Below are 121,896 nucleotides of genomic sequence, written 5' to 3' on the forward strand. Positions count from 1 at the left end.
ACAAAAAGCCATGGAGAATGAAGAAAAGTTGAAGAAGGACCAGGAGAAGGAGATGAAGGAGGTCGAGAATTACGTAGAACATATACGACATTTATCGGATGAAAGAGAGGCTCTCATTCTAGAATTAGAAACGGAAAATGAAACATTAAAGACAACGTCAGAAAATAAAACAGACAGTTCAAAAGGTGAATAAATTTGATAGTTTAAAGGGCCAATCCCGATAATATTTTGGAGAATGAAACTGGTTAATTTTGTGTTAAAACCACTTAAAATCCTCTACCTTTGGACCGAGCAACTAACTCAATATTTGTGATTCGCTTTCAAACAACTTAAACCCGTCAGTCTTAAACTGGAAGTGGGGACCGGTGCCCAAAGTTGTATTATGCGGTGTCTGGATAAAACCAGCATTTTATTTATAAAAATAATGTGTAGGTAAAATTTACCTTTGGTTATCAAATACAGCACATGGGTTATTCACTGTATAAACCTCTAAAGAAACGGGAATCAATTATCAGGTCACCCAACGAAAGAATTGACCTAAAATCTTAAAAGGGTTATGTGTCCAGATAAGCAGTTTTGACGTTCACGCCCAAATGACTCAGTATTTTGAGCTGAAATTTTGAGACAGGGTAAATACACCATTTCTTTATATTTTGGTGCTCAACTTTCACACGTACTCAGATTTTTAATTTTGAGACTCTGTTGAATTCGGGATAGTCCCTTTAAAGTCTCTTGAGTGTCATTTGTGGGATTTCTAATCCCCTAACAAACAACAATATTGTGAAAGTTGAATCTCTGAAAGTATTGTCAGTAATTTAAATCAGTATTTATAAAGATAATTGGCATCCTTATAAACACGCAAGCACCATCTGTAAGTGGGGGTTTGGGGGGTGGTTAGTTTAATGTGTGTGAAATCATAAAATCTGTCATTGACTTCCGTCATTATAATTATGCCATCACCACCTGTAAGGGGGGGGGGAGTAGTCTTGTGGTTTAACTCGTGCTTGTGAAATTATAAGTCCTGTCAGTGAGTTGAGCAGGTTGGTTTCGATTCCCCTCTTGTACATGACAAGGACACCTGTTTTCATTGGGTTCTTCACTTTCCTCCCACTGCTAGAGACCCCTATGCGTATGTGAATTATTGAAATAAAATTGAACTCTGTGACCTAGTTTGTGTCCTTGGTGTTCAACTCTTAAGTCAAGAGGCGTAGTGTTGGTCCCACACCTGTTCCAGACAATCCATAATATTGTTTGTCTAACTTTGTGGGTTTTCTATGGGTCTCCTTGGTTTCCTTCCTCTGCTAGAGGTCTGTACATGCGGACAAATTATTAGATCAATGTTGATTTTCTTATTCAATTCTGTTTCAGGTCCCGAGTTATCTACTGACACCAAGGAAATGTTAGTGCAACAAGGATTGGAGGAAATAGCCAAATCAACAACCAATGAACAGATAGCTTTCTTATTGTTAGAACGGGCTCGTCTATTGGATGAAATGGAAGCAGAACAACAACAGCCGACGTTGTCAGATGCAGATACTTCGAAAGAGTTGAAACAGATATTAGAACGAGAACGGACTAGTTTTGATGAGGAGTTACGTCATCAGAGAGCATCTTCTACCTTGTTAGAGGAGAAATTAAAGAATGAACACGAGGAAGAAATAAATAATCTGATCGAAGAGAATACGATATTAGAAGAAGATTTAGCTGATGAACAGTCAAAGGTAGGTAGCCATTTTGTTTTACAAGATGGCGGGGTTGGATGGGTGAATGATTTACACGTTGTATCATACGGTCTGTCATTGAGTCAACTGGTGTGGTTTCGATTCCCTGGTTGTACATGACAAGGTCCTCTGTTTTCCTCCCACTGCTAAAGACCCATACGAGCAAGTGAATTATTGAAATAAAATTGAACCATATGTGTCGAGTGGATGTTAAACCCCATTTTTCTCTCTCTCTTTTCTCTGTGCTGAAATTTTATCTAGGTTTATTTATTTCATGGGAGCCACGGTGGCTAAGTGGGTAAGGCGCTGACCCTCCCTCTCTCTCTCTCTTTCTTGCAAGATGTTATTATATTTAGACAGCACAATGGACGCTTACAGCTAGCCCACAGAACCATTCACTTGATCTGATATGTACGTTTATTGTTTGTGGTGTCTGTATATTGTGTTTTGTCAGTAGCTTTTTCTTGTGTAATTGTTTGTGTGTGGTGCAGTCCTCCTGTATTTACTATTAAAGAACGAGGTGATTATTATATTCCCCTATCAAGAAAACTATTGTTGGAATTGTTTTTATAGGGTAGAAAGACAAATGTTCAGCTCTTAAGCAAAATGAAAAAAACAAATATGAACTGTTAAATTTGAGATTTGAAAATATATTATTGTTCGTTGTTTGATCCCCCTGCTATTATATTAAGCTAGCGATTGACCCGGCATAGCACAGGTATAGTCATGAACCGAAAGAAGCATAACTCTGAAACCGGAACAGGTAGTCCATCGCCACCAGGCTTATGTTACTCCCTGGTCCGAGCTACTCCAATACACCAAATTTCAGACTCGGGACAGCTCTAGTGTAGCCACCAACCCTGAACAGACAGACAGGCAGACAAACGACAGTCACAAATACATTTATTAGTATAGATTTTCAATTATAATGGTTAGATGGAAAAATTAACTACTGTTTTGATATGATTTCTGATTCGTTGTTTCTGTATTATTGAACGTAGGTACAACATTTAACGACAGAGTTACAGAGATTAAAAGATGAATTAGAAACAGAAAGATCACAGAGAAAGAAAGACGACAAGGATAAAGATGATAGTAGTAGTTCTAGAGATAGTAAGTACGATCTTTATTTCATTATCTACCACAGGGGAGGGGGTGGATGACCAAATGTTTTGACACGTGTACGTGTCATTGAGTCAAGTGGCATGGTTTTGTTTCCCCGGTCATACGTGACAAGGAGTAGGGTCGCCTGTCCAACCTTGTGGGTTTTCTCCAGGTCCTCTGGCTTCCTCCCACTGTTAAAAGACCCCTACGCATAAGCAAACTATTAAACCATGTCAGTCTCAAAATGACTTAATTTGTGTCATGTGGACATTAAACCTCATTTCTCTCTCTCTTTCTCTTTCTCTCCCATAGAGGGGGTGGATGGCTGAATGGCTTTATGCGTACGTGTCATTGAGTCGACTTGTTTCCCAACTTGTACATGACAAGGAGTAAGGTCGTCTGTCCAACATTGTAAAGAACTGTTTTTTTTCTCTTTCTGTTTGATCTTCGAGACGCAAAAAAATAACGACCAAGCTAATACATTATCATAAGATACCTATTATTATCAAAAGTCTGTTAATCGTTGGGGGGTTTGATGGCCGAATGGTTAGCGTGTGCGCGCTGCATCATAAGGTCTTTCATTGAGTCAACTGGTGAGAGTTTCGATTCCACAGTTGTACGTGACAAGGAGTAGGGTCGCCTGTCCAACCTCATTGATTTTCTCTGGGTCCTCCGGTTTCCTCCCACTGCTAAAGACCCCTATGTGCAAGTGAATTATTGAAATAAAATTGAACCATACGTTTCTTGTAGGTCCGAGAGCTCATGTGAATCGTCCACCAAGTCCGGCCAGATCGTCCAGTGATTTACAGATACGTAAAATAATTGAAGATAAAACCAAGTTAGAAGGGGAGTTAATATCTTTACGTTCTAAAATACGGGTATTAGAAGATGAAAGCAGAAGTAAAGAAAGTGAAGTAAGTCTGTAGAATATCTCGATATGATGACATCCTTTGATGTTGGCATATCATTATTCGGTCCACGTCCCGATGGTACATTATTTTTACTAAATAAATTATTAGACGATTTCACTGAAATGTCGGTGCAGGATAGCATATCTGTATTTTAAGTTGTCCAATGGGCTAAAGCAGTTGTTCTCAAACGGCACACCTTGGAACACATGAAAAAATAGCGAAACACCCGGCTAAATATATATGACAAATATTTGAATTTTGGAAAATAAAAACATGGTAAGTCAGACGGCATACAACCGTATACGACTTAGTCATAGATAGACACATGGAATAACTCAAACTAAATAAAAGAAAACACAGCCATGAACATACTTTATTGCAGTGTTTCGAATTTCATCAATCAGACTTTATTGCAGTGTTTCGATTTCATTTAAAATAGCCGACTCCTTTAGTGAGAAATTTTCTTAGTGTGCTGTTCAAAATTTCGCTGCACACTGGCTGAGAATCACTGGGCTATCACAAGACATTGCGTAATATATTGATACAACACACGGACTAACGTTTTCATGCAGTATTAATATATTACTTAATGTCTTGCTTTCGACCATTAAACCACTGCAACAAACTACATGTATTGTAAATGTTGAATATATTGCGTAATATATTGATACAACACACGGACTAACGTCCTCGTGCAGTATTAGTATATTACATAATGTCTTGCTCTCAACCATTAAACCACTGCAACAAACTATTGTAAATGTTAAATCTCTAAAAGGATTATCTATCCAAAAACAGTTCAATTCCATTCACAATTTACAAAGATATGATAAATTGAAAATATGTCAACATTTGGCAGACGATATATAGGATATAGTCAAACAATCGCAATTGCTGAAAACTTTTCATGGGCCTCTTTTCAATGCATTTGAATTCAAGCTTTGATTTTGTTGATATTTTTTAATTAAATTAAATCAATTTGAGTACGTTTTTAGTGTGGATTAAATAAGCCATGGATAAAGACTTAAAACCTTTTGTGGGAACATTGAGAGATAAGCAATATGATGCACGCTGATTTTGTTTTGTTTGTCCAGGCTTCCAGTATGAAATCAACGGTAGATAAAGTCAATATGGAGAATGAAAGACTTCAAGTTAAAAACCAAAAATTAAAATCTGATTTAGCTGAAACAGAAACCCAACTAGACGAAGCAGAAGTAAGTATGGATACCATCGATATATTTGTAGGTTTAATATTTTCCAACCATCCTCGGTATCCCCAGAAAGTTTCCTGGATATTTTCCAGTGTGGTTTCCCCCTTATGTTTTTGTTAATAATAATTTTTAGTGGATTACCCGGCGCTGCATGGGTTGTGCCTGGAACCAAAAGTAATTTAACTCTGAAACCGGACACGGTAGTCTAGCGCCACCAGGCCTATGTAACTTCCCAATCCGAGCTACCCGTATACACCAAATTTCAGCCTCGTGAAGCCCTAGTGTAGCTGCCAACCCTAAACAGACATATCAAGTACACCTATCTTCTTCAGTGAACAAAATTCCATCTAGCAGGCGTATTCTACCTCCCCGTCCTGAGCCACTCCTGTACACCAAATTTCAGCCTCGGGACAGCCCTAGTGTAACCGCTAACCCTGAACATACAGACAGACAGACAAACGACAATCACAAATATTATTATAGATGATTTATTATTTTCAATCTGTTTTCAGACGTCAGTGGAAAGATTAACTAAGAGTAGAGATAGTCTGACATTAAAAGTAGGGGCAATGGAAGTAGAACTCAAGAGTTTACAGGAAGACGCCAAGAAGGGATCGACCTTACAAGATGTCGTAGATATTTTAAATAGCGACAAAAAACAGCTTGAAGAGGAAATAGAGGGCTTGAATAAAAGATTAGAAAATTCTTTGTCTTCCGAGGATGAGTTAGCCAATGAAAAGAGGGAGTTAATATCGCAGCAAGAAGAAATGAGCGCGAAAATTGATGCCTTGTCGTGCGAGTTAGATTCATTGAAGGAAGAACGTGAAACATTAACGGAAGAAAATGTGATGTTGACTCATTCCGTGGCTAATCAAAATAGTTTATTGATCTCTCTGAAAGAAGAATTGGATAAAATGACGTCTAAACGAGAACAAATCAGCGAGGAAAAAAATAAAATGGTGGAAGAACATAAAAATGCTATAAACTTACTTCAGCAGACACAAGAACAGGATTCAACGAAACAACAGGTATAAATTATTTTTATTTGACATGTTTCCTTGTGGGTAGGTGTTCATGTGGTCCTATAGCAAGTACATGAACATACAGACAGGACCAAAAAATGAACTTGTGCTTTCCTTGTAATCAGAATCCACCTCCTTTTGGCAACACAATATCGATATTGATGCTTTCTCTGTGCTGATGGAGGGTTGGATGGCCGAATGGTTAGTGTGTGCTCTCTGCATTCTAAGGTCTGTCATTGAGTCAACTGGCGTGGTTTTGATTCCCCGGTTGTACGTGATAAGGAGTAGGGTCGCCTGTACAGCCTTGTGGGTTTTCTCAGGTTTCCTCCCACTGCTAAAGACCCCTATGTGCAAGTAAATTATTGAAATGAAATTAAACCACATATGTTAGTCCCGAAATGACACAGTCTGTGTTGAGTGGACGTTAAATCTAATTTCTCTCTCTTTTCACAGTGATGAAATTTTATTTGGTTTTATTTATTTCACTACCATTCAATACTTTTTTAATCAATGAATCTGTGTATCTTACATTTAGCTAATAATTCAACATATGAGAGATCAGAACCAGAAATTAACCAATCAAATATCAGAATTACAAACAGACATTCAAAAGGTCAAAGATGAACATGCTGAATTGCTGAAAACAAACGTGAGTATAATCTTTGTTATTGAGACGTTTTCTTCAAAATTGTTAAAACAAACAATTACCTAAGATATCAATGGTGCCGGACCAAATAAGACATTGTGCTAACATATTATTTTGTGTTTGTTTCAAATTGACATTTTCTAGTGATGATTCTGTCATCTGGAGATGTATTATTTTGAATTAAAAACACTTATATGGATTATCAAGCAAATGGGTATGGTTATTTCCTTGATAACGATATCTGTATGTGTATCGAAACGTAGTATGTTAATAAATTCAGAAGTAGAAGTGGTTTTAATTCAGTTTTATTTTCAAGAACCATACTCAGTAATTAAGTTAGAAATGATCGGAAGCAGACAATACAAACCCAACAAAAAAAAAAGATTTTCGGACCCACCCTATTTTTTTTTACAGCCAAGTAACCAGTATTTTCTTGGCCTTATACGTAGTCATTTATAGATAGAATTTCATTATTTTTGGAATAGATCTGTGGACGATTATTTTTATTTTTTTTTATTTTACACCTAGATATAAGTGGTTTTAATTTGTGAAATCTACTTCTCTATGTCTTGTAAGGATTATGTATTATTTTTAATAATTATAACTTAAGCTGAAAACATACATCATCTATCTCAATTATTTTTGTCTTCAGAAGTCTCTTGAAATGTCTTCCAAGGAAACAGAACAGAGGTAATTATTAATTAAATATTTTATTCATTGAAATAAATCTGGCATTTCTCCTTTAATCTGACGAGTTTTATCACCTGTACATCTGAAGTGTGTTGGTGGAGAAAGTTAATCAGGATTTTATAGCATGGATTCCAGTTTCGAAGGGACAGAGAACCCGGATGGTATGAAAAACTGCTATCTGATTAAAATACAGATCCTATTTTGTTTTGTTTTTTTAAAGTTCAAAATTTTGTTTTACTTGTCTTTACTACACTAGGATCTGGAAGAGTTGTTATATTACTGGTGTTCTGGATGATGTGAGGGATTAGCCAATCAAACGTTTTGTTACGGCAAGTTTTTTGCGTGAGGTGCACGGAACTGTTGGTAACCCACTAGAAACATCAATGCTGATTGGTTAATCAAATGTCTGACGTCATATGGTCAAAAGCCGCTCGTATGACCTATAACATGACTTTCCACTACAATCGGTCAGATCTTCATGTTGTCGTAAGCCATCGAAAGTATAAAAAAACGAAACAAAATATCCATCTGTATTTTAATCAGATTGGAAAAACTGAGGACCAATGTACACATTGGTGTGCGCATAAAAGTATCCTTTAAACTTTGATGAATACGATATTGGTGGATACGAACGCTGTCCGGGCGAAATATCCCTTATTGTCTACCCCATTTGATTTTATTTCATTTCAAAACATAATTTTTTTTACGTATTTCAGACATGAAGAGGAAATGGAGGATTTAAAGTGTAAATTACAATTAACGTTAGAGGAACTCAGTAAATCAAAATCTGTTATCGATCAGACGCTGGGTGAAAACAAGGATCTTGTCAATAAACTGACGTTATCGGGTCAGCTGGACCACGATTACACTCTTCTTAAACAAGATTTAAAAAATACACTTGACGATAAATCAAAATTAGAAAAGACGGTAAAAAATTTAGAACAAAAACTCTTTGAGCAAATGCAACAAGCAGACGACGAATTCGAGGAGGAGCGAGCACAGCGAATAGATCTAGAGAAGAAACTTTGTGAGTACAGCGACTTAGAAACGGAAATTTTCACGGTGCGAGAAGAATTAGAGAACGAGAAAAGAGAAAAGTTGGAGTTGAAACAAAGTTTACAGGAATACGAAGATTTACTCGAAGATCAGAAGACGGAACATGAAAACGTACAGCTAGATTTAGAGGCCAAAGTAAGTCGGGAGGGAAATTTTCTGCGTGTAAATTATTATTATCATTCATCTTCAATAGTGCTTCATTATATCCGATGATATTTCTAAGTGCTTTCAAATGTTACATCACAGTTTTTAATAATATTTAAACAAGTGTGTTTTTAACTCTAATTAAAACTTAACAAAGTCAAGCTTTCTCTAATTGTTCTTGATAACTTATTCCACATGTAGCACCATTAACAGGGAAGGATAATTTTCCTTTGAGTCTCTTATAAGCAGACACAGATAATAATGTGGCATATGTAGACAAATGTTTGTAGAATGTGAATAATTGTTTATGTAGGAGGGAGCAGTATCTTTTTGAATAATTGGAGCTGCTGTGACTAAGTGAGTAATGCACTGACTCATGAATCAGGGGTTGCTCTGTTTTTGATCCCAGGAAGGGTGGTTGCGTGGTTTAACGCATGCGCTTTAGACCATAAGTATATTATTGAGTCAAGTGGCATTGTTTCGAGCCCACACTTGTACGTGACAAGTAATAGAGTCGCCTGGGTTTCCTCCCACAGCTAAAGACCCCTACACACTAGCACATTATTACAATAAAACTGAACCATATGTTAGTCCCGAAATGATTAGTTCTGTTTTTATCAGGTGAAATGTTTAGAGAAGAGAAGTCAAGAATTACAAGATGATTTATTCAGTGTTCAAGATGAATTACAAATCGCCATTGATAATACTGAAAAGGTAGGAATAATGTATCCATTGTATCGTCTGTTGATGGTCGAGTTGTGGAATACAGGATCTTTAGATCAAGCAGTGTATCATTGAGTCAGGATGATGATTGTCTGCCTATTCTCATGGGTTTTCTCCAGGTCCTCTGGTTGCCTCCACCTGCTTAAGACCTGTATGAGCAAGTGAATTATTAAAAAAAAATTGAACCATGTGTTAGTCCCAAAATGATGTAGTTTATGTTGAGTGGATGTTAAACTCCATTTATATCTCTCTCTCTCTCTTTTGGGTCATGGGAACCATAGTGGTTCAGTGAGTAAAGTATTGCCTTAATAGCCAGGAAATCCACTGTTCGATCCTGGTATTGGCTAAGAAAGTTCCCCGGCATTTTCCAGCATGATCTCCCCTTGTAAAAAGTGAAGGACAGAGTGGTGTCCCCTTGTCAATAGTGCAGGATGGAGTGGTTTCCCCTTGTCAGTGGTGCAGGACAAATGGCTTGGCAAGGAAAAGTGTCGGGTAGTTTGGATGGGACAAAAAAAACTAAGGTCCAGTGTACATGTTGATTTGCACGATAAAGAACCCTTGATGGTCGGAATTCAAAATAAGAGTAGCTGTAGTGCCACTGCCTGGGCAAAATTTCTCTTGTAGCACACTGTATAGGTTATGTAGGCCTGCGTCTGCATTAGCCCAGTAGGTCGTTAAACCCCACTTCATTTCTTCTGGGAAGTTGATAATGTATAAATAGCTATACTTGACTTGAATCATTTTATTTGCAGGCCAATAAAGAATTAGAAGTTACAAAAGTAGAATTAAGTGAAAGATTATCTATACAACCTCAGTCAATAAAATCCGTCCATAGTGCAATACCTGTTAGATGTAATGGTAATATAATAGAGAATAACAAATCAAACAAGGTTGGTATTATATAGCAGTGGCTCAGTGATTAAGGTGCTGGCTCACTAACCAGGGGGTCTGAGGTTCGATACTGGTGTGGTTTTCCCTTGTCTCTGGTGCTGGACGAAGGGCCTAGCAAGGAACAACATCTAGTTAATTGGACGATTAAACCGAGGTCCTGTGTACACCTTCGTGTGCACGTAAAAGAAACCTGTAATTCTACGAGGGAATCGAATTGCTGCCCGGGCAAAATTTCCCATGGGGCACACTGCAAAATATTTTCAAATTATTCATTTTACATTATCTCTTTTCGAACTATTATAGCAAGAATTGCTAGCTCTTTATCTAAATCTTACATAGTGCATCTTCAACTATTGCTCTCATATCTTTACTTGACTTACAGGATGTAGAGAGTTCTTCACCTACTAAATTGAGTCCGTCCCTAGAAAACCAAAAGATGCCGTCCCACATGTTCAGTGATAAAATAGAAGCAGTGACATTAGAATTAACGACATCGAAAAAACATCTCGAAGAAACATTAGAAGATGTAGAATTGTATAAAACGAAACTTGAACAATTAGAATTGGAGTTGGATTCCTCGCACGAAAAGTTAGTTCAGTCCCAGACGGCCGTGGAACAATTACAAAATCAGAACGAACAATTACTGATTCAAAAAGAACAATTGCAGAGTCAGAAAGGACAGTTGCAGGAATTGATAAACATGGGTAAGGATGAAACGGACATGGTGTCGCCAGAAAAGCCAGTCGAGAACGATTTACCCGTGCAAAATTTACAAATGGCTCAGAGTTTACTCTTGGCTGAAAAACAAGTCATGGAAATGCAGACGACGTTAGAGGTGACCAAAAGTGAGTTATGTGAAACCAAAGATAAACTAAAAGCTGTTGAATTAGAATATTGTGCGTTAAAAACGTCAATAGATCATAAACAGACGACGTCGCTGTACGACGTGGAAGAAAAACAGCAACATTTAGATCGTATAAAATTGCTGGAAGAAATATCCCGTCAACTTGAATTAGATAACAGAGAAATGGCCAAGAAGGTATGGGATTTATAAATTTATTTTATAATTTGATTTGAAATTTCATACATTTGATTGGATGGCTTATGGTTGTTGTTTAGTTTGAGCTGTCTCGATCGCCAGAAAATCAAGACCTAATCTTTGTGTATCACAGAGCTCCTCATACAAAGCCGTCTTTCACAAAGATCTCTTTCATTGACATAGATCTTTTCCCTTCCGACACCTTTACTCTGGAATGAACTGTCCTCTGAAATTTGTATAAGTTGCTTCTCAGTTTTTAAACTATAACTAAAAGCACTTCTTTTCAGGGACACTGTTGAACAGTTTGCCATTTCTGTGACTGAAAAAATTCTTGATGTCCTGTAAAAGTTTTACACTTTTATTATTTTTTTTACGATGTATTTTTCATTTTATTTAACATTTTGTATATGCATTAGTATATTTATCATTATAAATGAAATGAATGAAATGAAATGAAATGGAGTTTAACGTCCTACTGTTCTGCTCCTATACTGGGCTAATGAAGACGGGCATACGCCATACAGTGTGCTATGAGGGAAATTTTGTCTGGGCAGCGGCACTATCGCCTACTCTTATATCGAATTCCAACTGCCAAGGGATCTTTTACGTGCATTCCAATGTATACACGGGACCTCGGTTTTTCGTCTCATCCGAAGGACTAGACAGCTGTCCTTGTCAGGCCCTCAGTTCTGCACCACTGACAAGGGGAAACCACGTCGGAAAATCCAGATGAACTTTCTCGGCCAATGCAGGGATCGAACACCCGACCTCCAGGCTAGCGAGCCAGCGTCTTAACCACCTAGCCACCGTGGCTCCCTTATCATTATAAATTTGTTTGTTCATATAGTTGTAAAATGCTAAAGGACAACAACTTTTATGGAATTTAATGATATTTACAAAATATCATTGTGTATTAATGACTAAAATATATATTGAATGATTTCATTAATCCAAGGTTCAGTAATGAATATCCGGTATGTTAGAAAGATTAACAGACTCGCTTCCTATAATCCAATATTTGTTGTTTATTTTCTAGTTATCTGAGACATTATCTCAAACAGAAGATATTGAAACAAAACTTGAAAGAGAAAGACAACGAAATTCAGGTGAGAAAGTCACAGCACTTGAATTTCACATAATTATTAAAATAGCAACATTGTTATTAAAATAGCAACATTGTTATTAATATAGTGACTTTTTTTTTATTAAAATATCAACATTGTTATTAAAATAGTGACTTTGTTATTAAAATAGTAACATTGTTATTAAAATAAACACATTGTTATTAAAATAAACACATTGTTATTAAAATAGTAACATTGTTATTAAAATAGCAACATTGTTATTAAAATAGTAACCTTGTCATTAATGTCCCCGAGTGTGATTCAAGCAATCTAGGAATCCCAATATTTACAAAGATATGATGAACTGAAGTTACATCGATCTATCCTGCTCGCTATGTAAATGGTAAACTTTATTTGTCTTGACAGAATCTCTCAATTTTCTGTTATTTTGCCATTTATGTTAATCACCAGTAGTCACAAGTTGTGATAATATATAAAAAGACCACAACAATCTTTATTTTTCTGGAAATCTTATTATTTCTGGATAATCATGTCACAAATGATTTCCAATCTGATTAAAATACAGTGGCCTGTTTCACAAAATTTTAACTAAAGATAAAATCCAAATTTTAGTAGATACTTCAATTTTGATTGGCTAAGCACTAAAATCAATCTAATATTATCCAATCAAATTACTAAAATTTGGATTTTATCTTAGTTAAAATTTTGTGAAACAGGCCCCAGATTTATATTTCGTTTAGTTTTTTTTATACTTTCGATTGCCTCTATTACATGAAGATCTGACAAGCTGTAGTGGAAGGTCACATCACGTGTCATATGAGCGACTTTTGACCCTATGACGTCAGGCATTGATTAATCAATCAGCGTTAACGTTTCTAGTGGTTTACTCACAGTTTCATGCACAGCACGCCAAGAACTCACCATGACCGATTGTTTCATTAGCTAATCCCTCACATCAAACAGAAGGCGGGTTATATAACAACTCTTCCAGATCCTGGTGTAGTAAAGACAAATTTTGAACTATTAAAAAAACGAAACGAAATAGGATCTGTGTTTTAATCATGTCACAAATGAGTTCCTATTTTACAGATAATAACAATTTGGGTACGAGACATAGTCGTCAATTGGAGGAGGAGTTAGATACAGCAACGAAACAGATTCGTACATTGAGGGAAGATTTACATGAGGAACAAGCGAAAGTATTTCGTCTGGAAGCGGAGAACGTGGGACAAAAGGTTTATACTGATGTATATATGTTACTGTAGCATAGATGTGTCGTGTGCACATTGTGATGATCAAAACAACGTTTTGTGTGGCTTGGAGTTCTGCAGGGTTTGGTCTAACATTATTTTCCTGGAAACAATATTATGCCGTCACTACTTTAGTCCAGCGTCAAATGAATATTATGAGAAGGGTATTGAAATGGGCTTGTTCGTCCCTCTGTCACAGGGAGCCACAGTGGCTAAGTGGGTAAGACGCTGGCTCGCTAGCCTGGAGGTCGCGTGTTCGATCCCTGCATTGACCAAGAAAGTTCATCAGGATTTTCCGACGTGGTATTCCCTTGTCAGTGGTGCAGGATGGGAGGCCTGACAAGGACAGCTGGCTAGTTGTTTGGACGGGACGAATAATCGAGGTCTGTGTATATATTGGCATGCACATAAAAGATCTCTTGGCCATTCAAATTCGATATAAGAGTAATCCACAGTGCCGCTGCCCGAGCAAAATTTCTCTCATAGCACACTGTATGGCGTATGTCCGTCTTCATTAGCCCAGTCAGGAGCAGAACAGTAGGACATTAAACCCCATTTCAATTCCCTCTGTCACGACAGTTTAACCTGTGCGCTTGGTTTTGATTTCCCGATTGAAACCTCATGGGTTTTCTTGGGTCCACTGGTTTTCCGAAAGGACCCTATGCAGAAGGGAATTATTTTAAGAAATTGTAACCATATGTTAGTCCTGAAATGACCTAGTTTGTTTTTTTCGAGTGGACGTTAAACCCATTTTTCCTCTCTCCTTCCCTGGTAGCATATCTCGTAAACCGTTTAAGATATCCTTTACGCTAATCAGCAATTTTTGGATTTGATAATTTTTGTGTTGCCATGGAAACAACATTGTCTGAATTTTGGTATACAATTACGTGGAATGTTTTTATTGCTAGAATACTTATCAGCTAGTGATATTATCTCTTGCCTTGCAGCTTGCATTTATATAAACTGTTTAAGATATCCTTATAAAACTTTGTACACACATCAAAACATTATAGTAGTTCAGCTTTGTGTTTCCATGGACATGAAATTGATATAGATTTGGTACCATGCCACAGGATATTTTTATTGTTGATATTGTCCGTTGCCTAGCAGTTTGCATTTATATCAGCAAATTATTTGTGAAACCCTTATGCAAACCAAAAATTCCCATTTCTTTGTCCTTTTCTTTTATAAATCAGAATTTTTATTGGTTGATTGCATTCTAAGAAACACATGGGATTTCCTTAACACCTTGTTGACTGTCTTGTACCATTACAAACACATGAATGAGAAACAACCATAATATATAACTAATAACAATATTGGTAGCAATTTTACACAGATTTTAATGAATTTATAAAAGAAACAATATTAAAACTCACCAGAAAAGATTCATAAATTTTTTAAATAATGCAAGTAATTATGTCAACATATCCTTTCCATAAATATTCCATTTGGTCCTTCTGCCCATATTCTATAAGCAGAAGGTATAAAATAACGTCACAGATTGTTTATTGACGGAAAGTTACGACTACCCACGGAGAACGGTGGAAATTAATAACGTTGAAATTTACCTGTTGCAGGTAATATTGACATTCAAGTTTGTGTTATACTTATGGAAAGGATATGCTGACATAATTACTTGCATCATTTAAAAAAAATTTGAAGCTTTTCTGGTGACCTTTAATATATTTTACACAGATTTTAATCAATTTTACAAAGTACTGCCTGTTAATATAGAACTAATTTTAATTGGATTTATTGTAATTAACCTTTCATTATATTACTGTGACTAATTTCTACTAATTCTGGTTTCCATAAATATTAATATACCTGTCAGATATATAATTTTGAGGGGGTTGGATGACAGAATGATTAGCGAGTGCGCTGTATCATAAAGTCTGTCATTGAGTCAACTGGTGTGGTTTTGATTCCCCAGTTGTATGTGACAAGCAGTAGGGTCACCTCGTTGGTTTTCTCCGGGTCCTCCGATTTTCCCCCACTGCAAACAACCCCACGAGCAAGTGAATTATTGACATAAACTTGAACCATATGTTTGTCCCGAAATGACCTAGTTTGTGTCGAGTGGACGTTAAACCCCATTTCTCTCTATATATAATTTTGCAAATGATTTATCCACACTTTGAATTCAGAGATCTATAGACAGGTCAAGATAGAAAATCGAAATGAAATGAAATGAAATGGGGTTTAACGTCCTACTGTTCTGCTCCTAACCTGGGCTAATGAAGACGGGCATACGCCATACAGTGTGCTATGAGGGAAATTTTGCCCGGACAGCGGCACTACGGCCTACTCTTATATCGAATTCCAACTGCCAAGGGATCTTTTACGTGCACGCCAGTGTGTACACAGGACCTCGGTTTTTCATCCCATCCGAACGACTAGACAGCTTTCCTTGTCAGCCCCTCTGTCCTGCATCACTGACAAGGGAGAACCAGAAAATCGAAATAACCATGTGTGTAAATTTTCATTCTTATATTAAAGATGCATTATGTAAGAGCTAAATCTGCATATTGCAGGTCTTTTTTACTGGCCTCAAATATTATATAAACATTTAGACATTTATTCACATTTAAAGCTCATATTGAACTTTCTGGGCCATCAAATGGCTCTGATTTTAAGTCGATTTTAACACTGCGGTTATTTAATAGTTCAACAATTAAAAAAATAATCAAAACTTAATCTACGATAATAAAAAAATCAACGGCATCGGATGTCTGTGCGATTTTAAGTAGATTAGAACACCACGGCCATTTAAAAGTTTAGCGTTTAGATAAATAATCAAACTTAGTCTACAACAATAAAAAATCTATGCTACAAGTTGTCAAAACTTCAAACACTCGTAACTTTAAAAGAATAAAGTAATTTGACTTAACTTTTCAATATATTCATTTTTCATTATCTATATTTGTACTATTACAGCAAGAATGGCCAGCTCTTTCTCTAAATCCTACATAATGTATCTTTAAGGATGTTGTTGTGTCAGAAATAAAATGAATATATTATCAGAAACAACCTGGATACATTATACTAAGGATGTTGGTCTGTCAGAATACATTCTATTATGTTTATTTGTTGTTGTAGGCTAAATATGACAGTATAGTCACCAGATTGGAGACAGAGGTAGCGGATATGAAAGAATTCCATCGAAAAGAAATGGATAGTTTAACCAATAAATTGGAAGCTTCCAACACAGAAGCACAGGAACTACGAAGTCAAATACGAGATAAAGAACAGGTATGTTTATAGTAAAGACAGGTAGTTAAATACAAGATAAAGAACAGGTATGTTTATAGTAAAGACAGGTATTTAAATACAAGAGAAAGGTATATTTATAGTAAAGACAGGTAGTCAAATATGAGATAAAGAACAGGTAGTTATAGTAAAGACAGGTATTTAAATACAAGAGAAAGGTATATTTATAGTAAAGACAGGTAGTCAAATATGAGATAAAGAACAGGTAGTTATAGTAAAGACAGGTAGTTAAATACAAGAGAAAGGTATATTTATAGTAAAGACAGGTAGTCAAATATGAGATAAAGAACAGGTAGTTATAGTAAAGACAGGTAGTTAAATACAAGAGAAAGGTATATTTATAGTAAAGACAGGTAGTCAAATATGAGATAAAGAACAGGTAGTTATAGTAAAGACAGGTAGTTAAATACAAGAGAAAGGTATATTTATAGTAAAGACAGGTAGTCAAATATGAGATAAAGAACAGGTAGTTATAGTAAAGACAGGTAGTTAAATACAAGAGAAAGGTATATTTATAGTAAAGACAGGTAGTCAAATATGAGATAAAGAACAGGTAGTTATAGTAAAGACAGGTAGTTAAATACAAGAGAAAGGTATATTTATAGTAAAGACAGGTAGTCAAATACGAGGGAAAGGACAGGTATATTAATATTAAAGACAGGTAGTTAAATACGAGAGAAAGAACAGGTATATTCAATCTGATTAAAACACAGGTCCTATTTCATTTCGTTTTACTTGTCTTTACTACACTAGGATCTGTTGTAGTGTAGGCAATTGAAAGTATAAAAAGCCAAAACAAAATATAGATCTGTATTTTAATCAGATTGAAGAATATTTATAGTAAACACGGATAGTTAAATATGAGTGAAAGAGAAGTTTTTTTCTCCGGGACCAATGCTTGTCTCTCACTGCTAAAGACCATTACACTCAAGCAAGTAATTGAAATAAAATTTAACCATATGTTAGTCCCGAAATGACATCTCTCTCTCTCTCTCTCAAATATATTTTCCTGTTGATTTGTAAATGATGGAAACAATGATTGTTGTATATTGCAGGAATTATTGAATCAAGAGACTGAAACGGCCAGAATGAAATCATCTTTAGATAGAGTTGAAGCTCAAGTTGAAACAGAAATTAAATTACGGACCAACATGGAGAATAGAAATAAACAGCAAGAACAAGAAATGACCAAGGTTTGTAATTTCAGGGGGGGGTGTTCAGGAATTTAAATAGAGGACGGTGCAGGGGTTGATTACCCGAGAATTTTATTTGTCATGAGGTCTGGGGAATTAGCTAAGAATTTTATAATTCAGAAGCTCTGAGACAATATTTGGTGTGAGGTCTGGGGGATTATTCGAGAATTTGATAAATTTAGAAGATACGAGACAAGATTTCATCTCATTTGAATGCATACATGAATTGGATTAGAGAGAGTCCCAAAAAATGGTCACAATGCTTTGCACGTTTGTTCGTTTGTCGTTTCGATGAATGTAGGAGAAAAACAATATGCCCTGTTTGGGCTGAGGCAGATCCTCCTCTCCCCCCCCCCCCCTTGACACGCCCCTCAATTTCTCTTTATCATACACTGTAGGAGACCTACCCAACAGAAAACAGACAAGACAAAAACAGATACTATAAAATGAAAAGAAATGGGGGTTTAACGCCCTTATTGTCTGCACCAATAAGACGAGCATCCATCATGTTCTATGCTATGAGATAAATTTGCCCTGACAGTGGTGCGGCAGCATATTCTTATTTTGGGGGGTTGTGTGGTCTAGTGGTTTAACGTGTATGCGTTGTATCATAAGATATGTCATTGAATCAAGTGGATTTTCGATTCCCCACTTGTACGTGACAAGGAGTAGAGTCGCCTATATAACCTCATGGGTTTTCTCTGGGTCCTCTGGTTCCCTACCACAGCTAAAGATGCCCTGTTTTTGTTGTATTTAAAATTGTCCATCCTGATGTTGAGAGATGTCAAGATATAATTCTGCCGTGTCAAATTAATCTGATGATTTGTGTTGTAAAGGTTTGGGCTCAAGTCAGGACTATGATGGAAAAATGTTCAAAACTAGAAAACACCAAACATTGTTTAGAAGAGGAATTAAGTCGGGTAAGTTTGATGATTTGATCATCTTAATGTTTATCAAATTGGAAAATGTGCCTTTTCCTATAGCAGACCTTTTCTTTGGAATAAACTACCACAGCCGTAGTGAAACTGGCCTTTTTTCATTCTTCTTTCAAAACCTGGATTCGAAATAATCAGTGAATATAATAACCAGCAGCACATCAGAAATTGTTCTTTTTTAGTGCTCATTATAAGTGAGGAATGAAATGAAATCGGGTTTAACGTCCTACTGTTCTGCTCCGACAGGGGTAATGAAGATGGGCATATGCCATACAGTGTGCAATGACATTTGACAAAGTGGAACCATGCCAGAAAATCCTGATCAATTTTCTTGGCCAACACCTGGATCAAAGATGGCACTTCCAGTTTGGCAAACCAACGTCTTACTCACAGAGCCACCACTGCTCCAAATGCTCATTCTATATGAGGATATTATTGTTATTATTTTGAAACATAAACTGTGCTTAAGGCTCAAATTTGTAATTCTAATTTGAATGTTTGTAATCTGTCCAGATAGCATATACAGTGAATACATTAGATTGTCATGTATTATATAATTGTATAATGTTATTAAGAAAAATGTAGTTTTTTTTATAATTTCTAGCTGATGTCGTCTACGAGACAAGCAGAAACGATATTTATACAGAAGTCAGCTAGTCAAGAATCAAATATTACATCGTTAGAGATGAGAACGGAACAAGCCGAGAGAAAGGTAAAAAAATATTATATTAAATCTCACTTTTATACCGTATTTTACTGGTTACAATTACATGTCAAATAAACTTTATAATCTGCCTATAGAATTGTTGAAGTGTTGTGTTAGCCTTTATTGTAATCATAATCATAATATTTACTGTTACCTACCTTATATAAATATGTATTTATACATGCACGGTGTTCAGGGCGGGAAGAGATTTTCATTGAGATTTTCTGGTGTGGTTTCCCCTTGTCATTGTTGCAGGACAGAGGGCTTGACAAGAGCTGTCTAGTCATTTGGATGGGACAAAAAAAACGAGGTCCTGTGTACACATTGGAGTGCATGTAGAGGATCCCTTGGCAGTTAGAATTCGATATAAGAGAAGGTCATAGCGCCTTTGTCTGGGCAAAATTTCCGTCATAGGAGAAGATCAGTAGGACGTTAAACCCCATTTCATTTCATTGATAATCATCTTTGACAATTGGATAATAGTAACTTCCTAGTATAGAACCTTTTGGATTCTGATGTTTGTCAGATATCATTTAGTTAATCTACTGATCCTTTCACAAAATAAACACAAAAATATAACCCCCCCCCCCTCCTGCATCAGAATGTTATAACAAGCGTTATATAAAATAGCCTGACTAGTTAATGACCCAGTGATAAGTAATATAATAACAGTATTAATATATTATAAGTTAGTTATTGTAATCAGATAACAATTATACAGGTAAATACCTACCTGTATATAGGAGGTATACATAAATAATTACATAATAATTAACATTAATTATTAAAGGTTATCTTTGAGCCAAATGTAAGTAATTTATTAAACACTTGGGCATGAAACAGTACAAAGTTGTTTTCTCTACTACTGTAAAACTGTGAATCTATTTTATTTTTGTTTTTTTTTGTGAATGTATTAATGATACAGATGTTTGAAGTAAGTTGCACAGGTTTTTAGTTTGTATTTTCAAGAACGTATTTATTTAGATGGTATTAATAATAGTGATGTTTGGATTGTTAAACAAGTCACACAGTGTTTTAGAATTAGGTGTAAATTATATGTGATTGGTTAATTAATAGGAAGTAGTTAGTTTTGTGTTTGTGTAGTTATGTTATTATGTTTATATATACACTACAACTCAGGTATCATGTAGTTGTGTTGTTTTAGCAGGAGTTTTTGTATTCAATGTTTAGTTTCAAGCCATTGTTGGAAAACTGATCAAATCCGTTAAGAACCATAGAAAACCATTGGGTTTCTACTGCTGTGTAGTTTAAAGGATATGTGTGTGAGTCAGTTGTATTTTACCTCAGCTTCCACTGAGGTGATATCCCAGAAACAGATTAGACAATGAGTGTTGGGTTTATAACTGTTTAGTTTCTCAAAAGGTGTTGAGTAATTAACACACTAATTAATTACTCAACACCTTTTGAGAAACTAAACAGTTATAAACCCAACACTTATTATCTAATTTAAACACCAGACATTTTAAACTACACAACAGTAGAAACCCAATAGTTTTCTATGGTACTCAACAGATTTGAACATCCAACAATTGCAGAAACTTCTGCTAAAACAACACAACTAAAAGATAAATGTGTTGTAGTGAATATTTATGTCACCATTCTCTCCGTCCTGTCCGTAAAAAAACAAATATTGAATTTCAACAATTTCTGATAACTACGGACTCACTTGCCAGGTTCGATCCCAGTGATGGCTGAGAAAGTTCCCTTAGGATTTTCCTGGCATTGGTTTCACCTTGTCAGGGATGGAGGATGGATGGGCTGACAAGGAACAGTGTCTAGTCGTTTGAATGGTACGCAAAAAAAACCCAAGGACCTGTGTACACATTGGCATGCACGTAAAAGATCCCTTGGCAATTGGAATTTGAATAGGCAAAATTCCCTCATAGCACACTGTATGGCTTATACTCATCTTCATTAGCCCAGTTGGAGCAGAACAGTAGGACGTTTAACCCCATTTCATTTCATTAGATATTCTGTAATTTGTAGAATGAAAAGTTACAGAGAGATTTAGATGATGCTTGTAAAAATTTAAAAACAATGGAAGAAAAAGTACAGAATACAGAATCAAGTCATTTACAACTTGAAGATCAACAAGATTTTATCGTAAAACTTAGAAATCAGTTGGAAAGTGAAAGATTACAAAGGTAAGAAAATCATGATACCTGGTCTTTCATATCAATGTATATATTTTTATGAAGAACTCAACCGCCCAAATTTTTAAGGCCCACTCGTTAATTTACATGTGATAATTGGGGGTGGGATAGCCGTTTGGTTTAAAATGTCCGCTTTAGATCAAAAGATCTGTCATTAAGTCAAGTCTATGTGACAATATTAATCCAGTCCTCTCAAGATTGGATCCTTGGTGGGAACGCGTGCCAGACTTTCAAGATTAGGCACTACACCACCCTTGGACACTGTAACTCTAAAGGCACGATTGCACATTTAATTAAGGCAATAGAACCAGCAAAAATTTCTTAATCGCTCATCCCTCTCCAACGAGTCTCCCACTAACGACTGGCTCCTTTTGCAAGATTACTAGGACACACTGGTCAGTGGACCTTTAACTAAGGAAATGGAAGAAGTAAAATTTCTTAATTGCTCATCCCTCTCCAACCTCCCTAACGGGCATCCCTCTAATAACTTGTTCCTCACACTTCTCTGCGATATCACCTTGAGTGGAAGTGACGTCCTGTCAATTAAAGTTTCATGTTAAATTATTTTGTAGAACTTTGTCAGACCAGAATGTAGCAGAATTAAGACATCAAGTGACATTATTAAAACAGCGCGAGAGTAAATTGTCAGCTGAAAATAGAGAATTACAACATACTATATTAGATCTAGAATCACGAATAACGTATTTACAAGATGAAAAAGAAAATGATTATGATATGGTGAGTTGAAAAAAAAAAAATTTACATGTATATGGAAAAAAAACCCTGGTTTATACACATATAGAACAAAGGGGGGTTGGGTGGCATGGTTGTGATTCCCACAATTGTACTTGATATGGAGTAGGGTCGCCTGTCCAACCTTGTGGGTTTTATCCTTGTCCTCCGGTTTGCTCCTGTTAAAGACCCCTATATGTCAGTGAATTATTGAAATAAATGGACTCTCTCTAACTTAGTGTCTGTTCTCAAACACAGCTAATTGTAGACGGCGTAAGTTTAGTATGAATTAGATATTGTCCAAAGAAAGCTAGTTGGAGAAATAGATGAAAATTTTCACTTAAACATACATTATGCAAGAACTAAATCTGGGTCTTTCTTGAGGCCTGAAATGTTAATTAAAAAATCTGTAAATAGATGAACAGCCAGAGTCGATTATTCCGAAAATTGTGCAAAGATTTTCAGCTAAGAAAATTGCTGTCGTAAATATGCATATTTGAAATATATAAACTATTAATTAGACATTAATTAACATGACAAGACCATAATCAACTCTCGTTGGGTAATTTAACGTAAAAATGAATAATCAAGACCATGTGTTTTATCGTACCGACTTCAGAAATGATGATCGAGGCTAGGCCGAAAATTCAATCGCTAAAATCTTGGTTCAGAGTGGATCAATTTGACTGAAATTTTCAGTAAATTCCCTTTACATAATATAGTTTTTAACTATTATAGTGAGAACTACCAGCTCTTTATCTAATCTTCCATAATGTATCTTTAATAAAACAATATCGTCATCCTTTTATAATATTTTAGAAACATCAAATGTCAGAAAGTGGTAAACAAAATCTGATGAGTCAAATTGTAAATCTGCGAGAGGAGGTAAAAATTCTTCAGTACGAATTACTCTCCGCTAACGAAAAGCAAGAAATGCACGAAAAACGATACGAAAACCGCAAGTTACGAACCAAAGAGAAATTGCTGAAAGCCAGAGAGTATTATAGTACTGAAAGATCAAGACTACGTGATCAAATGGAAGTAATGGATGAAGAGTTACGATTGTCGCGTGCCACGTTACGTAAAGAAGCCGAATGGAGGGACAAGATGGATGCCAATTACAAACATATTTTACAAGAGAAACGAGAATTGATAACAAAGTAAGTTTGAGAAAATTTAATTTGATAATTACTGTATGATCAGATTCGTAAATTTTCCTTCCGTTTCGTTCTCAGCATGGCAAGTTAAATAAAACACATTCTGCATTTTTGAGATCACAGAATTTATATATCATAAAAGTTGTCTCTCACATTTCACATTTTAAGAATTTAAAAGATTTAAGCATTTGATAAAATTTCTGATTGCCATTCACAAATGAAATGTGTATAATTATTGTAATCCAGGTACTTATCTTTCACAACTGGAATGTATATTATTATGGGTAATCCAGATACTTTTTACAAATGGAATGTATATTTATATGGGTACTTTCCTTTCACAAATGTATTATTATGGGTACTCTGAGTACTTATCTTTCACAAATGGAATGTATATTAATATGGGTAATCCAGGTACTTTTCACAAATAGAATGTATATTATTATGGGTACTTTCCTTTCACAAATGTATTATTATGAGTACTCTGAGTACTTTTTTTCCACAAATGGAATGTTTCTATTATGGGTAATTTTCTTCCATAAATGGGGTGTAAATTATTATGGGTACTCCGGTACTTTTGCTTGTTGCTTTTAAGTTGCTAACATGATTATTATGTCGTTTTCAAATGCCCTGAATATCTTCTTTATTTACAAGGTATGTACCCTCGATATATTTTCAGTTTGTTTTGATTTTTATTGTTTTTTTTTGCTTCCGCATGCATTTTTTCAGTTTCTGCTTCACAGTCTCACATATCGAACTCTGTAATAAATATTGTTTTTTTTACATGCACCCACTCTAAACGAGGAGGTTTATTGTTGTCACATTTGTCTGTCTGTCTAGTTAGTGCATGCGCGTTGTATCATAAGGTCTCTCATTGAGTCAACTGGCGCGGTTTTGATTCCCCGGTTGTACGTGACAAGGAGTAGGGTCGTCTGTCCAACCTTGTGGGTTTTCTCCGGGTCCTCCATTTTCCTTCCACTGCTAAAGACCCTTACGCGCAAGCAAATTATTGAAATAAAATTAAACCATATGTTAGTCCCGAAATGACCTAGTTTGTGTCGAGTGGATGTTAAACCCCATTTCTCTCTTTCTCTCTCTCTAGACCCAAAATGACCTAGTTTGTGTCCAGTGGACATTAAACCCCATATCTCTCTCTCTCTCTCACGCTCTGTCTCTCTGTCTCTCTCTTTCTCTCCACAATAGTGTCTATTGCAGCGATCTTATTTCACTTGTATTTCTCAGTCTTAACTGACTGGCTATGAGATTGACTGGTTGGTGAATTAATCCGTTAGTTAATTACAGTTTAAAACACAATATATACATAATTTATAGTTATAAGGTATCAAAAAGCACATAAAAAAATTGAGCGACTGACAAAAATTTTGTACAGGAATTACTCTTGATATATATGGTCAAGCAGTCATGATTTTTGATCTGAATCATTTATATAGAAATAAAAATATTGAATTTATTCCATTCAACTGACACTCCTTTCAAAAGTTTGCTTTTGTGTCTGCTTCTATTGTTTGGGGTGTTGCCTGTTTCAGAATTATTGGGGAAACATTTTGAAATAAAATCTTAAATAAATTGGTTGAAATTGAAAAGGAAATGGCCCCTGTTCTTCATCCCATCCAAAAGCCTAGACGTTGCGTCTTAATAAGGCCTCCACTCTGCCAGGGAATATGATAAGTGGTATCGCATTGCAGTTTGCTAAACAAAAAAAAAATAAATGCTAATCAAATATTTATATGATTAGCAGGCAGTTATCATAATTTAAGGAAATTTGTGAATCAAGTTTCTTATTCAAAATCAAGCAGGAAAAAATGTTTAACAAACTTGATTTACCGTTCTACCATAGAACTGTACAATCTATCGTTGCACAGCGTCAGGTTGAACATTTATGAAAGGGACGCAACTCTTCTATCACAATTGACCATATCAACTATTTTTTGTACAACATTATTTATTACTGAATGATCATCATTGTTGGTTCAAAAAAGCGACGTCTGCTAAATTTTGATAGTAAAAGAATGGAAACATAAATATGATGGCGATGATCGTTGGCTTGATTATGACCTTGAAGGGCCCGGCATCGTAAGCAGAATACTATGCCGAGTCTTTAATTATGAAAGTAGAGTAAATCACATAAGAAACTTGAGTAGGGCCTATTGTATCAGAATTAACAGGTCTGCTCTATAGTCTAATGATATTCGTCAGCACACATTTTCAGATCCACATTTGTGAAGCATAAAAATAAATAACAACTCTTTAGTTTATACTGGTAAATATTATGGCCTTTTTATAGATCATTCAATACAACACAGTGAAAAGTTACTTTTTTTGTATTCAATCAAGAGGAATTGCTAATCAATTATTTTTCGCGCCCGAAATGACACCCCCACCCCCTAAATAACATTATTAAAAAGATCTATTTATTATATGTTTCTATGAAACGCGGAAATTTAATCCTTTAGTTCATTGGGGTGATGTAGCTGATGAAATTAAATGCTATAATCGGATCCAAATATACCCACAAATTAATATTGACACCGTGATTTATCAGAGTATTATCAGGAATTTTCTGTGCCTTGTTAACAAGGTCCAACACTCGTTGATGTGTTTCTATATATGACATTTTATATGGTATATGCATGATTATAACTATATATGAATATTATATAATGTGTGAACAACCTATTATCTTTAATGTTGTACAATCATTGTTAATTATCTTCCCCTGTCCATGTTTACGATGAAGGAAATAAAGTGAAATAATCGGTTTGATGGCCTACTCTTCTGCAGTTTGTGTTGAGTGGACTTTAAACCCTATTTCTCTCACTCTCAGGGTTCCCGCGGTCCTTGAAAATCCTTGAATATCCTAAAATTTAAAATGTCATTTTCAAGGTCTTGAATATCCTTGAATTTTGCGGAAATAGGAAAATATCCTTGAATTTCAGTTGAGATCCTTAATTTTGTTTCAAATGTCTTCAATTCCTTTTAAATATGAGATTATAACGATAGTTGGTAATGTTTTGGTTATTTTTAAGATGAAAAATTGTAACTTTAGGCTAAAAAATGTCATTGAAAATCCTTGAATTTGAAAAAATGTTTGACGAAGCCGCAGGAACCCTGATTCTGTCTCTCCCTCTCTCAAACAAACACACTGCAAAGTACTGCCACCATAACCTCACACCACCGTAATCCTGTACATGTATGAACTTAAATGATCAGAAATATTTTCTCAAAGCTTCTGAATTTATAAGATTCCCATAACATCACGTCTAACATGAGGTTGTCTCCACCTTGAACACCCTGCTGCTTGAAATTCTGAACACGCCCTGGATTATAAATACACGTACATTGTTCTTCTGACTTTTCACTTCCTTTTCAAAGTTCAGTTTGTGATGTGCACAGAACACTTGTTTTAAACTGACCTCAGCACCAATATGATGTAAGAACACACATGATTGGTTAATCATTACTGACCTCAGCACCAATATGATATAAGAACACACATGATTGGTTAATTATTACTGACCTCAGCACCAATAAGAACACATATGATTGGTTAATCATTACTGCAACTATAGATTAGTTAGGCTTTTAGATCTTAACAGAGAAAATATTAATGATGAATTTTTCAGCTTTTCAAGCTTAAGTTAGTTTTAAAGATAACTTTTAGATTAATTTTTGATTTTGATTTTTGCTTTTTGGGATCTTGGTGTTGGTTGAATTGAAAAGTTAATAATAAAATATTATATTTAAGTTTCCTGAAAATCAAAAGAATTCATTTCGATTAATCGTAAAATGTTTATATATAATTCTTAAATTTTTGTGCAGTACATTGTCGACGTCTACGAAAGTAATTTCTGAATTGAATTGAATTTTTTTTTTTTTTTTTTCATTTTTTAAATCAAATACATTAGTTCGTTTGCAGCCATCAAATTTATTGACATCTACCGAAGTAATTCCTGTGGTTTTTTTTCCGAGTTTTTGTTTAATCCAATACATTTGATTGCTCACAGAAGTCAAATTTAAATGATTATTATTTCCAGCCTGCTAGCAGATGTCGATACTTATTGATATTTTTAGTGCTATGGATTATTTACAGGTTGACGGATCTGGAGGAGACGTTACGAGACCGAACCCGGACTCTATCCATGTCACAAGTCCGCATGCAACATATCGAAGAAGAGAATTCCCGTTTACAAGTACATCTCGAATCTCAGAATAATCAACGAAGTAGTGTCAAGAGAAATAATTCAACAAAGAAGGTTTGTGATTTTTTTGGCATTATTTTTAAAATGTTGTTGCCCCTGTTTGTGCAACAGTTGTCGACAATAGGTCAAAGTTATCATTCATTTGACGTCAAATTTATATTACACAGTGTTTCTGTTTCTAAGATACAAAAAGGTTATTGATTTTCAAAGATTTCTGATAACTAGAAAATCTAAAGGTATCATCTGATTACCGATCCAAAATAAAAAAACCCAGCATTTGACAAAAGGTTTATACTTAGATCTTTAGCCAAGCATTGAATATCTGCTCGTGTGTTTCATTTTCTTTCCATTCAATGTCTCAGGATTAACTTTATGAATGATTTTAACTTGATTTACTTTATGAGTGACTTTTAACTTGGTTTACTTATGAATGACTTTTAACTTGATTAACTTTTAATTATGAATGACTTCTAACTTGATTTACTTTATGAATGACCTTTAACTTGATTTAATTTTAATTATGAATGACTTCTAACTTGATTAACTTTTTGAATGACTTTTACTTTATGAATGACTTGTAACTTTATTTATGACTTTTAACTGGATTTACTTTATGAATGACTTTTAATTTGGTTTACTTATGAATGACTTTTAACTTGATTTACTTTATGAATGACTTTTAACTTTGATTTACTTTATGAATGACTTTTAACTGGATTTAATTTTAATTATGAATGACTTCTAACTTGATTAACTTTATGAATGACTTTTACTTTATGAATGACTTTTAACTTGATTTACTTTTAATTTGATTTACTTTATGAATGACTTTTAACTTGATTTACTTATGAATGACTTTTAACTTGATTTACTTTATGAATGACTTTTAACTTTGAACACTTTATGAATGACTTTTAACTTCATTTACTTTATGAATGACTTTTAACTTGATGTATGACTTTTAACTTGATTAAATTTATGAATGACTTTTAACTTCATTTACTTTATGAATGACTTGTAATTGTGTAATGTTTTTCTATCTTCAGTATTTCTTTTATGAGGTAGTAATTAAACATTAGTTTTAATCTGTTTAGTTTTAATTTGAAACATATTGATTACAATTATACATTTTGAACACAATTTGATTATTCTAAAATAAAACAAAACAATCTCTTTCATGAGAATTTTGTGATTTTATACCCATGAATACATAAAAATAATAGTTACACATTTTAAGCACTCTTGTATTTCAATTATAAAAAACTACAGTAAACTTCGCGTAAGTTGGATCTAAGTTGGACTGACCAATTTTATCAGAGTTAAGTAAAGATCCAAGTTAGCCGAAGAGCGAAATTCAGTCTTAGCTTGATTAGAAATAAACTGCAAGAGCCATATAATAATTGATTCAAAGGCACATTTCAAGCTTTTGTTCATATGTGCGAGTAGATAACTTTCGTTTTGATGCTAGTAGATAACTTCCGGTTTGTCACCATCTTTGAAAAATGTCCTAAATTTTCTCGGAAAGTTTCTCATACAGCAGACAGCGAGTTTCGAATTTTCCGTGACAATTCTATTATTGCTTCGCGTCAAATAGGCTGATTTGAGTCAAAATGATAGGGGAAGGTATTTTGGGGCTCTGTGCATGGAATACCTAACCGCATTTTAGACCATCGGGACAAAACTGACAGTCAAATTCTGAACATACTACCGGAACATTTTGATCCGAGCTTAGCAAAGATCCGACTTAGGAAATTTGACTTACGCACAGAATTTTAATAAGAAAAATGTGCAGGATCAAAGGGTCCAAACGATTTTATCCGAGTTGAGCAATGATCCAACTTATAGAAATCCGACTTATGCGAGGTTTACTGTATGTTCTGTATAGCATAAGCTTCTGATCCTCATTGCATTTTCTACCAATATTCTGATTTTATTTTCTTAATAAATAATAAAAATTCAAACTGAATACATATTAGTGTAGATTAAGGCATGAGAATTTAATGTTTTAGTGAAAAATGCAAATGGGGCATCGTTAATTCTAATGTATGGTCGTAATCAAATTGTGTGTTCTGTTTTAATTTTGTTTTAGTTTTGTTTTTGTCTAACACATTTCTTTGTTTTGTTTTTTGTTTGTTTTATTGATGATAGGAAAGGAAAATTTTGTTCCTAACGAATGTTTAACACTTTTTTAGAAATGTAAGAACCATAACTTTTTAACAATGTATAATCGCATAATATGCATATTCACAATTAATTGCATATAAAATATAAACTTGTATTCATCATTATGTGTGGTTTTGATTCCACTGTTGGGCGTGACAAGGAATAGGGTCGCCTGTCCAACCTCATGGGTTTTCTCTCGGTCCTCTGATTTCCTGCTAAAGACCCCCTACGCGCAAGTGAATTATTGAAACAAAAATTGAACCATATGTTAGTCCTGAAATGACCTAGTTTGTTTCAAGTTGTTGTCTCTCTCTCTCTCTCTCTCTCTCCTCTCTCTCTCTTTCTACCTTATGCCAAAATTTAGCATGCAGCAATCTTTCCAATTTATCAATAACACTTACTTAATTGTAGTTTGCAAGGGATTCCCAATCACTCAAATGAACATTATTGGCTTTAAATCTTTAGACATAGCATCAACCACAAATATTATATTAAGTTGTTTATATGAAACTCTTTTGGTTAAAGATACATTATGGGAGATTAGATAAAGAGCTGGCAGTTCTCACTATATGATAGTTAAAAACTAGATAATGTAAAGGCAATTTGCTGAAAATTTCAGTCAAATTGATCCACTCTGAACCGAATTTTCGGCCTAGCCTTGATCATCATTACTGAAGTCGGTACAGCAAATTGGATCCTAATCCAATAAACATTGCAGGCTAGCGATGACATCCAGAGTTGGTCTAGATAAGTTAATTAATGTCTAATTAATAATTTATATAACATTTCAAGCCTAAAGAAAGACCTGCAATAGTCAGATTTAGCTCTTGCATAATGTATGTTTAATATTTTGTTCCATTAGTTTAAGGACTGTCTCTGGGGTTTTTTTCCCCCGCAATGCATGATTTTGTTCTAAATTAAATAATTAACAAATATTGTTCATTACTAACTTTTATTTCTTTGTGAGTGTGCAGTGGTTATTGATTGTTCTTGTCTTATTCAATATGTATATTTATTGTAGACATAAAATTTTACCATATGTTAGTCCCCAAATAAGATTGGTTCAATATGTGCAAATTAGATCATAAGGTCTGTCATTGAGCCAAGGGGTGTGGTTTCGTCCCCATACTTGTGCGTGACGAGGAGTATTGACGCCTGCCTAACCCTATAGTATTTCTCTGTGTACTACGATCCCAGTGCACTGGTGAATTGTTAAAATAAAATTGTACCATATTGTGTGGAGTGGACGTGCCCCCGCCTCGTCCTCTATATCTCTCTCGCACTCATTGAGTCAAGTGGGGGTGTTTTTGTCCCCACACTTGTACGTGACTAGGACCCATATGCTCAGATGAATTGTTGAGAAAAAATTGTACTGTTTTTTAGTCCCCAAGTGGAGCCAGACGAAAGACCTGACAAGAACAGTTGTCTAGTCGTTCGGATGGGACAAAAAAGCAAGGTTCCGTGTACACATTGGCGTGGCAGCACAGCTGTCTGGACAGAATTTCCCTCATAGCACACTGTATGGTGTATCCCCATCTTCATTAGCTCAGTCGGAGCAAAACTGTTTGACATTAAACAACATTTTTATTTCATTATGTTAGTCCCCAAATGACCTAATTTCTGTTGCTTGTGTTTCAGACGGATGACGGTACTGGTGATGATAATGAACAAGGTGAACATGAAAACAGTATGGACTCTAATGGTTGGGATCCTGATCACATGGGAGATGGAGCCATTACGATACTAAATAATAAATCACCCCGATTTAAAGGAAAATACGTTAGTGCTGTTGTTGATCTTTATCAAAACGATTCGGACAGTGAACAGGATCAAGAATTCGAGGCGTAGTTGGCCCGTAGTTTTTTGTTCGATTTATAATTTGATATGAACTGGGGAACGAGAAACAGTAAATTAGATGGCTTACCTACGACCCCGCCCCACTTCGTTCGATTTATAATTTGATATGAACTGGGGATAAAGTCTCTAATGAGAAATAGTGAATTAGATGGCTTACCTGCGGCCCCATCCCGTTTCATTCAATTTTTAATTTGATATGAACTGGGGAACGAGAAACAGTAAATTATATGATTTAGCTACAGCCCCGCCCCACTTTGTTCGATTTATAATTTGACATGAACTGGGGATAAAGTCTCTAACGAGAAACAGTGAATTAGATGATTTACCTATGGCCCCGCCACACACTGACAACTGAACTTATTTTTGTTCCAGAATGCAGCGTATTTGATTATAAAAATTTGATATTAACAGGTGATAATGTCTCTTATCGGAAACAGTGAACTAGATGACGTCTATATTTAGAAATTGTGTCTGATTGACTGGAAACAGTTAACTAGATGACGTCTATATTTAGAAATTGTCTCTGATTGACTGGAAACAGTTAACTAGATGACGTCTATATTTAGAAATTGTCTCTGATTGACTGGAAACAGTTAACTAGATGACGTCTATATTTAGAAATTGTCTCTGATTGACTGGAAACAGTTAACTAGATGACGTCTATATTTAGAAATTGTCTCTGATTGACTGGAAACAGTTAACTAGATGACGTCTATATTTAGAAATTGTCTCTGATTTAGAAACAGTCTCTATTTTATTAAGTGCCTTGGATTGCACCATATGTTATAAAAAAAATTACCTTTAATCAAATTTATCATGTGAAACATTCATTTGTATTTGTTCACATTAGACTTTTAATCCTTTTGTTACTGATCACTATGGTTACCTATTTCTAATCTTTTTGTTACTGGTCACTATGGTTACTGAGCCTATTTGTAATCCTTTAAAGACATTTCGTAACTGGCTAGAATTATGGAAGAATAATTACTAATTTCTTTGGGCGACGTTTTGATGAGTATTTTCTCAGCGTTTTCAAGTCGGTGCGGTAACAGAGGTTGATATTCTTAGCTTATCTGGGCGCCTTCTTAACCTTTTGGGTTTTTCCAAGTCCCCCTGTTCCCTTCCACTGTTAAAGACCCATACATTAAAATTATTGAAATAAAATTGTACCATGTGTTAGTCCCAAAATTACATAGTTTCAGTTAAGTGGATGTTAAACCCTATTTCTCTCCTTTTCTTAGTTTATCTAGGCACAGAACGAGCCCGGTTACAGGGTCCCACGGAGGTCTTGGTGATCAGGTCCTGCATAATATATTTCACATATACGTACAGGGTCTTCTACAATTTGATATTATATACAAAAAATATCATAGTATTATCAAATGCATTTACCATATAAGGAAAATGAACCATGCATTTGAAGTAGCTATTTTTGTTTTACTTAACTTTTGATAAAACAGGGTTTTTATTCCACAATCTGTTAATCTGTATAAATAGATTTTTATTTTGTTATTTTTGAATAGAAAATTTATGTGAAATCATTTGTAATTCCATTGAATGACTTGAGTTTATAGATTTTTATTTTGTTGTCTTTTTATAGTGAATTTATGTGAGTTCCTTTATAATTCCATTGAATTAATAGATTTCTATTTTATCTTTGAATAGAATATTGATGTCAAATCTTTCATAATTCCTTCGAAGGATTTAATTTATTTTATCTTTGAATAGAGTATTGATGTCAAATCGTTTTTAATTCCTTCCAAGTGATTTAATTGATAGATTTTTATTTTGTCTTTGAATAGAGTATTTATGTAAAATCTTTCAGAAATCCTTTGAAGTAATTAAAATAAATAGCTTTCTTCTTTATTTAAATATAGTATTTGTGTGAATTCCATTATAATTCCTTCAAAGTTATTAAATTAATATTTTATTTTGTTTATTACAAAATTTATGTGAAATCCTATATAATTCCATAGAAATTAATTCAGATTTTTTAAAGAGTTTTATTCCTTAATTTAGTTTGTATATACACATTGTATAAAAGACTCTACATACAACTTTTCATAATCTATTTCTGTATATTGTTTCCGGATCCGTTATTTCATTGTTATATATTATACACACATTCCATTCCATTATATATAATTATATTATACATGCATTCATTATACATTATTATATTATACATACATTCCATTACATTATACATACATTCCATTATATATGATTATATTATACATTTTGTATGTAACCCTGCCTTTGATACTTCTAGAATTGCTTTTGTTGTTATATTTATATCATTATAATTCCATGATGTTCCTTCCTTTGATATTTATAGAATTCCTTTTGTTGTTATATCATTATAATTCCATGATGTTCCTTCCTTTGATATATCTAGAATTCCTTTTGTTGTTATATCATTATAATTCCATGATGTTCCATCCTTTCTCTTTGCTGTGATATATTGTATTATTGTTTATCATTCTATATTCATTATATATATAATTACATATCATTATTATGTATATATGTATTTATATTCCATGGAATAATAAGTAACTTGTCTTATTTGAATCACAAATTTATACAGGGATTAAAACTAGTAATTGTTTCTTCTGAATTCACGTTAAACAAATGTAATCCGTCCATTTATAGTTATTATCTATTTTCCGTATTTTGGTCTATAATCGATGAAGAATGTGTGAATTTACATTTTCTGCTAGAGTTTTATGAATATTCATGATTTCGAATGTGACGGATCAGGAGAATTTCATAGTCTATAGACTTTATACATGTAGATTTCTTTGACCAGATGTAAAACAAAATAAACTAAGCACTCTCCCCAGAATATTTTTATCGGATGATTATGACTTGTTTGACTCGTGAAGGTTATAAATATTACGTAAAATTAAGGTCAGTGAGAAAGAGAATTACTATTCTTATCCGCATAGAACTTCCTGATGATCCACGCGATGTATGTTCCTGATTTAAAACCCCGTCTAAAAGACTTACACAAAATGAAATAGGTCCCACACCTGAAATAGGTCCCATGCATGTATATATAGAAATGTTCTAATCGATGATCCACTCTTAGCTTGAATATTTGATAATTTTAATATGATGAGAAAAGAAACACAGTATTATGTGGCTAGCGCTTTCAGTTCCATCGTAACATCTTCAAACCTTTAATACATATTCTCCATTTTATTGAAATAAAATGGTGTCATGTGTTAGTCCTGAAATGACCTAGTTTGTGTCAAGTGGACATTAAACCCCATTTCTGTCTCTCTCTGAAAGCGCATACTAAACTTAAGCAATCTGTCTACAATTAGCTCCTCTTGAGAACAGACACTAAGCTAGTTTACCAACATTTTAATTCCCAAATTGACGATTTTAGTCAAAAACATGAATATACTTTGAGAATTTCATTAAGTATTTATTCTGCTTCCATTTAATGGAATTGAAGAGGTTTATTTAGTGAAATAGAGTAGAACCACATTACAAAACAATAAACTTATTTTTGGATATGGCGGACATTCAGGGCAGAGCCGTAACTAGCTCAAAGCAATGAGGGAGGCGGAAGTGTTCTCAGGGGTGCTGTAAAACTGACGGACAATGTATATCTATTTTTTTTTATGGTCGAAAAATTTTTCACGCAAGGGGGGGGGGGACTTTTTGCAGGGCCCCCCCAGTTACCGGCCTGATTCAGGGCTGAGATCTATTCTCGAAGTACAGTAGATAGTTCTCTCTGTGTTTCTTTCCTCAACATTTTAACCTATATTAGTTTATTTATGTATACATGTACTGACTATTGTTATCTACATGTATATTGTCATCAGCTGTGAAGGATGACATGACATCAAGGGCAGTGTGTCAGGTCGCTTGTAACAAACCCCAGGACACCTGTTGACAAAGTACATAAAATTACAGTGCATCAGGTCGACTCTGTTCAACTCTAAAACCTGTGCACTAAGTACATAAAATGTATACATTAAAATAAAAAGACAAAAATTGATATCAGAGATGCATTGTGTAAGATTTAAATAAAGAGCTGGTCGTTCATGCTATAATAGTTTAAAAATGGATAATGAAAAATGAATATATATATTAAAAATTTCATTCAAGTTACTTTATTCTGAACGATGATTTTAGCCTTTAATGACTTGATTAAGGTCTTTTCATGTTAATAAATGTCTAATTAATTTATATAAAATTTCAGGCCTATAGAAAGACCTGCAATTTAAGCAGATTTAGCTCTTGCATAATGCATGTTTAATTTATTGCTTCATATGATATCTTGTTATTTCGTTTAATAATCCGTCCAATTATTATTATTAAAGATATCTATCTTTCATCACGTGTAGAAACTATATATTTAAGGTAACGGGCCATCGGAAAATTTCAAAACTTGTGTCAAAATGAATAACCCGCGGAACTCGGTGGGTGGGTTTAACTGCTCCACGAATAGAAAATGATAAATGAAACGTTGTTATTTAATATTGATTCATGAACGAAAATATATGTCAAAATTTTCTTAATCCCTGGAAGGTCGCGTTAGGGGTCATACGAGCGGCTTTTGACCCTATGGCATCAGACATTGATTAATCAGTCAGCATTGTCGTTTCTAGTGGTTTACCCACAGTTCTGTGCATCGCACGCCAAGAACTCGCCGTAACAGATCTTTTCATTGGCTAAACTCTAACTCCAACCAGAACCCGGGTATTATAACAACTCTTCCAGATCCTAGTGTAGTAAAGACAAGTAAAACGAAATTTTGAACTATAAAAAACGAAACGAAATAGGATCTGTGTTTTAATTAGAATGAGAGCAGATGGCCTAGTGAGGGGAATGCTCTGAGATCTATATCCGTGTTTTATTGGTTAAAACACAAGTGTTGAAAGTTTGACATGGTCCCTAATAGTTTTATTTAAGGAAGTGTTATATAATGAGTATGGTTTTCATCCAGAAATTAATTACCCTTCTGTGACATAATTTTTTTTTGTCAACGCATGGCCTTAATGTTTTGGGTTGGTTTTGGTCTTCAGTTGCATTTTTCGGAATCCTCGCTAATATTAACTCTAACTGATTATTTTATGCCTGGAAGATATCCTCCTGGCTTGGATTCAATTCGATTAAAACAGGCCCATGAAATGAGTGTAGCGAAGATTGTAAGTTTCGCTGGCTTTTAGTCATGTCCAGTTTATATCCTCTGCATCATAATAATTTTATAAATACTGAACTGAATTTAACCATTTTTGGACTGATATTTCTTCCAGAGATTCAACTTTTATAATATTGTAATTTACTAGTCGTTCATTTAGAATAAATGACATGAAATTATATTGCAATCCATTTTGAATCCTTGGAACTAAATTCAGCTGGCCTATTTGGTATTTTCTGATATTTGGTATATCTTCAAGCAGGGGTTGGATGGCTGAATGTTTAGCACACGCGCACTGTATCATAAAGCCTGTCAATCAGTCAACTAGCGTGGTTTCGAATCCCCGGTTGTACGTGACAAGGAGTAGGGTTGCCTCTCCAACCTCGTGGGTTTTTTCCGGGTCCTCCGGTTTCTTTCCGCTGCTAAAGGCCCATACGCACAAGCAAATTATTGAAATAAAATTAAACCATATGGTAGTCCCGAAATGACCTAATTTGTGTCGAGTTGAGGTTAAACTCTCTCTCTCTCTCTTCAAGCGGGGCTCTTCTTTCCATCATATTTACCAGCCTTTGCCGACTGTCCAGGAAATTTGACTGAATGACAAACGGACCTTTTAGTCATTTATTAGCAATAAAATTATAATTTCAAACAATTTAGCCCATTATTTCTAACTCTTTTTTTGGATAAGGCGATAAATGGTCATATTCTTTGGAAGAAATATCAGGCTAAACCGAAATAAACAAAAAATGTCATAAATTTGGCCGACTGGGCACATGTTGAAGTTAAAGCCCTGGATGCAGTTGACGGCAAGTGAGAAGGGGAGTATAAGGATATTGCCAGTAAATCTTGTATTTAATCCAGTAGGGGTCTATTTATAGTTACATCACCTTATACTTGTAACATTTCGACCGTAAACCACGGAAGATTTAAATTGTACAATGCACGTTGACAGTAGATTTACATTAGGAACAGTTAGCTTATTTAATGCACACGTCTTTTTCTCGAAAGAAATAAGAAGAAAATTGCAATACATACATTCTCGAAGCAATCTGATTAAAACACTGATCCTATTTCGTTTCGTTTCTTATAGTTCAAAATTTAGTTTCATGTAGTGTAGGCCTTCGAGAGTATAAAAAACGAAACGAAATATAGATCTGTATTTTAATTCGATTGTTCTCAAAGAGCAGTGAAACAAATTGGTTTGACTAGTGATGTTTGGAAATATAATTTTGTGCACATCTTAATATCCAAACACACTTTTTATTATTATTTATATTTAATAATACTGTTAAAACACTGTTGCCTAGATGTAGAAAATGTATTAGTTTCGGAGTGGTTCATTGTAGACCCCCCATTACACTGGAGAAATGATGTAGCATGAATATCGGAAGATTTTATAATACAGTTTTATTATTATTAAAAAAGTATAAAAACTTGTTAAATCTGGAGTGTTTCTTTTTATTCGGGAGCAGAAGTTGGCCTTGATTTTGACCCTCTTTAATTCCAGAAATACAATTAAATAGGGTTTAGCGTTCTACGTTTCTTTCAATGCTAGAATAACGATGCACATTCAAGACTAAAAAGAGCCGCCAAACTCCTTTGGGGTCACCCGGGTCTGTCATTCTCACAGGCTCCTTCCTAACCGATCCTATGTTCCAAAATGAAGAAATGAAATAGAGTGGATTTTAACGTCCTAATTAAATACGGCCCTGCTACTGTAACTTTTAGGTGTGTGTGTGTGAAAGGAGTTGGGGTGTTACTATAAATTGTCAGATGTGGCGAGAAATGATTCCTTTTGGCGATAACAAAAATAAGGAATCATGGTGGGAAAAGTATGGATTTCAAAGAAGCCTTATTGCAGCTGTGTAGGAATGGCCAGCGGACATCGTCCGATAAAGAGGCAGTTCCTACGGGAAAAACACTGATATGTACTCTGTTTCCGGTTTCACTAAACATTCACAGACTTAAGTTAAGAATTTACTCAAAATTGTTTGCCTTATTTTAACTAAAATATAGCCCTTTATAAAATACATGTACATCAATAAGAAACTATGTGCAAAGTTTTGTGTTTCTGGATCAAAGATACTTCTCATTAACAGTGATTGAAAGTTGAGTAAATTCTTAAGTCTGAGAATGCTTTGTGAAACCGGTGCCAGGTTTATTATTTAACATTTAGTTTAAGCGGTGGACACACTAGCCGAATGATTCGGCCGAATCAATCGGCGTCGAAATTCGCCTAGTGTGTCCACTGAAATTCATTAGCCAATCATCACTCATATCGAGAAGACACGTGATAGATGGAAGACATAGACGCCGCCATGTTTAATCATGTGACGTGAAAGGTGATGCAATCGACAGGTTGAATCGGGCGAAGCATTCGGCTAGTGTGTCCACCCATTCGGCCGAATGAAATTCGGCGCCGATTGGTTCGGCCGAACGATTCAGCTAATGTGTCCACTGCTTAAGAAAACAAAATCAAAATACGAACGCTAGATAATGTCCCGGCTAGCATTTAAAACATGCCTACCAATAAATTTTCACGGACAACAATATGGCGGAGGGTATTACATAGCAAAGCAGCATATTGGATCGATGAAATTTCAATTCACCATATCTTTGTAAATACTGAACGGAATTGAACCATTTTTGGACTGATATTCCTATGAGAGATTCAACTTTCACAATATTTCAGTTTGCAAGTGATTCTATAGCGAAAAAGAGAGAGAGAAATGGGGTTTAACGTCCACTCGACACAAACTAGGTCATTTCGGGACTAACACATGATTCAATTTTATTTCAATAATACGCTTGCGTGTAGGGGTCTTTAGCAGTGGGAGGAAACCGGAGGACCCGGAGAAAACCCACGAGGTTGGACAGGCTACCCAACTCCTTGTCACGTACAACCGGGGAATCGAAACCCCGCCAGTTGACTCAATGACAGACCGTATGATACAGCGCAGCGATTCTATAGCGATGTTTTAACACAAATGGAATTAAATTGGGTTTAATGTCCTACTTTTTTGCACCGACTGGTCCAATGAAGACGTATACACATGGAAATGTTGCCCGGACAGCAGCGCTACGGCTTACTCTTATATCGAATTCCACCTATCAATGTGTAAACGGAACCTCAGTTTTTCGTGCCATCTAAACGACTATGTGCCGTCCTTGTCAGGCCCACTGCCCTGCACCATTGCCAAGGGGAACCACGTCTGAAAAAAATCGACGAACTTTCTTGGCCAACACAGGGATCGAACACGGGACCTCCAGGTTAGCGAGCCAACGTCTTACTCACTGAATCTCTCTACAGAATACAAGCGGTTGCCATGCAAGATACGCTCTAATTTTGCAAGAAATGGACAGAGAATAAGATTTTTAACGTACAATCAGGGTGCATGATTCAGGAAATCACAGTCCGATATGCGCCAATTATGAATGGAACCAAAATCGTTGAGTTATAAACATACATTTTAAGTTTCATCAAAATTGGATAAAAACTATGACCTAAAGTATCCACCAGCTAAAGACACGATTTTGTGTACCATCAGCGGCCACAATCCATGGGGTTATGGTCCGATACATACCAATATCGAAAGGAACCAAGATCTTTGGGAGATAGACCTATATTTCAAGTTTTGTCAAACTCGGATAAAAATTGTGACCTGTAGGAGTGTCCACAAATAAATTGTGTACGGACGGACAGAGGCGACGACAATATACCTCCACATGGGTTAGTGCTAAATGATAAGGCCAGCTCAATTTTTCGTCATAGGTCACGAGATGTAAACAGGGCTTGCGCTAATCCCAACACTAACCCTAACCCTGAACCTAGCCCCAATGCTTAGCCTAACCTACAATCTCGCCAACAATCACATGCCCTAACCTTATTTACATCTCAACGACCTTGACAAAAATTGAGCTGGCCTTAACAAATAGATTTAGCCGTTCAATTGAAAATGTGGACGTATAAAATGAAAATATAGAAAACTAAGAAAAAAATTATCTTTAATATTATAAATAAAGATGATCCAATGTTAGTATATTAATTAAGTAGTTTAATATTTTATAAATTCTAATAAAGCTACAATTCATGATGTTTTCTTTGTGGATTGACTCCCAGGGCTGGAGGACCATAGTCCTTATGTCGTATAACTTGAGGAGGTTCCACCGTGGTGGTTGCTTTAGGTATTTGGTAAATCCGAGGTTTGAGGGGTCCAGGCGTAGTGGGCTTTACTTTTGGGCGAATATCTTTTGGATCGTGGTGATGAGCGTTCATTGCACAACGGAATCCGATATTACCAGCTGTGTGGTCGGGTTCTTCTCCTTTTCTGAAACATAATAAGGATGAATTAAACATACATTATTCAAGAGCTAAATCTGCATATTGCAGGTCTTTCTTTAGACCTGTAATGTTATATAAACTATTAATTAGACATTTATTAGCATGAAAAGACCTTAACCAACTCTCGATGCCATTTTATGTATCGGATTGTCACTGGATTTGAATCCGATTTGCTGCTCAACGCTCATTGATGATTAAATCCAAAAATGGATAATCGAGACTATGTTTCTTATTGTACCGACTTCAGTAATGATGATCGAGGCTAGACTTCTTCAGAGTGGAGCAATTTGACTGAAATTTTCAACATATCATATTTACCATATCTATTTTTAAACTATTATAGTGAGAACAGTCAACTCTTTATCTAATCTCCCATAATGTATCTTTATTTAAGTAATGACATAATTTGTGTAATGACAGCTGTATAATAATGGAAATGAAATGAAATGGGGTTTAACGTCCTACTGTTCTGTACCGACTGGGCTAATGAAGACGGTCATACGCCATACAGTGTGCTATGACGGAAATTTTTCCCTGACTGCGACGCTATAGCATACTCTTTATTTCGAATTCGAACTGCCAATTAAGGGTTCGTTTACGTTCACGCCATTGTGTACACGGGACCTTGGTTTTTCGCCCCATCCGAACGACTAGATGTTTTTCTTACCTGGTTCTGTACCACTGACAAGGGAAACGACGTCCGAAAATCCCAAATAATTTTCCGGTCAACATCAGGGATGAATAGAAATATAAGAGGGTTTAAAGCCACGTCAACACTTCAATTATCTTGAGACTAACACATGGTGCCAATACTTCAGTTATCTTGAGACTAACACATGGTGACAATACTTCAGTTATCTTGAGACTAACACATGGTGACAATACTTCAGTCATTATGTGACTAACATATGGTTATCTAAGTCGAAATTGGAATTCCAACTGCCAAGGGTTCTTTGCAAATCGTAGGGCCCCAGTTTTCCATTCAATCCGTAAAACTAAAGACATTTTCTATGCCACCTCATGAGAACCTGGACCCGGCTGTTTCTCGAAATCTTAACTAAAGATAAAATCCAAATTTTAGGAGATACTTCAATTTTGATTGGCTAAGCACTAAAATCAAACTAATATTATCCAATCAAATTACTGAAATTTGGATTTTATCTTAGTTAAAATTTCGTGAAACAGGCCCCAGATTTATATTTCGTTTAGTTTTTTTTATACTTTCGATGGCCTCTATTACATGAAGATCTGACAAGCTGTAGTGGAAGGTCACATTTTATCGTAGTTAAAATTTCGTGAAACAGGCCCCTGGCTGGAAAAATTCCAAAAATCCGAAAAGGTCTTCTCCGTCCATGACTGGGATTCAATCCCGGGAAATTTAGCCAAGAGGCCCTGGAATTTGATAAAGAGTAAGCGGAAACGAAACATAAAACTGTATTTTATTTACCTTTGACTGGTTCTAATCATATAATTGAATTTTCCATCTCTGCTGTCTATATATGATCCTCCTTTTAAAACAAACGCCAATGGCTGGACATCCTCGGCTACCAAACGTTCATAATGTCTTGCAGACGTCCATTCCCAAACATTACCAAGAAAATCATACATCACTAAAAATAGAAATGGAAGTTCTCATCATGGATTTGGCGTGAAAGTTGGCTGTTCACAGTACATTATCAATTATTTGCTTGGTTTTGTTTTAATTTTGGAGAATACCGTTTTTGAGTTTTCACTTTATTTCATCTCGGTTCATCTTCAATAGAAGGCCTGATCATGCTTTCTCTCCGTACATCTTATCAAGGCCTTCGAGTAATACCCTGAATATTTCGGCATTAATTTCGACTGGGTACTCGCCCAGCCTATCAGATTCCTCGATCATCGCGAATACTAAGTCTCGCGCTTTCCAGCTAAAATGTCTACCCGTGATAATCGAGTTGCATCGTTCAATGTCAAGGTTTCTGAGCGGGTCGCTATATTTGATCTTAGTGTGTTAGTGTCACAACTTTTGATTGGACGCCACTGTTCACGTGTCCGCAGTAAATGGAGAAAACGTAGCTATAAGTTCGGGAATTGCAAAATATTCTAGCAACGTCCAGATGTTATGAAATTTCTATCAATTATTCGCTCGGGGGTAGCAGGGTCTTTAGAAATTTTGTATTATTGTCAGAAGCTTAGTTTCCGCTGCTATTGCAAGTCGTTAAAATCTATGCTATCCTTTGCAAGGCCCGTTTTCCATGTGGCGTTTCCGAGTGTATTTTCGCAGGCGAAAAAGTCGATCTAATGCAAATATAATGGGAGCATTTCTATGTGAAATGCAATGGGGTTTAACGTCCTACTGTTCTGTTCCGACTGGGCTAATGAAGACGAGCATACGCAATACAGTGTGCAATGGAGGAAATTGTCCCCGGGCAGAGGCACTATGGCCTACTCTTATTCCAATTCCAACTGCCAAGGAATCTTGTACGTGCACGCCAATGTATATACGCCAATGTCCCATCCAAATGACTAGAAAGCTGTCATTGTCAGGCCATCCGGCCTGCATCACTGACAAGGGGGAACCACGTCGGAAAACGTTTCCATGTAACCGATGAAAGCGTACATGGGAAACGATCGTAATACTTACTGTTTCCATTCTGCGCTGGAAATGCATCTACGGGTGAAGTGCTGTCATAGCCATCTAACCTATGATTTGTATCAGGAAAGTTACCCTAAAAACAAACAAAAATTCAATCGCAGTTCAAGACACCCCAACACATCCGACAGAAAAAATCCCAAACTGATTAAAATACAGAACTATATTTCGTTTAGTTTTTTTCCATACTTTTAATGGTCTCTACTAAATGAAGATCTGGCCGGTTAGTGCTCAGTTTGTTCTTCATAGATAAGAGAGATAAACAAGGCTAGCACTAATCCCAACCCTAACCCTAACCCTGGACCTAGCACTAATGGTTACCTTAACCCTAACCTACAATCTCGCAAACCTTATTTACACCTTAGCGGCCTTGACAAAAATTTAGCTGGCCTTAAATAGATTGAGGCGATTTGACCGACTATAGTGGAAGGTCGCGTCAGGGGTCATACGAATAGTTTAACGTGTGGCGTGGTTTCAATTCTCTGCTTAACATTGCGCTTGCAAGAATGTCGTTAAGAGGATACTTGTCGAAACGCCGTGCTCGTAAATTGTGTTCTGTTAACTAAAGGTACAACCGTTTTATGGTAAAAGATATGATCCTACCTGCCAGTCATTCATTCTAAACTTCTCCCATCTTTCACCCCATGGATACTGTGTGGCTAGAAAAATGAAAAACTTATTTTGTAAAAGGTACAGAGATTTCGAGAGGATGTATAGATAATTTAGTGTAGTTTTAGGGGCTGTAGCCTATGGATAATTTGGTGTTTTTTGAAGGGCTGTAAGGATAATTTGGTGTTCTTTCAGGGGATGTATGGATAATTTGGAGGGGCTGTCTTGATAATTTGGAGGGGCTGTATGGATAATTTGGAGGGGCTGTCTGGATAATTTGGAGGGGTTGTCTTGATAATTCGGAGGGGCTGTATGGATAATTTGGAGGGGCTGTATGGATAATTTTGTGTATTTTTCGTTCCACTCAAACGACTACATGTTGCTCCTTGCTAGCCGTATGATGTCAGTATACGAATGACTGGGATAATGAAGATTGTGCTATGGAGGGAAAATTTTGCCCGGGTAGCGGCGCTATGGTCTACTCTTATTTCGAATTCCAACTGTCAAGGGTTCTGTAACGTGCACCCAAGTGTGTACATGGGCTCCTATTTTTCGTCCCATCCGAAGGATTAAAGCAATAAAGAAATAACATACCAATTTCTTGACCCCGTGCTGCACTTTCCCATTCTATTTCAGAAGGTAAACGATGTCCTCTGTAAGCACAATAAACTCTAGCGTCTTCATAACTGACGTGAACAACAGGGTGATTCCATTTACCATGTAAATCGCTACCAGGGCCAAATGGCTGTAAAAAAAAATGAAATGAAATGAAATGGAGTTTAACGTCCTACTGTTCTGCTCCTAACCTGGGCTAATGAAGACGGGCATACGCAATACAGTGTGCCATGAGGGAAATTTTGCCCGGACAGCGGCACTACGGCCTCCTCTTATATCAAATTCCAACTGCGGCTGTAAAAAAAACCCAAATCGATAATTTGTTGACAGTTCTCGCTATAATAGTTAAAGACTAGATAAAGTAAAAAGAATATGCTGAAAATTTCAGTCAAATTGATCCACTCTGAACCAAGATAATTATTAGCTTTTAAATTTGAGGCATAGCCTCGATCATCATTACTAAAGTCGGTACGATAATAAACAAACCCTCGATTATCCATTTTGACGTTAAAGCATCCATGACAAAATATATTCAAATCCAGTAAATATCGCAGGCTAGTGATAACATCGAGAGTTTATTATGGACTGGATAAGTTAATTAATGTCTAATTAATAGTTTATATAACATTTAAGGCCTAAAGGAAGACCTGCAATAGGCAGATTTAGCTCTTGCATAGGTTTAATTATGTTTATGTTTATGCACGAATTTTGACTTTTTTCTTACCATTTACCAAGAAGAAACCCAGGACATGTTAAACAGTATACATTATTACACTTAAACAGTATACATTATTACACTTAAACAGTTTATGAGATTCTTATATTTCCAACATTCCCGACAAAGAGATATAAGAAAAGAAAGAACCCAGAACCTTCCCAGCCCAATAAAGTTCATTCTCGCTTTTTGAAGCTTGATATATACAAATATACTTTTCACGTTTATATATTGATTTTATAACATTTTATATAATATTGATAAATCAGTAGTAAGTTATTGCATATTTGTGTGTCAAGCAAAGTTAATATAAAAGCACATTGTATATCTATATGTATAAACGACCAGCCGAGCCGAGCAATGGGAAACAATTTTCTTAAAACACTAGTTAAATTTTAATTTTCCAAATGATTGGTCCAGTCCCGAGCCGTTTTGAAGCGTAATTAAAATCCCTCAATCCCGAAAAACGACATGATTAAAAATTTGTTCACCTTCGGCATCAACTGTGGACGATATAAACAAGACGGTATCACGTTTCTGCGTTGACTAAAATCTTTTGATGGGCCTCTTTTTAATCCAATCGAATCAAAGCCGGAAGATTATGTACCGTTGATTTGTTTTGTTAACCCTTGTGCGGACAAGTCGCACGAAAAACCTTGTCGGCAACAAGCTGCAATCTAAGACCCCAGACATAAATTGGATGCATGTTTTTATTCAATTACAATCAAACTATATATAGAGCTTCTTCAATTTGTTTCACAGAGATCTTCTAATATCTCTGTAACAGATGACTGTTTCGACACGTAACTTCACATCACGCGGCGTCAATCATTGGCTCAATAGCGCGTGCATTGTTTGATTCGGGCTAAATGGTGAATTTTACTTATTTAAACTAAATTAAACTAATACCCATTTAAACTAAATAGGATATGATTTTTACCTACAAATAATTCAAACGTCTTTATTTATTTTTCTAATAAATGAAACAAATCTTTTAGAATTTAATTTGACGGAAGAAAAAAGTTAATATTTGGGACTCATTAAGTCGCATCGATGTCATCCTTATCAGTGATTGTAGCGTCCCAGCGAAAATTCACTGCTGATCAGTGTGGAGCTTCTTATAAAGACTGAAGAATAATCAATCTAAATAAACAAAAGATATTTGAGGTATTAACAGTGAAGATATGAATTAGAAGGTATTTTTGAAACCATCAAAATCTGCAAATAGCTTATTTGTCGTTTCCAAGTAGAATCGTCTTTTGGCAGGGTTGGTAGAGTACCTAAATTTGTTTTCAGATCTAGATTACTAGAATGATAACACAATATCATCAGTAAGAAAAATTCTAAATACAAAGCTTGCATCAAGGGCAGAACAAATTAGGCACTTGTCACCGGCACCCGCAAAATGTTTAAAGGGGAGGGGAGGGGATCCACAGGACCCCTTGTTTCCGATAATGTAATACTTTTAGTTTCTTGTCCCACTCAAATTTTCTCAACCCCCACCCTTGGAATCACTGCTTTAGAGGCATTTTGTAACTAGATAGAGCAATTACTAATTCATTTCATCGACGTTTCGAAGCGTGTTCTCTCAACGTTTTCAAGCAATTGCATTTTGGCGACCTTTTGAAGCGTATTCTCTTAAAGGCTCAATACCACTCTTGTTGTAACTGAATAATATGTCCCAATCTTTATTCTGGTCAACAAATTGTACTATTTTACAATATTCCAATTAATTGATGATACAAATTTCATCTTAACACACCTAATTTTAAAAATTGGAAAAATTCAACTAAATGATTTGAAAAGCCTGGCGTAAAGCTTTTCAAATGTGACTTGGATTTAAAAATATTTTTGAACCCTCTGGACAAGTAAAATAGGATTTAATGGATAATTAACACAACAGGTAGGACACTAACACATCTAGTACTTAAAATAAGGCTATTTTTTATTTTCTGGAGCTGTCAAGCCAGCAAGAGTGTTATTGTCCCTTTAACGTTTTCAAGCAAGTATATGTTCTTCCAAAATCATGTGTTATAATTTATTAAAATCTTACCTGGTCCCATCTGGCGTTTTTGACAGCTACCCATCCAGATGCTCCTGGTGATGCTGATGATTCTTTGATATTTTCTGGAACAAATGTCTTTAAAACCCAACTCCAACCTTTCTCTTCAGCTGTCGATTTATATCGCCATTTTATTCTTCTAAACTCCCTAAATAAGTTAAAGATACATTATGTAAGATTTAGATAAAGAGCTGGCCATTCTTGCTATAATAGTTCGAATATAGATAATGTAAAATGGATAATTTGAAAATTTCATTCAAATTACTCTATTGCGAGCGAAAAATATTAGCTTTTGAAGGTTTGACAAGACGTTTGCAATAATTTCAACCACCGTACTTGTTGTTCGAAGCTAAGTCTCTTTCCTCCATTTTTAGCTTCAGTCAAAATATGGCTGAACTGTTTTAATCTATTTAATATCGGAGACGCTATCGAGAGTTGATTATGCCCAGATAAGTTAATTAATGTCTAATTTATAATTTAGATAACATTTCAGACCTAAAAAAGACCCGCAATAGGCAGGTTTATCTCTTGCATAATGTTTGTTTAATGAAATGAAATGAGGTTTAACGTCTTACTCTTATTTCGAATTCCATCTGTCAGGGGTCCTTTTACGTTTTTTGTACCATCCGAACGACTAGACACCGTTCCTTGCCAGGTCATTCATCTGCATCACTGACAAGATGACACCACACTGCCAAAATCTCCAGGAACTTTCTCGGCCAGACGTAAAACCAAACAGCGGTTCCTTACACGTCTATATGAAGACTCCTAAGTATGACGTTCAGGAGCGCACAACAGGGGGCGAGAGGTGCACCCCCCACCCCCCATTAGCTTAGTCCAGATAGGTAAATGGGCCAATTGTTCTGCCGAATGGGCCGGTTGTTTCGGAAAAATTGGCCGGCTTGTCGGAGTCTCTTACACATACAATCAAACCAAAAGTTGGTAGTCAAGTATTCGGTGAAATTACTCCGTGTTCATAGGAAACTCCTGCGCGCCGTAGCTAAAAAGACACATGTTGATTGATCACTGTCAGTATTTTTCTACTTTATTTTGGAAATACGAATTTTGAGATTATGCGGGCGAATTTTCCTTTGATGTTGTGTCGAATTTCGCTTCAAGATATGGTGGGCCGATTTAATTTTCTAATGCTGAGTGGGACGATTTTTTGATGGTGCACCCCGTTTAGATTTATTTAATAAGGCCAACTTGAAGTTTGGTCAAAGGTCACGAGATATAAACAGGGCAAGCGCTAATCCCAATCGTAACCCTAACCCTGGACATAGCCCCAATGCTTACCCAAACCTTAACCTACAATCTCGCCAACAATCACGTGCCCTAACCTTATTTACATCTCAGCTACCTTGAGAAAATCTTGAGTTAGCCTTAAGAATTTGATCTAGCCGGTGCACCCGCCCACCCCCACCCCACCCCTCGTTAAAATATGTTTGTGCGCCCCTGATGACGTTAAACTCCATTATCCGTCTTCAGATCCCAGTCGGGACAGAACAGAAGGCAGTTAAACTCTATTTCATCATCAAACCCCATTACCTTTCATTTTATTTCTCAGTAAAAATTAAAAGAGAAATAATATATTGTTTTTTGGGGTTTTTTTTAAAATAAAAAAAATAATGACATATTTACCAATATTCTGCATTAGTGACAGGATAAACATCCATATAAAAACTTCGAACTCGAACTTTCCTCAGTGGATGTTCACCAGTTTCTGATTTAGGATCATTGATTCCCATGTAAAACTCTCGTCCAACCATCACTCGCATACTTTTATATTTTCTATATTCCTGCATAACTGATCATAGAAAATAAAATAAAATGAGAGGGAGGGAGAGAGAGAGAGAGAGGGAGAGAGAGAGAGAGAGAGGGGAGGAGAGGAGGGTGTCAACCTCCACTCGAGACAACCTAGGTCAATTAGTGACTAACGTTTGGTTCAAATTTATTTCAATAATTCGCTTGCGCGTAGGGGTCTTTACCTGTGGGAGAAAAACGGGAGAACCGGAGAAAACCCACGAAGTTGGACAAGCGACCCTTCTCCTTGTCACATACAACCGGAGAATCTAAACCACGCCAGTTGACCAAATGGCAGACCCTGTAATTTAGCGCGCACGCGTTAAACCACTAGACCACCCAAACCTCTGATTGGTTTGTACACGTTGCTATATCTACATGACAAAATATTAATATTCACGTGATCTCGAGAAATGAAAAAAACACGAACATTTTAACCGGAAAAAAGTTACTCACTTCCATGTACATCGACGTCGTAATCTTCATTTCCCGTTTTTCGTTGTGTTTCGACTACATTTAAATATACTATTAATATAAAACCTGCCCAGATCCATTTTGTGGAAGTTTTGCTGGTGGCAGCCATGATAGAAATGATATTGATTGGAAAATGAAGCTATAAGCATTTGAGGTTTTCCGCTACCGGTCCGGGGTAACAGCTGGGCACAGCACATGTTGGCAGCTTTAGTTTTCTTTTATTATTTGCACATATCGATAAGTGTGTGTTCATATTGTTACTTCACGCGATATCGAGGCCAGTTCAACCATGCACGTGGCAATGAATGAAGACGGTCATATGCAATGTAGTTGCTATGCGGGTAATGACGCCTAGAGTTCAGCACTACGGAATTTCAACTGTCAAGGGTTCTTTTACGTGTACGTCAAGGTGTAGGCCTACACGAGACCACGTTTTTTCGTCCCACGTGAACAAGACATTCCCCTTATCAGCCCCTCCGCCCTACACCACTGACACCGGCCTCACGAGGGGGGGGGGGCAGACGGTGCGCCGCCACAGGGCCCATAAGAGTCTGTTGGGCCCACGAATTTCAAAGTTCAAAATTGAAATGGGCAGCTATGCATGAATTTATTATTGTTCCTTTTAAAAAGATTTTTGATTCCTCAAAGAATATAGGCCCTATAGTGCAACTGAATCATCTAGATATGGCTATAGTGTTGGAAAGGAGGATACGCCATACAGTGTGCTATGAGTAAAATTTTGCCCGGACAGCGGCACTAAGGCCTAATCTTATAACGAATTCCAACTGCCAAGGTATCTTTTATGTGCACGCCAATGTGTGCACTTCACCTCGGTTTTTCGTCCCATTCGAACGACTATACATTGTCCCTTGACAAGCCCTCTGTCCTGCACCAGTGCCAAAAACCGGTGACCTTTTTCGGTCAATGCAGCGTAGGGATCGAACACTCGACATCTAGGTTAGCGAGCCAACGTCCTACCCACTGAGCCACTGTGGCAGAGAACGAGCCCGTATATTCATCGGGTAGTTAAAAGATATTCAAAATGAGAAAGAGAGAGAGAGAGAAATGGGGTTTAACGTCCACTCGACACAAACTAGGTCATTTCGGGACTAACATATGGTTTAATTTTATTTCAATAGTTCGTTTGCGCGTAAGGTCTTTAGCAGTGGGAGGAAACCGGAGGGCCCGGAGAAAACCCACGAGGTTGGACGGGCGATCCTACTCCTTGTCACGTACAACCGGGGATTCGAAACCACGCCAGTCGATATATTCAAAATGACTGACGGTACACAAATTTAACAATAAAAATGTTTGTAGGGCTGGGGGTGGAGGGGAACTCACTGTAAATTAAGTTTATAATCAGAAAAAAAACCTTAATCTAATCTATTCAACTATTGAAAATAAGTTTAAATGACTTTTAACCCGAAAGTTCATCCAGATTTTCCGGCGTGGTTCCCCCTTGTCAGTGATTCAGGACGGAGGGCCTGGCAAGGACAGCTGTCTAGTCATTCGGATGAGACGAAAAACCGAGGCCCCGTGTACACATTGGCGTGCACGTAAAAGATCCCTGGACAGTTGGAATTCGATATGAGTATAGTAGGCCTATAGTGCCGCTGTCCGGGCAAAATTTCCCTCATAGCACACTGTACGGCGTATGCCCAGTTCGGAGCAAAACAGTAGGACGTTAAACCCCATTTCATTTCATTTCATTTCATTTCATTACTTTTAACGCGATCTAAAAGAGGCTGAGTTACACAAACCCGAACCCGATATAACTATAAGTTTATTAGAAGTCAAAGAAAGAGGGCGTGGTCTGGAGACGAGTGTACTTTATCACGTGAATGAAAAGTCATGTGACCCAACAAAACTGAGCAAAATGGCGGATGACACAGAGCCACTATTATACGACCGCAGTGGCAGTATTTCCATAAGAGAGGTAGATTATGCTATTGTAAAGGAACCGAAATCTGCGACAACGCCGAAGGTAATATATATTTATTTCATTGTTTATGTTACATTTCTGTCAATAAGTATGTCTTTTACTCATTCATTCAATTATTGAATGATCTTTCTGCGTTTAAAAAACATGTAAAAAAACTCCCAAAAAACAACTCTAATCTGCAAATGTCAAATGTGTTTTAAGAGCTTCACAGTTAGATAGCTTTTGATGTTGAATTAAAACATGATTATGAGATGATTAATGGCACATGATTCATTTTCGGATGTCACGAGCTCTAATTATAAAAAGATTTTTAAATAAGAAAAAACCTGTGCAATTGTATTAATTTAAATGTGCATTATAATATTATATAATCTTAATCACCCTCCAAAATACAAAAGGTGTGTTACAATAGTTATCATGGGGTCTTGCATGCTTGACTCCACTTCATTTATAAACACAGAAGTTTGACATAAAGCAGGAAACAAAAATAGTAAAATAACACGGAGAAACAGCAAACGTGGAGAGGGTGTAAAAGACGTCATAAAATAATTATAATATCAGTGAAACTTCAACCTCGAGCAAGCTAATTTTATAAGAATCATCATATGACATTTTGTCTTTTTTTTATTGTATGGGAGAGAACAACGTATATATATGAAATATAAAAATATTTAGAAAATATATGTAGCCCATTTGGTCAGTTTTCTTATCAACTTATCTAGTCTGTGGAAAGAGAAGCATTGAAATGACAAGCAACACCAAAATGGATTCGGTACAGTTTAGTAAAAAAATTTATTGTTTATTTAAAGGCAAACCAAGCCAAATAGTTCACAATTATATCGAAAGACAGTTTGTATTATTTTAATATGTAGGACTAGACTTGATATTATTTAATTAAGCACTTCTAATTAAATATCTTAAAGGTCTTCATAAAGAATGAGCTTGTATGTATGAAAAAAAGATAGTATAGGCCCTACAATTATTATCTCGTTATATTTACCTAAGAAAGATAAAGATGGCAGAGTGAATTCAATAGAAAACAAAGTAAACTTAAATTGACCATAAATATTGATCGATTTCAATAATTTTGGATACAGTTTTTTAAAAATAAAAGGACTTTTAATTGTTTAGGTCTTTAACTAGCTAGATCTGTAACTTTTATTCTGACATGTTGGACCATTTGACTGAATTCAAGACCATTCAGTAAACTGTTTCCATTTATTTATAATTACTGTTGATTGTGTGGGAGAAATCTGTAATGCTGGGCCTTTAAAATAACGTGATGACTTAAAGATACATTATGGGAGATTAGATAAAGAGCTGGCAGTTCTCACTATAATAGTTAAAAACTATATAATGTAAAGGGAATTTGCTAAAAATTTCAGTAAAATTGATCCACTCTGAACCAAGATTTTAGCGATTGAATTTTCGGCCTAACCTCGATCATAATTACTAAAGTCGGTACGATAAAAACATAGTCCATTTCAAGATTAAATTAAGAATGAAAGTGGAGCAGCAAATGGGATTCTAACCCAGTAAATATCACAGGCTAGCGATGACATTGAGAGTTGATTATGGTCTGGATAGGTTAATTAATGTCTAATTAATAATTTAGATAACATTTCAGGCCTAAAGAAAGACCTGCAATAGGCAGATTTAGCTCTTGCAAAATGTTTGTTTAATTATCAAAAGTAAAGCTAAAGGAAATTATATTATTTGGGCTAAATTTAAGACAATTCACAAAATAGTTTACAAATGTGTAAAAAAAATAAAAGATGCGTTTACTTCTGTAAACATGTAACTGAAATGTAATCATCAATGAATATTTAAAAAAAAAAAAATGAATAAAATTAGATAAACTTGACGGAAATGTATGTTAACCTAGATGATAATGTTACAAAGGTTCATGACCGAGCATATACTGACTCTGTGTCTGAATTTTTTTGATACAATTAAATGCATATCAGTAACAATTTTGAAAATTAGAATAATAAAAATGGGGCTTAACATCGTGTGTTATGAATATGATGGAAATTTTTGCCAGGACAGCTGTGCTACTGACTCTGAATTTCAACTGTCAGGGTTATTTTCTACGTGCACACCAATATGTTGAGAAAATTATCTTTATATATTAAACATACACATTATGTAAGAGCTAAATCTGCCTGTGGGAGGTCTTTCTTTTGTTATATAAATTATTATTTAGACATTTATTAACACAACGAGCCTATAACCAACTCTCTAGATCATCAGATGGCTGAGACGGTAAAGGATTTTAACCATCCAGGAGATTTAAAAGTCTCTGCTACATCTTCAAACAGGCATAAATTCGCTCAAAATAAAGTGTAATTCTTATAAAGTAAAGTAATTTGAAGGTAATAGATTTTTAGATATGTGAGAGAGAAGGAGAGAAATAGGGTTTAATGCCTACATGACACAAACTAGGTCATTTCTGGACTAACATATGGTTCAATTTTATTTCATTAATTCGCTTGCACGTAGGGATCTTTAGCAGTAGGAGGAAACCGGAGGACCCAGAGAAAACCCACGAGGTTGGACTTACATAATGTATCTTTAAATCTATATGTAGATATTTTGTATATTTTATATACATGTACTTTGTTTTTTTTTCCAGGGTTTTACCAAACAGTTGATATTAGCAATAGCAGCATGTACACTAGGATCCTCTTTTCAATTTGGTTACAATCTTGGTGTTGTCAACTCCCCAGAAGTGGTAAAAATACTATTTTTAATTATGTTACAATCTTGGTGTTGTTGGTAAAAATATTATTTTAATTATGTTTACTGTCAGAGGACTTTCCAATGTGATCTTGAGGCAATAATCATACTTTTCTGTGCTAGTCAGGCTAATGAAAACTGTCATATATGCTATGGGAACTTATTTTGAATTATAACTGTTAAATGTTCTTTTATGTCCACAACAGTGTGTACATGGGACCTCAGTTTTTTATACGCCCACATTTAAATGTGGTTGTATATTGTCGTCGCCCCCGTCCGTCGGTCTGTCGGTCCGGCGTCCACAAGCAATTGTGGACGCTCTAGAGGCTAAAGTTCATATCCGATTGACTTTAAATTTATACACAGTGTTTAAGGTCTTAAGAGGAAGAAGCCTATTGAGTTTCAGCGATTTCCGATGATTACTGCAAGAGTTATGGCCCTTGATCACTTCAAAAAATCTTGTGGACGCTCTAGAGGCAAAAGTTAATATCCGATTGATCTTAAATTTATACACAGTGTTTAAGGTCATGTGACGAAGAATCCTATTGATTTTCAGCGATTTCCGATAATTACTGCCAAAGTTATGGCCCTTGATCACTTCAAAAAATCTTGTGGACGCTCTAGAGGTCAAAGTTAATATCCGATTGACTTGAAATTCATACACAGTGTTTAAGGTCATGGGACAAAGAAGCCTATTGATTTTTAGCAATTTCCGATAATTATTGCCAGAGTTATGGCCCTTGATCACTTTGAAAAATCTTGTGGACGCTATAGAGGCCAAAGTTAATATCCGATTGACTTTAAATTTATACACAGTGTTTAAGGTCATGAGACGAAGAATCCTATTGATTTTCAGCAATTTCCGATAATTACTGCCAGAGTTAAGGCCCTTGATCACTTCAAAAAATCTTGTGGACGCTCTACAGGCCAAAGTTAATATCCCATTGGCTTTAAATTCATACACAGTGTTTAAGGTCATGAGACGAAGAAACCTATTGATTTTTACTGCCAGAGTTATGGCCCTTGATCACTTTGAAAAATCTTGTGGACTCTATAGAGGCCAAAGTTGATATCTGATTGACTTTAAATTTATACACAGTGTTTAAGATCATGAGACGAAGAAGCCTATTGATTTTCAGCGATTTCCGATAATTACTGCCAGAGTTATGGCCCTTAATCACTTTGAAATATCTTGTGGACACTCTAGAGGTCAAAGTTAATATCCGATTGACTTTAAATTTGTACACAGTGTTTACGGTCATGAGACGAAGAAGTCTTTTGATTTTCAGCGATTTGCGATAATTACTGCCAGAGTTATGGCCCTTGATCACTTTGAAAAATCTTGTGGACGCTCTAGAGGCCAAAGTTAATATCCGAATGACTTTAAATTTATAATCAGATTTTAGTGTATTATAAATGTTTCATTACCAAAAATTAAAAATATGGGACAACTCTTGTTGACTGCCAGGACGATTTAGCTACTGTGGGCGTATGTTTTGTTGCCTGGCAACCTATCTTTTTTCTAATCTGAACAACTAGATGCTGGTACATGCCAGGCCCTCCGTCCTGCACTACTGACAAGGATAAGCCATATCTGAAAATTGTTTTTAATGGATCTTACAATGAAATGAAATGGGGTTTAACATCCTACTGTTCTGCTACGTCATTCAGTGTGCTATGAGGGAAATTTTGCCCGGGCAGCGGCACTATGGCCTACTCTTATATCGAATTCCAACTGCCAAGGGATCTTTTATGTGCAGGTCAATGTATACACAGGACCTTGGCTCTTCGTCCAATCTGAATGACTAAACAACTGTCTTTGTCAGGTCCTCCGTCCTGCACCACTGACAAGTGGAAACCACGTCGGAAAATCTCGATGAACTTTCTTGGCCAATGCAGGGATCGATCTAACAATAGAAAGGGTGGAACAATGTATAATATAATTTTATCTCCAGGTAATGAAGAGTTTTTATAACGAATCTTACCATAGAAAAGAAGGTAAATATATAGAGGATAGTTTATTAACGTTGCTATGGGCGTTAACTGTTGCTATGTATGCTGTCGGTGGTATGATTGGTGGAGTTAGTGCTGGTTACTGGAGCAACAAATTCGGCAGGTATGATCTATAAAATACTTGAAAAATTTTAATTTCAAAACATTACACTAATTATATTTAATTATATTTAAGTTTTGTGAAATTTAATTCCAAGACTGCGACGAATAAACTTCTTAGTAAATGTATAATGGATAGAAGATACCCTGGAACAGTGTAGGTCAGCATGGATACCATATTTGTGAAACTTGATTATTTTTAAGCAGTCAGGGTACTGAACAAATGACCAGAAGCTGTCAGCTGATGAAAACTTCAGGATTTTTCAAAATCCTACTGTTCTTCTCCGACTGGGCTCATGAATTGGGTCAAACAGTGTGCTATATGTGAAATTTTGCCTTGACAGCGAGACTACAGTCTACTCTTATATCGAATTCCAACTGCCAAGGGATCTTTAACGTGCCAGCCAATGTGTACATGGGACCTCAGGGTTTTTGTCCGATGTCAGGCCCCTGTCCTGCACCACTGACAAGGAGAAACCTTGTCGGAAAATCCTGATGAACTTTCTCGGCCAAAGCAGGGATCGTACACGGGATCTCCAGGTTAGCGAACCAAGGAATAGGTACCTAGTGGTTTAAATGGTACAAAAAAACAAGGTCTTTTTGTGTACGCATTACTTCAACTTTATTGCACATGCAAATGTTGAAATAAGAATTACCACATGCTTGTCTTAAAAACATACCTGTGCCACAAACTTTCTCTGTAGTCGAAGATGTAAAACACTTGAATACACAAAGTAGGAAAATATGTGGAGGCAAATTGTCCGTCAAATTCTCTCAGAAAACAAACTACAGTTCATCTTTTTTAAATTGATCCTATTCTCTAAGATGTCAAGGGTGCAGGACGTTGGGTCTAACAAGGACAGCTGTCTTGTCATTCGGATGGGACAACAAACCTGAGGTCTCGTGTACACATTGGCTTGACAGTTAGATTTCAAATGGAGTAAGCTGTGGAGTCACTGTTCAGGCATAATTTCTCTCAAAGCACACTGTATGGCATATGCCAGTCTTCATTAGCCCAGTTCGGGTAGAACAGCAGGATGTTAAAACCCATTTCATTTCATTCATTATTTAAGATGAGAATCTTTCGAAATCTGCGATTAGTGATGTAACACTGCTGTCCCCATGTAGACGATTCTCGCTCTCTGTCTTTATGTCTTATGCTATGTTCCCACTATGACGATTCGTGCTGTGATTGAAATCATGGTTTTAATCATGGAGTAATCGTGGTGATCCTATCTGGTCTTATCATATATTGAGGTCAGTCGTGGCAATTGTGTTGATCGTTTCAAAACTTATCCGAATGTATCTGCACGTACCAGATCGTGGACTCAGTAGGGACAATCTTATTGTAATGCATCACACGACAGTGGGAACCAGGCACAAGTTTTAATTAATGCTTCTTTTTGTGTTATTTATTAGGAAAGGTGCTTTATTACGTAACAATGTTATAGCAGTAATAGCTGCAGGTCTGTTGGGCTTTTCTAAAATGGCTGATTCGTATGAGATGTTGATTGCTGGAAGATTTGTATGTGGAATTAACGCAGGTAAGGTATAAATTTAAAACAATTATTTGTTCAGCTTACTCCCAAAACTTGATTGTCTCTATATTTTAAGAATCTGTCTTCATTAGCCCAGTCGTTGCAGAATAGTTATTTTATTAATGCATAGTGAATGTCCTATTTTCAATTTCTAATCTGACCAGGAAAATGTACAAGAAAACAATTAGTTCCCTATGATGCATAAATACCTATTTACTTTAAGTTTCAAAATGAATTGAAATGGAGTTTAACGTCCTACTTTTTTGCCCCGACTGCCGACTGGGTTAATGAAGACAGGCATATGCCATACAGTGTGCTATAAGGAAAATTTTACCTGAACAGCACTAGAATTCTAACTATCAAGTGTTTTATACGCCCACATTTTAAATGAGTCATTCATAATCATGCATAAGTTTTCCTTACTTGTAAAATTTTACCTAAGTTTTAGTTAAGCTAACCTTTCACGTTATGTATCTATTCTATGATGTCATCACTCCCACGATGTCATAACTTCCTATGTTGTCATAACTGACTTCCAGTCATTTTGAATTTAGTTCTTCATCCCTGAAGAAGTTAGTATTTTTACTGACGAAACGTTGGATAAAACTATGGTTTTTTTTTTATATTGTATTCTATTAATTATTTTATATCTACTTATCTGAATATCAAATGCATCATTTTGACTCAGTCAAAATTGATCCCATCAAACCGTCTGTATTTGGTTTGTGTGTCCTGTTTCTACTGATTGGAAGTTTCACATTTTCATGTGGACGTATTATGCTGTCATCCTTGTCCGTCCGTCCACAATTTGATTGTGGACACTCTACAGGTCACAATATTTATCTGATTTTGAAGAAACTTGAAATATAGGTCTATCTCCCAAAGATATCGGTTCTTTTCCATATTGGCATGTATCGGACCATAACTTCATGGATTATATAGCCGCTGATTGTACGAAATATCAAGTTTTAGCTTGTGGACACTCTTGAGCCTTGAGGTCACAATTTTCATCCGATTTTGATGAAACTTACAATATATTTTTATATCCCAATGATTGTACGAAAAATCACGTTTGTTTTTAGCTTGCTCGCTATCCATCTCTTGCAAAATATGGGTGTATTTTGCCTGGCAACCGCTGGATTTATGTGCATGTCTGCACTTTTACAAGGGACATTCATGCCAGAAAATTTTGAGTTAGCTAGCCAATGCCTTACTAAGCTCCCTAATTGAAATATCAGATCAGATTAGTCCAATTCCAAACTTTCATAAAGAAAAGTTTTAGGGAGGAGAATTTTGTTCAGGCTGCGGCTTATCCACCTGCTTTTAATTGACTGTAGATTTAAAGATTAGATGAAATGTTTGTATATTGTATATTTCCAGGAATAAATACTGGTATTGTTCCGTTATATCTGTCTGAGATAGCGCCAATAGAATTACGGGGATTCGCAGGAACTTTTAATCAATTAGCTATTACAATAGGAATTGTTATATCTCAAGTTTTAGGATTAGATTATATATTAGGCACAGATGAACTATGGCCGCTAGTATTAGGTAAGTCTTTTTATATTTCTATCGTTTAATCCTTTAGCACGTGGTACCTGTAGATAGTGACTACCTCAGTTTATTTATCCTTTAGACAACACTTGGTACCTGTAGATAGTGACTACCCCAGTTTATTAATCCTTAGGCAGCACTTGGTACCTGTAGATAGTGACTACCTCAGTTTATTAATCTTTTAGGCAACACTTGTTACCTGTAGATAGTGACTACTCCAGTTGGTTGATAATAATTAGAGAAAAGTGATGTATTTACACTGGTACATACCTGGACAGACTGAAACAATCTATAACTGTTGTTCTTTAGACCACATCAAACAATCCAATTAAAACACAGATCCTATTTCGTTTCGTTTTTTATAGTTAAAAATTTTGTTTTAGCCAATGAAACGTTCTGTTACAGCGAGTTCTTGGCGTGCTCTGCGCGGAACTGTGGGTAAACTCCTAGAAATGTCAACGCTGATTGATTAATCAATGTCTGACGTCATAGGGCCAAAAGCCGCACATATGACACCTGGCGCAACCTCCCAGTACAACCGATCAGATCTTCATGTACATGTAGTGTAGGCCATCAAAAGTATAAAAAAACCAAAATGAAATATAGATCTGTATTTTAATCAGATTGAAACGAGGTATGGAGGACCATCAATTATTGATGGTCATGTGAATAACTAAAAACTCTTGATTTATAGCGAATCATGGACCTTAAAGCGGACATTACAAATTTTCAATTTATATTTTTAAAATGTATTAAAATAAAGCCTTAAAATAGATGGTATCCATAAACAGTCCTACCTTGTTAGAGAATAATCCTATTAATCCTATAATTCGCTATTGCCAGCTGAGAAATTGGCAAAAATATTATTTTTAACTTCAAATTCCAACGTTGGAAAATGGCTGCCCCATGTTGTCAATAGCAAAACAGGGGAGGTAATTGTGTTGTTATTTTCTGTTTCATAGATTTTTAAGGGTGGGAAATAATGCCCATGATCGTATAATAGTGATTTGATAACCTATTGAGCAAAAGACATAGAAATAATTATGTTTTGACTTTCTTAGAAAATTTGAAATTCTCGCTTTAAACTCTTTTTATAATCTGATTTGTTTTTTTTCTTTTTCCTCAGCTTTAACATTAGTACCAGTTATATATCAACTATGTGTTTTAACATTTTGTTGTGAAAGTCCCAGATATCTCATGTTAACAAAACATGATGAGCAAGCCGCAAGGAAAGGTAAATAGTACATTTTGGGACTGGGAACTGTTGTTCTTATTCTTGGGGGTGACTCTCTTCGAAAAGAGCCTTAGGCTCAGTCAATTCAAGTACGATCTTCATGAAACTTGGCATGTTTGTTCCTTGGACAATTGCAGACATCAATTTTGGATATGACATCACAATTCCAAGATGACTATGATCTCGTCATGCTCGGTTACTTGTCTGTATCATAGGCCTATGCTTGTACTTGCTATTGCTGGTAGTGTCATAGTTGTATTTTAGAATTTAAATCTTGGTGTGCACGTAAAAGAACCCTTGACAGTTGGAATTTGAAATAACAATAGGACCTAGTGCCACTGTTTGGGCCCACATGGCTAACGGTATGGCGTAAGTCTGTCTTCATTTGTTGAATTGGTGCAGAAAATTAGGACATTAAAGCTCATTTGATTCAATTCATGTCTGAAATCTACAAAGAATTATCTCCATAATTTTGATTCAGCTTATGGGGGTTGGATGGCCGAATGAGTAGCTCATGCGCTCTGTATCATAAAGTTTGTCATTGATTCAACTGGCATCATTTCAATTCCCCGGTTGTACGTGACAAGGAGTAAGGTCTTCTGTCCCACCTCGTGGGTTTTCTCCGGGTCCTCCGGTTTCCTCCCACTGCTAAAGACCCCTACGCGCAAGTGAATTGTTGAAATAAAATTGAACCATATGTTAGTCCCGAAATGACCTAGTTTGTGTCGAGAGCACGAGTGCACGTTAAACCTCATTTCTCTCTCTCTTTAATGCAGGTTGTTTTCTTTACATGGTATTTATTATTTTTGTTAGCTTTAATATGGTTCCGAGACTCAGATGAAATAAATAACGAGATTGAAGAGATGAGGTCTGAAGCCGAGGAAGAAACACTCAGTAAAAAAGTATGTGATACAAGTTTTTAAAAGTAATATATATTTTACATATGTAGTGGTCTATGAGACTCTGTAAATAAGGTGATATTGACTCGCTAACCAGGAGATCTCGGGTTCGCTCTCCATGTTGGCTGAGAAATTCCTCTGGATTAGACCTATCCGGCGTAGTTTCCTCCCCTTGTCAGTGCTGCAGGATGAAGGACCTGAAAACGAACAGTGTCTATGTGTACACAGGACCTTTTTATCATCCCATCCGAAAGACTTAGACATTGTTCCTTGTCAGGCCCTCTGTTCTGAGTGGAACAAGAGTACTACTCAATTGAGTAATAATTGACTGTAATGGATCAAGACGGCATGGAAAATAAACAAAGCTTAGAAAAATTCACCAGATTCAAATTCTAATCTCAAAAATTATATTTTTATCACAATTGGCTGACATGTCAGTGGACAGGGTGAGTGTTTCTGAGTAGTCAATATTTATGTATATACGATATCAGGTAACCTTCCTACCGATATTGACACATTATTGATTTTTTAGATTAACAATCAATAACACAGATGAAAGATTTCCACTCTAGAACACCTTATTCCACTTTCCATTTAAGAAGTTTTTCATATGAAATTTAATAAATTTAATTCTTTGTTTTAATATTTACAGTTTTCTGTTGGTGATTTAATCCGAACACCAGAACTACGAACACCATTTATCATCAGTATAGTTTTACAATTATCACAACAATTCTCAGGTGTAAATGCTGTAAGTATATTACAACAATTGCAACAATTCTCAGGTGTAAATTACGTAAATATATTACAATTATCGCAACAATTCTCAGGTGTATATGACAGTATATTACAATTATCGCAACAATTCTCAGGTGTAAATGCTGTAAGTATAATTACAGACAAAATAGTTTAAATAATGCTTTAAAAACTTAAAAACATATTCAGCTTACAGACCAGGGGCCGTATTTCATTAAAAGTTAAACAGAAATATTAGGCAACACAAATAAAATAACTTGTTTCTCGGGCACCGCCCGCACGCAAAATTGGTTGCGCGTGCAGTCTATTTATTAGTCTTGATGAAAAAAAATAAATATGTAACGCCCGCCCGCACATCGACAAGCAAGTCGTAAAAAAAATATCCCGCATGTACCTACATCCGCCATACATGTATATCTATTCAAATGTATTAAAACTGATTCAGATGAACATGCTGTCTTTTTTATCCGAACAATGGCGATGTTTGGCAGATTTGCCTTTTTTATTGATATCGAAAGAACCTCCATTTTGTATCACGTGATATTAATTACCTCCCCTGATAAACTAGAATTTGATTCGTGTTAAAAGTCATTGGCGACAATATTTCAATCATTCGATCGTAATCGGCTCATTATTGCCGGCTTCAGTCGGTCCTTGTTTGGAAAATCCTATTGATAAAATAATGAACCGTAGAACAGGTTAATTAATTATAGCTAAGAATACGATACGATGACGATAGTCGTCATAATGCATACCTTAGAATCTGGGTCATTATTAGCACATTTACGGTAGTTTCGATAATCCGGAAAATAATAATTGGATTACCGATTTGATGGTTTTACTGACCAGTTGTTAGTTAGATTTAAATAGTCATTCAATATAAACACCGGATAGAACACCGAATATCCTGAGAAACACACCGAATATCCTGAGAAACACACCGAATATCCCAAGAAACAGTATTTCCGGCAATCTCCAATACCGATGACACGGTGTGACATGCATTGGTTGGAATTGGTAAATAATTATAAATAAACCGGCGATACTAGATTTAGTTTTAAATACTGTTTACCATGATTATTATTTTTGATACACCTGGTGAAAGAGGCTTAGTTTTTAAAAATATTGTTGTCTTTATGGAGGGCTATTACATAGTCGTATGGAATTTTATTTTAAACCAATTTCAATTATGTGAATTAAATATGGAAAATTATTTTCCTTTCAGTCAGTGTTCAGTCTCAGTGTTTTAGTAGACTTGATTTTGGGTTAATGTTTTAAGTATGTACAATAAAGTTGAATATAACGGAAAGCAAAAACGTAAACAAGTAATGACTTTCTCATTTAAAAAAAAAAAAAAAGAAAGACCGCCCTCCCGCCCCAACAATTTTCAGCAATAGCCAAATTTTATTTTGCACCATCAATGAGTAAAAAAAAAAAAGAAACCGCCCTCCCTCCCTACAGTTTCAGCTGTCAGTTGCCCGAGAAACAAGACATTTATTTTGTGTGGCCTTATAGGGATGCAGCCTTTTCATTGGTGTAGGGTTAAATTTTTAAATGTTCAATACAACGTCCTTTTTCAGGTACCATATGTTAGTCTTGAAATTACATAGTTTGTGTCAAGTAGACATTTAAGCCCATTTAACCATGTAACACTTTTTCTTGTGTGGCAACTGGGTACAGTTTGGTGTTCTACTTTATGTCGTTGCCTGGAATCTGTTATTATAGAACAGCAAGGCCATACTTTATGTAGTTGCCTGGCAACCTGTTTTATTATAGAACAGTGTGGTCGGACATACTTTATGTAGTTGACTGGTAACCTATTTATTATAGAACAATCAGACCATACGTAATGTCGTTGCCTGGCAGCTTGTTTTATTATAGAACAATCAGGACAAACTTTATGTCGTTGCCTGGCAACCTGTTTTATTATAGAACAATCAGAACAAACTTTATGTCGTTGCCTGGCAATCTGTTTTTATTTCAGGTTGTATATTACTCTACTAATTTATTCACGTCTGCTGGGCTGTCAAGTAATAATGCCGAGTACGCAACTGTAGGAGTTAGTATGGTTAATGTAGTCATGACGTTAGTGTCTGCTTTTTTAATGGATCGTCTGGGCAGACGGACACTACATTTAACAGGACTAGGCGGAATGTTTATATTCACTATTTTACTTACAGTATCCAGAATATTTCAGGTTAGTGAAGGATTTTCGGATTTAAAAAATGAATCGATAGTTAAGACCTACTTTTCTGCACCAAATGAGCTTACGAAGATGGGCAGATACCATTCAGTGTGCCATGAGGAAAATTTTGCCTCAGCAGTGGCAATTCTATTGAACTCCCATTTGTTCTTTTACGTGCATGTAACCCTGTACATGAGACTTTGGTTTTTCGTATCATCCAAAATACTAGATACTGTTGTTTGCCAGATCCTCTATCAACAAAACAAAACATCATGTACTGTTGAATGGATTGTGACGTTCTACTTTTCTGCATTAAAGGAGCTAAATCGCTAACATTTGGGACCTAGAAATTCACGAAAGTGGTTTACATTTAATGGTTTCCGTTTTTACTCCAATTTCAAATCAGTTATGTTCGGCGAAATAAGTCAGCAATCTCAATCGAGTGCAAATTTCTAGCGTCTAGTTATTCTAGTCTACACAACTCCATTTGATTTGGTGCAATGTGTCTAGCCTCGTCCCTCAACTGGGGCTGAAGCGCATTATGGTACACGATTCGTGTACCAATGTTAAAAAAATTATTTTATCTTAAATATCGGATATCAGAAGCTCATCTTTTCCCGGTAAGTTTACATCATCAATGTTGATTTAAATTGACCAATAATTCGTGTTTTCGATGTCGAAGATTTTGGAGTATTTTGAGTTACGGACTTAGGTCCTTTAAATTGAGCTAATGAAGATGTATATATACGCCATGCAGTGCTATCGGGTTAATTTACCCAGATAGCAGGCTCCGTTCTAATCTTAATTTGATGTTCAGTTGTATGGGGTCATATACACAGAACCTCGGTGTTTCTTAGTCGATTTTCCTTGCCAGTACTTCACCCAGACTGGAGGGTTGGATGGCCGAAGGGTTATCATTGAGTCTGTCATTGAGTCAATTGGCATAGTTTCGATTCTCCGATTGTACGTGACAAGAAGTAGGGTCGCCTGTCCAACCTCGTGGGTTTTCTCCTGGTCCTATGGTTTCCTCCCACTGCTAAAGACCCCTAATTATTGAAATGACATAGTTTGGTCGAGTGGACGTTAAACCCCATTTCTCTTTCTCCTGAAAAACATAATTAGTATCACAAAAATAGATTAGATGTTCCAGTTCTATATGTGAAGTTTTTGATTCTGCAGGGGTTTTGTTGATTATATTAAATCTATAATTGGAGGGGGGTTGGATGGCTGAATGGTTAGCGTGCGCGCGCTGTATCATAAAGTCTGTCATTGAGTCGACTGGTGTGGTATCGAATCTCCTCCGGTTGTACGTGACAAGGAGTAGGGTCGCCTGTCCAACCTCGTGGGTTTTCTCCGGGTCCTCTGGTTTCCTCCCACCGCTAAAGACCCCTACGCGCAAGCGAATTATTGAAATAAAATTAAACCATATGTTAGTCCCGAAATGACCTAGTTTGTGTCGAGTGGACGTTAAACCCCATTTCTCTCTCTCTCTCTCTCTCTCTCTCTCTCTCTAATTGGAAAAATAGAGGTGGAACTGCTGGATCAAACGATGATGTTGATGATGTCATTATATTACTTGGGAGCGGGGATTTTTATTTAAATGTATAATTGTTGATTTATTTGTTTTTCAGCCCACATATCATTGGTTATCGTTTGTGTGTATATCAGCTGTTGTACTATATATTATTACCTTTGCGTCTGGTCCAGGTAATTACACTTTTGGGACTAACATCAATCTGATTATAAAACAGATCCTATTTTGTTTCGATTTTTTATAGTTCAAAATTTCGTTTACTTGTCTTTACTACACTAGGATATGGAAGAGTTGTTATATAAGCTGCGTTCTGGATGATGTGACGGATTACGGCGAATGTTTGGCGCAAGGTGCACAGAACTTTGTGTAAACCACTAGAAACGTCAACGCTGATTGATTAATCAATGGCCGACATCATAAGGTCAAAAAACGCTTGTATGACACCTGACGCGACCTTCCAGTAAAACTGGTCAGATCGTCATGTAGTGTAGGCTATTGAAAGTATAAAAAAACGAAATGAAATATAGATCTGTATTTTAATGAGGTTCAGATTGATTTCAATAATTCGTTTTTGCGTTGGGATCTTTAGAACCGGGAGGAAACTAGAGACTGAGAGAAACCCCACGAGGTTGGACAAGTGACTCTACTCCTTGACACATACAAACGAGGAATTAAGTGTGGTTTAATGGTCGAGGTCGAGACATTAAGTAATATATTGAAACAACACCAGGGACATGTTTCAATATATTACGCAATGTCTTAAGCTTGAGACGATTAAACAACTTAAAATACAGACACTCACACATGCTTTGCAATGAAATACATCCCGCAGGTCCAATATTTCAACTAGTATAAATAATGTATGCTTGTCACATTGCCCATTATTTGAAATAAATCATATATTTAAATTTGTATCTAATTAATATTCATATATTTAGATTTGTAACTAATTAATATTCATATATTTAGATTTGTAGGCCTATCTAATTAATATTCATATATTTAAATTTGTATCTAATTAATATATTATAATGATTAAAAGATAAACATGTTTATTTCAGGATCTATACCATGGTTTATTGTAGCTGAATTATTTACACAGGGTCCACGAACAGCAGCTGTTAGTGTAGCTGTACTTGTTAATTGGTTGTCAAATTTTGTTGTTGGTTTTGTTTTCCCTATTCTACAGGTATGTTAAATTAACCTCTTCTACAGGTATGTTAAATTAACCTAAATTAACCTATTCTACAGGTATGTAAAATTAACCTATTCAACAGGTATGTTAAACTGACCTATTCAACAGGTACACGTTAAATTTAAATACAGTATCCTTGCCCTTAGAGATGGATTATGTCTTTTGCTAATTAGAAATTTATCTGCTGAATAAATGAGTGATATTGAAATGGGCTTGGTTGGTCGGCCTGGGATTTTTTTCCGGAGCATATCTAACAAACCGGGTCGAGATATTTTTATCAAACTTTGAACACACACTAACCTATTCTATTAGTAGTGGGAGCCACGGTGGCTAAGTGAGTAAGACGCTGGCTTTCTAGCCTGGAGGTCGTATGTTCGATCCCTGCATTGGCCGAGAGAGATCATCGGGAATACCAACTGTCAATGGTTCTTTAACGTGCACACCAATGGGATAACAAAAAAATGTCCATCCGTATACACATTAATGACCCAGCAGAGAAAGTTCATCAGGATTTTCCGGCATGGTTTCCTTTGTCAGTGTTGCAGGATGGAGGGTGTGACAAGGACAGCTGCTGTCTAGTCATTTGAATAGAATGAAAAAGTGAGGTCCCGTGTACACATTGGCATGGATGTAAAAGATCCCTTGGCAGTTGGAATTCGATATAAGTGTATTGTGTATGCCTGTCTTCATTAGCCCAGTCGGAGCAGGACAGTAGGACCTTAAACCTCATTTCATTCTTAACTTAAGTCTGAGAAAGCTTTGTGAACCTGGGGGGCCTGTACACTATTAGTCTTTGGTTGTTGATTAACAATGACACATGTCCAAGAGTTGATTAACAATGACACATGTCCAAGAGTTGATTAACAATAACACATGCCCAAGAGTTGATTAACAATAACACATGTCCAAGAGTTGATTAACAAAAACACATGCCCAAAAGTTGATTAACAATGACACATGCCCAAGAGTTGATTAATAACGACACATGTCAAAGAGTTGCTTAACAATAACACATGCCCAAGAGTTGATTAACAATAACACATGTCCAAGGGTTGATTAACAATGACACATGTCCAAGGGTTGATTAACAATGACACTTGTCCAAGAGTTGATTAACAATAACACATGTCCAAGGAGTTGATTAACAATAACACATGTCCAAGAGTTGATTAACAATGACACATGTCCAAGGGTTGATTAACAATAACACATGTCCAAGAGTTGATTAACAATGAAACATGTCCAAGAGTTGATTAACAATAACACATGCCCAAGAGTTGATTAACAATAACACATGCCCAAGAGTTGATTAACAATAACACATGTCCAAGAGGCAAGAGCATGGCATGATGATTACTGAGTCTTCTTTGTTTCTTTTCTTTCAGTCATCTATAAATGAATACTCATTCGTACCTTTTGCTGTGATGCTCGCTGGTTTTTGGTTATTTACCTATGTAATGTTACCAGAAACAAAAGGAAAAACGGTGGAAGAAATTTCAGCTTTATTTTTACCCAAAACACCAGCAAGAAGTATATCTATAGAGCGATTAACACAGTCAGATTTAATTAATATTTGATGTATTTAATTAATAGAAGACAAGGAGCTAGTAATCTAAACCTGTAATTCTTTCTAGAAAATGCATTTCTATAAGGCCATATTAAAAATATATATTTTGGTTCTCAGCTAAGCCTCGGTCACTTTAAAAGGGCTGCATCGCCCATTTTAATTTAAAAAATATAAAAACATTGACTCCAGAAAATGTGGGGTAGGCTCATTTATCAAGTATGGAACCCTTATAAATGTTATTGACAATCAAAAATAATGCTGGATAATCCGTTACCATAAACAACATGATGAAATAAATGAGGGGGTTGGATGGCCGAATGGTTAGCACGTGCGCGTTGAATCATGTCATTAGACCTGTCATTGAGTCAACTGGCGTGGTTTCGATTCCCCACTTGTACGTGACAAGGAGTAGGGTCGCCTGTCCAACCTCGTGGGTTTTCTCCAGGTCCTCCGGTTTCCTCCCACTGCTAAAGACCACTACGTACAACCGAGTTATTGAAAAAAAATTGAACCATGTGTTAGTCCCAAAATTACCTGTGTCGAGTGGAGGTTAAACCCCATTTCAGTCTGTCTGTGTGTCTCTCTATGAACTAAATGATATGATTAGATAAATGTTTTGTCGCGAAATATGTTTACGAGAAGTCATTTACCCCAGTAGTGATCCTTTATGCTAGTTTCACCACTATCATGATTCGTGCTACGATTAAAATCGTGGTTTTAATCGTAAAGTAATTGTGGTGATCATGTCGGTTCTTGTCATATATTGAGGTCGGTCGTAGCAATTGTGTTGACCGTGTCGGAACATATCCGAACGTATCTGCACGCAGTAGCTTCTGGACTCAACAGGGACAATCCTACCATAATGCATCACACGACAGTGGGAACCTAGCATTAACAAAATAAAAATACAAAATTTTTTACTAGGATTACGTGACAAGGAGTAGAGTCGCCTGTCCAACTTCGTGGGTTTTCTCCGGGTCCTCCGGTTTCCTCCCACTGCTAAAGACCCCTACGAGCAAGTGAATTATTGAAATAAAATTAAACATATGTTAGTCCCGAAATGACCTAGTTTGTGTCAAGTGGACTTTAAACCCCATTTCTCTCTCTCTCTTTTAGTAAGTGTTGTCTGAAAACCAGAATATTTTTGTGTATGGCCTAAGTTTTATTGTCTGCTATATGAAGGCCACACCAATTGATAATTTATTTTCTTCAGGCCAGGAACACCTATTAGAATATTTTGTAATATTTCTTAAAGCATTTGCTTCCATATTTGTAAGTTTTAAAATTTTAAACAAAACATTTGTTGATAAGGCTTGTGTGGCTGTTTATTTGTCAAGACTCTCTGAAGACCCACAAATTAAATTGCTTTGGTCTAATCGTACATTTTTCATTTTTATTGGAAATATGTCGTGCCACTTTGATCTCATCTATAAATAAAACATAATGATATTTATTTTGTAAATGTTTTTATTTTATTTTTTTGAATAACCTCAATTCTGTGTTTTGTTATTCTTGTATAAAATGGCAGGATGGAGGGCCTGACAAGGACAGCTGTATAGTCCTTCGGATGAGATGAAAAACCGAGGTCCCGTGTATACATTGGAATGCACATAAAAGATCCCTTGGCAGTTGGAATTCGATATAAGAGTAGGCGATAGTGCCGTTGCCCGGGCAAAATTTCCCTCATAGCACACTGTATGGCGTATACCCGTCTTCATTAGCCTAGCATAGGAGCAGAACAGTAGGACGTTAAACCCCATTTCATTTCATTTCATTTTGTATAAAATGTTAACGAAATGAAATAGGGTTTTACGATCTACTTTTCTGCACCAACTGGGCAAATCAATACTGGGTATATACCATGCATTCAGCAGCAGGCCTCACAAGAGGGGTGGGTGTGGGTGGGTCGGGTGATGCAGGAGGTGCGCCGCCCCAGGGCCCATAAGAGTCTATAGGGCCCATGAATATCAAAGTTGAAAATTGAAATGGGCAATTATGCATGAATTTTTTTATTGTTTCTTTGAAACTTATATAAGTATGTACAAAAGTTTTCATTTTATCGCTATCTGGTAGCGAATCATCTTGATATGACTAGTGTTGGACAGGAGAGCGGGGGAGGTCTCGCCCCCGCACATTTTGTTCCTCTCAAGGGCCCTGTTCAGCAGTGTGATATAAGAGAACCTTTGCCTGGTCAGAGGCATTTACATTGTTACGGTCCGGGAACACACCCATCATATTATATATTTTATTATTATATTATTTATTGTTTTACTGGGAACATACCCATGTATGGCATTATTTGTTATAAAGTATTTGTATTAGAACGTGCCTTTCTTTGTTAATGGATTCACTGGTTTGTTTACCTTTACGAACTTGTTCTCCCCCGCATTACAAATGGACTGCGCCATTTTGTTCCACGCTGTTTTCTTCGCCGGTTGTAAGTAACCGAAAACGCCTTATAGCTCACGACCACGCCCATTTTTTAAAATGTTAATCGTCTATAGGCCAAACTCGGAATGGATCATCCGGGAAATAGGCAAATGTATTCAATATACTCTTAAGGACGGGGGCTATTGATTTTGGTGCATGCCTGACCCTCAGGGGCGGTTACACACCTGCGTTTATACTAATATTTTGTCGTTGCAGCCATTTCATATTTCATTCTCGTCATTTTAAAAAGTATCATAGCAACCAAAGCAGGAATGTAGATGTATCATGTGGACGTTCCTTTAGAAACTGGCTCTTATCGGAAGTTGTCCGCTGACAGTTCCTATCCCTTCAATCGAAGCAGGAATGTCGACGTATCATGCAGCGAAAGCTTTTCACTTGTTTTGTCTGTGGAGTGTTCCTATCCCTTCCTATATAGCTGCAACCATTTTGGAACCCTTGCCTTCTATTTTTCATCGTGACTCTTTATTTTCGCAAAATTAATTATTGATGAAACGAAATTTAGGTAAGCCGGGGGGAAACAAAATTGGGATTTTTGAAAAAAATTGATTGTAAATTATTGTAATTGGGCTAGGCAAAGCAATAAATGACTGAAGATTCTCAACCTAAATTTTGTTTCATCTTATATGCCCGAGTTCGTAATTTGTGCGTTACCCTTTCAATGAAGTCGGCCAAATCGGTTTTAACAACGTGTTGTGTCGCTCATACTGGTTCTTGCTAGGTAAACAAGGTCTTATTTTCTCACTAAGATGTTCAGTTACATTTGTCAGGCGTTCACAGGGACTGACACGTGACCGTTTAGCAGTAAAATTGCCTGGGAAGCCAAGCTTTTTCGCCAAGGATTCAATAACACCGTTCCTGAACCTACAGGGCGAGTGTAATGAGACCTACCTTCAGAGCTGAACTAGGCGTTCGATCAGGATACTTGTAAGAATACTGAAACATTGTTTGATAAAGAGTACTATTTTTTAAAATTGTATTTTTTTATTAGTGATAATTTTTATTATATACATGTGGATGTATTATGTCATCACCCCTGTCCATCTGTTCACATTTATTTGTAGACACTCTACAATCTTTATCTGATTTTGATGGAACTTAAAATATATGTTTATAGTCCAAAGAACTTGGATGGATTCGATGTGAATATTAAGCAATGGGACAATAAGAGGATGAGCCCTGTTGGTTTTTCCTGTTCTCTGTCCATCTATTGCAAAATGTGGCCATTATCTTGCATAGTAATTGTTTTTTTCTTTAAAATTACGACATCTGGTACCATGTAATTTCAAAATACCATAAAGATTCATAATAATCCGATTAAAATGTCTATAATTATATTTTGAAAATAAAATGTCTTGCCATGTTTCTTTTATAAAGTATTTTTTTACTGACTCGTGGTTTTGTGTACATTTTAATTCTACCGAAGTCTTTGTTTTAATAAATTAGAATTTGTTTTTTAATATCAGAATTATTTTATTGTATTTAAATACAGGTAGTTTTTATCTATAATAAAATAAAAAAAAATGTTTAAATTGCGCTAGTTTATTGTACTAGAGTCAGATTAAGAAAGCCCTATGAAAGACACAAGATAAAATGGGGTTTAAGGTCCTACTGTTCTGCTCCGAACTGGGCTAATGAAGACTGGCATACGCCATACAGTGTGCTATGAGGGAAATTTTGCACTATGACCTACTCTTATATCGAATGGCACGGGGTCTTTTACTTGCATGCCAACGTATACACGGGACCTCGTTTTTTTCGTCTCACCCAAACAACTAGACAGCTGTCCTTGTCAGGCTCTCCATCCTGCACCACTGACAAGGGGAAACTGCGTCAGAATAAGAAAGACACAACAATGAAGAAACTTAGTTATGCCATAATACAAAGAAATCTTAAAGGAGCTAAATCGCTAACATTTGGGACCTAGAAATTCACAAAAGTGGGTCGCAACGCATATAATACTGTAATAAGAATGTATATAAACTGATTTACATTTAATGGTTTCCGTTTTTACTCCAATTTCAAATCAGTTATGTTCGGCGAAATAAGTCAGCAATCTCAATCGAGTGCAAATTTCTAGCGTCTAGTTATTCTAGTCTACATAACTCCATTTGATTTGGTGCAATGTGTCTAGCCTCGTCCCTCGAGTCTCTCAATACAACTGGGGCTCAAGCGCATTATGGTACACGATTCGTGTACCAATGTTAAAAAAATTATTTTATCTTAAATATCGGATATCAGAAGCTCATCTTTTCCCGGTAAGTTTACATCATCAATGTTGATTTAAATTGACCAATAATTCGTGTTTTCGATGTCGAAGATTTTGGAGGATTTTGAGTTACGGACTTAGGTCCTTTAAGCTTTACCCTCTGGCACAGTCTGAAGCAATTTACCCTTTCCAAACGGTCCATAGGCTACTTACGGTTTCACAATACCCAAATCAATTAATCACGTTCGTATAGTTATGGATATTGATACTTTTATCTAAAGCATTATATTGAGATTGAGAGAGAGAGAGAACACTAGGGTTTAACATCAACTCGACACCAGCTAGGTCATTTCGGGACTAACACATGGTTCAATCTATTTCAATTAGCAGGGGGAGGAAACCGGTGGACCCGGAGAAAACCCACAAGGTTGGACAGCGACCCTACTCCTTGTCACGTACAACCGGGGATTCAAAACCACGCCAATTGACTCAATGACAGACCGAATGATAGCCTACAGTGCGCACATGCTATCCATTTGGCCCCCCCCCCCCTCGCTTGGATGGATGACTCCTGACTGAGTTAACAATTAATAGCCATGTAAAGCGTGGAAATATATGCCCACACAGGGTTTTCAGAAAAGGGGACATAATTATGGTATGAAAGTTCAGAAAGGTCACATAACCCTGAAAATCAATTGGGTTCACATGGTTTTTGGCAAAGGAGGATAACTCCGAAATGGAATGTTGCATATCGTTGAGTATTGATAGGGTTCATCTGCACAAAAAGTCGTGCAACAATGCTTCACAAGAAATTAAAAAAAAAAAAATATCAATCCAAAACTATAGCTTCTGCACCTCATGAACCCAATGCTTCCTTCAAGAAATCTGAGCTCTGTTGTGTTCACAAGTTTTAAAAAGATCGGAATAAATTTAATAGGTCAAATATTTTCCAGATGAAACAAAGATCCAGTATTGTGCCACAAGGATTTTGGAAAAGGGGGGGGGGATAACTCTGGTAGGCCTACGGAAAGGCCGCGCAAGGCTGAATAACGAGGGGTTACCGCCTCTTCTCAACTCATGACAAAGATCCATCAATAGGCTATATCACCTTCATTTCACAATCCAATATTTGCCGGACGGGTGACCGACGGACAGGGTAACGACCGTATTTATCCCTGCCCAAACTATAACCATAATTGTGGTCGTTTAAAAATGAATCCTGTCGCGCTTTTGATCTTTGATCACACGTGATAATCATGTGACTGAACATAAACATTGAAGATGGCGGATGTGACAGAAAAAGAACCGTTGCTCGGAGATTCTAAGACTCCACAAGTAAAGCCTGTAAGATTGTGTTTGTCAGTATTTGTTCAAGGTACAAGAGTGAACTTTGTATCGCAATTGTAGATTAGGTTGTCGCCGTTGTCATAATATAATTATCTTCCTGTAAACTTCTAAATTAAGACATGCTCACGGCCTCTGAATTGGCCGACATATAAATTAAAATTAAGCTTTTTGTCTTGCACGGATTTTTCTTTTATCGGTGATTTTATTGATATTTTAGACAAATTTAAGTTTATTTATAGGAGACTTTGTCATGAATCTAAAATCATTAAAATCATCATAATAGGCCTATTATGATGAACCATTTCATGGGCTATCGTACGTTTATCGGCCTTCTGACCAAAGATGTGATAATCAACCATCTAAAGCAAGATGATCGCTATTCCTATTCATTGTTGGTCGAGAAAGTTCTCCAAGATTTTTCAGACTGATGCCCCCATGTCAGTGGTGGGCCTTTCAAGGAAAAGCTGTCTAGCTGTTTAGATGTTATGAAAAACTGATGTCTGGTGTGCGTACACATTGGCGTCAACATTTATACATTAATTCACCGATGTGGTTACTTGTATAGTTGAATTTTACTACATATGCTTACATTTGTATTTCGTGTAGCATATAGCAGATCATGACTCATGCTGGCATTACACTATGGTTTCTTTGGGTTGTATTCCTGATTGTTTTCAAATTTGAGTGAAGTCTGTGTCACTATATAGGCCCCTACAGACAATGGACTGCATGTACAGCGCAGTGAACGCTTTTTTTTAATTGTTTGTCTGTGTTTTCCTAAGTATGATGTCTTGTCCGTGTATTTGTTTTTGTGTAAATTTTGTGTGGTGCAGTTCCCCGGCTGCACTTACTAATAAAATAACCCTTGACAGTTGGAATTCCAAATAACAGTAGGTCGTATTGTTGCTGACCGTGCAAAATATCCCAAATAACACACTGTACAATAATATGCTGACTTTTAATTTAATTCTTTTCCTTTTTTTTCTTTTCTTATTTTTTTCTTTTGATTCGATTCATATAACTGTTTCATGTGTATTTTGGATTTCAGAAATTTACCAAACATTTGATCCTGTCAATAGTAGCATGTACACTAGGCTCGTCATTCCAGTTTGGTTACAATACTGGGGTTGTCAATTCTCCGGAGAAGGTAGGCCTTACATAATTCTGTGTTTCCTATTTATTTAATATTTTGGTTCTCAGATATTTCCGCGGCACTTAAAAAGGGCTGCATGACCCTTTTTTTTCAAATAATAGAATATAAACGACATGATGAGATATGTAGTGCCTGCAAATGTAATGTGAGAATTCATTCAGCCCAGTATTGACTTCATCCTTTAACAAAATAAAAACCTTTTTGGATGGATTGTCTGAGAACCAAAATGTTATTTTTGTATGGCCTGCTGACAAGATATTATCTCAGAGTTTCTTAGAAGACGTTTTTAGGAATGTGTGAATAGTTTTTATATGCAGATATTTATGATATCGACTATCATCCGGTGTATATAGCTAGTATTTCTTGTGAATACTCTTCAGAACCTACGATAGTCTGTATCTTTTTGTACCCCATCTGTTACAGAAAATACAATTTCTCTGTTTCTAACCAAAGACAGTTCAAGCTTGGTTTAGGGGATGTTCATCTGTTACATTTTGGAACACAATAACTCTGCTTTTAATTTAGGTAGAATGTTCATTAGTTTAATGTCTTGATGGAGATCATTAATGGGCATTTTCTTAATCAAAGCAAGAATCTAAAGATTTTCAGAGAATTTCGACATGGTTACTGGTAGATGTGTGTTTTGTTGCATGGCAACCAATGTTTTCTCCATTGATAATATTGGCTACATGTATATAAGTAAATATAATTTGATCTCCAGGTAATGAAGAGTTTTTATAACGAATCTTACCATAGAAAAGAAGGTAAATATATTGAGGATAGTTTATTAACGTTGCTATGGGCGTTAACCGTTGCTATGTATGCTGTCGGTGGTATGATTGGTGGGGTTAGTGCTGGTTACTGGAGCAACAAATATGGTAGGTGCGTAAAATTAAATTAGATCATTAAAAAGGGATACAATTGTAAAGAAGTGTTACTCAATTTCAGTTTTCGGACCTGCTAAATAAACAATGTCAGAGGGGTTTGTTTCCTGAATGGTTCAATGGCCTGCACTTTAGATCTTAAGGTCTGTCATTGACTCAAGTGGCGTGGTTTCGATCCCAAGCTTTCCAACATCAAGGGTTTTCTCCGGTTGCCCTGGTTTCCAACGCGTGAGCGAATTATTTAAATATAATTGAACCATGTAGACGTGAAACCCATTTCTCTCTTTGGGGGTTGGATGGCCGAATGGTTAGCGCATGGGCGTTGTGCCATTGAGTCAACTGGAGTCGTTTTGATGCCCCGCTTGCACCAGACAAAGACTAGGTTTGCCTGTCCATCCTTGTAGGTTTTCTCTGGGCCTTCGATTTCCTCCCTGTGCTAAAGACCCCTACACGCAAGCGAATTATTGGAATAAAATTGAACCATATGTTAGTCCCGAAATCATCTAGTTTGTGTCGAGTGATCATTAAACCCGATTTATCTCTCTCTTTTTAAGTTCTTTCAATTTAATTTCCAGGAGAGGTGCTTTATTACGTAACAATGTTATAGCAGTAATGGCTGCTGGTCTGTTGGGTTTTTCGAAAATGGCTGATTCGTATGAGATGTTGATTGCTGGAAGATTTGTAGTTGGAATTAATGCAGGTAAGGTTTATTGTTTGTTCAGTCTGTATTTTGTTATGCAGTTATCCTTCATTGGCTATTAAGTATTAAGGGTAAATTGGATGGGAGTGGCCAGGTGGGGCTTCACTCTAAATTATAATCCGATTCAGTTAGGGGTCTCTGTTTAAATGCAAAGTCTGTTGTATTCGTATATGCTAAATGAATATTCTAATGCTAGGTTCCATGCGTTATGGTAGGATTGTCGACGATCTGGTACGTGCAGATACATTTTGATACGGTCAACTCGGTTGTTATGACTGACCTCAATATATAAGACCAGATAGGATCACCACGATTAAAACCATGATTTCAATCGTAGCGCCAATCGTGATAGTGGGAAACTAGCATTAATGTGTCCAAGAAATTACACAAAGCAAATGTCTGAATATTGGATTATGAGTTGCTTAATTGTGTACTGTGATAATTAGTAAAAGATGGCCAAAAGTTAAATAATGACCATTTCCATTCTTTTTAGTAAACTTCATGTCAAATTATGTCCTTTCCAGGAATAAATACAGGTATTGTTCCATTATATCTGTCTGAGATTGCACCAATAGAATTACGGGGATTTTGTGGAACGTTCAATCAGATGTCTATAACATTTGGTGTCGTTATTTCACAACTGCTTGGTTTAGATTTTATATTAGGCACAGATGAACTATGGCCGCTATTATTAGGTAAGTTTGTATATATATCTCTTGTATTAGATTCTCATTGCATCATTTTGGCACAATAGGAAATGAAATCAAATGTGGTTTGACGTCCTACTGTTCTGCTCCTACTGGGATGATGAAGACGGGCATATGCCATACAGTGTGCCATGAGGGAAATTTTTTCCGGACAGTGACACTATGGCCTACTCTTATTGTGAATTCCAACTGTCAAGGGATCTTTTACGTGCACGCCAATATGTACACGGGACCTCGTTTTTTTTTTTGTCCCATTTGAATGACTATACATTCTCCCTTGTCAGACCCTCCGTCCTACACCACTGACAAGGGGGAACCACACCAGAAAATCCTGATGAACTTTCTCTGGCTCCCGAAGTCAGTAAGCCAAAGTTCTACTCACTGAGCCACCGTGGCTCCCTGGTGCAATAGGAATCCCTTGCAAACTACAATATTTCTTCAAGTCAAATTAGATTGAATCCAAGTTGAGAGGTTATCTAGTATTGGTATTTTGATTTTGTTTTCTTAATTAAACGTTAATTCATCAATCTGAGTACATTATAGCATGGATTATGGCCGTGAGAAATTTGATATTTTAGTGAATCATGAATCCTAAATGCTTTGTTTTCTTTTTCCCCAGCCTTAACATTAGTACCAGTTCTATATCAACTATGTGTTTTAACATTTTGTTGTGAAAGTCCCAGATATCTCATGTTAACAAAACATGATGAACAAGCTGCAAGAAAAGGTAAAACTTCAATTTTAAACCCATCTTTATTACCCTGGTTGTGCAGAAAATGTTAAACATAAATTCATTCATTCATTCATTCATTCATTCATTTGTATTTTATTGTATAAATTATTAAATGTTTAAAAGAAAGGAATGGAACATCATGATAGCTAGACAGAATTATATTTAATCCAAATCAAATATAGGGGGTTAGGTGGCCGAATGGTTAGAGTGTGCGCATTTGATCATAAGGTCCGTCAAGAGTCACGTGGCGTGGGTTCGATTCCACACTTTTACGTGACAAGGAGTAAGGTCGCCTGTCCAACCTCAAGGGTTTTCTACGGATCCTCCAGATTTATTGAAATAAAATTGAACCATATGTTAGTCTCGATATGTTAAGAATTTTTTCAATTTTCTGGGATTTTTCAGCTACCGGTAGTTATGTGCAAAAACCAGATTGAAAATTCAGAGCCCGTCTTCATTAGCTCAGTCGATGTATACAAGTAGGATATTAAACCCCCAATTAATGTATTGTCTGTTTTCTATAAATTATTTGTAGCTTTAATGTGGTTTAGAGAAACGACGAATGTAAATAGTGAAATGGATGAGATGAGATCGGAAGCTGTGGAACAAATACATCGGAAAAAAGTATGTTCTCTTGATTTCATTTTCGTTAAAATGTCTGATTAATCAAAATATCAAAAGAGGGTATAGCTATCCAGGCTATTCCAATCCCCCACCCTCACGACTAGAGAGGGTATAGCTATCCAGGCTATTCCAACCCCCCACCCTCACGACTAGAGAGGGTATAGCTAATCAGGCTATTCCAATCCTCCACCCTAATGACTAGAGATTCCAATCCCCCACCCTCACAACTAGAGGAAGAGGAAAATGTGTTTTAAACTAAGCCGAGGATGATGATGTGTAAGAAAAGCTTATGACAGTTTCAAAAATATTAAGCACTTTGGTCGAAGGCCCCCTAGATCTTGGGGCCCTTATAGGCTTCAGCCTACCAAGCCTATTGTTAAATCTGGCTCTCTGCCCCTTGAAACTCACGACCCAAACAAGAAAATCCTGATTCTGCCACTGATGGGGGTGTTGGATGACCTAGTGGTTTAACTCGTGTTCGTGAAATCATAAGATCTGTCATTGAATGGGTTAACACATGGGTTAGATAATCGGGTCTGTCATCGAGTCAAGTGGCGGGGTTTCGATTTCCAGCTTTGACAGGAGTATGATTACCTGTCCAACCTCGTGGGTTTTCTCCGGGTCCTCTGGTTTCCTCCCACTGCTAAAGACCCTCACGTGCAAGCGAAGTGTTGAAATAAAAAAATTGAACCATATGTTAGTCCCGAAATGACCTAGTTTGTGTCGGATGGACGTTAAACCACACTTCTCTTTCTCTCTTTCTCTCTTTTAGCTTAAAAGCAGAGACTTGATCAAGGACTTTGATAGGCTCACAAGCTGGGTTTGTACCCAGTCGAAATTAGTGACGAAATATGCAGGGTATTACATGAAGGCCTTGATAAGATGTACATAGTTAAAGCAAGATCAAGCCTTCTATTGAAGATGTGCGATTTCAGGTATGAGCGGCATAAAGATTGATGTGTTTGTTCGTTTGACAAGCTCGCATGGATTGATTTTTGATCAGACGACAATATTCCAAGATGGCGTCCTGCTCAGTTCTTGATCCATATCATGATTGTTAATAAGATTAGATTTATTTTTTAACTTTTCAGTTTTCTGTTGGTGATTTAATAAAAACAAAAGAGTTACGTACCCCTCTGATTATCAGCATGGTTCTACAACTGTCTCAACAATTTTCTGGTATCAATGCTGTGAGTGAACTGTTTACATCTAGTAGCAGGCCTTTGCTTATGTCACTTCAGAAAATATGAGAGTTAAAAAGTACACAATTCAGTCAGCTTCTAACATCACAAAGATGATATACAAAAAAAGCTTAAAAGATCGTGAGCCATGGTGGCTCTGTGAGAAGGATGTTGGCTCACTAACCTGGACGTCCTGTGCTTGATCCCTGCGTTGGCCGAGAAAGCTCATTGTGATTTTCCACTGTGGTTCCCCATTATTAGTTCTATCTGACGGAGGGCCTGGCAAGGGACAACGTATAGTCTTTTGAATGGGACAAAGAACCGAGTTCCAGTCTACACATTGGCGTGCACGTAAAAGAAACCCCGATAGTTAGAATTCAAAATAAGAATAGGTTGTAGCGCCGCTGTACCAGAAAAATTGTTCTCATAGTGCATTTTTCAACCTAGATTCCTCTTGTTAGTGGCACAGGACGGGGGGGGGGGGGGGGGGCTGACAAGGACAGCTATCTAGTCGTTCAGATAGGACGAAAAACCAAGGTCCCGTGTATACATTGGCGTACATGTAAAAGATCCCTTGGCAGTTAGAATTTGATATAAGAGTAGGCCATGTGCCGCTGTCCGGGCAAAATTTCCCTCATAGCACACTGTATGGCATATGCCCGTCTTCATTAGCCCAGTAGGAGCAGAACAGTAGGGCGTTAAACCCCATTTCATTTGTTTTAATATGGTCTTCTTTTAATTTTAGGTTATATATTATTCCACAGATATTTTCACATCAGCAGGACTAGCTCGCAGTACGGCAGAATACGCCACTTTAGGGGTCAGCGTAGTTAATGTTTCCATGACCTTTGTCTCTGCCTTTTTCATGGATCGACTGGGCAGACGGGCATTACATTTAGCCGGGCTAGGTGGAATGTTTGTATTTACAGCAGTACTTACTGTATCAAGAGTATTTCAGGTAATCGTTAATTTTGGGACTAACATATGGTACAATTTTATTCCAGTAATTCACTTGCATGTTGGTATCTTTAGCAGTTTGAGGAATCCAGAGGACCCGGAGAAAACCCATGAGATTAAGCAGACAATCTGCATTGGATCGAAAACCATGTCACTTGACTCTAAAGTACACATATTAGATTATTTGGCCAACCAACACCAAATTTTCTGTACTAGGATGTCATATGTTGGGGGAATAGCAATTTTGCCTGAATTCACGGATTCAAATAGTAAGTGCAGGAGGACCGCACTACACGCAAAAAAAAAAAAAAAAATAAACAAATATCAAATCAAGTGAATGGATCCGGGGGCAGTTTGTGTTAAATATGACGACGTGTTATACGTGGGCGTTTACAGTATACATCGAATACCCCACATTATCATTTTATTGTCCCCCACCTTTCGAAGGAAGCAGGGTATTATTAAAAATGGGACTACCTGTCTGTCTGTCTGACTTTTTGGGACACAATAATTTTCCTTCTAATTGAGCTAGAATGTTCAAACTTGGTGTAGGTGTTTATTAGGTGAATGCCTTAATGAAGTTCGAAGATGGTATTTCGGTGGTGGACATCAGCCTCACTGTTAGCTTGTTTTGTCAAAAATGAAAAGAGTTTTTACATGATATAAAAATAGGATGTGATAGTTGATATTATTTTTTATTCCAGCCTTCCCATCATTGGTTATCGTTTATATGTATATTGGCTGTAGTTTTTTATATAATATTTTTCGCTATTGGACCAGGTATGTTTAGATATTATCTTATGATTTCATTGGTATACGAGAGTTACCTCTCCTTAACAGGCGCAAGTCCCAACATATTTTTTTTTTCTCGGGACTACATTCGTCGAAATAACGTCAAACAAACATGCAAAGCAATGCTGCCATTTTGGCTTAATCCTATACAAGTATGCACCTAAATGAGCAAAAATGTTTTCTCAGATCTTCTCATTTTATCAAATAGTTGTGAAACTTGATTTTGTCTTTCTGTTTATACCAACTGATTTAGCAGGGTTAGGTGGCCGAATGGTTTTTAAAATAGCGTCGGACAAGTCTGGAATATACGGGCGAAAACCATCCCTGGTCCAATGATTGCACTTAAGATCATAAGGTCTATCATTGAGTCAACTGGCGTGGTTTTGATCCCCAACTTGTCCAACCTTGTGGGTTTTCTCTGGGTCCTCCCACTACTATAGACTCTTACGCACTAGCAAATTATTAAAAAAAAAAATAAACCATATGTTAGGCCCAAAATGACCTAGTTTGTTTCGAGTGGACATCAATCTCCTTTTAAATTTCTTTCTCACCAACTTTTGTTTCAGGATCTATACCATGGTTTATTGTAGCTGAATTATTTACACAGGGTCCACGAACAGCAGCTGTTAGTGTAGCTGTACTTGTTAATTGGTTGTCAAATTTTGTTGTTGGTTTTGTTTTCCCTATTCTACAGGTATGTTAAATTAACCTGTTCTACAGGTATGTTAAATTAACCTATTCTACAGGTATGTTAAAAAAAACTATCATTTTACCAGGTAAACACCAGGTTGTATCATACGGTCTGTCACTGAGTCAACTGGCGTGGTTTCGAATCCCCGGTTGTCTCCGGTTTCCTCCCACTGCTAAAGACCCCTATGCGCAAGCAAATCATTGAAATAAAATTGAACTATATGTTAGTCCCAACATGACCTAGTGTGTGTCGAGTGGACGTTAAACCACATTTCTCTCTTTCAGCTTCAGGGGACAATTTACTGAAATGAATAATTTTTTTCCCTTCCATTTTCAGAGTGCAATAAGTGATTATTCGTTTGTACCGTTTGTGGTTCTGTTGGCATGTTTTTGGTTATTTACCTATATAATGTTACCAGAAACAAAAGGAAAAACAGTGGAAGAAATTGCTGCGTTATTTTTACCAAAATCGTTGCAAGAAAGCCTGACTGTGGATGGAGTTGAATCAGAAAGAGCTATAATTAATTAAGATTACTGATATGTGATAAATCTATTTCCAAATGTGACTATCAAATGTTTGTCCGCGCAAAGACATTTTTGCTAATAGCAATATTTATTTATCGTAACACGATTTATGAAATCTAACAACTGAGATGCAATGAAACACAAGCTTTGCAGTTTCTTACTGATGTGAGCAGAACAGTAGGACGTTAAACCCCATTTCATTTCTTATTGATGTATTTGATACATTAAATCAACAAAAGTTTTATAAAGGGCTATATTTTAGTTAAAATAAGGCAAACCATTTTGAGTAAATTCTTAAATTAAAGCCTGAGAATACATTCTAAAAGTGGGGCCTGGTATTCATACCATCTTGGAATAGCAGTATGGCACATTCTCTGAGTTTAGGTGTCAACTTTGGTATATTGTTTCGTCTTCCAAAAAACTGCAGTAGTATCGAGTATCGACCCCCAGATGTCTGCACCATAAAATCATGATTTTAAACATTCCATTGAAATTAATATTTTGCGTTGTAAAGAAATTGAGTTGTGGTGGGTTTACACAATCGTGAAAACAACATTCTCAGGTACTTTCTGAATTTCAAGATTTTAAGTGTATCTTTCAAACATTTAAAAACAGTATATTTTCATTGTATCTCAGTATATGTTGTGTGTATATTACATTTTTATTGTAATACAATTCTTTTCCTGGTGTTGTCAGAGTGACGTTAGCCTTGATGTTCGCATACCATTTTTCAAATAATGTATGTATCGTACAATATATATACTTTCATGAAATATTAGACTCTTGTGATGATTTCATTGAAATACAGATATTGAATCTTTATTTCAAGTTGTTTAATAGTCTTGATCGAATAAGGCATTGTGTAATATATTGATACAACCCTTGGACTGACATATCTCAGGTTAAAGCTACAATTTCATATTTTTAAAATTTATTAAAATAAAGCCTTAAAATAGATGGTATCCATAAACTGTCCTACCTTGTTAAAGAATAATCCTATTAATCCTATAATTCACTATTGCCAGCTGAGAAATTGGCAAAAATATCATTTTCAACTTCAAATTCCAATGTTTGAAAGTAGCTAATGCATGGAGGCAATAGGAAAACAAGGGAGGTAATTTTGTTATTATTTCCTGTGTCAATGATTTTTAAGGGTGGGAAATAATGCCCATGGTCGTATAATAGTGAGTTGATAACCTATTGAGCAAAAGACATAGAAATAATTATGTTTTGACTTTCTTAGAAAATATGAAATTCTCGCTTTAAAAAAGAAAACCCCAAATTATCATTTTTAATCACAATGGGCGTCCTCGCTGAGGGAATCCCCACCAGACGTCGTTAGTAAAAACTTGGTTCCATGTGACCTTATCGATGGTAAGACAACCGTATTTCAACGTATCGTGATTAAATTCCATATTAACAACAAAAACTAACATTTGTCATCACACCAGTTTGTAATGAATGTACAGGAAAACAATGCTATAAGGTAAACAATGAGGTCACATGGGACTGTCTCTTCTATGGTGTCACCTATAAATTATGCCCCTTTATTTCTAGCGAGGACGCCCATTGTTTAAGTCCGACATTTAGTGATCTCCACACACAATGGAACATATCTCAGGTTAAAAAAGAAAACCCCAAATTATCATTTTGTGGCCTCCACACACAATGGAACATATCTCAGGTTGAGAAAGAAAACGCAAAATTATTATTTTTAATCAAACAATTGTTTAAGTCTGACATTTTGAGGCCTCAAAATGGAACATATCTCAGGTTAAGAAAACCCGAAATTATTTTTAATCGAACAATTGTTTAAGTTCGACATTTTGTGGCCTCCACACACAATGGAACATATCATTTTTAATCATACAATTGTTTAAGTCCGACATTTTGTGACCTGTCAAAAAATGGCCTATAAATACTCACGCATCTTGCCAATATATATTGATGTTTATTTGTGACATTTAAATGACATGTTTAGTTTAATTGTTTTTTCTGTATTTATATTAATTCATGTAAGATGCATTTAATAAATTAAATTTATTCAAAGCGGTGTTTATTACAATTATTGGCCCGTCTTCGAGAAAGCAGGGGAACTAATAAAATGGGTTTGTCCATTGGTCTGAACTCTGATTACAAAACTGCAGAAATAATTAAAAAGAAAAGGTAACGCCCTAAACAGTCGCCATACTTGTTTTCAATTTGTAGAACAAACATGGCGATTGCTTACGGGGTGCAAAAAGAGAGTCAGGCCACGCACACATCCAGTATATGCCTTGTCATGCACAGTGTCCACATCCGACTAGCTATTCAACTATCAATTGCCTCCTAACTGATTTGACAGGTTTTTTTCACTCTCAGCTGCCTGGAAATATTTCTTGGATCAAAAAATGGGCGGTTTTGGGAATATTGAGGGGTTTTAATGTACAAAAGACTCTGCAATTGAAGGGAGGAAAAGGTAGTTGACAGAAAATAATTAAGAATTTACATAGGCCTCAATATGTATGGTAAATGTACAGTAAGTAACGATAAATAATTCTGAAAAAATGGACCCTCCCACAATGAATTGAGCTGGTTGACATGGCATCTAACATCATTTTATTTATAGCTTGTGGTAGCTCCCGACGAATACAAAGTTTTGAAAGGGATTTGAAGAAAATTTTTGACAGATTACTTTGAATATGTTTTTAGTCCAAATATATCTTCAAATCATACAGTTTGTACATGGAGAATTTTCCGGCGTGATTTCCCCTTGTCAGTGATGCAGAACGGAGGACCTGACAAGGACAGCTGTCTAGTCGTTCGGATGGGACAAAAAACCGAGGTCCTGTGTACACATTGGCGTGCACGTAAAAGATCCGTTGACAGTTGGAATTCGATATAAGAGTAGGCCGTAGCGCCGCTGCCCGGGCAAAATTTCCCTCATAGCACACTGTATGGTGTATGCCCGTCTTCAATTAGCCCAGGTTAGGTGCAGAAGCGTAGGACGTTACATTTCATTTCATTGGTACATGGAGAAAGTATCTTTAAGGATACAATCGTCTGAAATGAAATGGGGTTTAATGTCTTACTATTCTGCTCCTAAACTGGGCTAATTGAAGACGGGCATACGCCATACAGTGTGCTATGAGGGAAATTTTGCCCGGGCAGCGGCGCTACGGCCTACTCTTATATCGAATTCCAACTGCCAAGGGATATTTTATGTGTACATTAATGTATACACAGGACTGTTGTCTTAAAATGAACGAAATACTATATTAACAAACTCAAAACAACAATATCTTCATAAATTCATTTATTACACTCATCAAGAGGGTTTAATAAATTTATGTCAGCAAAATATTATTACAAAATAAATTATTTACATTTTACAAGACCTGGAAGAATTAAATATATTAATCTAAGATGTCATATAGCTAATTCAATCTTTATAATATATAGTTCTAAATTTGATACACTATTATACATAGGGAAAAACAAATAGAAAATGACTCCATGACATCAAGTTGGCCAAGGCTTTTTCTTCAAAAAACTTTTGGGGGGTTAACAAGATATTTTTCAAAATAAATGAATTTTTTTTTAGCAATATCTCAATTTTAATCTATTTTTTTTTAGTGATTTTAAACATAAAGGCTATAAATCTAGAATATTTTAACGTTAAATTATATAAAATTCTAAACAATGTAAATTGACAACAGGTGATTTCTCTCACCTGTCAAATTTACTGCTAGTCAGTCAAGACTTTAAAGTATAAATGAAACGAAAGCCCTGTCGATGACAAAGCTCTGTTGATGACAATAAAGCCCTGTCGATGACAAAGCCCTTACAATGACAATAAAGCCCTAATGATGACAATAAAGCCCTGTCATTGACCATAAAGCCCTGTCGATGGCAATAAAGTCCTGCCAATGACAACAAAGTCCTGTTGATGACCATAAAGTCCTGCCAATGACAATAAAGAGAAATAATGAGGTATATTGAAACGATAAGACAGACACCATTCCACATGGAGATTATCCAGGTTAAACACAACAACCAATCAATTGCATTATTCAATATTTAAATATTACGCTTGCGATTTTGAAACCCAGCATCATCCTGGATAGCGTAGAGAAGGTCTCTTGGTATATTATGATATATACAATAATATTATGTATTGATGACAGTTCTTGAACTAGAAATATGACCGGTTTCCGAACACGTGCCTCAATATTTATCTGTCATATTCTCTTTATTTGCAGACGGACAGAAATTAGATTCTGGTCGACACGACCGAGCATTGTCTATTTTCTTGGTTTGTTTTCTTTGTACGATATTACGAGGAGAGTTTCCGTCGATGACCACGGAAGAAAGAGGGGATCTACGCACATCTCCGTGCATCAATACTGTTTTCTTCAAGACTGGGAACAGTTGTTTGGGCTGCGTTTTTATCTGATTTTTACTTTTGGATTTCTTGCCAATCTTTTCTTCTAAAAAAGAAAAAAAAAAATGGAAATAGAAAGCAATGTACGGACATACAAAACAAATGTTTTGGTTCTCAAACAATCCTTTTAAAGCAATCTGATGTGGGAGGGAGGTTCAGTAGACGTATATCTTTCAAGGGAATGAATGATTGAAATGGGGTTCAACATCCTTTCTCCGACGCTATACAGTGTGCTATGAGGGAAATTTTGCCTGGACAGCGGCACTACGGATTACTCTTATATCAAATTCCAACTGCCAAGAGATCTTTTACGTGCACGTAAATTTGTACACAGGACCTTGGTTTTTCATCCCATTGGAATGACTAGACAGCTGTCCCTTGCCAGGTCCAGCCCTGCACCACTGACAAAAGGAAACCATGCCGGAAAATACTGAAGAACTTTCTCGACCAACAACTGAAGCAAACTGCCACCTCCCAATCTGATTATAATACAAATCTATATTTCGTTTCGTTTTTTGTATACTTTCGATGGCCTACACTACATGAAGATCTGACAAGTTATAGCGATAGGTCATGTCAGGAGTCAAAAGACCGACTTATGACCTTATGATGTCAGACATTTGATTAACCAATCAGCATTGATATTACTAGTGGATTACCCACAGTTCCGTGCAAAACACACCTAAAGCTCGCCGTAACAGACCGTTTCATTGGCTTATCCCTGACACCATTCAGAACAAGAGTTAAATAACAACTCTTCCAGATCCAAGTGTAGTAAAAATAAGTAAAACGAAATTTTGAACTAAAAAAACGAAACGAAATAGGATCTGTGTTTTAACCAGATTGGCGACCTCCAGGCTAGCTAGATGAATGAAATGGGTTTTTTTTATGTCCAACTTATCTGCACCAACAGGGATAATGTAGTTTGCTATGCGGGACATTTTGTCTGGACAGCGACATTTTGGCGTAATCTTCATTGAATTCCAACTACTGTCATTTCTGACTATCTTCTATTATGTGCATGCCAACATGTTAACGAGGTGGGTGGGGGGACCTCAGTTTTCGTGTCATCTTAATGACTACTATCCTTGTCCTTTTGTTCACCACTGACAGCAGGAGAGAAAACAAACTGGAAAATCCTGAGCAACTTTCATGGCCAACACCGTGGACACTAACATAACTTCAAAGAGCCAAGACTCCCAAGTAAATTGAATTAAAAACAGATTGTCTTTTTGAAATGAAGAAATGTGGGTTAACATCCTACCGTTTAGCTCCGACTGGCCTAATGAAGACAAAGATACGCCATACAGTGTGCTATGAAGGATATTTTGCCCAGACAGTGATTTTACGGCCTACTCTTATATTGAATTCCAACTGCCAAGGGATCTTTTATGTGCACACAAATGCGTACAAGGGCCTAGGGATCTTTTATGTGCACACAAATGTGTACATGGGCCTAGGTTTTTCATTCTATGTGAAAGACTATTACGTTGTCCCTTGCCAGGCCCTCTGTCCGGCACCAGGTGGAACCACTCCAGAAAATCCTGATGATCTCTTTTAAATACCTTTAATACTTAATAAATTAGAACTTTCATCCACATCTGAAAGCGATAAGGAATTTAATTCCGTTGATACACTGAGGTCACTGACTCGTCCACTTTCTTCTGATCCTTCAAAATCAACCTTTTCATTGTTAGTTAATAAACTGTCATCTTCTAAACCACGATTATCTTTTTCTATAAAAAAATAAACAAAAACATTTCAATTAAAAAATCATTCAGTGTTGCAACCTGAAGCCTTTACCGTAAACCAAGAAGTTGATTATAATTAAACATGACTTTCCACCAGTTAAATAAATTTCAATACCCTTTCTGTTTACTCGGTTTCACAATGCATTCTCAGACTTGTTAAGAATTTATTCAACTTTCAATCACTGTATTTGAGAAATACCTTTGATTAAGAAACACAAAACTTTGTGCACATAGTTTCTTATTGATGTATTTGATACATTAAAACAACAAAAGTTTGATAAAGGGCAATATTTTAGTTAGAATAAGGTGAGCAATTTTGAGTAAATTCTTCAGTCTGAGAATGTTTTGTGAACTCTGGGGCCTGGTCATTTCTTCACAAACACATGATATGATATGACTTTATTTCAATAAGTTGCTTGAACATAAGGGTCCGGTATTTAGCATTGGGACTAAACTAGAGGACCGTGAAAAAAAACTGTGAGGCTGGTCAGGCAACCTTACTGCTTATCATGTACAAGATAGGATCCATGCTACTTAACTTGACTGAATGACAGAACATATGAACTAAAGAACACACAATAGACCACTTGAGCACCCAACCCCAGTCCCAATCTGTTTCACAGAGAATTACTTACGAATTATCTCTGTCACAGATGACTGTCTAGAACACGTGCATTGACTTCACGCGCCGTCAGTCATTGGCTCAATGGCTCGTGCATTGTTTACATAACACCTAACTGCTTCGGGCAAAAGGATGCATTTTACTCATTTTAATACCCATTTACACTAAATAGGAAATATTTTTTAAACTACAAATACTTCAAACGTCTTTATTTATTTTTCTTATACTTCAAAAAAATGTTTGAGAATTTAATTTGTGGGAGTAAAAAAGTTAATATGCCGAACTCATTAAGCCTCGTCGATGTCATGCTTATCAGTGATTGTAGCGGCCAAGCGAATATTCACTGCGGGATCAGTTTGCCCCAGTCCTTGTAGAGTAATATTTCATTTGTTTACATAAAGTGACATATTGTATTTTGAGAGGCTCTATTAAACAATATCCATTGTATGTAGTTATAAATGTCTGCAATATCACCCTTGGTGGAAGTAGATTTTAAGCCTTAAGAAACGAATACATGTATAGTTATAGTTGGCCAGTGTATAACTCACTATGGACTCAGATGGAGTCAATTAAACCAAGCAATGAACAAACAAATGTAGATATAGTTGGCCAATTATAACTCAATGTATAGAGTCAATTAAACCAAGCAATTAGAATACTCGTTCTATGGATAAACTAAAGGTGATAATGAAGTGCAAGGAAGACAATTAATTAATTAACAAAAACACCACATACCCGTAACAACAACTGTACTAATTAATCTAATTAATGTAGAGAGTGGCTTTCTAGAAGGTGAAAGCCTGAAGCTATTTTCTTTAGACAATAAAATGTTTTGAATTCCTTTTAATCATTATATAAATCAATACAAAATCAAAACTTAAGGCCCCAATATAAGAATTGAACATTCAAAATTTGTTTATGATCTACCCTTAATTCAAATTTTAACAATATTTAGGCCACATCAACTTGATTATTTGTTTTTCTGAGTCTGGTTAAATAGTCACTTGAATCAGATGTTTTGTTTAAAATTTCGAAAAATTTGGAATAGAACAATCAAATAAGCTTACTTTTTTGTATTTTAATTAAGTACAGAACAAATTTTACAGGTGTTGCCAAATCAAATTGATGTGACCTTACATTATTTATATGCACCCACCATTTAGTAGATTTACAATAGGTGTTCTAACAATGCCTGCTGTAGGTGAACGAGGGTCTATAATCGTCAAATCTGGTGTTTTATCAACAACTATTGGTGTTCTGTCAAAACCAGGTGATCTTGGGTCATTCTCCAATTGTCTTATGGATGGACTTTGACCATTTTTTAAAGGAGTTGTATCCAAGACTTCTGGTTTGCTATTCAATGACCCCATTTTTCTGAAATGTTTCAATGATAAAAAAAACTTATTAATACTTTTCTCATCTAAACATAGTAGTTAGTACCTGTACTTAGACTTATTTATAGAGGTAAAGTCTCAAATTAAGTGTCCACAATATGGTAAGCACATAAGTGCTTCTGTAGGTTTTTACTCTGCAGTGACATTTTTGCCTATTTTTCATTCAATTCCAACTGCCAAGGATCTTTTACATGCTTACCAACACATGGAACCATAGTTTTCCATTCCATCTGAACAACTAGATATGATTAGACCCTGTTTCATTAGACTATAGATAGTTATGCTATACTACAACCTAGGCCTAGTAAGGGAGAAACTGTTGGATAGACAAGCAAAATAGACACTGGCAAAATTGCGTGTTTTGCTCAAACCACTGTCTGGGGCTGTCACTTTTGTTTTCAATTTGGGCATAGTCTAATACTAGCCTACTAGATTCTACAGTACGGTAGTAGACATTAGGCATATATAATACAACACGTGGATAATTAAAGATACATTATGGGAGATAAGATAAAGAGATGGCCGTTCTCGCTATAATAGTTAAAAACTAGATAGTGTAAAGGTAATTTGCTGAAAATTTCAGTCAAATTGATCCACTATGAGCCGAAAAACAAGCGGGTGAAATTTTTGCATAGTCTCGGTCATCATTACTAGAATCATTAATATAAACAGCATAGTCTCGATTATCCACTTTTATTGATTTAATTATCAATAGCCGTTAGCAGCAAATAGGAATCTAATCCAGCCAACATCGAAGGCTAGCCTTGACATCGAGAGTTTATTATGGTCTGGATAAGTTAATTAATGTTTAATTGATAATTTAGATAACATTTCAGGCCTAAAGAAAGACTTGTAATAAGCAGATTTTGCTCTTGCATAATGCACGTTTAACAATCAACACGACGTTTCGACAAGGTTTCACTGGTCGTTATCAAGCATAGTAAATTTGAATGCTTGATTATAACGACCAGGCAGTGAACTCTTGTCGAAACGTCGTGTGTGTAAATAGTTTGTTAATCCATAAAACTGTGGTGTGTTATATCATGTGCAATCGCTAAATGCCATTCAAAGATTATTGAAATTATAATTTACTAAAATTGGAAAATCTCTAGCCAAACTTTGATCAACATTTAGGCATAGTATCATCAGATAAATTGATGCTGTTACCTACTTTACTACCTTGCAAACCCAATACAACTTCTGTAATAAAAATAATCGTGTTTCGAAGTTCCCGCCTCGACCAATGAAATCGCCGATCTCTTTTAATAACGACGATTTTGATTGGTGATACAATTCAAGGACATTAACTCTCCGCTATTTCTTTCTTGACCGGCGTGAAAACAAAAATGGAAGTGATAAAGCAAAACATTTCTAAAATAAAATCTCCGTTGGGCGGAGAGAAGGTTTATAAGGATGAATGTGCTTATTCATTTGACAACCCGGTAATTTAACATATAAAAATGTTACCCTTTGTTTTAAAATCCGATTAGAGACAGAAAGAAAGCAGACTATCTGTTTACTTCTTCGATTTTGATTTTCTATTTCTACATTTCAAATTTCAGTTTCCATTTCAGATTCCAGGCTTTCGCTTACCACAATACAAACGCTAACCCATGTCCGCGGTAGCGTAGTATGTAGTACCATGTAATCAGTAAGGCAAGGACTAATTGTGGAATCTTTCTAATTGTTTGAAATGCCGGTGTCTGACTCTTTCCTAATCCTAGCCTTTCATGATAACGCAATTTTGACGTCTGACATTCTGGGAGGGGAGTCTGTTTATTGTCAGTTTCATAACGTTTGAAGGTTCAGAGAATTTTGAGAATTCGCACATGATGCTTACTTGGTAAGTCATTTTGAACGAAAGGAGTAGGCAGAGATCAGATGTATATAGTCATAGATCTGTATCTGTATCTGTGGATATACAGCGCAGGTTCCTGCTAGCCTATTTAAAGGATTTAACCTTTGAACCGATTGAGACGAAACTCAAGTAAAAATTCATAAAAGCCTGTATCAATAACTGACAAAAAAAATATCTTGGCTAGCTGAATCTCCAGACAGTGACCATCAAAGATCTAAATTTAGTCTTTGATGTTTGTTAGGTTTGCACAAACAGTACGATATTATGTAGATACTATGTAGATACTATTTCGAGTGACAGAAAAAAACATGTCACAAATTGATTATTTATATTATGTATTGTATAATAATCTTCTGTTTGGTTACAGGAAAGTGAAAATGGTCTCTATATTTGCATGAACACTTTCCTTGGTCTTGGTAAAAAGCACGTGGAAAGACATTATCGCAAGACTGGTAACCAAGTATTTTTGAATATCAAAAGAAGAAGAATAGAGGTACCAGTAGTTCCATATTTATAATAACACATCATATAATATATCATAGATTGACACTTGGTCCCCTGTATTATAATAATAGCCCTATATCATTTATGTATCAAAGATTTACACAGTGCCTCATTTTTATCACACATCTGATGTAAATTCCTGTTTGATAAAATGACACAGTCCCTCATATTGAAATGTACATGTTCATATTGAAATGTAGATTCCTGTTTGATAGATTTACACATTCCCTATATATTTATAATTCATCACATGTAAATTCATGTATGATAGATTTATACAGTCCCCCATATTTATATCTCATATTTAAATTCATGTATGATAGATTGACACTCTACCTCATATTTATAATAATACATACATGTAATACATGAGTTCATGTATGGTAGATTGACAAAATCCCTCATATTTATGAAATCATATAATGTAAATCCATGTATGATAGATTGGCACAGTCCCTCACGTATGATTGATTGACACAGTCCCTCATATTTATGATACATCTTATGTAAATTCATGTATGATAGATTGACACAGTCCCTTATATTTATGATACACCTTATGTAAATTCATGTATGATAGATTGACACACAGTCATATTAATATATTACATTAGGTGTAAATGTCTTGTTACAGGTACCAAAAGATGATCAACCACCAGAGAAGAAGCCAACCAAACTTGCCATCGGTAAATTTGTCAATTAATACAACAACATTATTCTTATACAAATACTGCCGATGTTATTTATTGATAGCAATGAAAATTGAGAATCTAGTCCTATACACATCGTATAAAAACACTGCTACAAGCGTTGAAACAGTTTCCACACTTAATGGACTAGAGGGAGAGAGAGAAATGGAGTTTAATTTCCACTCAACACAAACTGTGTCATTTTGGGACTAATATTGTTCAAATTTATGTAAATAATTTGCTTGTGCTTAGGGGTCTTTAGCTATGGGAGGAAACTGAGGAACCCAGATTAAACCCACGAGGTTGGACAGATGACCCTACTACTTATCACGTACAAGCAGGGAATCGAAACCATGCCACTTTTTAAACCATTCGGCCACCCAACCCTCTCTAAATGAAATGGAGTTTAATGTCCTACTGTTCTTCTCCGACTGGGCTAATGAAGATGGGCATACACCATACAGTGTTCTATGAGGGACATTTTGCCCGGGCAGCGGAACTATGGCCTACTCTTATATCAAATTCCAACTGCCAAGGATTCTTTTACGTGCACTCCAATGTATACATTGGTTCTGGGTTTTTCATCCCATCCGAACAACTAGACAGCTGTCCTCATCAGGCCCTCTGTCCTGCACCACAGACAAGGGGAAACCACGTCGGAAAATTCTGATGAACTTTCTCTGCCAATGCAGGGATCGAACACGCGACCAATCTGATATATTGATAATCAACATACAGTTCATTTGTTTTTGTTTGGATATTTTTTAGGTGTTGAAGGAGGATTTCAAGTGGATGACAAGAGTTTTAGATTTGAAGAAGAGACCAGTATAGTTGTTCTACCTGACTGGACTATTATACCATTAACCAATACAGATTTACCAGACATGGTGGGTTATTGTCTCTATTTCTCTATTTAATTTCAAAATCGGAGCATTGGCGGCTAGGCGGGTAAGACATTGGCTCGCTAGCCTGGAGGTTGGGTGTCTGTGCCTGCATTGGACCAAGAAAGTTCATCCAGATTTAATCGGCTTCGTTGCCCCTTGTACAGAACAAAGGGCCAACGTATAGTCGTTCAGATGGTCCCGTGTACACTTTGGCGTGCACGTAAAAGATCCCTTGACATTTGGAATTCGATATAAGAGTAGGCCGTAGAGCCTCTGTCCGGGCAAAATTCCCCTCATAGCACATGTATGGCGTATGCCCGTCTTCATTAGCCCAGTTCGGAGCAAATTAGTAGCACATTAAACCCCATTTCAGTTCATTTCATTTCAAAATCAGTAAAGTAATTCAAAGATGCTTATAGAGCTAAATCTGGTTTCAAATGTTCTATAAATTATCATTTAGACTTTGCTCACATGACAAGCTGATACTCACCTCTCTAGACCACCAGATGGCTGAGATATTAAACGGATAACACAAGTGCCATTTAATGTTAAGTTGATAATCAAGACTTTATTTATTATCCTAGTGATGATACTTTCCAATCAAGACTATCTCCTCTACATCTTGTTCGTACTATCCCAATGAATATTAAATACTTTACTTGTCAGCACTGCATTATCAACCCATGATGAGAGATCTTTTTGATTTAGTCTACTATGATAGTCGAGAACATCCAGTACCCTTACTACTATTATTCTTGTAACAGGTTCAGCTATCAGCAGCAAGTATTTTAACCGCAGTCGATGCATGGAAAATGGAAGAAGCAGCAGCCATGGCTTGTACATGGGAAGGAGAGAAATTACGAGTTTCTAAGTATGTATATAAAGTTTTATTACGAGTTTCTATGTATATCCGTGCTCGCGTTGTATCATAAAGTCTGTCATTGAGTCGACTGGCGTGGTTTCGAATCCCCGATTGTACGTGGCAAGGAGTAGGGTCGCCTGTCCAACCTCGTGGGTTTTCTCCGGGTCCTCCGGTTTCCTCCCACTGCTAAAGACCCCTACGCGCAAGCGAATTATGTAAATAAAATTAAACCATATGTTAGTCCCGAAATGACCTAGTTTATGTCGAGTGGACGTTAAACCCCATTTCATCTCTCTCTCTCTATGTATATCATTATATAAAGTTTTATTACAAAACAGAGGTGACCGCATTGGGGTGGATGTGAAATAACAATGGACAGTTTGAGTTCTGAAATAAATAGGCCATAGTGCCGCTGTCCGGGCCAAATTTCAATCGTAAAACTTTGTGCGTTTTATATTCCTGTCCTCATTAGCTCAGTCGGTGCATGAAAGTTGAACATTAAACCTGGTTTTATCTTTACAGACATGCTAATCATTTGCTACAACTTTTTAAATGGTTTCCTCTCACAGCTAACAAACCCCACTATCAAGCGAATTATTGAAATAAAATTGAATCATATGAAGAGCCCCGGGAAGAACGATCTAAGCCCTTTTTTTAACGAACCCCAGTTAATGGCGCTATCTGGTAGCAAATTGTATAAGATTCTGTGGAACAATCAATTTCAGGTAAAAACGATCAGAGTCACATCGAACCAAGGCCCTTCTGAAATGGCCCTCGGACAAACATGTCCATCGTACCCTTTATTTGACCTTAATTTGGCTGAAAAGTGGAAGTTGGTTGTTGTACTGGTAATTATGATTCGTATTAAACATCATTTTTAAGTTGTAATTAAACCCACTTGTTGTTCTGTTCATGTCAAGCATTCTCGTCCAAAAGTCTGTTTTACCTTTTATGCGAAAAGACAAAAATGTGACTTAGATCGTTCTTCCCCTGGACTCTTCATATGTTAGTCTCAAAATGACATAGTTTGTCTCAAGCAGACTTGAAACCCCACTGCTCTCTCTTTCTGTTTACAGACATGCTGATAATTTGCTACAACTTGATAACGGTAAAAAAATTCCCCCGAAAGGATGGAAGTGTGAACAATGTGACCTCACAAGCAATTTATGGCTGAATTTAACAGACGGAAGTATTCTATGTGGACGTAAATTTTTTGATGGTAGTGGAGGAAATAACCATGCTGTAGAGGCTTATCAACAAACTAAGTATCCCTTGGCGGTTAAATTAGGAACTATCACAGCAGCCGGTGGAGGTTAGATTATATTATTATCTGTATCTATCCTAATGGACATCTTTATTCAGTTTGGGGGTGGGGGAGGTTGTTAAGCAACCGGGTACTTTTGTCTTGACCAGAATGTCCCAGGTTTCTGATTCAGGTCTGGACTGAAAAGATGTTAAAGAACCTTTAAATTTTCAAGCCATGTTCTCTAGGGGCTCCTGGGGGGCGGGGGGACCTGATAATTGTGTATAGTTGTTTAGATGAGGCAATAAACTGTGTAGAGGTGAGCTGACCTTACTGAAAATTAGGCTATAAAGTGCATTGTTATTATTATTAAAAGAACATTTGCAGTTGGATTTTGCTGAGGAGTACACGAAAACTCACCTGCCCAGGCAAATTTCTCCCCTTCTTACGGCACACGTAACTATTGAAATGAAAATTAGCATTTTATTGGTCTGGTATATAAGATTGACAGTATCACATTAAAAACTATTTGCTGGTTTATTAACATGCAACGTTTCAACAATAATAAAATATAGTTTAAACCCTAAATATTTATATACAGTAAAAAAAAGGATCCATAAATGTATACATAATAACAAGCACTTGATCAAAGCTATATAATGAGCTGATTGGTGATCAGTGATAAACCGTATGTACAGTATGCTAAAGATCCCCCGACAGTTAGAAAATGGAAGTAGAGTTTCAGGGCAAAATCTCTGTCATAGCACTCTGCATGAATGTCACCTATCTTCATTAGTCTGATTGGTATAGAAAGTAGGATGTTAAACCCCATTTCTCTTTGTTTTTCTTCAGATGTTTATTCTTATGAAGAGGATGATATGGTTGAAGATCCACATTTAGCTAAACATTTGGCACATTTTGGAATCAATATCTCAGCTTTAGAAAAGGTAAATGATTTGTTTGGATTATAATTGTGTTTATTGTTAAAACATTGAGATATAGAGCAGTAAAGATCACATAAGGCACTTCACAAACATGAGATCTCCTATACAGAACACAAAAATAACAATTTAGTCTTTAAAATGATGGAAATGATAATTAAAAAGCCTGGCAAAAAACAAGGTTTTAAATATATTAAAAAGTTTTTCCATATTAAAGCTGCTTGATGTTCTAAAGGACGCTATAAGTTTGCACTGCGCGATCATTTAAACATACATTATGCAAGAGCTAAATCTGCCTATTGCCAGACTGAAATGTTATAGAAACTATTAATTAGACATTTATTTACATGACAAGACCATGATCAACTCTCGATGTCAATCGGATATCTCCGATATTAAGTAGATTAGAACGATTCGGCCATTTAATGATTTGATTTAAAAATGGACACACCTTTTCAAACCTTGAAAGGCTAATATCTGTGCTCGCAATAGAGTAATTTGAATGAAATTTTCAATATATTCATTTTACATTATCTATTTTCGAACTATTATAGCAAGAATGGCCAGCTCTTTATCTAAATCTTACATAACGCATCTTTAAGAAAATGTTTTTATTTTTCAGACAGATAAAACTATGGTTGAACTAGAGATTGATTTGAATCAGAAGATAGGAGAATGGGATGTAATACAAGAATCAGGAAATAAATTACAACCAGTATATGGTGCAGGATTAACAGGAATGCGTAACCTTGGTAACAGTTGTTACATGAATTCTGTCATGCAGGTTGTTTTTACTATACCAGACTTCCAAAAAAGGTAATTATTCAAAACAAAATAAAAAACAAAATCTTTAATTTAGTCTTCATTGATCAGAAACAAAAAATAAAAAAATATGTCCTTTCTCATTTTTCGAACAATATTTTTTCGGAGAAAATTTTTCAAAACTTGATCCACGCTAAAATGTACTCAAATTTATTAATTAACATTTATATAAAGGGACATAATGTAAGATTAGGTAAAGAGATAACAGTTCTCACTGAGCCGAGTTATCAGTGTTCGAACAGTGTAGCCTTGATTGTCATTGCTACCGTTTTTAAGATAATAAACAAAGTCTTGATTATCCATTTTTAAATTAAATGGCTGATCTGTTCTAATCTACTTAAAATCTGAGCCATCCGATTGCATCGAGAGTTGATTATGGTCTGGATACGTTAATTAATTTCTAATTAATAATTTATATAACATTTAAGGCGTAAAGAAAGACCTGAAATAGACAGATTTTACATTTAACTCTTGTATAATGTATGTTTAAGAAAAGAACATCAAAGTATCAATGATAGATAATCACCTGACTTGCGATTCAATCAAATTAAAAAGAGACCGATCAAAGTTTTTACCGAATACCTGATAATATCGTCTTGCATATCGTTGTAAATACTAAAAGGATTTGAACCATTTCTGGACTGATATTCCTTTTAGAGATGCAACTTTTACTATAGTTTCCAAGAGATTAAAAATCCATCAAAAGTTTATGTGACTATACATTCAAGTCGGACTGTTGCTCCATTGTTTATTTTAAGTACTGATTTTTTATCCTGTTTTTATAGGTACTATGATAAATTAGAAGAAATATTTGGAAATGCAGGTGGACATATTCCAGATGATCTCAATGTTCAGATGTAAGTTACAAATCAACTAGAAACTTGTTCATTTGTTCAGATAACAACTACGATCAGTTTTTACAGAAAGCCCACATATGGTGAAATGTTTAGACATCTGGGGGGTTGAGTTGCCGCGTCAAGTGGTGTGGTTTTCATTCTCCACTTGTATGTGACAAGGAGTAGGGATGTTTGTTCAACCTTGTGGGTTTTCTCCGGTTTCCTTCCACTGCTAAAGACCATTACATGAAAGCAAATTATTGATTTAAAAATTGAACCATATTTTAGTCCTGCAATGACCTAGTTTGTGTCCAGTGGATGTTAAACTCCAATGGTATACAGGGGGTGCCTTTTTACGTCCCACCCGAACATCTAGACGCTTTCCCTCCGTCACTGTACGTGACAAGGAGTAGGGTCGCCTGTTCAACCTCGTGGGTTCACTCCAGGTCCTCCGGTTTCCTCCCACTGCTAAAGACCCCTACACGCACAAGCGAATTATTGAAATAAAATTGAACGCTATGTTAGTCCCAGAATGACCTAGTTTGTGTCGAGTGGAGTTAAATCCCACCCTCTCTCTCTCTCTCTCGATCGAATTCTCAAATATGTGAATGTAACTTATATTTGTTTCAGGGCGAAGCTAGGTCATGGTTTATTATCAGGAGAGTATTCACATCCACCAAAAGATTCTGGGGATAATATCGCAGTGAGTTTATACCCTAAATGTATTTGATAGACGTAAAAATAAATTAAAATATTGATAGTTTCAATTTTATGCCTTTATGCTCATTGATAGGCAAGGGTGTGTAGATGGTCAAATGGTTATCGTGTGTGCGTTGTTTCATAAGGCTTGTTATTGGGTCAATTAGTGTTGTTTCGATTCCCCTCTTATATTTGACAAGGGGTAGGGTCGCTTGACCAACCCCATGGGTTTTCTGTAGGTCCCTTCCTCAGCTAACGACCCCTATGCACAATCGAATTATTGAACCATATGTTAGTCCCAAAGTGACCTAGTTTGTGTCAAGTGGATGTTAAGCCCCATCTCTCTCTTGGGTTGAGAATTTAAATGAAATGGGGTTTAACGTCCTACTTTTTCCACCGACTGCCATAATGAATCAGGCATACACCATACAGTGTGCTATGAGGAACATTTTGCCCAGACATTGGCGCTACGGCCTACTATTGAATTCCAACTGTCAGCTGCCATGGGATAAAAAAAATATATCATCCACGCGTATACATATCGATCCCCCCGTAAAAGAAACTTGACAGTTAGAAATCGAAGAAGAGAAGGTGGAAATGCTGCCTGGGCAAATTTCTCCTTCCTCACATAGTCATTCGGATGGGACAAAAAAACAGGGTCCTGTGTACACATTGGTGTGCACATGAAAGACGCCTTGGCAGTTGGAATTTGAAATAAGAGTAGGACGTAGTCCAGCTGTCCGGGCAAAATTTCCTACATAGCACACTGTATGGCTTAAGCCCATCTTCATTAGCCCAGTAGGAGCAGAACAGTAGGACGTTAAACCCCATTTCATTTCATTTCATTCCCTTCCCCCAATTACACACATTACGATAGAAATGGAAAATTACAATATGTTTGCCTGTGGCCAAATTACAATATGTTTGTCTATGGTCAAAGTATTTTGTTGACGCTATAGTAAACTCAATTGCATTTCATTGCACTTTTTGTATTTATAGCCACCACCCGGGATCAGACCACAGATGTTTAAATCATTAATAGGAAGAGGTCATCCAGAATTCTCAACAAAACGTCAACAGGATGCCCAGGAATATTTTCTACATTTAATAAATGTTATAGAGGTAGGATATTTTTCTCTTTCCGATTTGTGCTATTAAAACTAGAGGGCATGGCCGATTGGTAAGTGTGTGCGCGCTGTATCATAAGGTCTGTCATTGAGTCAACTGGCGTGGTTTCGATTCCCCGGTTGTACGTGACATGGAGTTGGGTTGCTTGTCCAACCTTGTGGGTTTTCTCTGGGTCCTCCGGTTTCGTCCTACTGTTCTGGTCCTGATTGGGCTAATGAAGATGAGCATACGCCATACAGTGTGCTATGAGGGAAATTTTTTCCGGGGCAGTGGCACTATGGCCTACTCATATATAGAATTCCAACTGCCAAGGGATCTTTGACATGCAGGCCAATGTGGACATCGGACCTCAGTTTTTCGTCCCATCCAAATGACTAGACAGCTGTCATTGTCAGGCCCTCTATCCTGCACCACTGACAAGGGGAAACTACGATGGAAATATATGAACTGTAGTAGTGCTGCTCATATAAATGAATTAAGGTATGTTTAATTTCAGAAATCTAGTCGAGGACAGGAGAATCCTAGTGAATGTTTCCGGTTTGAGGTAGAGGGAAGGACGCAATGTTCCCAGTCTAAGAAAGTACAATACAAAAATAGAGAAGAATTCTGTCTGTCGTTACCTGTACCGTTAGAGGCAGCAACTAATAAAGGTAAGGTACTAATAAAGGTATAAGGTACTAATGAAGATAAGGTACTAATAAAGATAAGCTACTAATAAAGGTACTAATAAAGGTAAGAAACTAATACAGGTTAGATACTAATCAGGTAAGGTACTAATAAAGGTAAGATACTAATACAGGTAAGGTACTAATAAAGGTAAGATACTAATACAGGTAAGATACTAATACAGGTAAGGTACTAATAAAGGTAAGATACTAATACAGGTAAGATACTAATAAAGGTAAGGTACTAATAAAGGTAAGATACTAATACAGGTAAGGTACTAATGAAGGTTAGGTTACCAGACAGCAGCCGAGAAAGTTCATCTGGATATTCTGGCTTAATTCCCCCTCGTCAGTCCTGCAAAACAAAGGGTCTAGCAAGGGACAGCTGTCTAGTTGTTCGGATGGGACAAAAAACTGGTTCTGTGTACACGTAAAAGATCCCTTGACAGTTGAAATTAATATAAGAGTAGGCCGTAGAGCCACTGTCTAGTCGTTCGGATGGGACGAAAATCCGAGGTCCCGCGTACACATTGACGTGCACGTAAAAGATCCCTTGACAGTTGGGGTTGATATAAGAGTAGGCCGTAGAGCTGCTGTCCGGGCAAAATTTTCCTCATTAGCCGAATCGGTGCATACATGTAGGATGTTAAACCCATTTTATTTCATTTAATAAAGGTAGAAAACCTGACAACCACTAATAATGGTATATGTTTCTTAGATCTGAGTGGAAATGCATTCCACATCTTTCATGAGTTCAGGCCGCCATCCACTTGTGCAGGGTTGTCAAGAGCGACGAAGGACCCAGATGCAAGAAGCCACATCTGGCCGCCTTAACCACTCCACCTGCTCAGTTATTTTGAAGGAGTGTTTCTTGTTCACAACACAAATTACAATTTTCTTACCAGTAAACATAGTATAACCTTAGGTATATATGAAGCCTATAGTTATATAATGTATGGTGATCACGTGGCTAAGTGGGTAAGACGCTGGCTCGCTAGCCTGGAGGTCGGGTGTTCAATCCCTGCATTGGCCGAGAAAGTTCATCCAGATTTTCCGGCGTGGTTCCCCCTTGTCAGTGATGCAGGACGGAGGGCCTGATAAGGACAGCTGTCTAGGCCTTCGGATGAGACGAAAAACCGAGGTCCCGTGTATTCATTGGAATGCATGTAAAAGATCCCTTGGCAGTTGGAATTCGATATAAGAGTAGGCGATAGTGCCGCTGCCAAGGCAAAATTTCCCTCATAGCACACTGTTTGGCGTATGCCCGTCTTCATTAGCCCAGCATAGGAGCAGAACAGTAGGACGTTAAACCCCATTTCATTTCGTTTATATAACGTTTATTTATTAACAGAAGAGGCAGCAGCGTATGAAGTTAGAAAGAAAGAATTGCAGAAAGAAGGAAAACCTATGTAAGATTAACAGACAGTTCTCAAATATATTATTAATACTTTGATTTATTGTCGGTTCATTTTGTTTTGACGTACTCTCATCGATATACCACAGTAAATACTGTATCTTTTGTGCAGTGGGGGGGATTTCCTGTTCACATGTTTGATTTTTCACTGTAATTCAGGTATCATTTAATCTTATGTAACTAGCACTAATTTCTTTCACTTGTGTCCAGTTTAAAGCTGACTGATTAATTTTAATAATGAGTGTCCAATTTACTGAACACTGTTTAAAAATTAATCATTATAATCAATTGGGTTGTTTATTTTTGAACAGTGATCGAGAAATTAAACGCTTGTATATTGGACAATCATTATCAAAATTGGATGGTCAGCTTTAAATTGGAAACAAATAAGCATTAGATGATTTTTGGTGATTTTAAACGATTTTTACAAATTTTTAAACAAAGATTTGATATTGAATGAATGAGAAAGAAATTAGTGCTTAAAGATACATTATGTAAGATTTAGATAAAAAAAACTAGCCATTCTTGCTATAATATTTCGAAAGTAGATGATGTAAAATGGATAATTTGAAAATTTCATTCAAATTACTCTATTGCAAGTGAAGATATTAGCCTTTGAAGATTTGACAGACGTGTGCAATAATTTCAACCACTGTACTGGTTGATCGAAGCTAAGTCTCGGTCCTCCATATTTGATTAAATCAAAGTATCGCTGAACCATTCGAATCTATTTAATATCTGAGAAATCTGATGCCATCGAGAGTTGATTAAGGCCTGGATCAGTTAATTAATGTCTAATTAATACTTTAGAAAACATTTCAGGCCTAAAGAAAGACCTGCAATAGGCAGATTTAGCTCTTGCATAATGCATGTTTAATGCACAAGATTAAATTACTCGGATTGCAGTGTACGCCTTTGGTTTATTTTCTGTTACTGATAGAAAGCAAGACATTGCTAGGGAAAAAATAGTTTATTGAATCAGCAGGTCTCTTCTATATGTCACTCGTTTTAGCCGTTAATAATAATGGAAAATTTCACCGAAGATTTGATTTCTGCAAGCTCGGTCTAGATTTTGGCAAATAGAAGGATTGAAATACCATGGAGACTATGGATGGGTTAGATTAATCGAAAGAAAATGTCGCTTCTTTTTGTTTTGTTTTAAACAGCCAGTGAAAATCGATTAAAATATTTTGTTGTATTTATTTTTGATAGAGATCCTAAAGATATTGTTCGTCCACGAATCTCTTTAAATTCGTGTATCGAGGCGTTTGCTACTCCAGTCACAGTAGAAGATTTTTATAGTAGTGCCATTAATGGTAAAACAACAGCCAATCAGTGAGTTCCACAAATTTATAATCATAAAAACTATATCATACGTTGCCTTGACAACTGATTTAAATAGAACACAATTCTATGGAATACAATTGTTGTTTACCCTGTCTGTAGGGTCAGAAAAGTAGGACGTTAAACCCCATTTCATTTTATTTAACGGCGATTCTCTAGTCTTTATTTGGAGCCACAGTGGCTCAGTGAGTAAGACGTTGTTGCGATAACCTGGAGGTCCTGTGTTCGATCCCTGCGTTGGTCGAGAAAGTTCATCAGAATTTTTCGCCATGGTTCCCCCATGTCAGTGACGCAGTACCGAGGGTCTGGAAAGAGACAAGGTATTGTCGTTCTATGGGACGAAGTACCCAGAACATCTGTACACATTGGTGTGTATGTTAAAGATCCCTTGGTAGTTAGAATTTGATAAGAGCAAGCCATAGCATAGCTGTCCGGGCAAAATTTCCCTTGAGCGCAGTGTATGGCATATTCCAGTCTTCATTATCCCAGTCAGTGCAAAACAGTAGCACGTTAATGTACTTGCTGGAAAACGTTGCCGAAAAAAATCAGTAATTGTTCTTCCATAAATATATGTTATAGTTTATTGCTCTGTTAGATCAAAGAGCTGTCATTGAGTCAAGTAGCATGTCTTCGATGTCAAGATTGTGACAAAGGGTAGGGTCATCTGCTTAACCTCATTGGTTTTATCTGGGTCCTGTGTTTCCCTCCCGCTATGCTCAGTCGAATTATTGAAATGAAATTGTAAAGTTGTAAGTTGTAAACCCCAACTCTTTCATGAAATGTTGGCATATAAAAAGGTATAACACATAACACAGTTATATGGAATTCAAGTTACTTGAAATATTTATTTCTGGCAATAAAGATGAGAAAACCCTAGTCGAAATGTCGCTGAAATAAATTCTTCAAGTAACTTGGTATACCATATAATTGTGTCATGTGTTATCCTCATCCAGTTACTAAATGCCACTTAAAGTAGCTAAGTCTCTTACTCAGTATCATCAAAAATCTTCAACATTGAAAACACAATTTATTTGTCGCTTTAAAACCAACATTGATGTTGTTATCTTACCGGGAAAAGATAACCTTCTGATATCCAATATTTAAGACAAAATAAACATTTTACAACTGGTACACGAATCGTGTACCATAATGCGTTTCAGCGCTATTTGTAATAAATGACTCGCAAAACGAGGCTAGGCATATTCCACAAGTCATGTCAATCGGTGATGCTATATTTTTATCTGCAGAACATGCCCAATAAATACTATCGGCGTAGACTGGAAAAACCAGATGCTAGAGATTGAAATTTGATTGAGAATACTGGCATACTTACAGTAAAAACAGAAACGATTGAATGTAAATCAATTTATATTCATTCATATTACATTATTATATGCGTTGCGACCCATTTGTGTCAATTTCTAGGTCCCAAATATTAGCGATTTAGCTCCTTTAAACAATTTATAAAAAGTGTTTGACCAGGATACTGTAATATATCTTTTTGAACAATTTCAAGCGGACGGATGTTTTTGATCGTAAGATTAATGTTGATTTATTTTATTGTGTTTTTAATCAGACAAACCAGATTATCTACATTCCCCGATTATCTTATGGTACATTTAAAAAAATTTACAGTCAGTGAAAATTGGGTTCCTGTTAAATTAGGTAATTATCATTACAATTAATGTTGTCTCAGGGACGAGATGGCCTGGTACAAGATACGTGGCCTCAGAAGGCGACGCTAATCCAGATTTGTTTCTCAATCATACTGACGTCTTCGACCATAAAATTATTCAAGATGATACTTGGAGTATATGTCGACTGAGTTCTGTTGCCCGATTCGGTAATCAGTAATTGTATAAGAGCGACAGTGGTTTTGGTGGCTTGCTTGAGTGACACCAGTTCTAATGGTTCACATTATTATATGCGTTGCGACCCATTTGTGTCCATTTCTAGATGCCAAAAAATAGTGATTTAGCTCCTTTAAATATAGATATTAATAGATGAATGATATTAATTTCAGATGTATCTATAGATATACCGGATGTATTGGATATAAGTCATCTGAGAGGTCAAGGATTACAAGCTGGAGAAGAAGTCTTACCAGAAGAAGAATCACAACCACCGCCACGTAAATATTAAATAATTTCTACATGCATTACGCATGCTGGATAGGCAGCCCTAGTTCCGAGAGGCGTTCCTTTTGTACTGAACTGATATATCACACGCATGTATCAAGGTGGGTTAGATGGCTGAATGGTTAGCGCATGGGCCTTGGATCAGTAGGTCTGTCATTGAGTCAACTGGTGGGGTTTCAATTCCCCAAGTATACGTGACAAGGAGTAAGATCGCCTGTCCAACCTTGTGGGTTGTCTCTGGGTCCTCTGGTTACCTCCCACAGCTAAAGATCCCTACACGCAAGCAATTATTGAAATTAAATTGAACCAAATGTTAGTCCCGAAATGCGCTAGTTTGTGTCGAGTGGACGTTAAACCTCTCTCTCTCTCTGATGTATCAATAATAAATCGTTTGCCAACAGAAAATGAGGGGGACACCAACCCAACCTTCTGTATCTGCCATGGACAAATTATTTAAATTAGAGATTTGACTCCATTTTACACACCCCTCAGTAAAAATAAATTTCCAATAGAAAGGGAGGGGAGGAGAAGAGGGTGCAGTACATACAACCACCCACCCTTATAGAAATAGTTAGGCAACACAAATAAAATAAGTTGTTTCTCGGGCACCGCCCGCATGCAAAATTGGTTGCGCGTGCGGCCTATTTATTAGTCTTGATGAAAAATAAAAAATATGTAACGCCCGCCCGAACATCGATAAGCAAGTCATAAAAAGAATATGTCGCATGTATCTACATGCCCCATACAGGAATATCCATTCAAATGTATTAAACTGATTCAGATGTAAACGCTCATTTACGGGTCTTTTTTATTGATATCGAAAGAACCTCCATTTTTGTATCACGTGATTTTAATTACCTCCCCTTGTGAACTAGAATTTGATTCGTGTTAAACACCGAAAGTCATTGACAACAATGCATTGTATTTCAATCATTCGATCTTAATCGGCTCATTATTGCCGGCTTCAGTCGGTCCATGTTTGAAAAAATCCTACTTATAAAACAATGAATCGTAGAACAGTTTAATTATTATAACTTGTGGCTACGAATACGATACGATGATAGTCACCATACCTTAGTCAGAATCTGGGTCATTAGCACATTTAACGGTAGTTTTGATAATCCGGAAAATAATAATTGGATTACACATTTGATGGTTTTACTGACCAGTTGTTAGTTAAATTTAAATAGTCATTCGATATAAACCCCAGATAGAACACCGAATATCCTGAGAAACACACCGAATATCCTGAGAAACGGTCATTTCCCGAATCCCAATGACACGTGACATGCATTGGTTGCAATCAGGGCTGCCGACAACCAGTATCGCAGCGCAATTTGCGATACATATTTTGTCCGTTGCTAACCAAAAATTAAAATCTAACGTTTTTGATTCGCAGTTACTGCGAATCATCAATATGCCTGTCATTTTGAATATTGACACAAGAATAATCCACATTTTGAAGACTAGAAGGCTTACTCAACACTTTCAACGTGTATAAAATGTTGAATAAAATTTTATAAACAAAACTGAATTCTCCGTGTGACATTTTCTTCTCGAACTACCAGACACAATACTATATAACACATAACTCTATGAATAGGGACTATTAAACCGGAAATAGGGAATCAAGTAGTACCACTCACGTTGCGAGACATCAAGTAATTATATCATATTCATTTTGAAAGAAATAAATCCAATGTATCCCCCACGTATTGTAAATAAAATATAAAAAAATAAATACATGTTAACGTATTGTAAAATGATAAATCAAAGTAAAAATTCCCGTAAAACATTATTGTTTATATCGTGTGTGTCTAGTTAATCGAGGTGTGTCCGATTGAAGAAAAATAGTAATACACGATAAAAAGCAGACGAAATTGTTTTCTAACGAAGATTTCTAACGTAACAAAAAAATAACAATTAAAATGAGTGGGGCTTCGGAAGTCACTGTCAAGAATTGGCTTCAGACATAAGACCTAACTAAATTTCTACATCACATTCACAAACTGTCACAAGTACTTGTGGCAGCGCTAAAAAATCTAAGAATAGTCAGAATGGAATCTAATCATATTTGTTATGAATTAAAGTAATATCTTGTTATTTAGGTGTTTTACATTGAAACTGAAAAACTGCTAATCAATTTTTAAATTTGCTAATCAAATTTGGCGAAATTGGACTTTTTGATTAGCAGTGCTGCTAATCAACTGTTAAAAATTACCGACAGCCCTGGTTGCAATTAGGTCAATCATTATCCACCAGCGATACTAGATTTAGATCTAAGTGTCGTTTACCGTGATGATTATTTTTGATACACATGCTGACAGAGGCTTACCCTTTAAAATATTGTCGTTATTATGGACGGCTATTAATAGTCGTACAGAATTTTATTTTAAACCAATTTCAATTATGGTTGTCACCATTACCATTAGTAAGCTACATTACGTGAATTAAATATGGAAAGTTATTTTCCTTACAGTCAGTGTTCAGTGTTTGAGTAGACTTGATTTTTGGGTTTATGTTCTAAGTATGTATAATATATAACTGAAAGCAAAACTGTAGACAAGTAATGACTTTCTCATTAAAAAAAAAAAAAAATACAAGGCCGCCCTCCCGCCCCAACAATTTTCAACAATAGCCAAATTTTATTTTGCACCATCCTCTAGCCAGAAATGAGGTAGAAAAAAAAATAAACCGCCCTCCCCCCCTACAGTTTCAGCTGTCAGTTGCCCGAGAAACAAGACATTTATTTTGTGTAGCCTTATAGATGAAGGAATGATAAATCTCTCCGTTTTGTTGTCCTAAATGTTTTATAAATTTCCAATAGAAAGGGTGGGGAGGAGAAGAGGGTGCCGTACATACAAACACCCACCTTTATAGAAATAGTTATAGATGAAGGAATGATAAATCTCTCCGTTGTAGTAAATGTTTTATCATCGTTTTACAGAAATTGTTATCGATGAAGGAATGGTCAGTCAGTTAACAGAAATGGGTTTTGATAGAGAAGGTTGTCGAAAAGCTGTTTATCATAAACAGAGTCAAGGAATAGAAGCAGCCATGAATTGGGTTATGGAACATATGGGAGACCCAGGTACGGTTTTGTTTTATAATTTACCATATCTGAAACAAGGCAAATATATGTTAAAAAAAAATACAATATGTAATAGGTCATTGTCTTTACCGTAAAATGCAAGAGATTTATTATTATATAATGTGTAAGATAACAAATATTTTAACGAATTGATAATTACATAGTATTGAAAAAGAAAGATAAATTAATATTTTTCACACCAAACAAATTATAAGTAAAATAATTGTAACTGCCTTTTGAATTTCTACAAAAAATGTTTTGCTTATGTGTTTTAAAATACAAAGGATTCCCTAATAAGTAAAGTGTCCGCTAAGCCAAGAAGAACAGAGGCTGTATTGATAAGACATAATTTAATGATGACGTTTCAATTTTTAGTCGTCCTTCTTCAGATACCAGAGATCCTTCACTTATTTAAGATTACTTATTGATCCGCCAAGTATCTTTAGATCCTCAGGAAGGCAGTTGCTACACAGAAGTCTTCCACCTTTGTCAGGCTGACCTTAAAAATATCTTTGTTTCGCCTAACGCGACCGACTAACTAAAACCACCCCCGACTTAAATTATTTTATTGCACTTTTCCACGATCTTTTTATTTTATTTTGTGTGTCAACCTGAAATATATCACGAGAGTTATTTCCCTTTACTATGGCTATGGTTTGATTCATTATTGAAACTGGTTGATCAAGACGAAAGCGTCATAGGTGTCGCTTCTCAACAAAATGGTTGCAGACGAATAAACGTCCATTCCCACGAAATGATTCTGCTTCTATGTCTGTGGTGCGTAGTTTTAAACATGACGACGATATTTTCAATATCCGTTTTCGAGAAAAATGAAGGCACAACCCGCAGTATCGTTAAAAACGTGTTGAAGGAGTTTCACACTTCAAGTTCCCGATGTCATTCACTCATTGATTTTTTTGCCAATTGAATAAAGAAGACGAATGTTTCCACCCGGAAAATTATTAAGCTGTCAAATTAGCTCTTAAGTTTAATAAAAAAAACTTTCAGTTCGTTACTTTTTACGTCAGACCCCAAATTCATTAAACAAAATTAATGAATCTGTAGTATACAGCTAATAAGTTTTCTGTATTGATTTCTCTAACTTTAAAAAAAAAATCTGAAAAAAAAACCGACCTACCGACCCTTCTCCTCGATTGTGGGTCGGGTTTGGTGAAACAAAGATATTTTTAAGGTCAGCCTCACCGGTTATTTCTTATCAGTTTTTCTCCAGCCACTGACTTCTGTGCTGGTTGTTTTATGTAACTAATATTTTTAATGTTTTTCTCTTTCATTAGATTTTAGTGTTCCTCTACAGCTTCCATCTTCTGGTGCCAAATCTCAAGCTTTTATTCCTAATGATGAAGCTCTGTCCATGATAATGGCCATGGGATTTAACAAAGAACAGGCTACAAAAGCTTTAAAAGCTACGGTAAGATTTCATTTAAAACCTCAAAACAAATTGTTGAGTTTTATAAAACCTTTAAAACAAATTGTTGAGTTTTATAAAACCTCAAAAACAAATTGAGGAGTTTTATAAAACCTCAAAAACAAACTGGAGTTTTATAAAACCTCAAAAACAGATTGTTGAGTTTTATAAAACCTCAAAAACAGATTGTTGAGTTATATAAAACCTCAAAAACAGATTGTTGAATTATATAAAACCCCAAAAACAAATTGTTGAGTTATATAAAATGTTGAGTTTTATAAAAACCTTTAAAACAAATTGTTGAGTTTTATGAAACCTTTAAAAACAAATCATTGAGTTTATAAAACCATTAAAACAAATGGTTGAGTTTTATAGAGATTTTTAAAGTGTTATATAAATTATAGAGTGAATTGTTGAATTTTTTATTTTATTTTCAAATGTTAAAACAGGGTAAATTTTGAAATTTACTTCATTAGCGGCAAAAAGATTTACTTTGGATCAGAAATTTACAATATTCAATTTATTTATTTATTTTAGGATAATAATATAGAGAGAGCAGCCGATTGGATATTTAGTCATGCTGCGGAATTAGATGAACCAATGGAAATAGAGACGCCAGAAGCTCAACAATCAAAGTTTAGGGATGGTAATGGAAGTAAGTACATATTTTTACACACATTTTATTCGTGAAATATTGTATATAATCACCCTTACCATTGGACAAAATCATGGAGGGGTTGTGGGAGGGGGGGGGGGGGAATGGTTAACATGTGCTTTAGATTACAAAGGCTGTCAATGAGTCAAGTGAGTGGTTTTGATTTGTCTTCTTGTACGTGACAAAGACAAGAAGTAGGGTCGCTTGTCCAACCTTGTGAGTTTTTTCCGGGTCCTCTGGTTTGCTCCCACTGCTAAAGATCCCTACGCTCAAGCAAATTATTGAAATAAAAGTGAATCGTATATTAGTGCCAAAATGACCTAGTTTGTGTCCAGTGAACTTAAACCCCATTTCTTTATCTGTCTTTCTTTCCATTCAATAAACATGGCAAAGTTAAACAAAAGAAAATTTCCAAAAATCGAAAGTGAAACCAGGAATCAAGCCATTGTTGTGACAATCTCCTAGTGAACCTGCAGGTTCAAGGTTCGATTCCCCGGTTGTACGTGACAAGAAATAGAGTCTGGTCGCCTGTCCAACCTTATGGGTTTTCTCCTAGTCCTCCAGTTCCTTCCAGTTCCCTCCCACTTCTTTCTCCACCTACTATAGACCCCTACGCTCAAACAAATTATTGAAATAACATTGAACCATGTAATTTGCAAGGGGTTAAATTGAGGTTCTATTTTATTTTTCATTTTTTCTTTTCAGAATATAAATTAGTAGCATTTATAAGTCATATGGGAACATCTACTAGTGTCGGACATTATGTGTGTCATATATTGAAGGACGGACAATGGGTGATATTTAATGATGAGAAAGTAGCTAAGTCTGTGACACCACCTAAAGATCTCGCATATTTATATCTTTATCAACGTGTATAACATAATTCCTTTAATTAATTAATGTTTATATTTAATGGTTGTATACAGAGCTGGATTAAGATTTTGTAGACCTGTAGGCTAATGGTAATAGTGGGGGTGGGGAGGGGGTCAGTTATTAAGTCTAGTAACGAGCTGGATTAAGATTTTGTAGACCCGTGGGCTATTGGTAGTAGTGGGGGGTGGGGAGGGGGTCTGTTATTGAGTCGAGTGACGTACTGGATAAGATTTTGTAAACCTTTCGGCTATTGTTAGTGGATGGGGGGATGGGGGGGAGGTTCTGTTAATGAGTCGAGGGGCGTGGTTTTTGGTAAAGGCTGTCTGAGAACCATAATTTTTTTTGCACGGCCTTAATTGAACCTTTTCTTAGAGCACATAACAGTTTGATGCAGCATTCACAAATGAAATAACTTTCACCTAATGTCTATAAACCCTCCAGCTTGTTGTGGTCTCAGCTCCTGAAAACCATTCCTTAATCTCAGTAAACCCTCCACCTTGCGGTGGTCTCAGCCCCTAAAGACCATTCCTTAATCCAGCCCTATATACACATTTACATCAAATTATTCAATTAAACAATAAAGTGGGGGACCCTTCGGGACTATATCTTATCGTTAATGCCATACGGTGCGAATGGAGACACTTCGGGACTATATCTTATTGTTAATGCCATCTTAAAGTGTGAATCCATTTAAATTTTTGGGCTTTTCTAATTGCATCATTTTTGCCATTATCTGGGTCAGTCTTAAAAAGCTCTATAATTTTAATCATATCATTTCTACTCGTATGCCCTTTTAAATTGAAATGTATTGCGACCAGTTTTGGCCTGATGTATCTAATGTCTGCATAGTGTTCCTTTATCAGATATATCATTTCTCACTCATTAAACATGTATTCTATATGATTTAAATAAAGAGCATGTCGTACTTGCTATAATTGTTCAAAAATAGATATTAAACATTTCAGTTTAATTACTTTATTCTGTGCAAAGTTATGTGTGTTTGAAGTTTTGAGAAAAGATCTAGCAGACTGTCAAGTACTATTGTAATAATAATGAACAAAAGTCTTAATTGGTAGTCCTTTTTATTAAACATACAAAAGGGTTTTTTAATTTGGGTTGGTGCGATCGAAGCTACATCCGCACTGATATAGAAGATCAAGATTACACCCTCACAGCTTTAAAACACCAGAACTGAATTAGATGCATCAATCCAGGCTGGAGGGTGGCCGAGCTAGGACCAGGTTTCTCTCAACACAAGTTAACTTTAAGGAGTCATTTTATTATAATTTGTACTTTAAAATATGTCTACAAAAATAAACGTATTATATGAAGTTTTATTGTTTATTAAACATAGTCTACATTATTCAAGAGTTAAATCTGCCTATTGCATATCTTTCTTTAGGCCTGAAATGTTATCTAAATTATTAATTAGACATTAATTAACCTATCCAGACCATAATCAAGTCTTCATGCCATCGGATAGGTCTGATGTTAAATAGATTAGAACGGTTCAACCATTTAATGATTTAATCTAAAAACGGTGAAACAAGGCTATGCCGTGAACAGTCAGTACAGTGGTTACGATCAATGCACACATCTTGTCAAACCATCAAAGGCTAATATCTTCACTCGCAATAGAGTAATTTGAATGAAATTTTCAATATATTCATTTTGCATTATCTATTTTTGAACTATTATAACAAGAACGGCCAGCTCTTTATCTAAAAAATTAAATGCATTTAAGACATAAATTTATTAATTTCTCATGCAAAGACTTTTTTTTTCCAATCATCATTTCTGTTGTATTGTTCAGCTGTTTTTTTTTTCATTATATTGAACTCTTGTCGTGAGTTATGTATTATATTTATTAGAGGATTTCAAATGCTTATAAAATTTTTGAAAAGTCAAAACTTTATTATTTTGTTATTTTATTTAAATATTTACTGGAGTGGGGTGGGTTTTGGGTTGGATTGGGGGTGGGTGAGATGGCACAGCTGGGTATTTGGTGGGTGGCAATAGTACGAAATAAAGATGGCGCGGGAAATGTGGTGGGTGGCAATAAATGAATAATACCACATAAAGATGGCACGGGGAATGTGGTGTGTGGCGACAGTACAGAATAAAAGCAGTGGTTAGTGGTGATGGTACAGAATTAAAATGGGGTAAGGATTTTGGTTTGTATATTATATCCATATACTACATATTGTATATACAATACGTGCACTATATATACACATCTATCACCCATAAATAAATCATAGATAATACATATATACACGCATATATACATCATATATACTACATACATTATTACATACACCCTTATATACATCATAATATACTACATATATACACCCATATATACTACATATATACATCAGATATACACTCATAATATACACCCTTATATACATCATAATATACTACATATATACACCCATACATACTACATATATACATCATATATATACCCATATATACCATATATACATCATAATTTTCATTAAATATACACGTACTACATATATACACCCATATATACTACATACATACACCCATACATAGTTTTTATGTTATGTGGCATATCGTGTTCTGAATACAGAAAAAAAAAACGCTCCTCGCTATTTTTGATATTAAATTCCCGCACGGTATTCAAATTCATGCTAGTAATATTCTATTCGTATTGAGAACTGATAAGAAAATATGAATGGACAGTTTGAACTATTGATCTTTCGCTAATTAGCTTTTATTGTCTGCGATGGCGTCGGCAGATTTTAATTTAAATTATATGGATCGAGGTTAAGAATTTTATTAAAATAGATTCCAACATCGATACCTGTCAATAACACCTGTTTTCACCTGTTATCACCTGTCGAAAATATGAATATGACAGGTATACTTAGTCTCTAATAGTTCTCGGTGTGTATGTACGTCTTCATCAGCCCGGTCGGCGCAGAACAGTAGGATGTTAAACCCTATTTCAGTTCTCACCGGCTAAACTAGAAAATTACAATCACGGTGATTATATCATGAACTTGAAAGCCACACGTGGGAGGAATAATCAGGATAGGAAGACATCAGTTGATTAAAGTATTCCATATTTATATAATAATGATGAACCTGTTATACAACTTTCCAGGTAGGTCTATATTTAAAATCATATCTGGAGACCATTCCGCACACAGAGATTATCTACTTCATTCCTCGAGAATAGATCTCTGTCCTAAATGGCCACCATATCCAAATATTAGTTTATTGTTTTGTAATGTAGTTCTAATCCGTTTCACACCTAGCATACACACAAAGACTAAATCAATTTTTTCAATTGAATTAAATGGAAGCAGAATAAATAAGTAACAAAATTCTTCAAGTATACTTCGTGTTTTCGACTAAAATCGTCGATTTAGGACTTAAAATGTCGGTCAACTAGCTTAGTGTCTTTTCTCAAGCGGAGGTAACTGTAAACAGGCAGCCTAAGTTTAGTATGATCTGGTGCCATGATGGCACAGTACGGTGCTGGCTTCCTAGCAAGGAGGTACTGGCGGATTCCTTCCCAAGAAAGTTCCTGGGGATTTTCTGGTGTGGTTGTACAGGGCGAAGAGTCTGGCTAGGACAGTGTCTACTCGTTCGATGGGACAAAATACCGAGATCCCGTGTAGGCCTACACATTGGCGTGCACGTAAAAGAACCTTTGTCATGGAGTGATGTAGGACCCGACAAGGACAGCTGTCTAGTCGTTCGGATGGGACGAAAATCCGAGGTCCCGCGTACACATTGACGTGCACGTAAAAGATCCCTTGACAGTTGGAATTCGATATAAGAGTAGGCCGTAGTGCCGCTGTCCGGGCAAAATTTCCCTCATAGCACACTGTATGGCGTATGCCCGTCTTCATCAGCCCAGGTTAGGAGCAGAACAGTAGGACGTTAAACCCCATTTCATTGCATTTCATTTATACCAATCTTCATTAACCCAGCCTGTGCAAAAAAGTAGGACGTTAAACCCTATTTCAATTCATTTCATTTATTTACGTAAAAGAAACGTGTTTATATATAAGTGCGAGTAATGTAATTAAATATACTAAAGCATATATTTATTGCGACCCACGGGTTTTATTAAAATGTTTTCCATATTATTATCGATTATTTGAAAGACTGTTTTAATTAAATATTTTAACAACACAACTTTAAATTGTGTAATATACTTTCACAGACACACTTCCAATGGCGAAGAAGAATCATACTGAACTCTTTGTAATCTTGTAAGTACATGTAGATATATTATCAAGTCCAGCGGGCTGGGGGAAGGACTGGAGGGGCGGGGGTGGGGGTCCAAGGTGGAGACATCTTTGCAATGGGGGGGGGGGGGGGGTTACGCGGGAATTTTTTTTTTGTAAAGCCAGAAGCTCCGAGACAATATTTCTGATGATTGAGATTACTGGGGTGGGGGTGGGGGTCACGGCGGCTAAGTGGGTAAGACGCTGGCTCGTTAGCCTTGCGGTCGGGTGTGCGATCCCTGCATTGGCCTAGAAAGTTCATTCAGATTTTCCGGCGTGGTTCCCCCTTGTCAGTGATACAAGACGGAGGGCCTGACAAGGACAGCTGTCTAGTCGTTCGGATGGAACAAAAAACCGAGGTCCCGTGATTTTCCGGCGTGGTTCCCCCTTGTCAGTGATGCAGGGCGGGGGACCTGACAAGGACAGCTGTCTAGTCGCTCGGATGGGACGAAAAACCCCGTGTATACATTGGCGTGCATGTAAACGAACCCTTGACAGTTGGAATTCGGCAAAATTTCCTCCACAGCACACCGTATGGCGTATAGCCGTCTTCATTATTAGCCGAGTCGGAACAGAGCAGTGTGACGTTAACACCCCATTTCATTTCATGGATAATGAGCCGCAACCACGCCCACTTCTAATCCCACCAAACCCCTCAGACGGGTGGGCAGGGGCGACAACTGTACACGCCCAAACTAGGCTAGATCTAAATATTAAGGCCACCTGCAGATTTTGTCATGGTCACGAGATGTAAACTGAGCTAGCGCTAACCCTTAACCCTAGACCAAGCCCTAACCCTAACCCACAATCCTCGGCAACAATCACGTGCCCTAACCCTGTTTACATCTCGTGACCATGACAAAATCAGCAGGTGGCCTTAATATTTAGACCTGACCTCCAAAACTACGTGTCAGATATAAAAACTGTTAACATCAGGGCCCTTATTCACGAAAACTTAAAGTAAGTTACAACCGAAATTTTAAGAAATACTGCAACTTCATTGGATATATGCAAATTGATTTTACTGGTCAGCCAATCGAATTGCAGTATTTCTTAAAATTTCGATTGTATCTTAGTTTAAGTTTTCCTGAATAAGGGCCCTGAATAAACAGATTTTAACTTTTAATGGTTATTTGTATTTTACAGACTAGGAGCATGCTGTTTTTTCTGTCTATTATTGGCTTATAATGACGTGCAATATTCTCATACAGCCATTTATAAAAATACTTTACAATCCATGTTACAATTCAACATCAAACAAAAGTGCGAAAAGAAGAAATATGTAGCTTTTCTAAAAGTGCACAAGGCAGGGAGTTCTACCGTGTCCAACATTCTCCAGAGATTCTCCACGCGGTATGGACTTAATCTTGTACTTCCGAATAAAGATCGCGATTCGCAGCCGACAATGTTCCACGTGATTGGCCGGAACTACGACAGATTAATTCCCTTACCGGATGACGAGGATTTTAATATCCTGTGCAACCATGTTGTTTACAACAGACGACAGTTGAAACGCTGGTTCAAAAATGGCGCCTTTTACACGGCGATTGTGCGAGATCCAAAGGAGAGATTTCTGTCGTCTGCTTTTTATTTTGGATTATTGCATAAAATAACAAACGGTACGAAAATTTCAAGAAAAGGTGTTTTTACGAATTATTTACGAAAGCGGATTATGAACTCCAGTTCCTCTGACGACCTCAACATGGCGCATGACTTCGGGATCAAAAATAAATATTACAACAATGAGCAGTATATTAACAGATATATTCAGCTATTGGATATAGAATTTGACCTGGTTATGATTCTCGAATATTTCGACGAATCGTTAATTCTTCTAAAACGTAAATTATGTTGGGACATCCGGGATATCGTGTATCTAGTCGTGAATTCGAATCGCAAAAAGGACGAACACGCGCTCAGCGAAGAAGATTTAAAAATCTTACGAGACATTCAGAAACCGGACGAGATGCTCTACAGCTTTTTTACCGATCGCTTCTGGAAACAAGTTTATAACGAAGGTCCGGATTTTTTTCAAGAGGTGCAGTATTTTAAATCTGTTCAGAAACGTGTTCGCGAATTCTGTGAAACCGGCTATATCAAAAGTGAGTTTCTGAAAATCGAAGCTTCGCGATGGAACAACAAGTTCCACTTGTTGGTACGAGATTGTACGTGGATGAAAACTAGTGAGCTGAATTTAAATGACATAGTAATGAAACGACAATGGGATAAGTATAATGCGTTCGTACAGAATCGTAAAGCAAACCTTATTAATGTCGTATGATCCATGGCGTAATGCAATATTATCTACACCCCGATTACCCAGACACTAGAGTCACTTGTGGACAATGTAGTCTTTATCATCTGGACACTATATTACACAATCTGATTAAATTTTTTTTATAGTTTCGATGGCCTCTACTACACGAAGAGCTGGCTGGTTGTAGTGGGAGGTCACGACAGAGGTCATACGAGCGGCCTTTGACCCTATGACGCCAAACATTCGATTAACCAATCAGTGTTGATATTCTATTGGACTCACAGTTCCGTGCACCTAACGCCAAAAAAGCTTTGTTTAACATACCGTTTTATTGGCTAATCCCTCGCATCATCCAGAACGTTGGTTATATAACAACTCTTCCAGATCCTAGTAGAGTAAAGACAAGTAAAACGAGATTTTGAACTTTAAAAAAGAAACGAAATAGGATCTGTGTTTTAATCAGGCTGAATAATCTAAAATCAACTTTCCTCACAAATCAATCGGTTGGCTGTACGCAGGGTCGGATTTACCAATAGGCGTAGTAGGCCTAGGGCCCACGGATATCTTGGGGCCCACTGAAAT

General features: G+C 36.2%; 7 protein-coding genes across 14 annotated transcripts; 5 read left to right on the top strand and 2 right to left on the bottom strand.

Moving 5' to 3' along the window:
* The first annotated feature begins 7,295 nt into the window (after window positions 1-7,295).
* Window positions 7,296-31,819, top strand: LOC126827108 (myosin-11). Its single transcript, XM_050556306.2, has 16 exons — window positions 7,296-7,305; window positions 8,022-8,496; window positions 9,127-9,219; window positions 9,981-10,118; window positions 10,502-11,158; window positions 12,195-12,264; window positions 13,333-13,478; window positions 16,596-16,748; window positions 17,822-17,959; window positions 18,796-18,879; window positions 19,499-19,606; window positions 21,608-21,765; window positions 22,347-22,512; window positions 23,326-23,666; window positions 27,756-27,937; window positions 31,685-31,819. Exons 2-15 carry the CDS (start codon window positions 8,035-8,037, stop codon window positions 27,895-27,897), a joined length of 2,856 nt encoding a protein of 951 aa, XP_050412263.2. The 5' UTR covers window positions 7,296-7,305; window positions 8,022-8,034; the 3' UTR covers window positions 27,898-27,937; window positions 31,685-31,819.
* A 9,233-nt stretch (window positions 31,820-41,052) lies between these two features.
* LOC126827138 (inactive C-alpha-formylglycine-generating enzyme 2) lies at window positions 41,053-50,458 on the bottom strand. Its single transcript, XM_050556368.2, has 8 exons — window positions 50,299-50,458; window positions 49,681-49,846; window positions 48,031-48,187; window positions 45,242-45,392; window positions 44,642-44,697; window positions 44,030-44,114; window positions 42,854-43,016; window positions 41,053-41,392 (listed from the first exon to the last, which is right to left on the bottom strand). Exons 1-8 carry the CDS (start codon window positions 50,423-50,425, stop codon window positions 41,146-41,148), a joined length of 1,152 nt encoding a protein of 383 aa, XP_050412325.1. The 5' UTR covers window positions 50,426-50,458; the 3' UTR covers window positions 41,053-41,145.
* A 1,697-nt stretch (window positions 50,459-52,155) lies between these two features.
* On the top strand, window positions 52,156-71,065 carry LOC126827131 (glucose transporter type 1). 3 transcript variants are annotated; one of them, XM_050556350.2, is made up of 12 exons: window positions 52,156-52,300; window positions 54,894-54,992; window positions 56,953-57,113; window positions 58,529-58,653; window positions 60,028-60,198; window positions 61,328-61,435; window positions 62,249-62,337; window positions 62,987-63,085; window positions 65,075-65,287; window positions 66,907-66,982; window positions 67,871-67,998; window positions 69,390-71,065. In XM_050556350.2, the coding sequence occupies exons 1-12, from the start codon at window positions 52,193-52,195 to the stop codon at window positions 69,579-69,581; spliced, it is 1,569 nt and encodes a 522-aa protein (XP_050412307.1). In that variant the 5' UTR covers window positions 52,156-52,192; the 3' UTR covers window positions 69,582-71,065. The 3 variants fall into 3 exon arrangements, with proteins under 3 accessions (XP_050412307.1, XP_050412312.1, XP_050412313.1); XM_050556355.2 differs by lacking the exon at window positions 52,156-52,300 and adding an exon at window positions 52,826-53,030; XM_050556356.2 differs by lacking the exon at window positions 52,156-52,300 and adding an exon at window positions 52,833-53,035.
* Window positions 71,066-75,469: 4,404 nt separating this feature from the next.
* LOC130010382 (solute carrier family 2, facilitated glucose transporter member 1-like) lies at window positions 75,470-86,570 on the top strand. 4 transcript variants are annotated; one of them, XM_050556354.2, is made up of 12 exons: window positions 75,471-75,572; window positions 76,624-76,722; window positions 77,450-77,610; window positions 78,188-78,312; window positions 78,837-79,007; window positions 79,639-79,746; window positions 80,288-80,376; window positions 81,468-81,566; window positions 82,303-82,515; window positions 83,219-83,294; window positions 83,873-84,000; window positions 84,334-86,570. In XM_050556354.2, the coding sequence occupies exons 1-12, from the start codon at window positions 75,510-75,512 to the stop codon at window positions 84,523-84,525; spliced, it is 1,524 nt and encodes a 507-aa protein (XP_050412311.2). In that variant the 5' UTR covers window positions 75,471-75,509; the 3' UTR covers window positions 84,526-86,570. The 4 variants fall into 4 exon arrangements, with proteins under 4 accessions (XP_055958211.1, XP_050412311.2, XP_050412314.2 ...); XM_050556357.2 differs by having other exon boundaries at window positions 75,503-75,603; XM_056102235.1 differs by having other exon boundaries at window positions 75,533-75,563.
* A 1,231-nt stretch (window positions 86,571-87,801) lies between these two features.
* On the bottom strand, window positions 87,802-93,981 carry LOC126827144 (uncharacterized). 3 transcript variants are annotated; one of them, XM_050556379.2, is made up of 4 exons: window positions 93,883-93,981; window positions 92,474-92,691; window positions 90,510-90,680; window positions 87,802-88,990 (listed from the first exon to the last, which is right to left on the bottom strand). In XM_050556379.2, the coding sequence occupies exons 2-4, from the start codon at window positions 92,685-92,687 to the stop codon at window positions 88,728-88,730; spliced, it is 648 nt and encodes a 215-aa protein (XP_050412336.1). In that variant the 5' UTR covers window positions 92,688-92,691; window positions 93,883-93,981; the 3' UTR covers window positions 87,802-88,727. The 3 variants fall into 3 exon arrangements, with proteins under 3 accessions (XP_050412336.1, XP_050412337.1, XP_055958278.1); XM_050556380.2 differs by having other exon boundaries at window positions 93,879-93,970; XM_056102303.1 differs by having other exon boundaries at window positions 93,891-93,908.
* Window positions 93,982-94,037: 56 nt separating this feature from the next.
* Window positions 94,038-101,375, top strand: LOC126827116 (ubiquitin carboxyl-terminal hydrolase 5). Its single transcript, XM_056102212.1, has 9 exons — window positions 94,038-94,153; window positions 94,937-95,062; window positions 95,708-95,759; window positions 96,531-96,649; window positions 97,411-97,517; window positions 98,585-98,820; window positions 99,604-99,698; window positions 100,315-100,508; window positions 101,300-101,375. The coding sequence occupies exons 1-9, from the start codon at window positions 94,058-94,060 to the stop codon at window positions 101,373-101,375; spliced, it is 1,101 nt and encodes a 366-aa protein (XP_055958187.1). The 5' UTR covers window positions 94,038-94,057.
* Window positions 101,376-117,715: 16,340 nt separating this feature from the next.
* On the top strand, window positions 117,716-121,452 carry LOC126827135 (galactose-3-O-sulfotransferase 4). The gene is made up of 3 exons (XM_050556363.2): window positions 117,716-117,922; window positions 118,994-119,042; window positions 120,204-121,452. The coding sequence occupies exons 1-3, from the start codon at window positions 117,895-117,897 to the stop codon at window positions 121,336-121,338; spliced, it is 1,212 nt and encodes a 403-aa protein (XP_050412320.2). The 5' UTR covers window positions 117,716-117,894; the 3' UTR covers window positions 121,339-121,452.
* Window positions 121,453-121,896: the final 444 nt, after the last annotated feature.

Source organism: Patella vulgata, chromosome 7, assembly GCF_932274485.2.
Source record: "Patella vulgata chromosome 7, xgPatVulg1.2, whole genome shotgun sequence".
NCBI lineage: Eukaryota > Metazoa > Mollusca > Gastropoda > Patellidae > Patella > Patella vulgata.

Excerpts from the sequence above, each read along its gene's own strand:
- LOC126827131 (XM_050556350.2), top strand. The coding sequence starts at position 52,193 with ATGGCGGATGACACAGAGCCACTATTATACGACCGCAGTGGCAGTATT. Across the intron at positions 63,086-65,074 it reads AATTCTCAGGTGTAAATGCT|GTTGTATATTACTCTACTAA; the intron begins GTAAGTATATTA and ends TTTTTATTTCAG. Across the intron at positions 65,288-66,906 it reads CAGTATCCAGAATATTTCAG|CCCACATATCATTGGTTATC; the intron begins GTTAGTGAAGGA and ends TTTGTTTTTCAG.
- LOC126827144 (XM_050556379.2), bottom strand. The coding sequence starts at position 92,687 with ATGGGGTCATTGAATAGCAAACCAGAAGTCTTGGATACAACTCCTTTA. Across the intron at positions 90,681-92,473 it reads TATTGTAAATCTACTAAATG|AAAAAGATAATCGTGGTTTA; the intron begins GTGGGTGCATAT and ends ATTTTTTTATAG. Across the intron at positions 88,991-90,509 it reads TAATTTATTAAGTATTAAAG|AAGAAAAGATTGGCAAGAAA; the intron begins GTATTTAAAAGA and ends TTTCTTTTTTAG.
- LOC130010382 (XM_050556354.2), top strand. The coding sequence starts at position 75,510 with ATGGCGGATGTGACAGAAAAAGAACCGTTGCTCGGAGATTCTAAGACT. Across the intron at positions 79,008-79,638 it reads ACTATGGCCGCTATTATTAG|CCTTAACATTAGTACCAGTT; the intron begins GTAAGTTTGTAT and ends CTTTTTCCCCAG. Across the intron at positions 83,295-83,872 it reads ATTTTTCGCTATTGGACCAG|GATCTATACCATGGTTTATT; the intron begins GTATGTTTAGAT and ends CTTTTGTTTCAG.
- LOC126827135 (XM_050556363.2), top strand. The coding sequence starts at position 117,895 with ATGATGAACCTGTTATACAACTTTCCAG. Across the intron at positions 117,923-118,993 it reads CCTGTTATACAACTTTCCAG|ACACACTTCCAATGGCGAAG; the intron begins GTAGGTCTATAT and ends ATACTTTCACAG. Across the intron at positions 119,043-120,203 it reads ACTGAACTCTTTGTAATCTT|ACTAGGAGCATGCTGTTTTT; the intron begins GTAAGTACATGT and ends TGTATTTTACAG.
- LOC126827116 (XM_056102212.1), top strand. The coding sequence starts at position 94,058 with ATGGAAGTGATAAAGCAAAACATTTCTAAAATAAAATCTCCGTTGGGC. Across the intron at positions 97,518-98,584 it reads GAGAAATTACGAGTTTCTAA|ACATGCTGATAATTTGCTAC; the intron begins GTATGTATATAA and ends TTCTGTTTACAG. Across the intron at positions 99,699-100,314 it reads ATATCTCAGCTTTAGAAAAG|ACAGATAAAACTATGGTTGA; the intron begins GTAAATGATTTG and ends TTTATTTTTCAG.
- LOC126827138 (XM_050556368.2), bottom strand. The coding sequence starts at position 50,425 with ATGGCTGCCACCAGCAAAACTTCCACAAAATGGATCTGGGCAGGTTTT. Across the intron at positions 44,115-44,641 it reads TTAGAATGAATGACTGGCAG|GGTAACTTTCCTGATACAAA; the intron begins GTAGGATCATAT and ends GTTTGTTTTTAG. Across the intron at positions 43,017-44,029 it reads TCCAGCGCAGAATGGAAACA|TGATGTATGATTTTCTTGGT; the intron begins GTAAGTATTACG and ends TTCTATTTTTAG.
- LOC126827108 (XM_050556306.2), top strand. The coding sequence starts at position 8,035 with ATGGAGGATTTAAAGTGTAAATTACAATTAACGTTAGAGGAACTCAGT. Across the intron at positions 11,159-12,194 it reads ACAGAGAAATGGCCAAGAAG|TTATCTGAGACATTATCTCA; the intron begins GTATGGGATTTA and ends TTTATTTTCTAG. Across the intron at positions 19,607-21,607 it reads CGGAACAAGCCGAGAGAAAG|AATGAAAAGTTACAGAGAGA; the intron begins GTAAAAAAATAT and ends TGTAATTTGTAG.